General features: G+C 64.0%; 3 protein-coding genes across 9 annotated transcripts; all 3 read right to left on the bottom strand.

Annotated features, from left to right (window-relative positions):
* Positions 1-4,757: 4,757 nt before the first annotated feature.
* On the bottom strand, positions 4,758-17,867 carry CHRNA4 (cholinergic receptor nicotinic alpha 4 subunit). 2 transcript variants are annotated; one of them, XM_060122913.1, is made up of 6 exons: positions 17,198-17,867; positions 15,561-15,712; positions 12,348-12,392; positions 12,152-12,261; positions 7,560-8,901; positions 4,758-4,883 (listed from the first exon to the last, which is right to left on the bottom strand). In XM_060122913.1, exons 1-6 carry the CDS (start codon positions 17,865-17,867, stop codon positions 4,758-4,760), a joined length of 2,445 nt encoding a protein of 814 aa, XP_059978896.1. The 2 variants fall into 2 exon arrangements, with proteins under 2 accessions (XP_059978896.1, XP_059978897.1); XM_060122914.1 differs by lacking the exon at positions 17,198-17,867 and having other exon boundaries at positions 15,606-15,674.
* A 23,477-nt stretch (positions 17,868-41,344) lies between these two features.
* Positions 41,345-90,358, bottom strand: KCNQ2 (potassium voltage-gated channel subfamily Q member 2). 5 transcript variants are annotated; one of them, XM_060122732.1, is made up of 17 exons: positions 90,063-90,358; positions 75,081-75,171; positions 73,961-74,087; positions 73,519-73,694; positions 72,398-72,523; positions 68,439-68,549; positions 67,667-67,762; positions 62,371-62,465; positions 61,243-61,272; positions 57,236-57,304; positions 56,400-56,429; positions 52,284-52,337; positions 48,686-48,909; positions 48,151-48,259; positions 47,595-47,726; positions 42,720-42,843; positions 41,345-42,079 (listed from the first exon to the last, which is right to left on the bottom strand). In XM_060122732.1, the coding sequence occupies exons 1-17, from the start codon at positions 90,356-90,358 to the stop codon at positions 41,345-41,347; spliced, it is 2,625 nt and encodes an 874-aa protein (XP_059978715.1). The 5 variants fall into 5 exon arrangements, with proteins under 5 accessions (XP_059978715.1, XP_059978714.1, XP_059978716.1 ...); XM_060122731.1 differs by lacking the exon at positions 52,284-52,337 and adding an exon at positions 45,322-45,429; XM_060122733.1 differs by lacking the exon at positions 52,284-52,337.
* Positions 90,359-101,809: 11,451 nt separating this feature from the next.
* EEF1A2 (eukaryotic translation elongation factor 1 alpha 2) lies at positions 101,810-110,435 on the bottom strand. Of its 2 annotated transcripts, none has more exons than XM_060124234.1 (8): positions 110,346-110,435; positions 108,602-108,823; positions 106,831-107,010; positions 106,067-106,363; positions 105,067-105,217; positions 103,740-103,996; positions 102,863-103,097; positions 101,810-102,220 (listed from the first exon to the last, which is right to left on the bottom strand). In XM_060124234.1, exons 2-8 carry the CDS (start codon positions 108,743-108,745, stop codon positions 102,093-102,095), a joined length of 1,392 nt encoding a protein of 463 aa, XP_059980217.1. In that variant the 5' UTR covers positions 108,746-108,823; positions 110,346-110,435; the 3' UTR covers positions 101,810-102,092. The 2 variants fall into 2 exon arrangements, with proteins under 2 accessions (XP_059980217.1, XP_059980218.1); XM_060124235.1 differs by lacking the exon at positions 110,346-110,435 and adding an exon at positions 110,173-110,323.
* Positions 110,436-118,931: the final 8,496 nt, after the last annotated feature.

The raw sequence follows: 118,931 nt of genomic DNA, 5'->3' as shown, positions 1-118,931 counted from the left end.
GCCAGCCGTGGGCCCTGGGGTCAAGCAGTTCCCTGAACACCAGGACGAACTGGGGGCGGGGCCAGTGAAGGCTCCGAGGTGACACTGGGGCAGAGACAGGACAGAGTGGGAGGAGGAGACCGTGGAACGTTCCGGGCAGCCTGGGGCCGGGCCTGGCTGCGCCTGACCCAGAAATGGCAGGAGGACAGAGTGAGCTGAGCACAGGCCAGGGAGGGGTTAGCCCGGGGAGCGGGGAGCGGGGCAGGGGCTGCGGGGAGGGGTTTGGGTTTTGTCCTCAGAGCGACTGGAAGCCCCGGGGTTCTGAGCAGGGGCTGCCGTGACCTGGCATCTGTGTGAACGACCTGTAGATGAGAGTGCAGGTGGCCAGGTGGGGGGGATGCCCACTGGCATGGAGGTGGCTGGACTGGGGAGGTGATGGCTTGGAAGGGGTGGGTGGGGGCTGAGCCCTGGGCGAGGTGGGGTCCAGGGGCCCAAGAGCAGCCAGGTGGTGGGGGGAGGGGCTGGGTGGGTTGGCGAGAGTGGGGTTCACGGGGGCAGAGTGTGGGTGCTGCCATCTCAGAGCAGCAGTGAAACAGACTGGGCTCATCCCAGGACTGAATCTCTCGTGTCTCCAAGGCTGGGCGGGGAGGGCCGGGGGCAGCAGCAGGAGGGGGTGGACGCTGCCAGAGACCACCTGTCAGGATGCGGCTGGCAAGGGGCAGAGGAGAAGGCTCCAGAGCCGGGGAACACCTGCTCAGGAGGCAGGCGACGCCCCCACAGCAAGGGCGAGATGGGCAGGAGTGGGCACTGGCCCCTGCATCGCCTCTGGCCCTTTACGGTCTGAGCTGCCTCGAGGGCTGACATGAAGCCCTCACAGGACAGTAAACATCCCTCCCCAATTTCCCCGCGCGCACACACACGCGTGCATGCATCTCCCCGTGGGCACACGTGCTTCCACACATTCACACGCGCAGCGCTGCTCCCGGGTCTGGGAGATGAGTTAACGGGAAACGCGACATGTGAGCCGCACGACCGCCGAGCAGGTCTCGGGAGTTGAAGGCGAATGCGGGTCCCCTTTCGTCCATTAATTTAAAATTACGGTATCTTCAAAGAGGGAAGGACGGGTAGTAATAACATGGAGCTGAAATGAACAGGTGCGAGGAAACGTGGCGTGGGAAACAAAAGGAGAAATAAAGTCGGTGAGGCAGGCTCGGTAATTACGGGCCCAACTTCAGACAGGCTGTGGGATTCGGGGGAGAGAAGCCACCCAGGGGCTCCGGGGAGGATAAAAATGGAAAAAGCGTTGCATCCTCATGAGGGGCTCCAAGAAGAAACAGGAAGTCAATGGAGGGGGCAGAATGTTGAAAGAAGTACTTTTTTAAAGATTTGAGAATTAGAGAAGGATTTAAAATCCCAGATGGAAAGTCTCAGAGGGCGAAGTGGGACCGACTTTTAAAACATACCCTTAGATTCACTGATGCAAAAAAACAAAGACGGTGGGGAAATTCTTTAAACGCTTTTCTACAAAAAGACAAGAGTCGCCCTACGTCAAAAGGTGGGGGAAATGACCCCAGAGTGTTGAAGGGGAAAGGCTCGAATTTTATGCCCAGCAGAATTACTACTGAAACGAACAGGGTGAAAATACATTCTGAGGCCCACAAAGTCTGAGAAGGCAGGTCACACGTCACAGGGGATCCTCTTCGAAATCTGGTTGGTGACGTTTTCTGCAGAAAGGGAAAGTAACCAGCACTTAGGCCCGATACACGGAAAATCCCAGGTAAGTAAAACCCTAGTGACATTCGCCGTTCACAGAATCGTCAAGCCCTCCCCAGACCATCACATCGGTGGCAACCTAGACTGGATTCCAGGCTGTTCCAGAATCCCTGAGGGCAGCCGAGGTGCCTGCTTTCTTTGGAGGCGGGAGGCATGATGGAGACAGTTTTCATATCATCTTGTTAAGCTCTTGAAAGACACCAACACTCTAAGTTAGGAGCAGCCACCAGGAGGGAAAACACTGAACACATAACCTTCAAGATTAGCCAACGAGATCAAGTTTTCTTGTATGTAGGGGGACAGAACACATGCAAACAGAAAAATCAGAGAGACGGCCTAACCATATCCCAGTGTAGCAGAAATTACAACAAAGAGCGGGGAGTTTAACCCTTCAAAAGATTGCTTTCTACGTCTAGCCGTGATGGAGTAACCCACACTGGACCAAAAACCATTAAAAAGCACGGAAAATATACGAGGAAACTGTTTTTAGGCATTTTAATGTAGAAGGGTCAGTGTTTCAACAAATGGTGCTGAAACAACCCTCTCCCGGGTGTGTGAGGCCCCCAAGGTGTCAAAACATCACAAGACACAGAAAATGAAACACAGTCAACGCTAAAAGAAGGAGGACACCCAGCGGGACCTGCACACAGTGGCTTGAGTCAGAATGAGCGGACAGAGGCCAGCACAGGTGACAGAGACACAGACTTGCTTTAGTTTATTTGGACAGAACACGACTCAGCAACTAACGACAAAACTGTTTATGGATGGAGACACAGCCATGGTGGGTGTTGACCGCACCACACCTGGTGGAAGACCAGGACAGAAAGGCTGAGAACGGGGGGTTCCACTCACACCAAGGTCAGGGACAGGCAGAGACCACCTCTGGTGAGGAAATTAGAGCCATCACTGCCACCGGGGCACAGGCTGGAGGGGGCTCTGGGGGATGGGGGCCTTGGGGTCGAATCTAGTAAAACTCACTGATCTGAGGGCGTAAGACCAGGCGTTTTGTCATAGGTAAATTTCATGTCAATCAAAACAAACCAAACAGAAACCTGGAGGCAAATACCGCACAGTAGCGGTCACGGTTAATTCGGTGGGAATGTGGGCGAGGTATTCTGTGTGCAGATTTTCTGACTTGTGTTTGGGTCTCAAAAAACAGAAAAGGCGGAAACCAGAAAGGGGAAGCATCCCCATCCCTGGGGCTCCTGCTGTCTCCCGACCCAGAAAAGAGCATCTGCAGCTGGGCACCCCCAGGGCTCCCCACAGCTGCCCCGTATCTGGCGCTGGATCCGCTTATGTAAGGAGGATTGAGGCGCTGACATCTGAGATCTGCGTCCTGGCTGCGTCCTCGGGGGCCTGGCCCTCCCCCGCTCCGCCGCCCGGTCCTGGGTCCTGGGGAACGCCCACCCGGGCTCTCCCCCAGCATCCTGGGATTGGTGCCCCAATGGCCCCAGGAGGCAGGTGCCGATCCGAGATGGGCAGATGGGGGCCTGGATGTCCAGGGGGCCGTCCCGAGCTTCACAGGCGGCGGGGTGGGGGGGCTGCAGGCTCCAGCCTCCTCCGACCTGGCGTTGCCCTCCAGCTGCACCTCTACAGCAGCATCTCTGAACTTCACTAAATTATTCCCTCCATCCTCTCCAGCACCTTGTGCGGGACCCAGGCACAGCCTGGGGAGTGGGGAGACCCAGGGCTCCAAGGGGGCCAGCTCCAACCTGCCAGCCACACCCTCCATGCATGGGGTCTGGGGAGGTGGGAGCTTGACCATAAAGGGGGAGCGATTCTTTCGGCCTGGGGGGCCCCCCACCCAGGTGCCACTCCTGGAGGAGGGGCCACATTGTCCAGGACCCGCCTTGGCACCTGGAGCCTGAAGGTTTGGAAGAATCAGAAGATGGGGGGCAGCATTCGCCCACCCCGACACCAACCCCAGGGCTGGTGTTTCCCCAGAGTCTCCAGGGACACTGTTGGTGCCGCCCAGCGCTTAGCCTTGGGGTGGGCGGACACTGGGCCCCCAGGGCCATTGCCCGCGCACCTCCCCCCACCACCTCGGGCAGGGCAGCCCCCGCATGGTGTGATGTAGGGCTCCTGGGCTGGGGGGAGGCCTGTGGAGGGTCCCCTCCACCCCCTTGATGTTTCTCAGGGGCGCCACCCCCAGGGACCACACTCCAGAGGGTCTCCAAGTCGGCCAGATGAGCTGTCCTCGGGTCCCCCCAGGTCACCATGGCTACTGTGTCAGGGAAGTCCTACCTGTGTCTATGCCCCAGAGGGGAACCCACGGGAGGTGTCGGGGAGCCCAGTCCTGAACGTGGCTCTGGGTCCCTCACAAAGTACCAGGGCCCACGGGGGTCTGGGGGCATCACAGGCCCCTGCCAAGTGCTGGCCCGAGACCCCCGGCACCCCTGGAAGGCAGACATCTGGACTCCCTGGGGCTGGGGATCCCTCCCCCGAGGGGGACCTGCCACTGGATTCTCCTCTGAGCAGGACCACGTCTCATCACTCCATCCCCAAGGCCCCGCAGGCAGAAAATCTGGGTTTTCGTTAACCTACTCAGAACAGACCAAAAGAAAATCCCTGCTTGGACCCTCCCTGGCAAATGAGGTTCGAATGTTTGCTGACTCGCCTCTGGGGTCAGAGAGAGCAGGTCTGAGGACCCACGGGTGCCCCAGGCCCGGGTGGGAGAGGCAGCCAGGCCTGGCTCAGTGCCTGGGCCTCGGGGATCCCACAGTGACGAGGGGCTTTGGGGGCTGAGAGGGGCTGAGCGTGGCCACAGGGCGTGGCCCTGGGACAGTCAGGGCTGCTGGGACATTTGCCGAGAGCGGTCAGACGTGCGTCCTGGCGGGAGGCCATCATGTCACCATGCTCCGGATACGCCGCCCTGCAGATAGACAGGCATTTACCAGCCTCCCGGGCAGGTCCCCAGGAGGCAGCTTCCAAGGCCATCTCACAGCAGACAGATGATGGGGGGCAATCTGGTGAGTGGCATGACCGCATCGAGTGCGGGGAGCCCCCTAGATCATGCCGGCCAGCCAAGGCGGCAGGAAGAGGCCCACCGTCCCCAGCAGGCAGACGAGAACGAACACCCAGAGGAAGATGCGGTCGATGACCATGGCCACGCACTTCCAGTCCTCCTTCACCTGCGGACAGACACACATGGTCACTCCCGGCCGCACCCTCAGGCCTCACCGCAGCGCGAACCTTCTAGAAGCTCTCTTCCTATCCTGGCCTCCAAGGTCACAGGCACACCTGTACTGGGGTGAGAGGTGGAAAGGGGCCACAGAGAAACGGCTTGTCCAGCTCAAGTCCGGGCTCAGAAGCAGTGGGCTGCGGGGTCGATGCCCTCTACGGGGGCTGGACCGCAGAGCCACTGCAGGGGACAGGGTCCAGCATGGTGGCCCCACCTGACTTCACCTGCCTGAGCTCCAAGATGGTAATGATGCCTCTGGAGGGATGCCAGGGTCCGCACTGTCACAGTGTAACGTGCTCTGGGTTCGCTAAAGCTGGCGGCACCGTGGGGACCAGCCAGTACACCCCCATTTGCAGGTGGGCAAGTGAGGTGCAGGGAGGGGGCACCCACAGCCCCTTGGCTGTGCAGGGCAAGAGCCAGGAGCAGCCTGAGCAACGGGGCCTGGCCTCCAACAAAAAGCCCAGGGCAGGCTCCACGGTGGACGGCGTCCCAGGAGTGACAGCTGAGTCCCAACTGCCCCTCACTCCTGCCCCCTGCCCCGGGGGTGGCACTCACGGCCGGCTGCCCATGTGGCTTGAGCCCCTCATGGGTCAGGGGGTCTCTCGGCTCTGTCCCTAAAGCCGCTTGAGGGTGAGGGTCACATGTGAAGGCGGGCACAGCCCTGTGCTGCCTCTGAGCCGGGCAGCTGCCGGGGCAGAGGGCTCCATGCAAGGGCAAGCGGGGGACCCCGGGCTTGAAGCGGCTGCACACACGCTGAGCACATCACCTGTGGTTGCTCCCTTGGACTCGACGAGGAAGGTGACTGCACCATCCCGTCTGTAGGTGGGACCCTGAGGCCCAGGGCGGCGCAGGATGGGCCGTGGTTACACGTCCACACTGGGCGAGCAGGTCCCGGCCTCCACCTGGTGTGACCCCAGGGCAAAGGCTCAGGGAGGCCACAGGTGGGTCCTGGGTGGGCAGCTGTCAGCCCTTGAGTGACCAGAAAGGATGCGGCCCCCAGGCTCAGGCCAGCCAGGCGCCAGTGGGTCTGATGGGCCTGGGCAAGGGCAGGCTTGTCACACCCCATTTGGGGGCCGTCGAGGGAAAGAAGACTTCTCACTGCTGTTTCGTGCTCTGATTTTTAAAGTAATCAGAGGCGTCCTGATAGTTTTAAGCCAAAGTTTATTCTCAGGAAACCAGAGCAAACGGGGTCACTATAAGCGAGGGAGCACCAGGACCCTCTGTTCCGGGAAGCAGCCCCGCGGCGCGTGGCCACCGCGCTACCTTTCAAACCTCCCCTCCTCCCAGGATGAAAGACTCGCAGACAAAGCTGCCCCAGCCCGGATCCCAGGCTGGTTCCTGTGAAGTCGCTTTGCTCCCCAGAGCCCGGGGACGATGCCCAGAACCAGAACCAGGTCGCCACAGCCAGGCCCGCGATGCTGGTGGAGGGGTCTGGGGACGAGGGGCCGGCCCTGCGCTGAGGACCGCTGGGCCCCCGAGATCCTGGTGACACTTCAAAGGCATCAGTCTCTGCTCAGCAGGCCCTCAAGCCCTCACCAGAGCCAGAGGTCCTCTCGTCTCCAGAGCTGGCTGCAAGATGGAACCTTCCAGAAACCCCCAGGTGGCCTCACAGCCCCTTGGGATTCAGGGGGATGACCAGCCGGTACAGGGAGACCGGCTCACTGCTGGAGGCGGGGCTCAGCCACGGGACAGACGGTCCCCAGGGATCACGCATGTCCGGGAAACGATCACGGGCCATTCCCAAGGAAGCAAAGGGACCAGGAGGTTCCTGGAGGGAACGGCAGTGTCACGCCCGCACCCAGGGTCCATGTCACGGGCAAGAAGAAGCTAATGCGGGGCGAGGTCAACACAGCATGACCGATGCCCAGGTTGAGCAGCCGGTAATGACCAGCTGACTGACCAGTGCCCTCCCCCTGCCCGCCTGTCTCTGCCCATGCCCTGAACTGGGGCTCGGCCGCCAGCCTGGACCCACCCTCACAGGCACCCACGACGTGGCCAGTGGAGCCTGAGCCTCGGGGAGCAGCCCCACTGCCACCCCCCACCGACTCCACGGGGCCCTGAGTCTCAGCCATGTCCGAGCACCCGCCCTGCCCCCCCAGACCCCGGATGCCCTCTCCCCAGCTGGGCACAGGGGCGCCGGCCAGAGAGGCAGGGCTGTGTCCCAGGCCTGAATTCTCCTTTCCCCCCGCCAGGCCGCTGAGCCACTCAGCCCCCTCCTGTTTCCTCTCAGCCCCTCTCACCCCAACCCCAGGGCCCAGACCCCCCCACCAGTCCTTCTCCGGGAGCCCTTGGTGGGGTGGGGGGTGCTCGTGATCGGGGGAGGCACTCCCCAGGTACAGATGGTGCTGGCAGCCCCACCCCCGCCTGCAGGATCCCTGCGCCCTGAAGCCCCAAGGGGGTGCCCGAGATCCACTCTGCTCTCTGCCAGCCACTCAGTCACCGCAGGGACCCCCACTGGTCTCGGAGGCTTGGGGCAGAGGGAGCAGACGGCGGGGTGGGGGTGGGGGGCCTCCAAGCTGAGCAGCCGGCTCTGGGACCTGGTTTCTGGGTCTTTCACCGGCCACCCCCTCCTTCAGAGTGGACAGGGCAGCGGGGCCCGTCCGGCACGGCCGTGGCGCGGACTTACCGAGAAGTCCATGTCTTCCGCCTTCAGGTGGGCTGCGATGTACTGGACTCCCTCAACCGCCCGCACCAGAGCTGGCGACAGGGGCTGGGCTGGCGTGCCGGCGCCGCGGGCCTTGAGCGCGGCATTTGGTGCCTCCGCCTCCGTCCTGCACTTGCACTTGCAGGGGGAGGCCTGGTCTGGGGGCGGAAGCTCGGCCGAGGGGGCCGTGGTCAGCGAGGCAGGGGAGCCGTCCGCCGGGCGGTCGGCTGGGGAGGCGGCCTCCTCTCGGGGCGCGCAGTATTGGATGCTCTGGGACCGGCACCTCACGCCGCCCTCTGCCACTTCGCTGGGGCCGGACACGTGCTGGACGCTCAGGGACCGGGCCTTGGTGAGCCCTGGGGCCCGGGTGCCAGTGGGGGGGCGGCAGGGCCCGGGCGAGGGGCACGGGCCGGCCTTCTCGGCCTCTGAGGGCCGCAGAGCAGAGGCCTGGTCTGAGGGCGACGTGCAGGCCGGCCGGTCCGGGCCGCAGGACGGGGTTGGGGACGGGGAGGGGCCCCTACTCCTGAGGTCGGGCTCCCCCCGGGGCTCCGGCCAGAAGCGCGGGGCTCCGGCCGCCTCGTGCACGGACCCGACGAGCCGCCGGCAGTTGTCCTTGACCGCGGACGGCCGCTTCATGAAGAGCAGACGCGGCACGACGTCCAGGAAGACGCGGCGGACCCAGGCGGGCATGGTGTGCGTGCGCGGGGAGCGGTGGTGCACGTTGAGCACGAAGACGGTGATGGTGATGGAGAGCGTGACGAAGGTCATGGTGAAGAGCAGGTACTCGCCAATCAACGGGATGACCAGCGAGGTGGACGGGGTGATCTCGGTGATGAGCAGCAGGAAGACGGTGAGCGAGAGCAGCACGGAGACGCACAGCGTGACCTTCTCGCCGCACTCGGACGGCAGGTAGAAGACGAGCACGGCGAGGCAGGAGACGAGCAGGCAGGGCGCGATGAGGTTGACGGTGTAGAAGAGCGGCAGGCGCCGGATGACGAAGGCGTACGTGATGTCCGGGTACACCTCCGCGCAGCACTCATACTTGCGCGTGTTGTAGGTGCCCACGGCGTCCACGATGACCCACTCGCCGCTCTCCCAGAAGCCCAGCTGGTCCACGTGGCTGTGCATGCTCACCAGGTCGATCTTGGCCTTGTCGTAGGTCCAGGACCCGAACTTCATGGTGCAGTTCTGCTGGTCGAAGGGGAAGAAGGTGACGTCGATGCTGCAGGAGCTCTTGTAGATGGCCGGCGGTGTCCACTGCACCCGCCCGTCGTGAAAGAGGTGGGCCTTGGTCAGGTGGGTGACGGCAAAGTCCCCGTCCGCGCTGGGTGGGAGACAGAGGGCGTGGGTGAGGTGCCCGGCACCCGCAGCCCGGAAGCTGTCTTCCCCCCGCCCGCCATACGCGCCCCCACTTCGCAGTGGCCTCGCCCAGGACGGGGCGGCCCTGGGCTCGTTGCTCCCCTGCCCGCATCGCTGTCACCACCCCTACCCTGGGGGCGATGCTCCGTGGAGACCGTCTCAGCGGCCCACACCGCGCCTGACGCCCAAGCTTGATGGTGGTGATGACCGTGATTATTTGGGGGCCGGAAAGCCCGTCCACACCACATCAGGGGCCCCAGGCACACAAGTGGCCCCTGGGTAGCACGCAGAGCAGCTCGTCCCCTGCGGTCACCCCAGAGCTGGGCAGAAGTCGGACCTGTCCGGCCACCTTCTCGTGCTCCAGACTGGTGTTTTCTCCCCATTGACCCCACCCCCCCAAACTTAGAGGCAGGACCCCCCTTCCCGCACAGGTGAGGACTCCAAGGCCCAACGAGGCAAAGACCAGTCTGGGCCCACCCCAGGCAGGACATGGACCCCAGGCCCTCAGCCCTCCTGCCTCTCCCTCGGCCTTGGGGTGCCCTGTCCACAGACCGGGACGGGCAACAGAGCGAGGGGCTGCTGTCCCAGCCCTTCTCCTCGTGGGCAGAGTGCCCAGCCTGCAGCCCTAGTCCTGGACCTCCCAGACAGTGACGTCCACCTCAGTTTTCTCCACCAAAGATACCCATGGTGGGATGGGGGGCACACTGACACCGCGAGAGGTGAGGCAGCCGGCTGTGGGGACACAGGGACACCTGCTCACGGCCCCCCGAGAGCCCTTCTTGCCTCCAGAGTCAGCCACTCTCTTCTCTGCAGCTGGAAGCATCCGGTCCCCAGTCTGGGTCCTGAGTGGGTGTCACCTGGGCCTCGGAGGCCCCTCTGTCGGCCTGTTTCCCCACGAGGCCTGCGCTGCCCACGCCGACCGTACGTGGTGCCCACAGGCCGGTTGAGGCGGCAGCCGTTCCCCCAGCCCCTCCAGCAGCCCTGCCGCTTCGGCTCTGAAACGCTGATGGGAGAGCTCGCCTCCTCCCCCCAGGACACCCCCCAGACAGCTGGCCCCAGCACTGAGGGCCACCGGACGCTAGTCACCAAGCCCGTGTCTTCACACTCGTGTGTGGAGGGCACATCGGCCCCGGCCAGGTCCTCAGAGGGCCTAGGGCTCTGCACGTGGGACCCGGCGCCTAGCGCAGCCCCAGGAAGAAGCAGCTTTCCCCAGGGCACGCTGTCACTACCTGTCACCGCTGCACGAAGTCCCGCCCCCCCCCCAAGCTGGTTCCTGTGTCCCCAGCAAGCCCAGGGGTGTGGACGGCGGGACCGCATGACAGCGCACGTGGGAGGAGGGCAGCCCGAGCCGGCTGGCCCCGTCCCTGCTCCAGGCCGCAGACGCCCATCCACGTGAGACCCTCTGGCTGACAGGCCGACGCAGGGGAGCCCCCAGTGGGTGGCATGGCCTCACGTGCACGCCCTCCAGCCTTGAAGGGGTGCCCCAAAGCTATCAGAAAAGCACCCCCCGACCCTTCCCCCCGCCCAGCAGCCTGCGCTGACCGCTCAGCCTCACTCAAGTGCACGCGGCCCTGGCCGTCAGCTACCCGCTGCCCCTGGAAACAGGCCTCCTCAGTGGCCGTCCGGCCAGCGTCAGCCACCAGCTCTGGGGTCTGTCCTCACCCACGCCCAGCCCCATCCAGAGCGGGCCTCGGTGCCCATCTCCATTCCCAAGAGAAGCTGGAGGTCCATGCCGCTACCTCCCAGGGGTCTTGGTAAGGAGGCCAGAAAAGGAGGGGGCTTGGGTGGCGGTCCCACTCCTGGGCTGCCATCCCAGGGGCTGTGTGGCTCCCAGAGCAGTCCTGACCACGCTCCCCTGGGTGCCGGAGTTCTGACCCTGGTACCTATGTTCTGGATCAAAGAGCCACAAGGCGTATTCCGTGCCAGGTCCCAGCGGGGCAGGGGGCTGGGGGAGCTGAGCGTGGACCCGGGGGGCCCGGGCGGCTGGAGAACTCCAGGGCGCAGGATCAGACCGGGCAGCTTGCAGAGGGAGAGCGGAGAGCCCGCCCCGCCTTCCATTCCCCGAGCGGCCCCCCCTTAATGCAGCCCCGAAACCCATCTCCTCCATGTGCAGCCGCTCTCCCACGGCCATTACTGGAATCAGTTAAGCTGGAAGAGAAGCCCAGTCGTTCTTAATCAAACAGCAGCATTTTGTAGGTCAGGCCCAAGCCTGGGGGCCCAGGAGGGCTTTTGTGCGGAAGCACTGAGGTCTTGGGGGGAGGGCAGGGCTCTGGGCAGACGGCTGGGACCAGAGGGGACCGAGTGCTTCCATTGGCTGTAGCTGTAAGTGCTGTGGAACTGCCGCCACCCAGGCCCGAGTCTGCGTCTGCCCCTGTGGATTCAGCTCAGGGTAAGCTGGCCCGGCAATGACACAGCAGGGACGCGGGGACGCGGGAGGGCACCAGGCTGCCCCGAGGTCGGGGACACCTCGAGGATCCCGGGAAAGGACAAGTTCAAGGACGCCAGCCCTCTGGAGCCCAGTGTCTGCCACAGCCGCGCCCCTAACACCCCGGCCTCTGGAGCCCAGTGTCTGCCACAGCCGCGCCCCTGACACCCCGGCCCCCAGCACAGAAACATCCTCCTAGAGATCAGACTTCAGAGCCAGGGACAGCGGCCCAGATAGAGGCTGTTTGCTTGAGTGTGGTTAGCGGGTCTGGGGAGACTGCGAGCACAGACAGAGGGGCAGGAGGAGGGCGGGGGCGCGGGCAGCGAGCCGGCATGGGGCTTCCTCCCCTACACCTCCCGGCCTTTGTTCCCCGATGCGGTCCGCTGCGTGTGCAGGGCCCACTTTCCCCAGACAGGGACTGACTCTGGAAAGGACTCCAGCCTGAGGGGGAGCAGCTGCAGGGCCTGCAGTCATCCTGGGAGGAGCTCGGACCCCTTCCCAGTCCGTGAGTGACCGAGGCCCCTGCCCCAGCCTGGGCAGGGACGGAGCCCCCAGGCGCCACTGCTGCCCCCAGGACCCCGTCTCCTTGCCACTTTGCCTGCTCATGGCCCCGCCCCCCACACCCCAGGCCTCAGCACCCTCCTTTACTCACTCCTCCTGCTTCCGAGCCCGCCCTCAGCCCACACAAGCCGCCTGCCTCTTGCTCACACCGGCCTTGGAAGAGCTGCTGGCCGGAGCACGGCTGGACCCGGGCACCTGCCACCCTGCCGGCTAAGAACCCCGGGCTCACTTGTTGTACAGGACGATGTCCGGCCGCCAGATGAGCTCAGAGGGGATGCGGATGGAGGTCACGTTCTCGTAGTCAGCGGGGTCCCAGCGCAGCTTATAGTCATGCCACTCCTGGGGGAAGCCGGGGTTGGGGGGGGCGGTGAGGGGGAGGGGCAGGGGGAGGGGCGGGGGGGCAGTGGGGGCTCCCTCCCACTCACCTGCTTCACCCACACATTCGTCGTCATCATCTGGTTCTTCTCATCCTAGGACACAAACAAGAAGAAGGCAGGTTGTGATGCCCTCGGGTTCAGGACACGTCTCTCTGGCCGAGTCTCCTTACCCAGAAGGATGGGCCAGGGCTGAACGTGGCGAGTGGGGGACCTCAGGAGGGAGTGAGCGCCTTGTCCCTGGAGGCAACCAAGCCCAGGATGGCGGGCCCGGAGGGGACTCAGGGCCAGAAGGAAAGTGAGGATAACATTCAACTGACTTCACTGGTGGCCAGGCCCGTCCCCCCTTCCAGCGACCGAAGGGTCTGAGGGGAAGGGAGACGGCGCCCCTTCCCAGGCAGCCGTGCTGGGCCTGCCCACCTGCATTGCTCCGTCCCGGTTGGCGGGGCAGCTGCCCTGCGGATGGGCTCCAGGTGAGCTGGCGTCTGCCCCTCCTGCTGCACCAGGGCAACACACTCACTGGCCAAACTGCCCCCCAGGGCCTGAGCCTCAGGACCTGAAGGTGAGGGGCTAAAACAGGTGAGGTGGGAGCAGGAGACCCAGCAGGCCCCTCTCCAGGTCACTGAGTGGGCACCTGTCCAGGTGAGAAGGGCCAGACCACACACGCTGTGAGCTTCCTCTGGCCTCTGCACCTCCCCCAACTTCACAGCCCTCCCGGGTTCACGGACGGGCAGTCAGGCCCAGCAGAGGCTGGAGGCCTCTGGAGAAGACCGCCAGGCTCCGTGCAGGGACGTAGGGGTCCTCACACCCCACTCTGAACCAGCCTCCAGGGACCATGGCCACACCCAGCCCACTCAGAGAGCAGCTGGGCTTGGGGGCTGGCTCCTTGCCCAAAGTTTGGGGCAGGACACTCAGCAGCTGATGGGGGGTCCCCTCAGAGAGCAAGGAGCCCATGGGGACCAGAGAGGCAGGGGCTCTTTCCCTGGGGGAAGAGGGACTGGACACGGGACACAGGGTGTGGGGAGCAGCGCCTGAACGAGCCTTCCCCGACTTGCTGATGACCCAAGCTTTGCCCCCATCTGCCCCAGACCAGGGACACACAGGCCGTTGGGACGACTGCTGAGGCCAAAGAAACCAAGGGTGGTCAAGCAAGCAAAGTGCCCAGGGCCGGGGGTGTGAGCTGGTGTCCCTGGGAGCCTCCCCTCCTGCTTCCCCCAGGGGACAAGCCCCCATCAGCCAGCTCACAGGAGGGGACATCTCCTGCGGCCCAGGCACCGCCCTTGGTCCTGCTCTCTCTCGGGGCCACCTGGGACGGGCTGCCAGAGGACACTGACGATAAGTGTGACTTGAGTGGGGCCCAGGCACCACGTCCAACGACCTCGACCTTGGCAGTGCAGCCCCGCGGTGCGGCCCCCATCACCACGTCCCTGCCCTTCCCCCCGGGGACAGCCTGCCAGGCTCTGCCCCAGCCCCCACCCCCAGGCTCAGAACAAGCTTCTAGGTGGCTGGGCCTGGCCTCCTCCCCTTCGTGCCAGCCGCCCCCCAGCGCAGCTGCCCCCCAGGCACCTGTTTGAGGTGCCCTCTGTGCATTCCGGCGCCTGCAACGCCAGCCCGGGCCCAGAAGCGCCCAGGAATTCCCCAGCCTCCTCTGCAGGCGTGAACTCACACACACAAGCACTCTGCACCGGGGCACAGACCTGCAGCAAACACCCGAGCCCCACAGACAGTGGGGCAGGGAGGCGACCCTTCCACAAACGACCAGCACCCAGATGGGCAAGGACGTCTTGTCAGCACACACGCGTGTGCAGGAGTGCCCTTGGCCAGCGCGGCTGCGGACAGCAGAGCCTGGGAGCAGCTCCTGTCCTGCCTGGTGCTGCCGCGGGGCCTCGGGTGGGTCCCTCGCTGGTGTCTCGGAGCTGGTGCGCTACAGGCTGTCTCTCCTGGGCAAACCGGGGAAAAGCGGTGATGCGGGGCGGATTTTGCGACGTGGCAGGGGGGCGGATGAGACAGCCCCAGGAGCTCAGGTAGGGGGCCGGCCACGGTGCAGCCGACCCAGAACATGAAGCCACAGCCGCCACTGGGAACAGCATTTGCAAATGCAGTGGGTCGGGACCCCTGCCCTCCTGAGTTGTCTTCTGACTGCGCCCCAGCCAGGAGTACTTTGCGGGAAGCATTTAAGGCCTGGTTCCAGGAGGCCTGAGGGCACAGGCCGGGGCAGGGGCACTGACCGGGTCGCTCTGCTGATGGGGCCCAAGCGTGGCCCTTTCTGTCCGCGTGAGTGTGGCTACCGCCCCTCCCACCTCCCAGAGCCCCTTGGATGTGGCCGGCTCAGCCCCAGATGGAGCTGTCACACTCATCCCATTTCACAGGTGAGCAAAGCAGGGCCCTGAGGGTCACCCAACACCTGGCATGAGCCAGGAACCAGGGCCTCCAGACTCCAAAACTGGTGGCTCCCCGCTCACGGAGCCCACTTGGGGCTGGGGTCCCGGCAGGGGCATAGGGTGGGCATTTGGAGAGACCTATAGCCTCCTGCAGCTGCACGGCTCCCTCTGTGGAACCAGAGCTGGCTGGAGACCCCAGCCCAAACCCAGGCGGCCTTGGGCCTCCTCGTGGCCAGCAAACCAGGCTCCCAGAGGCCGCCCTCCCTGCCAGGCCAGAGCCCACCCTCCAAGGCCCTTGGGACCCTGCCCCAGGCTGCGCAGTTACCACCCAGCCACAGGACGGGCTCCCGCCCCAAAGGACGCCCCGGGCCCTCCAGAGCCGTGGCTACTCGGAGGCTGGACTCCTCCTCCCAGCAGCTGCCTTGGTCCCCAACCAGGAAGGGAAACACATCCGAACCAGGTGGAGGTCCGGGTGCTGCCAGGGGGCCGCACGGCCTCACCTCACCCCACGCAGTAGCACGACTTACACAAAAGCCCTAAACTCTGCCACTGGCCCCACAGAGGTACTTCTGCTCTCTGCCTCTGAAGATGACAGCCTGGACCCCTGCTGCAAATCTGGCCCTTTGAGCTTTTCTACATGGAAAGCGCAGGGCTTAGGGGTGTCGCACAGAACCTGCCTTGCCTCCCGGCTTGCTTAGGCGTGTGTTCTGGGCTAAGGCGGGGCTGGGGCACACACAGTCCATGTGCAGCTCCGATGCGGCCCTCCCAGCTCATACAGCCCCCCTGCCCCCGCCAGCCCCGGGGCCACCTCCAGGCCAGCCCCTCCCAGACACGGGTGCTCCCTTCAGGTCACTGCCCCCCACCCCACCCCCTCATCACCTACCACGTCAATGAGCTGCGCGATAGACAGGCCAAAGTGGACAAGCACTACATCCGAGATGTTGGCCACGGGCCGGGACCACTTGTTGTAGCCGGAGAAGAGTTTCTTCAGCAGCCGCTCCTCCGCGTGGGCCCGGGTCTCCACATGGCTGCTCACTGCGGGGACCAGCAGGTACGCGGCTCAGGGGCAGGGGATGGTGGCCGTCCAGGATGCCCCTTTGGGCCTCCTGCCAGGCCGTGCTCAGCATCTGGGCTCTCTTCCAGCTTCTCACAGCACGTCCCTCCTACCTCAGGACCTTTGCACGTGCTGCCCTACTTCCAGCCGCAGTTTCTCCCCTACCCCCTGGGTCTGTAAGGGGGTCTGTAACTTCCTCAGGGAAGCCTTCCTAGCATGGTGCCCCTCACCATGAAAGTAGATAACTGGTATGATAAGGGCTGATTTGGAAGCGTCCCCATCAGGCTGTGACTATGGGAGGGAGGGACTGTATCTCTAGCCACCAGCAGAGTCCTGAGAACCTTGCCTCGAAGTACAAGGTGGGGGTAACCACAGGACAGGAGGGGGCAGAGGGCAGCGGGGGCAGACCCAGGAAGGGAGATGGAGAAAGGAGAGTGAGGGTCCAGCTACCGAGAGCCTGTTTCCTCTGGCTGTGGCATCCGCCAGCAATCACCCAAGAAAAAAACGTGCTTTGACATGTAAGGGGTACTTTAAGTGCAAACCCCGACAATGAACCTGGCACCCTGTGTTCCTGGACGGACACACAGCCTGCCCTCGATGATCAGGTCTGGAGTGAGCCTGGGGAGGCGACCCCCCATTCAGCCCTGCCCATCAGCCAGTCTGTGGCCTGAGGGCTTCCCTGCCACTCCTGGGCGACTTCGCTGGGACCACTGCATGGGGGGGCGGGGGTTTGAGGAGGGGGACAGGAGACCCCTGCCGCTCTGCTCCTCTCAGCTCGGTCCTGCTCACCTGGGAGTCACGGATGGACATTAGGAGGGCATCCACAAGCACCCCTGGGATCAGTCCTAGACCCCCAGGACCCTTCACTCCCAACCCAGAGCCCCAGCCTGGTCCCTCTGACAGTAAGGTGTAGCCTACTCCTCACTGGGGAGGCCAGAGAATTACACTCCACTCACCCCTGAAATAGGAAGGTGGCTTCCCAGGGAACGGGGAGCAGGGGGGCTAGAACTTCCCCTGTCCCAGTGGGCCTGGGGGAGCAGGTTTGGGTGGGGCCCTGCCAAGGGCAGAGGCCACCCCTCTGATTCCCTAAACCCCGGTGCAGGGGAGAGGTGGGCAGGCACCATGCAGTCTGCAAGGAAATTTGGCACAATGGATAACTGGGGGTGGGGGAGGGGGGAGATGGACCGCGCCTCTCTCCATCCAAGTTGGAGCTTCTGGGTCCAGCTCTTGAAACAGCATCCCCCTCACCCACCCAAACCCTGCCTGGCTCAGCCCTCGCCGCAGGACAGCCTTTTGCGTCTGGAGGGGGGGGTGGGGGTGGGGGTGGGGGTAGCCTCCGCGGCTGCCCCGTTGCGCACACCCGCGGCTTGGGACCGCATCCAGGAGCCTCCCTTCCTCTGGCTCCGGAGGTCCGAGGCCGCCCTGAACCGGGCGAAAGGGGGTCCTTCTAGCGCCCCGAAACTTACCAGGCAAGAGGCCGGCCCCCAGCAGCAGCAGCAGCGGCGGCAGCAGCTGCGGCGGCGGCGCCCCCGGGCCCCCGAGCTCCATGGCGCACCGAGCGGGCTCTAGATGCGGGCGGCTCCCAGCCCCGCCGCGCCCCTGCTCCGAGCTCCGCGCGAGCCCAACTTCATGCCCCCCGCGCCGCGCGGGCAGCTTCGTCCGCCGGGCCTGCTTCGGCCGCTTCTCCCGCGGGGCGCGGCGGCGGCTACCGCGCCGGGAGCGCGGGGCTGTGGGCTCAGCGGCGCGGCCCCGCCCGGACCTGCCCGCCTCCAGCAGGCGAGGAGGAGGGGGGGAGAGAGAGGAGGAGGGAGCGGGAAGGAGGGCGAGGATCGGAGGGGGAAGGAGGGGGAACGGACCGCGAGCCGAGAGGGGGCGCGGAGGCTGCGCTCTGCCCGTGCAGGGCCAAAGTTTCCTTCGACCTCCTGCGGCTGGGGACGTGCCCGAGCCACGAGTGGGGGCCCGGTAGTCACTGCGTGCGTCTGGGGAATCCCTGCGCGGTCTGGTTCGCGGACCACGAGACACTGACCCCCTCCCCGTCCCCAGCCCAGCGCCTCCAACGCCTGCCTGGAGGGAGGACGCGCACCCAGGGTCTCCGGGCGCCAGGAGGGGAGCCCCGCACGGTCTGGTTAACTTCATCACCCCCGCCCCGCTCTGCAGTTTGGAAATCACAGGTCTTCCCCAACCAGGCGTTCAGGACACAGTCCACCCCCATCGGCCTGTCCCTGGCGGACCGGGAAGCGTCCAGGGGAGCCTCGGCCCCGCGGCCCGCCCTTCGGGGTCGGAGAGGACCCTAACGCCCCCGCCCCGGGCGAATCCTCCTCTTGCTGCCTCCAGGTCCGGCCTGGGCCGGGGTCCGCCGCCCCCCGCTCTGCGCGGCCTGCGAGTGGGTGGCCTGCGCCGGCGTGAGGGCAGCCCCCATCCCAAGCGCGGTGGGCAGCGGCTGAGGGGCGGCCGCGGAGCGCCTCGGGCCCAGGCGCCTGGAGAACACACCCTTGGCGCCCCCGGACTAGTCTTGAACAATGTCGGCCGCAACCGAGATGCCCGGGCAGCGCGCTGGACGACCCGGCAGGGGCTCCGCCCTCAGGTGGGTCGAGGTGACCGCCGGCAGAGCAGCAGGTGCTCGGAGGAGGGGCCGGGAGGGGCCGCTTGTGCGGCGGAACCACAGTCTGCGGCGCACACACTCGTCGCCGCTCCGCAGAAACGCGAGCCCCGTAGCCATCCCTGTTCGCCGTGCGCCGGGGGGCTCTGCGGGGGCGGTGGGGGGAGAACCCAGCCTCCAAACCGAGACTTCGGGTCCCGGGATGAAGGCAGAGAAAGAGGGGCTGGAGTTGCCCCCGCGCTCCTCCTGAGTCGGCGCCCCGCCCCTGAGGGGGCTGAATGCGGGTCACGAGCCCCTCGTCCCCGCCCCTCACAGGCGATGCTCGGCAAGTAGCAGGCTTGGTCCCAAGGCAGCAGCTTCCGTCAGCGAAGGCCCCGCCCCTCCGCAGCCCCCGACCCCCGCCCCTCCCAGCTGGTCTCCCCTGGCTCCGCTCTCCTCCTCTCCCCCCTCCCCCATCTCTCCTGCCCCTCCCCCAGCTCTCCTGCCCCTCCCCCAGCTCTCACGCACTCTGGTCCCAGGTTTAGCTCATCACACCTCACAGAATTGCTCTGAGGCCTCCAGGGCTCCCCTCTCGGGAGCTGTCTATCCACTCTGGCTGGTGCCTATAAATAGAGCTTTCCAAAAGCTTGGCCCTGAGCAGTGGCCAGTGTCAACAGTGACGGTCACCCTTACCCTGTCCGTGGGCTTCCTAGATGCTGGCCCAGGCCACTGAGGCACGGCTCCCACAGCAGCCCTATGAGGCAGGCCCTTCGGTTACCTGTGTGTCCCAGTGAGGAAATGCGCAGACAGAGGAGTTACCCCGCGTGCCAAGGTGATGCAGTCACCACCGGGGCTCCAAGCGGGCCCTCCAGCTTCAGGGTCTGCACCCTGGCCTCCCCGGCCTCAGGCATAGCATGTCCCAGGGCTGACCTGTGCCCCTACAGACTGGAGCTCCCCAGGGTCTGCCCTGCCCCCTGGGCGACCTCCTGGGCTGCCAGCCCCAGCGCACAGCCCGCCCCGGACCAGCCCACAGACTTCCTCCCTCTCAGCCCCCACCCCCAGTGCAAACCCTGGGTTCCTCTCACACCCTTGGGCCCCTTCCCCGAGCCAGCTCTGCACCAGGAACCAGAAGGTTCTCTAAGGTGAAGAGTTGCACTGAACCAGGAGCTGGGGAACAGGCCTGGCCGACGGCTGACTGCGTGCAGGGGGGTGAGGAGGGCCAACCCCGACCCCCGCCTCTCCTGGACCGCTCCCCACACGCAGCAGAGCACTCGGCCACACGAGGCTCAGGACCTGCGAAGCCCCCCCTCACAGAGAAGGGACGGCGGGCGTGGGGGATGAGCCCTGGTGACTCCCGGCGGGGTGCCTTGTCTGCCCCTGCTCTGTGCTGTCCCGGGACAGAAGGTACCTTGCTCAGCGACCTTCTCCTGGTGGTAGAGGCCAGCCACGCTCCAGGTCCCTCTGAAGTCTCCTCTAACCATCTCAGCACCTGGGAAGCAGGGGTTCCCTCACTTGGCAGCACAGGAAGGTGAGGTGTGGACGGGGTTTCTCTGGCTGAAAAGGCGAGATTGTCTTGTCCCGTCGCCCTGCGGCAGTCCCCACGCCTTTCGGGATGGGGATGCTTCCTCAAGCCGCTGCCTTTAGGCTCATCTCTCGGGACTTGTGAGATCTGGGTGCTCCTGAGAATGTTAGGCTGAAGTCAGAGGAGAGAGGGTGATCTGGCCCAATCTGTGAAGACTTCCTGGAGGAAGGGGCACCCAGGAATGCAGCCCTGGGGACTGCGGACATCCGCTCGTAGCCATGCGCAGGGAATCGCCTGGGCGTCTGCTTAAGTTCCAGACTCTGGCACCCCACCCTCAGAGGCTACTCAGCCTGGGCCGAGGCCCCCATCTCCCTCTGCTGACAGCCATCCGCAGACACCCCTGGCTCAGGAGGCCTCGGACTTTAAGAGCTGGCCAGGCCCCCACCCAGCCTGGCATCCTGGCTGGGCCGGGTGCTGGCGTCGCCCGGTGGCTGGGGCTGAACAGGGAGAGGCCTGGGCTCTCGGCAGGAGCCTGCAGCTGCTCACAGCCAGGTCAGCTCTGCATCCCTTCCCTGCGCCGGGGCCAGCGCACGCAGTTGAGAAGGTGGGCCTTAACGGCCATTCCCACGGGTGAGCCCAGCCAGAGAGCCCAGCAGGCCCATCCCTCCTGGCGCTTGAGGCCAGGCTGGGGTTAGCACGGTGCTTGGGGCCCCGGTGGACCCAGGGGGGCGTCGCATGCACATGTTCACACACATCTGTCCAACCTTGTTTGCCTTTCCCCACAGACTTGCTTATGCAGCAAGATTAATCGGGCCTAACTCATTACTTTGCACAGCCCTCCCTCCCCACCTGCGCCCGGCTGGGAAGCACTCATTGCAGGAAGCTAGTCATCATCTAGTCCTGTCGTAGGAGCTGAATTAGTGCTTACTCCAGGCCGCCAGGCCCCTCCCTCCCGCTGCTCCTGAAACTGCTGTTTCAGAGGAAAGGAAAACCCCCAGTTCATACAGGACTGAAAACGACTTTGGGGAACAGGTGCCTCCGCGTCCCTGCGTCCTGGAGCCTTTGTGGCAGGAATGGTGGCCTCTGAGCTGACCCCGGGTGGGGCCGAGAGGAGGAAGGGTGTGGAGCAGGCCCCCGAAGACCCCTCCCCGCACGCCCCCCCGGCCGGTGCCAGGCTGCTGGCCAGTGTGAAAAGTCTTCTCTGCAGAAACGGCCTTCCCCGCTCCCTCTGCTGCCCCCTCCAGCCTCCACCCTGTCCCAAGGACATTGCCATGGTAACCAGTTGTTGGCATAAACGGGGACTGGAATTAAAGGTGGGACTTAGGTTGGGTCCTGGGCTGAGGGAGGCAGGAGGGCAGGCCTGGGAGGCGACAGGGGGTGGGGGGGCGGGGGGGCATCAGCAGCAGACCCCACGTGAGCCCAAGGGCAGCACTGTGAACTCAGCGGGCCAGGAGGAGGTGTCCTGCCTGTACACCCACACCCCTGGGGGACTTCCTCCTCCAGCCCTTCAGCCGGGTCCAGCCACAGGGGAGGGGTGGCTGACGGACCCCCTCCCAGGCCCGCCCTCCTGCTTCCCTCAGCCCCGGACCCAGCCACGCAGGCCCTTTAAGACCCAAACACCCCTGAGAGGGGCCACGTGAAAAGCCCGGTGCTCCCACATGGACTGTGGGGATGAGCTTCTTGCCCCCCACTTCTGCCCCGTGGCCGTGCTTCGCCTCTCTTCCTAGTGCCCTTCACCCCCTTGATGTCACATCTGTCGGCCTCCCCTGCCCCCGCCCCCCCGCCAACAATGGAGGATTCAGGCTTTGCACACATGCCCGGCACGTAGTAGGGCTGGTAAACGTGTTGAACGCGTGGGTGGATGGAGAGTGGGTGAGTGGGTGCCTGGCAAGAGGGCATAAGGGAGGCTGGGTCCAGAGGGGGCCCCTGTTGCGTCACACGTCAACCCCACCCTGGCTGAACCCCACACACCTGAGGGGATCCAGGTGTTTGGAGCTGGTGCTGGGCGTCCGGGCAGGTGCTGCCCAGGAGGGAGGGATGGTGACCACGTTGGGCCAGGCAGGAGTAAGGATGCTGGGATCTGGGGAGGGTTCAGAGACTGTCTGTTCCTTCCTCATCCTTTCCCCATCATCTGTCAGGATTGGATCTGAAGTGAACCTACTGGCCTCACCTCCCTGGGGCCTCGCAGGCCACCCTGCCCTCCCTCAGGTCGGAGATCGCGCCCACCCCCCGAAGCAGCCCCCGCAGCCAGTCCTGCAGTGGGACCTCCCCACACACACACAGGGGACCACGCCCCACCAGAGCCCCACGTGGGCCCTGGCACCATCTCTCGGGGGCTGTTAGGAAGATCCTGGCCTGACCTGGGATCGAATCTCTCAGTGGGAGCCCTGGTCCAGCACACACTACGGTGAGGCCCCGAGGAAGGGGCACTGTGTCCAGCCCCCAGGTCACTCTGACTGCTACATGGAAACACATGTCCATCCTCCTGGGCCAGAGGCCTCGCCGGCACGTCCCCCAGGCCCCTGCAGCCTCCCAGCTCTCAGCACCACGGACAGCGACACCCCCCAACCCCTCCGCCCCCGACACACACCCCTCCAGCCTCAGTCGTGACCAAATGCCTTCCCTGGGGCTCCTGGGAGAAAGCCCATATTTGAGTCTCTCTCTTTGCCCATTTCTTTCAGCAAAAGTTTTGAAAGCCATCAAGTGCAGGAGGAATGTGAGAATCGGGGCCATTTCTCCAAAGGGTACGCGCCGTCATCTTCCCCCACTCGCAGGTGGGTCCAACCAGGTGTCTTAGAGAGATGCCCTTGCTGACCAGCCAGAGGCCACACCGCCGCTGGGACCAGGGGTGGGAGAGAGGGGAGAGGGCAGCGGAGAGGGCTCGAAATCACTGAACGTTCTCCTCGCAAGGAGGAGTGGACAGTAGCACAGAGGAAGTGGAGACCTGGCCTCCCCCGAGACACCGGCCTCCCCTCCTCCAGGTTCTGGATTTCAGCCACGAGCCCAAGCTGTGCTGTGCCAGGATCAGGACCTGCTGCCCCAGCAAGTCTCCTCGTTGCCTGTGTCCCTGACGTCCCACAGCCCTGGTGGAGAATTGTGCTGTGCAGAGCCAGACATGCTGACAGGTGCCCTTCCTGCCAGGGCGCTGCAAGGCCCCTTCTCCCTCGGAGCCAATCTGGCAGGGGCTCAGCCCCACTCCCCCACCTTCAGGGGCCCCGCTGCCGTAGCCGGGATTCCTGTGAGCTGGACTTTGTCCTACGACACTTTGCAGCATCTTTTCAGACGGTATCGATCCACCTTTGGCCAGCCTCCAGTTTCACAGCTCCGCGTGCCTCTGCCTCCCACCCCACCCCCACCTGCCTCTCTGCTAAGTAGTTAATTATCTATAAACACACTCCAGAGGAGGGCGAAGCACTCTTCAGGGTGAGGAAGCAGCTGGGATGAATGGGATCCCTGGCCGTCGCGTCTGCCCCCAAGTGTTCTGTTGGGCCAGCAGGTGTGGCGGGGGGTTGACGGCCCCTGCCGGCTGGTACCTCTCTGAACCGCCGTTTCCCCAGCTGTTAAGTGGGGCTGGTAACAGTCCCCGCTCATGGGGCCGTCGTGAGGGTGGAGGGGTCGGGCCGGCCGGGCACTTGGTGTCTGGCTCCGTGTCTGGCCGGTGCTGAAAGGTTGCTGCTGCCGCTGAAATGACCATTAAACGGGAACCGCCTGCCAGTTGCGCTTTTGCGCTCAAGGGAAGGCCCTGCGCCGACAGCCAAGAGCTGGAAGCCGGATGCAACTCAGGTGCCTTCAGAGGCCAGACAGGGGGCCCACGGGCCAGGCCAGGTGTGGCGCAGACCCAGGGCCTTCTCCTTGCCACCTGTGGGCCCTGCTGTGGGCTGCAGAGCATCCCAGGGGCCCTATGCCCAAGGACCCCCATGCAGGGCTTCGTGCCCCACGGCCTAACCCAGGACCGGAACAGCAGGCGTCTGGACACCTGCTGGCCGTGTCACCCCTGAGGCAGCAAGTCCAGCTCTTCCTGAAGAATTACGTTCTGACAGCCCGCGGCACAGAAAAGCCCTTTGTCCCCGCCAGCCGGCCACCTGCTAATGAGTCCCAGCTTGGAGGATCACGGGCTCCCGCCTGTGGGGCAGAGGGTCACAGCATCCCTCAGAGGAGGGGGTGGGGGCGGGGGCGGGCCATGCTGAATGGCTGAGGGCAGGCCCAGTGGGGCTTCGTGACCCTCCGAGGGGAGCCCTGAGTCCTCCTGGAAGGTTCTCCTCTTTCTCCTTCGCCTCTGAGTCACCTTGACCTCTCTCAGGTCCTGAACCTGGCCCTGCAGTTCCAGGCGGCGCTCTGCCTGGGGTGGGAGACCCCACAGCCTGCCAGGCTCCCCTGGGCCAGTGCGAGTGCCGTGTCGGGGCTCCTCCTGCACGTGAGGCCTGGACCCCAAGCTGCCGCTCCTGTGTGGGTTCCCACCATGTCTAGTGCGACCCCACACGTGTGTCCCCGGGGTCCCCCGGGACCTGCCCTCTGTCAGCACAGCGGGGTGTGTGCTCTGGGCCTAGCCCCAAATTGCCGGTTGAGGGCGTCCATCACCCCGTCCAGATCCTGAGCCCCTTGAGGCACGCAGCTGCCAGGTCGTCCTGGAAGAGGCACTGGGCAGGCCACGGGCACGTCCTGCCCAGACCAGTCTTGTCCACTGCCCAGGGACCTCCAAGGCGTGGAGGAGCCCCTCCTGGGGGTGGAAATCGGAACTTGGTCCTCAGAAACTGGCCCCGCCAGCCCCGAGGGAGGGGAGAACGGCCGCGTTCATGCCTCCTGCTGGCCCCCGGGCTTGACCAGCCAGGCCAGGTGAGGGGTCTGTTCCTTGTGGACCTGGGGCAGAGCGAAGGCCCCTCCCCCGATTGTCACCTCCACCCCTGGGCATGTGCCCTGGTGGCCCCATGTGTGTGATCCAGGAGACCCAGACCCAGACCTGATCCCGCCCCTCTGGCCACAGGCCTCAGGCGACCCCCCGTCAACTCAGTCTCCCCACCTGTAAAGCGGGGCGCTGCCCCTCGTTTCCCAGGCTGTTCTTAACCGAGGGAAGCTCCCTGCTACAGTGGGCGCCAGGCTGGGGTGTCAGCGTGTCTGCCCCGGATGCCAGCCCTGAGGTTGGCCCCCTGCCCGCCAGCTGAGACCACCTGCACTTCGTCATCATCCCAGGTTCCTTGGGAAGCAACACAGTTGGGCCCCTTGGGCCAGGGTGGACCTCCCCTGCTGGACCTTCAGGGCCAGTTTCCTGGGGGCCTGAGTTCCCACAAGCACAGGCTGGCAAAGGCGGCTGGCCTCCCCCACCAGCGATGAAAACAGAGTCGGCAGCAGAGACCTGGCGGAGGGTCCCGGGAAGGCTGCACAGCTCCTGCGGGGTGGGGCCTCTCTGTGGCCTGCTGGCTGAAGCCCAGCACAGAAGTCAGGAGAGGAAGCCCATGCACCTCCAATCAAAGCGCAGGACCAGCTGCAGACCCGGAGGCCAACGACCCTGGGGGCCCCAGGCCGCTTCCTGGGCGAGTTTGCACGGGGAGCTCAAGTGGAAGCTGTGTGCCATCTTCCCAGGCAGCCTTCCGCGGGCCTGGGCCTGGGCCTGGCCGGCTCTGCCCCCTTCCACCCCCATCTTGTGCCCAGCTGTCCTGCCCAGGAGGGGGCTCAGCAGGAAAGGCAGACCACCACATGCACAGCCTGCCCGAATCGGGGGGCGGGGGGGGGGCGCCCACAATGGGAACTCGGGTCCCCAGGCCCGGCAGCCGATTGCAGAGCACGGAAGCTTCCTCGGCCAGTGACTGGGTTTTTCAATCAGCACATTCCCCGGGCGGCGGGCAGCGGACGGGCGGGCGGGGCCCTCGTCTTCAGCATCCTCTGTGTCCTCTGTGTCCTCCAAGCAGCACTGGGCCCCTGAGATTCCAAGGCCGCTCACGCGCCACGGCCCGCAGCTCAGGAACCGCCAGCAAGCCCGCACCCACCGTGGACCCATCCTCAGTGGGACCCCTGAGTGGATGAGATACCCCCAAACTAGGTTCTGGGGGCCCCGCTGGACCCCAGGCCACCGTCCACCCCGCAGAGCCCAGCACCACCTGCTCTGTCCATGTTCATGGACGCAGGGAGGTCCAGCTGGGCCCTCAGCCTCTCAGCCTCCGTCCCTTCCTGGAAGGGAACGCTGGACGTTCAGCCTCAGGGAGCTGGGATCCAGGCCAGGGGAGGTGCCGTGGAGGGAGGAGAGGGGCTTATTGATTTGTCCTTATTGATCCCGTGTCGGTATCTGTCCTTGGTCCTGCCTGGGGGCGGGGGTGGGGGGGAGTGCTACTCCTTTGGGTTTCTGAGCCCATCATTTTAGGGATGGGGATTGAGGGGGGAGAAAGGGGGCCCCTTTGCAGGGCGGGGTGCTTTTCTATTCCCGGCACGTTCTAACGTTTGTTGTACCAGATGGACGGTCACTGCATCTGGGGTGCCATTAGTATTCTGCCACTCACACGAGGACAACGCTGAGGTCATCTGGCCAAGGAAAGGGCCCAGCCGCGGGACCCCCGCATCACAGCTGCACGCCCCCACTTCCCAGCCCGACCCGCGGTCCCCAGAGCCTCGTGCTGCCCCCACCCACCTTCCTCCTTGAGATGAGATGCGCCCGGAGCTGGAGGCTCTGCTCCTGTTGACAAAGACACGTCCGCAAATAGCTCCTGGCGGCAGAGACCCAGGAGCCAGGAGCTAGCCCAGCCGAGCCGCGGGGCCTCAGCTACTTGGGCAAGGCTAGAGCTCCCCTCTCAGGCTCCCATCCCTCCGACTTCCTGCTCCCCTCCCCGCTTCTTTCCTCTTCCTTCCAGCCCAGTGAGATGGGGTGGGGATGGGGGGCTGCCTCGACCACTCCCAGCCTGGGGCAGCCAGTATCTGTGCGGGCTGTCCCAGAGCCACCACCCCACCCCGCTCCAGCTCGCTCGCTCTCCAAAGCGATTGACATGTCCCTGGCCTGTTCTCAGGGAGGCCCTGGACCTCGTCCCAGTCCCGGGTGGAGATGATTACCCTGACGTCCGTTGCAGAGTTTAAGTGCGTTCTCTTGGCACTGGAAACACAGATTCGGTGGTGGCGAGCTGGGGGTGGTGGCGAGCTGGGGGTGGTGGCGAGCTGGGGGTGATGGCGAGCTGGGGGTGGTGGCGAGCTGGGGGTGGTGGGGGCACCGTCCCTTCCTTGGCTCGGCCCCCCGGAAGGGCCGTTTCCTCCACCGAGGGGCCGGGGGCTCCTCACCAGGTGGAACCTGCTGTTGCGAGCCCTTCCTGCTGCCACGGCTGCAGGCTCCCTGCGGGGCAGTGGGCTGGGACACGGGTTGGCGGCAGACAGGATGGGAAGGGGGTGCTGGGGAGCCCGCCCTGACGCTCCCCATCTTTGCGGAGATGCCGCAGAGCGTTTGCAAGTTTGGAAGCTGCCATGGGGAGCGCTGGGTCTCACTCAGAGCACGGCTCGCGTCTCTGTAAAATCAGCGTCACGGGCACCGCAGACCTGGCTGCGCAGCGGACGGATGGCAGGACCCTCCGAACAGGCTGCCCACTGGCCTCCAGGAGCCAAGCTGGGGCCATGGCCCTGCAAACACCTCCCCAGACGTGGGCGGCCCCGCAGGAAACCGGAACAGGCAGGCCCATCACCCCTGCGCTCGGACAGAGCTTCAATCCAGGAGGATCTCGAGGACAGAGGGACAGGGGAACCTGGGACCACGTTGCCCCCGTTCCCGGGCCCAAGGGGACCCCAGGGATCTGACAGGGTCCTCTCTCGCCTCCATGTGTACAGTGCGAGGTTCTAGAAGGTTCTAGCTGGGCCCTTCCCTGCTCGCCTGCCCGTGCCCCCGCCAACACCTAGCTCCTTCTTGTCATTCGGGTCCTGGATGAAAGGCCACCTACCAGAAGGCCTCCTGACGTCCCTCTCAGAGGATGGGGTCCCTGCCGTCCCTCCCCCAGGACGGGGCCTGATGTGTGGTTCAGGGCAGAGGACTGGGGACGAGGGGTCTGTGGCAGCAGGACCCCAGCGGGCAGCTGTGGCCATGGCTCAGGCTAGGTTGGGGGGCGGCCTGGGCCGCCCAGGTCACGACACACACCTTGGGGCCCTTCCAGCCCAGGAGGGCGGTCAGACAGCCGTCGTCCAACCTCCTCCTGCCATGGGCCCACCCGGCAGCCCCCACTGCCTTGGCGGTCACCTTCACGAAGTGACCAGGAGAGCAGGCCTCGGGGTGAAGGGAGCCCGGGAGCCTCCCCTCCAGGCCGCCCCCAGCCAGGCCTCATCCGGCTCCGCTTCTCCCACCTGCCTCTCCCCTGGGGTCCCTGTGTCCCAGGCCCGGCTCAGACAGACGGGTGGGCGGGCGCTGCAGGCCGCTGTGTTTCCAGCACAGGACGGAAGGCCGGCTCCTGGGCCTCAGCCCGCAGACCACTCAGGGGCCGGAGGTGGAGCCCTGGAGACGCAGATTTAAAGGAAACTCCCAGGGTGGCACTAAGGGGGAGTCGCTGGTGCCACGGCCGAGAGCACCATCTCCAGGGCCCAGGCTCGAGTCCAGCCCTCAGCTCCAGGGCCCAGGCTCGAGTCCAGCCCTCAGCAAACGTAACCGGCCTGAGCCGCCCTTTCCTCTTCGGCAGCTGGGCTGAAAGGTGTACTTATCCCCAGAATCACCGTGCACACTGCAGCCGGGACCCCACACGGGGTCCTGCTGTCTAGCCAGCACCACCCACGATGGGAACTGACCTCGGGGAGGCTGGACACAGGAGAAGGGCTTTCCCAGGAAAGGCACAGCAGAGGGACCTGGCGTCCTGGCTGACCTGGGGGTGTCTCTGCAGGGCCCCAGCCCCCAGAGCTTATAAACCATCGCCTGACCACAAAGGGGGCCTCCCCGTTCTCCGCAGACCACCATGGCCTGACCAGGTGCCGCGGGCCTGCCCCTTTAAGCAGAGGAGAGCTGCCAGGACACTTGCCTTCTGAAAGAGGGAGGTGGGTGGGCTGAGGGCAGGTGGCGGCGGTGTGGAGGGTCTCCACCGGCCCCACTCACCCACCCTCAGCCGCACTCACCCACCGGCAATCCTGCAGGATGACACCAGGCTGTTCCTGAGGAGGTGGGTTCTCTGCTTGCGACCTGTGGGCTGAGCTGCCGTGGTGAGACCCTCCGCCCAAGGGGCGTCCCTGTCCTAACTGCAGCCGCAGCAGGATGGCCACCTGCTCGCCGGGCACTTGCCAGGGACTCGCCTGGACCAGGGTGAGCTGTGCCCGGGCAGGACCCCTCCCCACTGATCTCTTCAACTCTGGGACAAGCTGGTGGGGGCTTTGATGGGGGCAGATAAGCACCTCGAGGTCCAGCCAGTGGACCCTGGCCCATGACTTCGGCCCACATAGCCCCCTGCGGGGGAGGGGGCGGAGCCTGGCTCCTGGACGGCCCAGTTCTTCTGCGCTGGGCCTGGCTGGCAAACAACGATACCCGTGTGTTATCTCCCACGGCTTCCACGGCCGGGGGCTGGGAGCGTCACCTGCAAGGGGCGTTGGCACTAGCTGTCGGTCAGAACACCCCCACGTGGGTCCCTGGTGGCCTTGGCTGGATTCCAGAAGTGAGGGTCCCCTGAGAGAGGGGCCCGTGGGTGTGTGCTGTGGCCACCACTAGAAGACACCCTACCTGGTTCATTTGTCCTGTGAGCACCCATGACCCCTGCACCTCCCCCACTCTTGGCGCTTTCAGTACCGTGGGAGCCACGGGGATGCCGCCGGGGGTCCCTGGGCTCCGAGAGTCCTGGTGGGGAGCACCCGGGGTGGGGATCCCGGCCAGTCCCCGGATGGGTGGGAGGCCCTCTTCCTCTCCGACAGGGACCCCATCCCCGCGGAGGCCACGCCTGGGGTGCCCAACGGCAGCGCCCGGGGGTGCCGCTCGGGTTCCCTCCAGCCTGGGGGTGAGTCTCCCCCTCACAGAAGGAGGGCACGGGTGTCTGGCGTTTCTGCCTCCCGTCCTGTTTCTGGAGGGCCAGGCAGGGGCCCCGGGGGTCTGAGGCCCCTCGCCGCCCCCCAGCTGGCTCACTCTGCTGTCCTCAATTCTGAGGCTTGCCGGGAACCAACCTCTCAGACCCCGTGGACCCACTTCTTCCGGAAGCCAGCCTGTCCCACCCTCAGGGTGGCTCTCTGAGAGCTCAGGGGAGCTGTGCCCATGGGCAGAGGCACTCAGCCCGCTCCGCCGTGTCCCCGTGGGGACCTCCTGTCCCCCCGTCTCCCCCGGCACCTCCGGCCAGGCTGCCCAGCTTCTCTGAGCCTCAGGTGCTTCTAAATAGGGAGGGGGCTCTGAACACAGGCCAAGCGGCAAATGGAGGACAAACTCCCAGCAGGGGTACTTGTCCTGGGAGAGGAGGGCCGGGCGCTGGGCCGGGCTCCCAGGTCAGCCTTGGGGTGGGAGGCACTGGGCTCTCAACAGGGGGCTCCGTCAGGCCCACTCCCCCCTGCACAGCCGTCCTCGGCCCTACTCTGCACGCCCACCTTCACCTCTCTCCTTAGGTAGCCCTCTCCCTCCCTGCCCCAACCCCCATCAGAAGCCTGGGGAGAGGCAAGGCTGGGGGTCACAGGCCCCATCCCCCGGGCCCTTGTCTACAAGACAGGCGAGCCTTCCCGCCCGGGGTTGGCGGGCGCCCAGCCTCCGGGTGTAGGCACAGCAGAATCTGGGCGAGCGGGCAGGGATGGAGCACGTGAGGCACGATGCTGCAGGAAGGTGCCCCTCGGCTGGTCGGGAGCCGAGGGGATGCCCACGAGTGCGGGCGCGCAGGTGATGGGGACTTGGGAGGAGCAGGTGTGACGGGGCTCTGCCAGGGAAGACAGCGCCAGGACCAGGGCCCACCGGGGACCCTTATGGGGGAGTCTGCCCTGGAGCGCGGCCTGGGGCAGGGCGGGCAGCCATGTCCTGAGGTCAAGGTGGGGGCAGAGGCAGGGTGGAGGATGGGGGCCCCAGGGTGGGGCGGACAGCAGGCAGTGGTGCGGGCAGCCAGGAGGATTCAGTGTCTGCGCCAGCCACAGGGAGGAAGTTAACAGAAACTGATTCCAATGCAAATGTCAAACCCACCCTGTGATGAAAAATTAGCAGCTCTGAATGTCAAGGAGGGAGTCCCAGCTCTAGCTGTCTGGCTCCGGTGGGCGGGGCGGATGGGGCTGAGCTGTTTTCTCCAGCTCCTGGGCTGGGGGCCAAGGGAAGAGGCGGCTGGATCGGGGCCACTGTTGGGTGCAGGCTGGCCACTGGGCTGTCAGAGCGCCCATTGTCCCCTCAGCACCCCCAGTCCAGTAGGTCTCTGAGGGGCTCAGGGGCGTGGCCGTGCCTTCTCCCCTGCCTCTCCACGGTGCAGAGAACAAAGGATGCCTTCAGTAGGCGCTCCACGGATGCTCTTGGCCACGTGGGCTCTGGCTCTAGCGAGCATGAGTCCTGCGCCCAGCTCCCTCTCCGTCCACTGGCCTGTGGCAGCCCCGGGCAGGTCCCACCCAGGCTCTCTCCAGGCAGGAGGGGAGGGTCCCCAACTGCCTCTGGGCTCACTGCTCCCAGCCCGGCCTGGTCTCAAGGCTGTGCATGAAGACCGACAGGCATGTCTGAGAAGAACAAGCCACGTGCCGGCACCACCAGCTGGACCTCCCTCTGCACGTGCAGAAATAAAATGCCAATTGCTTGAGCTAAATCGTTTCATCTTAAATTGAAAAAGAAATTATAGTTTTGCATCTTATAAAAGCAGATGATGGCTGCTACGGGGCAGGGTTTCCTGAGGACCCAGCCGTGCCCGGATTTTGGGACTTTCCTGGAGTCTAAGCCCAGCGGGTCTACAGGGACTCGGGTCCGCAGACTCGAGGAGCTGGCGCTGGAGAGACGGGAGGGCCTCAGGAGAAGGGGCCCATGGAGGAAGATGGAGGGACGGAGGGGCTGAACGCCACCCCCGGGATGCAAGTCCACGCGAGGGAGGGGCGCTGGTGCAGGGCAGCGCACAGGCCACGAGGAGGAAGCAGGAGCGGAGGTGGCCCCCGGAAGGACCAGAGGGTCGGAGAATGGGAGGAGGGAGGGGTGGGGGTGTGCCCAGAGAGAAGCACGACCGTTGCGTGCTGCGGGGACGGGCAGAGCCCCCCGGGGAAGGCCCCAGTGTGGGGAGGAAGGGTTTGGACTTTTCCCTGCAGGCACTGGGGAGCCACGGAAGGCTTCAGAGCAGGACGGTGCCCAGGGCAAAGGGAGCAGAGTACAGAAGCATGGAGGGAGGGGCCCGGGGCTGGGCTGCAGGAGGGGGCGAGGCCAGCCAGGCAGAGGGTCGCAGGGGAGAAAAGCAGGACTCGGTGAGGTAGGAACGCCTCTGCTCACACACACAGAAGCTTCCAGGCCTGCCCTCTGCCGGGAGAAGCGTGAATGTGCGGTTTCTGGGCCGGCAGCGGGGTGGGCGGGTGTGGACAGCTGGTTTCCCATAAACCCCCATGCTTGCGTTTGAGGTGCGGTCTGGGGGCTCCTGAAACACCAGGCAGTGACTCGGGCTGGGTCCCTGCTCAGTGAACCCTCTGTCCTGCCTGTGAAAGCTCCGAATCTCACAGCGGGGCTGCCGGTGGAGAGCTGGACGGGGCAGTGCCACCTCCTCCCTCCCCGGCCTCGCCAGAGCCCAGAGCCCCGACCTGCAGGGCCAGCCTCGCGGATGTAGTAAAGTTTGCAGACAAGCCCAGCGCCCCTGCCTGCCTCTTGCGCTCCTGGCATGGGTCTGAGCTGAGCTGTGTTAGGAGAAGGTCAGGGAGATTTGCTCCATCAGCTTCCGGAAAGGGAGACGGTAACGACAGAGGCCTTGCTCCGGGCGGCAGTTCCAGTTACAGGAGATGGCTTCCACTGGGCACCGGCCAGCCCTGTGCCCGAGCTCCCGCCCTGCGTTTCAGCTCCTTGCAGGGATGGTCCCCAGCACCGGACATCATTGGCTGGGACCCCGGAAGGGTGGAGGGTCAAGGCTTGCCCCAGGGCCCGCTGCACCCAGAGCCCATCAGGATTGCTAACCCAGGGTTGGACTGGGCTCCGCCTTGAGACAAATGTGCCCTACGAGCCAGTGGGGGCAGCCTGTGGCCACCCCACTGAGCTGTCTGACCTCTGGCCTCACGCGCACAGTGGGGGCAGCCTGTGGCCACCCCACTGAGCTGTCTGACCTCTGACCTCACGCGCACAGTGGGGGCAGCCTGTGGCCACCCCACTGAGCTGTCTGACCTCTGACCTCACACGCACAGTGGGGGCAGCCTGTGGCCACCCCACTGAGCTGTCTGACCTCTGACCTCACGCGCACAGTGGCACCTCTGTCCGTAACACCTGTGCTCCGGCAGCTGTCATGAAAGGTCAGGCTTCACGGGTGGTGTCCATAGTCTGGCTTTCAGATTCCATGAGCCCAAGGCCTGTGTCTGCCTCTTTCTGGTCGCTGCTCCTGGGGACCGACGCTAACCTGTTTAGCGAATGAATGAATGAGTGAATGAATGAAGGGCACCACTCCCAGAGAAGCCTTTGGGCCTGTCCTGGGCGGAGCCGGGGCCAATTCCGAGAACATCCCCCTCGTGGCCTTGGGACCCCGTGGGCTGCAGGCTTGAGGGTCCAGGCGGGGCTGGGGCTGCGGCCACCCCAGCTGCGTGAGCCCGCGACTTGCAGAGCAGTAGAGGGAGCTGGAGCACAGGCACTGAGCAAGTGGACGGACGCGGGGACCCAGGCCGAGGGGGCCTGGAGGGAGGAGCACCTCCTACTGGCCTGAGGCCTGAGGGCCCAGCTAGCGTCCCAGCCCCTTCCCCGCCAGCCCACCCTCCACAGGAGCCCGCACAGCGGGAGCCCTCCTCTCACCCCTCAGGCCCTTCCCGAGGCACCACAGAGTCCAGGGCCAGGCCTGGGGACGTCCGTCCAGCAGAAGCCGCCAGGCAGCCTTTCCAAGCGAGCACCGACCTCAGAATTGATGGGTCCCTGGGAGCTGCAGGGCTGCCCCAGGTGGGCTCCAGGTCCCCCGGGAGTGCTGCCACCTAGTGGCATCTGGGCGCGGTGGCCCTGGGGCCCAGGAAGGGCCAGAGGGGGCGTCCTTCCTGGAGGGGCTTAGAGGTGGGCAGCGGCAGAGCACACCTGGGGGTTGGCATTCCCGCCAGCCTCCCGACAGCCCGCCCCTGCCCACAGCACCTCTCCACCATGTGTCCTGTCACTCCGTGACCACAGCCCCTTCTGATGCCCCCGGGCCCGCACTCAACATGCTGGATCCCCTGCCCCGTTCACCCTTGGGCACTCAGAGGCGCCCCACGAGCTCATCCGCCTTCTGGGAATGCACCACGGCGGGGGGGACATCATCTTCCTGCCCCCAGGCAGGTGGAAGGGGCAGGGCATGGCAGGGGTGGTGGGGAGATTTCAGGATGGGAGAGGGGCGAGCAGACGAGACATGCCCAAGTGGCCCTGTGGCAGCAGGCGCCCGTCACACCCCTGAGCCAGCACCTCTGGGAGGGAGAGCTCAGCCTCCCGGGTCTGCCATGACACCTCATCTCTGGAAGCCTCCGCCCTCTGGCTCTATCAGACGGGCAAGGACATGGCAGGACCCTGGTTGGTACTCCGGGTGGACAGAGGCGAGCCCAGCAGACGACCCCAGGCCTGCAGGCAGGGGCCCAGCTCTCACCCAAGGACACCCCAGCCCAGAACTTTCTGGAAGCCTTGCAGCCCAGATGCCTCCGGTGGGTGGCCTGGGCCTGCCAGGCCCCCCGTAACCCCCCCCCCGCTTCAGGCCAGGTTGCCTGGGAAGCGGCTGTGGGGCAGCAGTCCAGGCCCGCTCACTGCCTCTCGGGGTCCTGGCCTGCTGAGCGATTCTTCCTACTCAGCTGACCCCCGGGAGGCCCAGGGAGGGTCCAGTGGGGTGGAAAATTCCAGAAGGCGGTGGGCTCAGCTCACGGCCGCATCTCAGACCCACCTGCAGCCGGGCCCTCGCTACAACCCTCGGGGTGGGAGATGGGATGGCCTCTGGAGAGAAGGTACAGGCGCATGACCGAGCAGGTGCCATGCCCAGCAGGAGGGGCTCTGAGGACATCGGAGTCCAGGCCGGGCCCCAGCAGAGAGTTCTGGGTCTCCACCCACCATGCAGACCCACGTGCGCGGAGCCCACGCCCGAGAACAGGGCCCCACACACGGGCACCCACCCACCATTTCCTGAGGGCCCCAACCTGGAAGGTCGGGTCCCAGGGCCCCTGCCGTCCCAATGGTGGAGAGAAGGGCCAGGTGGGGATCTCGACGGACTCAGGCCCCAGGCCCAGGTTCGTGGGCGTGGCTTTCTGCTGTGTAAGCCACTGGCTTATGGTCCTTCATTAAGGCAGCGACAGGACCTCGGCAGTGCCCAGCACCCTCACCCTGGAGGGCAGAACCCTGCGTGAGCCCTGCCACAGGCCAGCAGCCCCGAGACGCAAGGAAAGAGAGCACACACCGTCCAGGTTGAATCACTGTGTTTTACTAAGTGCACAGGTCCACTGGGCATCCAAACTCGTCCCCGTGGCGGTAGAGCTTTCCAGAACTTTCCACATGTGTCCCTGCCGCCAGATTCCACACCTGCAGTCCCCGGGCAGACCCGCACTGGGCCCTCCTGGCGGCACAAGTGTCAACCTGACAGTGAGTGGAGTGAGAATCTCGGCTGGTCCATAGAAAACTAGAGTTCTTTCCCTGGGCGTCTGTCCCTAGAAAACGGACAGCGCACACATCACCTGTCACGGGAGGGGTGTGTGTGACACACCCAGGAGAAGAGGCCCGGCTGTGCTGCAGGGACTTGCGTGAGACGGTGCTCGTCAGCACTGAAGGCATCATGACATATTCTTTGGAGCGTGAACGTGAACAAAAGTGCAAAGACAGCCAAAGCAACAGCGCAGGTCGGGGACTGCAGCCGCCTTGCGGCCGGAGGGCGGGCGATGGCTGTGAGGACGGCGTGGGATGGGGGCACAGGGACCCCCGGGCGGGCGGGTGGGCTGGGCCCCTGCAGGAGTGATGCCGTGAGGCCCGCTGCCCACGCTGCGCTAGCTATGGACATGGTCCTGCAGATCCTGAATGGAGACAGGCAGCGGGGTTCTGTGTCGGTGCCTGGAGGACGCCAAGGGGGCAGGGGGTGACCCTGGTGAATTTTCATCAACGTGCATTAAGGCAACAACTTTATGAAACCCAGTCAGAGCTGCACGTGCGGCATTTGGCAAAGTCCGCTCGCCCACCTGGAAACCCCAGGACGGAGGACAACCCCCCATGAGGGTCCCCTCCTCTCCTGGCACCTGATCTGCCCGTCCCGAGGGTGTCTCTGGACAGGGCCATCCAGCCACACCTCTGTCGGGCGGGGGCACCCATGCAAGTGTCCAAGACAAGAGACCACCCAACTCCTCCTCCGACCCAGAGGGCATCTCTTTCTCATGCTCTCTACCGGCTTCCTAAGCTCCCCTCTCCCCAGCATCCCCTCCTCTGGTGTCTGCCGCCAGCCCCCACCCCTTACAAGACAGCAGAATCCAGCCAACTGTGGGACCCACTCAGGGGGGGCAGGTTCCAGGGGCTACAGTGTCCGGGCCTGGGTAGCAGCTCTCCCAGATCCCTTGGAGAGAAGGCAGGCATGAGCCCCTGATCCCAGCACACCGCCTCCTTCAGGAAGCTCTCCCTAGTTGTCTCTCCCACTTGGCACTTGGTGGCGAGCGGCCCTAGTGGAGCCCGCCCCTGGGGGCGGGAACGCAAGAGGCAGCTGTCCTGGGACAGCCACGCAGGCTCCCCTGGGCACCACAAGCAGGCAGCCCAGCCCCCCTGCCCCACACCGAACGTCCGTGTATCCAAGCAGGCAGCCTGGAGGTCTGCTCAGGGGTCTCAGAGAGCAGGGCTGTCCACACCACTGCTGAGGGCAGCTGAGGACCACGCAGGACAGCGCCGGCCAGGGAGGGAGTGTTTGATCGGGAACCAGTGTGCACTGGGGGTTACGGGGTCACGAAGCCCCTCCTGCTGTGCAGAACTCCCTGGGTGCAGGGGCACCAGACCCTCCAGGTGGGTCCTCACCGCCAAACCAGCCCTCTTCACACCTTGCTTATTCAAGGGTCTGACGTGGGGGCAGATCCGATCTTGACTTCGCAGCGGGAAATCCGGGCCAGATGCCTCCACGAGCGCTCAGCACCTTCTTTACGTTTGGGGCGAGTGTGAAATAGTACAAAGAAGCTTCCTACGAAGGCCTCCCCGCAGCCTCCACCCTTCAGGCCTTCGGAAGCATCCAGAGATGTCCCAGGGCCTCGTTCTGTCCACAAACAGCATGGACGGGGCCGTCTGCCTCACGGGGCGGGGAGCAGAAGAAAACAGGACGCTTCCCCCGTCTCTCCCGTGTTTACGTCTCAGATCAGTGGCCACCGGGGGACAAGCCCAGGGAATGGAGAAGTTAAAACCAACCAACCTGTGAAAGCCGTGAGCAGCCGCCTGGCCGGTGCCTCTGCTCTGGGCTGCACGTGGTGATTACAGGCCCACCGGGGGGCCCTCGTGATGCGGACTCACAGGCAAGTACCCCCAAAGGAAGGTGGGGCCGCTGTGGTCTCCCACGGGGAAGGGCCGGGCAGGCAGGCCCGGAAGGGAGCTCCCTGCCACCTGGCTGAGGTCCCTCCATCCTCCAGGACAGCCACAGCTCACGCTGTCACGCAGACAGAAGAAGGGGGTGTTGGGCCAGAGAAAGGAGAGGGGGCCGGGGCCGGGCCACATGGCTGAGGAGGGCAGACGGAGCCGCCAGAGCCCCCGCGTCACAGCTGGACGCCCACGGACGCCAGGACCTCTTGGTCTCTGGCTGACCCGACGTCCTGGACGGCCTCCAGGGCAGCTGAGGGGGGGGGGGCGGGGGGGACCTGGATGGGCTCGAGTGGACCGTGTCCGGTGCTGCCCGGAGGCCTGGGACAGCTGGAACCGCGACCCAGGGATCAACGTCCCAGGACTGTCTGCAACTCCAGAGTCGTTAATTCCTCTGCTTAAAGCAGGCAGAGCCACAGAGCCAGACGACGTGTCTGCGCACGTGGGTGTGTGAGCGTGCGTGGGGGGGTGAGCGTGCGTGTGTGCGCATGTGGGGGTATGTGCGCGCGTGGATGTGTGAGTGGGTGTGCGTGGGTGTGTGAGTGTGCACGCGTGGGCGTGTGGGTGTGAGTGTGCGCACGTGGGTGTGGGGTGTGTGCGCACGTGTGCGCGCGCACGTGGGTGTGTGTGAGTGCGTGCGTGGGGGGATGTGAGCGTGCGCCCATGGGTGTGAGTGCACACGTGGGTGTGTGTGAGTGCGTGCGTGGGGGGATGTGAGCGTGCGCCCATGGGTGTGAGTGCGCACGTGGGTGTGTGTGAGTGCGTGCGTGGGGGGATGTGAGCGTGCGCCCATGGGTGTGAGTGCGCACGTGGGTGTGTGTGAGTGCGTGCGTGGGGGGATGTGAGCGTGCGCCCATGGGTGTGTGCGCGCACGTGGGTGTGTGTGAGTGCGTGCGTGGGGGGATGTGAGCGTGCGCCCATGGGTGTGAGTGCACACGTGGGTGTGTGTGAGTGCGTGCGTGGGGGGATGTGAGCGTGCGCCCATGGGTGTGAGTGCGCACGTGGGTGTGTGAGTGCGTGGGTGTGGGTGCGCGCATGGCTGTGTGAGCGTGCGTGCGTGGGGTGTGCGCGTGCGGCGGGGGGTGAGCGTGCGTGTGCATGACTCTGTGCCAGCATTGTGGCATGTGTGCGTGCGTGTGTGCTGCACGTTCACAGGCGTGTGTCAGCACAGGCGTGTGTCAGGGGCTGGGGGGCGGCGCGTGCTCTAGTAACTAAAATGCTTGTCCTGGGAAACGTTCGCCACACCTGCTGAGGAGCAGGGCGGGTCCTCGGCAGTCACACGCGCGCCCAAGCACGCCGACTTCCCAAAGCGCCCGGCTTCTTTCCTCCTACACTTCTTGAAGGTGGGGACCCCGGGGCAGTGGATGGACGCTGGGAGGATCACGCACTGTTTGGGCCGGGGTCTGGGGGCCCCTGAGAAGGAGCCTCTACTCCATCATCTCCCAAAACTGCCCCCCCAAACCGTCCCTCAAGCGGAGACATGGGTCTCCTGTCTTCCAAGGGGCCGCGATTTCACAGAGGAGACGCCACAGCCCCCTTGCTAGCTTAGCACAGCCCCCTTGCTAGCTTAGCCCCCTTGCTAAGTGCAGCACATCTGACAGTCTAGCCTCAACCCCTCCTGCTGCAACCTCGGAGACCCTCCCAGCAGTGGCCTGTGTCCGGCTCAGCAGCTCTGGGGACAAGAGGTATGTCTGGGCCGGCACCTCCCGTCACCAGGGGCCCACGGCACAGGGAGCGTGTGGGACAGGACACAAAACTCTCTCCAGTGGCCAAGGGCCCCTCCCAGTAGGGTCGAGCACCCACGGCCACCGAGATCCGACAGGGGAGGGTCCGTGCTGCTGGCGGCCTGACCTGACTCTCCCAGGGCCAGAGAGCAGGGGCTGGGCTGGGCAGGATGTGCACGTGCTTGGCCCAGGGGCCTGCAGCTGGGGCCTCCCTCTCCCACGGCAGGAGGGCGAAGGCGGGCTCAGACCTCACGCAGAGGAGCGGCCACTCGCCGGGGCCCCTTCACACCAGCCACACCGAGTACCACACTGGGAGGGGCTTTTCTCACCACTGAGGGTCTGAGGTGGAGAAACACTGCCTTCGAGAACAAGAGAGGGGGCACGGAGCAGACATGCCGGGCGGAGGGGGCCGGTGGGGCCACATGGAAGGTTCCACGACCAACCCCTCCCGGGAGGCTGGAAGAGAGGGGTATCCTCGTGCTGCGGCCCTGAGCGCACACCACGGTTTCCGACTCCGAGCCTGGATCCTCCTGCACTAGGCCCAGCCCGCCCTCCAGCCGCCTGGCCAGCAGCCCCAGCAGAGAGGTGCACACAGGTGGGACCCTGGGTGTCCTGGCGAGGGTGGGGGCCATGCACAGAGGCTACTGCAGACACTGCTCCCCAGAGATCTCAGAGCGTCAGGACCCTGACAGCCAGGGGCACATGATGTTGCTTTCAAAGTCCTTCCCAGAGAGCAAGCGGATCCCCTCACTGACCAGGACGGACACAAGCACCCTGAGGAGACAGCGAGGCTCTCCCTGAACCGTGTGTCACCCCAAATGCCAGAGGCCCCCGCGCACTGACAGCTGGGGGCCCAGGACAGGGTCCACTCCGCCTCCTGGGGCTGGAATCCCAGCTCAGAGCTGCTGCCCCACAGACCCAGGTGCCCAGGATAGGAATGACGGGGGCCACTGCTTCCCAGGATACAGACCCAGGTGCCCGGGATAGGAATGACGGGGGCCACTGCTTCCCAGGATGCAGACCCAGGTGCCCGGGATAGGAATGACGGGGGCCACTGCTTCCCAGGATACAGACCCAGGTGCCCGGGATAGGAATGACGGGGGCCACTGCTTCCCAGGATACAGGGTGGGGATGGGCAGCTCTGACTCCAAGACAGCAAGAGGTCACAGCCAAGGGGCCGGTGAGTGGAGGAGAGCAGGTGGGGGACGGTCAGCTCCGCGGGGACAGGAGAGACGCCTACAAGACAGAGCTGCCTTGGCCTCTGGACGGCGGGGGTCGCCCTACTGAAGATTTCCCCGACGGCTGCGGCACTGTCCAGCCCGGGCCCCGTCAGGGGCTGATGGGAGACAGGCAAGGCAGGGTCCCCAGGGGAGGACAGCGTGCACATCTGCTCACCATGACCAGCCCGGCCCAGGACCCCAGAGCACAAGCCCAGTGTGGGGCAGTGCCCCAGCCTCCCAGCACCTCTCCCCACAGGCAGGTCCATATAGCAGTGCTGGCCACAGCCTGGTGACCAGCACCCGGCCAGGGCAGAGGGGAGAGGACACGGGGGCACACCCGCCATCTTCCACATCCAGAAGGGAGCCCCCAAGAGCCCCCTTCCAGGAGCCTGTGGAGCGGGCCCCTCCCCACAAGAGCCAGGTTCGGGAGGTCTGAGGGTTGCTCTGCTCTGGGGTGGTCCCAAGCCTCGCCCCCCTGCCCCCTGCAGGCCAGGGTACTGGACTTGGGGCCGGCTCCCATCACAGGACACTCAGAACCCACAGGAAGGAGGGCGACACTGACCAGAAGCTCCGGGTGGGCACCCAAGACAGATGGGGCAGGACAGGAAGGTGGGGCGGAGACAAGCCATGCCCGAGGGGCCAGCCACCGCCCACCCAGGCCTCAAGGCCACTGATCCTCACAAGACAGGCCTGCCCCTCGCTGCCACCCTCACCCGGCCCCGCTCCCAGCCCACGCCTCGACCCAGCCGCCAGGGGCCCGTCCTCAGCCTTGACCCCGGCCTCTGTCACGCCCAGGCCAACAGTCTGCAGAGTCTGCAGAGTGGGCACGGCCAGCCGGGCTGCCCCTCGCTGGAGAAGAATTTCTGCCGACCTCCAGTGCGAGACCAAGGGCCGCGCCTGCCCGGCACCCCACACGGGCACCCGCGCTGCGCTACTCTAAGCAAAGGGCCCCGGAGGGTCCGCCTCGAGCCCGGGAGGCCAGGAGTCAGGGGCAGGCCGGCGGGCGGCCTCACTTCCGTGGCCCGGCCCAGCCCACATCGCCGAAGGGGCCCTCGCCCGTGGCAGAGCGCGGCGGGGGCCCGCACGGGGTGCAGAGGTCCGAGTCCGTGTCCGACTCGCCCTCCGCAATGTAGGGCCTGACTTTGGCGCACGGCGCGGCGGCGGCAGCGTAGCAGCTGTTGAGGGCGTCCAGGTTCTCCTTGGACTGGGAGATGCTGAAGCCGCTGAAGGAGCGTTCCAGCTCCTCGTGGTCTACGGACGGGATGGAGATGGACGTGTCGCTGTCCCGCAGGGCGCCCTCGTGGGGCCTGCAGGCCGGGCCGTCCTCCGACCTCAGGAGCTCCGTGCTGGCCCGGTGGCCCCCGCTGTAGGCGGACAGGGACCGCTCGTGGGCGGGTGGCGGCGGGATGCGCACCAGCGAGCCATGGTCCCCCACGGGTGAGGTGCCGTGGCCCTGGCGCGGGTGGCACTGCTGCTGCCACGAGGTGGAGGGCGGGCACTGGGCGGGGGGCGCGGCGGGGGGCGCCGAGAAGTTCTTCTGGCCCATGGAGCTGGTGGAGCGGATGAGCTTGATGATGCAGCCGTTCCTGCCGCCGTGGTCCCGGCTGTCCTCGGGGCTGTGGTATGGCGGCGCCGGCTCCGGCTCCTTGGCCCCGAAGTAGGCCTCGGTCTCCGTCGGGGGGACGCCCATGCGCTGCGTGTAGATGTTCACCAGGAAATCCAGCTTCTTCTCCATGGACAGGACCTGCAGGAGGGGCTGCTAGGCCATGCTGGGCTGCCCCCCGGGGCGGGGGCCCATGCTGCTCCCCGGGGGCGGGAAACTGGGCTGCTCTCCGGAGGGGGGGGAACTGGGCTGCTCCCCAGAAGGGGGGGAACTGGGCTGCTCCCCGGGGGTGGGGGGAAACTGGGCTGCTCCCCAGAGGGGAGGAACTGGGCAGCTCCCCAGAAGGGGGGGAACTGGGCTGCTCCCGGGGGGGAGAAACTGGGCTGCTCCCTGGGGGTGGGGGGAAACTGGGCTGCTCCCCAGAAGGGGGGCGGCCCAGGATGTTTCCCACAGAGGTGCAGAGGCAATGGAGGGCAGACTCCCCACAGCAGCTCAGCCTCTGACCCCACCTGTCAGTGTGTGGCCTCAGGACTTCAAACACGGACCCTCCTGCTTGTCTGGGCCGCCCTGTGTCCGCTGTGGGTTCACCCCTCAGAGCAAACTCTACAGCGGGTAAGAACTGGCCATTCTTTTTCTCAGCCCCCGTCAGGGAAGCGCCCCAGGCCCGGGGGGTGCTCCTGGGGGCCCAGGGTCCAAACACAGCAGCCCTCCCTCCCGCCAAAGCTTGAGCTCTCCCCCGCAGGGTCCATGCCGACACCCCAGGACCCCCAGACGCTCCCACCTGCTTCTCCACCTTCCCCAGCCGTCCCATCATGCTGGGGTCCTCGGGCAGCTCTGCCTCAGCCGGGCCCTTGCCTCGGTCTTTGTCCGCTATGGCCGGGCCTCGCCCCACGATCTGGTCCACTCTGCCGGGAAGAGACCCCGTCCCCAGCATGAGTTCAGGTGGGAGCAGTGGAGCCCGTGGCCCTCTCCTCCTGGGCCAGGCCGCAGCCACCAGATCCAGGCTCCGGGCTGAATCCAGAGCCGACGGGGGCAGCGAGGAAGCAGGACAGATGGAGCCCGGGCGCCTGGCCCTCGTCCTGCCCTCCTGCCCTCGGGGCCTGTCCCCGACCGTTCCATCCCAGTGGGGCTGGCGCATTAGCAAGGGGCAAAGAGGAGGGGGTTGGGGCCAGCACCCCTCGGCTGCCCCGCCCCCACCCCCGAGCTCTGCTCCTGGATAACGTGCCGCCGAGGCCCCTGCCCACCCGGGGTCTGGAGGGGATGGAGTTAAACGTCTGCAGCGGGAACCACAGAAGCAGGGGGGCGTGAGGACTTCGCGCCATGCGCCGGACGGGGGAGGGGACACAGACCAACACAGGAAACCACCAACGCACAACCAGAGGAGGGGACAGACAGAGCCACTGGCAACCAGAGAGGGGGTCCGTGCGTGCTCGCGCGTGCGCACGTGTGTGCTTACTGTGCATGCCTGTGCATGCACTTGTGTGAGAGTGCGTGGGCCTGTGTGTGCGCACGCACGTGGGAGAAGCAGAACGCAGCTGAGGTGACCTCAAACGAGGCCATCAGTCACGAATGCCAACAAGAGGGGAAGGAGGCCTCCTTCAGGGCGGAGGCCTTCTGCTTGACCCATGCGGCGTCCCCTGTCCCCTGTGCTGAACGGGAAGGGCCACTGAGGGGCTCGGAAGGGACCTTGGGAGTGGCAGGGTGGGCACCCGACACCCTGAGCCCCAGAAGTGCAGCCACGTGGACGCTGGGCAAATGCACCAGGGCCAGGGTGCAGCTGGGCGGGACAGCCACCCAGGCACAGGCCGCACAGCCCCGCCGCTTCTCTGGAGCCTCAAGCGCGAAGTGCGCCACCCAAGCTCCCGAGTGGGGAGGGGCGCCAGCTCCTACCCCGCAAGCAGCGTCACGGGAGCTGCCGGCCTGCTCGGCTGCCGTCCTCACCCACAGCGCCACCCTAACTGCCTGTCGGGGCTCAGGGTGCTCTGTCCTTGCTGTCACGGAAAGCAGGAGGGGGTCAGGCTTCGCGTCGGCCGCGGGGCGTCATGCTCGATCATGCAGTGGCAGGGCGGGCGTGGGGCCCTCGGCTCCCAGCAGACGCCAGTGGGGACAGAGCGGGAGGGGGGGTGTCTGGTGCTCCAGGCGTCCACACAGTCCAGGCACGGGCGCTCAGCGCCTTCGCCCCTGCCACATGACGGGCCGCCCTCCCGGCCTCTCCCCTGGGAGCCTTGGCCCAGGTCAGCCTGGAGCTGCCCCCGGTGGGTCTTCCGTGGAGCCTGTGCCACCCCCTCCCCTGGGCCTCGGGCTTCACCCGTCCTTCTGGCTCCTCTGTGGGCATCTGGCTGCAGTGGTCCGGGAGGCCTGCGGGGCCCTCCCAGCCCGTGGCTCTGAACGCCAGCCCCTGTGCCCTGCAGCAACGCCCAGGAGGGTGGGCTTGTCTCAGGTACAGCTTCCTCGGGGCTGGAGGACACGGGCAGAGCGGGGGACGCGGCAAACACTGTCTGGGCGGCCCGGGGTCAGGCCTGCTCCCCAGGAAATTCCTTTCTCATGGGAGAGCCGCCAAGCTGAGACGCCCAGCGCACACTGACCCTCGGCCTCATGCACAGAAACCTGGGCACATGAGGGTCGGGCGCCCCCAGTCACTCCAACGGCCCAGCTGCCAGCATCCCTGCCGGCCTCCGGGACGCCCCTGGGCCCCTCTGCCTACTCGGCGGGCGTGTCCGCCCTCACCCCACATCCTTGCCCTGGGCTCTGCTCTCCCAGACCTGCTGGGGGGCGGGTCGCGGCCATCATTTCCATGCTCCGGGGGAGCAGGAAGGCTCCCAAGTCTGAATTCATCACCAACGAGCCTGCTTCTGCTGACTCGCCGCCTCACTGCCTGCCCCCCACTCTGCCCATTGGCTGGGACCGTCTTCTTCAACAACTCTAACCACAGTGAAAACCGGAAATAGAGCCCCCAAAGCTCTGGGGACTCCCCGGGAGCTGGGCTCCCGCCAGGACCTGCTCAGTCCACACAGCAGCCCAGGTCGACCCACCGGCAGGTGGTGGCAGGGGTCTGAGGCGGTGCTGGGGCAGGGCCCCACGTCTAAACGCACCTGATCCTTGGGGGGCTACCGCCCTCTTCTGCCCAGGGAGCCCCCACCCCCAGCGGACGCCACACAGGGGTCGGTGGAAAGGAGCCCCCCGGACAGCCTCCCCAGGACCCCGCCAAGAGGAGCAGCTCAAGGGCACCCCAACCCAGCCCGCCAGGGCCTGCAGAGGACGTCGTTTTGTCAGGGACAGAGAAGCAGCCCCTCCGTCCCGTCGAGCAGAGCGGGTGCTGCCGTCATGTGGCTGGAGCGAAGGGGGCTGGCCATTCCACAGAGACAAGCGGGAGGTGTCCTGACCTAGGTGAGTACTGGGGTGACTCTCTCGGAGGGGCCGTGGGTCCTTTGGTGGGGTACTTCTTGTGCCGGGGAGTTGAAGGGGGTGGGGGGCCCACAATCATATCTATCCTGGCGAGTAAACAAGAAAAGAGACACCAGGAAAATGCATCGTGAAGCAACATGAAAGGGGAGGCAGCCGGAAACTTGCAGAGACAGAATGAACGACCCGCTGAGAGCAGCCGTGACCTTTCTCACAAACGGGACGCAGGGACACTGCGCTCCCGTGACCTCAGATGTGGTCAAGCGAGCACTGGGTGAGGCCACGAGCTCGCGGTGCCCCGTCTGCCCGGGCAAGGGTGCACGTCCAAGGACACGTGGCAGCTGGCAGCAAAGTGCCAAAGGACCCCGGGAAAGACACCAAGGCCCTGCCGGGAAGCGACAGACATCTGGTTCCTGCGGGGCTCTGTTTGTCTCGTCCGTTTTCCAGACAGAAGGGGAGGGAGAGGGGACGGCCTAGGACAGAAGAGCCTCGTGAAAAAAACTGCTCTCGTGAGTGGCGGCGGGCCGGCCGTCAAGACCCAGGGTGGCCTCTCACGCACACGCGTGTGCTCACACCTGCACACACACGCACGCTTGCACACATGTACACACCCTCGAGTCTGCACGCAGGGCACACGTGTACACACCCTCGAGTCTGCACGCAGGGCACACGTGTACACACCCTCGAGTCTGCATGCAGGGCACACGTGTACTTACTCACGTATACACGTGTACGCTCTCGCACATCATTTACACGTGCACAACTGCACGCGCGTTCGCACAAACACACAGGTCTACTCATGCTCAAGGAGGCCGCTGAGCAGATGGCCTCCCAGCCTGAGCCTGGGGACAGGGAGGGGCTGTGCCCTGGCCTCACCCCATGGGAGCAGCCGGAGGCCCAGAGGGGCCTCTCCCCTGGCATCCTGAGCAGGGCGGGGAGACGCCACCTGCCATGGGGCTGGGATCTGGGCTGACCCCCAGGACCGCCCCAACCACCCAGACCCCCACGGCCAGGGCCTAGGCTTCAGGGCCAGAGAACCGGCAGCCGCCTCATTGGAGGGACCCCAGGAGGGGCCTGGCCGGCAGGAAGGCAGGGTCCATTCCAGGAGAGACCCACGACAGCCACGGGCCTCCTCCCAGGCACCAGACACACGTGTGTGCGCCCGCTCGTCTGTGTGTATGGTGCGTGCCTACGAGCACACGCGTACTCGGTGTGCGTGTCGGTCCTATAGGACACACGTGTGAGCACAAGGCCTAGAGCATGGCTGTGTGTGCACGTGTGTACAGCCGACTCCCGGGGTGAGCAAGCCGGTGCTCACATGCAGCCAGAGATGGCAGCGCCAGCGTGTGCCCGGCTGCGGCCCACCAGCCACATGTCCAGCCCCACCGCCTGCTCCGGCCGCGGGAATCCGTCTGTGCGGTGGGGAGGGACGACCAGCCCTCCGTCTGGAGGAACAGGTGCCACGTGGCCTAACTGCTGCCTGATGGGCCCACGGAAACCTGCACCTTCACCTCTCAACAGAACTAACTCCTCTCCTCAACACACACGGGCACACATGGGCAACATACGTGCGTGGACACACGACACACGTGGCGCAGCACACACAGACACATGCGCGCACCCACACATGTTTGCCAAAACATGTGTTGCACCCCTGTGCACACATGCACATGCATGCACTTGTACACATACACATGTGTACACACACGTGCACCCGAGGCCTGAACACGTGCAAGCACACACGTGCATTCACGCCTGTGCATATGCACGCCCATGTGTGCGCACAACACATACACGCTTGCCCATCGCAGCACGGGCAGGAGAGAAAAGAGAGACAACAGAAAGGTTAAAAACAGACCACACGAGGACATGGGAGAAAGCCCACGCGGGGCCGGAGAGGAAGGGCCCAGATGTGGCAGCTAGCGGGGCCAGCCGCTGCGCCCACAGCGCGTTGCCGCCCCACCTCTGGCAGGAGTGTGCAGCTGCGCCACGCCCCTGTCCCTACCCCACCCGGCTTCGGCCCGGAGGACCCCGCTCCACGCCCCCGGGCCCAGCAGGCGGGGGAGGTGCTCTTGCCTCCCTACCCCCCACCCGGCTTCGGCCCGGAGGACCCCGCTCCATGCCCCGGGGCCCAGGCAGGCGGGGGAGGTGCTCTTGCCTGCGCCACGCCCCGTCCCTACCCCCCACCCGGCTTCAGCCTGGAGGACCCCGCTCCATGCCCCGGGGCCCAGGCAGGCGGGGGAGGTGCTCTTGCCTGGACTGCAGGTTTTTGATGCGGGATAGCATGTCCAGGTGGCCGGCCGAGTACTGCTCAATCACGTCCATCACGTCGTAGGGCCGTAGGCTCTCCTTGAACTTGCGCTTGGACACCAGGAACCGCATGACACTGGAGGGGGTGGTCGGCAGGCTGTGAGCCCTGGGCACAGACCACCGAAGGCAGCGCCCCAGCGTCCACCTGCCTTGGCCCGCCCAGCACCTCCGAGAATGTCTGCTGGGTGACTCGGCCCTGCCATCTGGGCCACCCACCTGTCTCGTACCCCAGCCACACTTGGGCCCCGCTGCGCAGAGGACCCGTGTCCACCCAGAAACCCCTGTGCCGCAGCAGCTCCCAGCCGTCTACTAGCAGCCTTGGGCACCCGGCACCTGGGACGCAGGCGATGGCTGGGACGGCAGGTGCCTCGTGAGCCGCGGGGGCCAGACTGAAGGGGTGTCGGCCGCGAGGCATCCCTCCCGAGCGCGTGCCCTCACACCAGCCCCCCAAGGCCCCGCGTCCGTGGACGACTCTGCGAGGGAGCCCGCCGGGTCCTCACCACACGGCCCTGATGCTGACTTTGAGGCCCGGGGTCAGATCCTCCGTCACAAACTCGCAATTGCAGCTCTTGTTGTCGTCCACAATGTCCTCCCCTGGGAGACTTGCTTCTGGGTGGAAGGACACAGCCCGTCACGGGCTGGGCCACCCCCGGGATGGAGGGGGCCTAGTGTTCCGGCCCCACAGCGCACACGTGTCCGAGGGGGCCTCCGCCGGGCACAGCCACACTCCAGCCCGCCCCTCTCCTGCTTTTCCAGCCTGCTTCCCTCCACTGTGCTCCTCAGGGAGCAACCACCACAAGGGTGTAAGAGGGCACCCCTGTGCACAGACAGAAGGGCAAGGTGGGATACGTCCACACAGAGTACTCGGGGAGCGTCAGCCGTAAAAGCAGTAATGCGCCGGCACCAGCTCCACGGGTGGGCCTGGCAAACACGGAGCTCGGGGAGCAGAGCCCGACGCAAGAGGACAAGCCCATGTGGCCCCATCGCATGGAGCTCCAGGACAGCAAACCCCAACTCGAGGGCTGCCCGACCCACCTTCCGAGTTCTGCCGGGAAGCGGCGCCCCTGGCGCGGAAGGCCTGCCGCGCGCGGCCGCGCTCCCCGAAGCTCCAGCTCTTGGGCACCTTGCTTGGGCTGTCCTCCAGGCTCTGGTCGGCGCTGGGCGACCGCCGGACGGTCTGGGCCTGAGGGGACCCCTTGCCCTTGGCAGCCACGCCGCGGGGGCTGGAGAAGACACGGTCTTTCAAACTGACCTTCTGACTGCTCCCGCGAGAACCGACAGACGGACAGACACACAGAAAGACAGCAAGAGAGGTCACTCTGCAAAGAACACTCGCTCCCGCTGGCTCCTGGTGGGAGGACGGGGTGCCCTGACCGTGGGATGGAGCACGGGCCGGGGCGGGAGGGTCGCTAGGGCGAGCGGGGACAGGTCAGCTCCACCACAGGCTCTCCGGGGCCCGCTCAGCACTCAGTCTGGCCGGTGAGTGGTCAGTGGACTCTGAAATCACCTTCAGCTACCACCAAAAGGTGCCTGAGACCTCGCCACACCGTCAACCAGGGCTCCCTCTTCAAACGCCCTGGGCGATGACGGCTCTTCCCTGGGCACCTCCTGAGGGCCCCCGGCCACTCCAGCAGCTACCGTGCCCGCCCTCCACCCCGGTAACCGCCCCAGGTCAGGAGGGTGAGGGCTGCAGCTGGCCCCCAGGCCCCTCGGCCAAACCCCAGGGAGCTGCCTGGCGAAACAGGTCGGGGGCGGGGAGCACGGAGAGCAGCACGAGGGCCAGGGTCTGCCCACCTCATCTCCACCCAGGGCGCACAGGCTGCACCCCCCGCCAGGACACGGCCAGGAACGGAACGTCCACGCTTCCAGAGGGATGCTACGGGTGCCGGCCGAGCCCCGGCCCGAGGCCGCAGACAGGGGGCGACCATGGCCGTACAGCCACAGCCCCGTGAGGGTCTTTGGGCCTCGTTGCCCCGTCTCTTGGTAACCATGGAGACGGGTCTGACACCCCACGTTTGTTGGTTCTAACACCCTCCAGGCAGCAGGCAGGAGACAAGGGCGGTCTCTGGTCAGGGTGCGGTCAGGCCCGGGGCCAGGCGGCCACTCATTTCCTCCCGTGGACAGTTTCCACCATCTGCCCAGGAGGAGAGTGAGGCCCCCATGAGCCCACTCACGCCACCACACTCAGGGGCCACACTCAGAACCTCCCGAGGGGCCTCTGCGCTGCCCTGGGGCCTGGGACCAGCCCGCATGGGTGTCTGGCGGGGCCTCTGCTGTCGCTGGGAAGCTCCCACCACCAGCTAATCCCTCAGACAGCGCCAGCCCCACCGCAGATGGCCCGGGTCAGCTGCTTCCATCGGCCCGAAGGGGACCCACAGCAGAGACATGTCGTTAGACGGCGCAGAAATGACCCACCGTGGACAAGAAGCAGCCTGTGGCCTGGTCCGGCCAGCCCGCACACTGTGGGCCGGGCCGGTGCCCCTGCCCCTGCCCACCAGCCCCCAGGCAGCCAAGACCATCTGTGCTGGTTCTCAGGCCCGAGGCGTGGAGCCCACTCAGCGGGGTGGCTCCTTGAGAGACCCCGTGAACACAGGAGCCGGGTGTCCGCCAGCCTGTGACTGCTGTGCCCGGCACGAGGCCCAGACGGGGGGACCGACAGGTAGCAGAGCCAGGCTGTGGAGGCTGCTATGAAGATAACCCTCTCCTCCCTTTGCTCCCGAAGGAGACCACCAGCTGGTCCAGGGAGACCGTGAAACAAGGGCCCCACCAAGCCAGGACCGCTGGGGCCCCCAGAACTTGGGCCCACGCAGCGGACCGCGATGACAGAGCCCCAGGAAGGAGCCTTCCCTGGCCTTGGCCTGGCCCTGCCGTCCCTGGCTCTCAGACTGCTCAGACCGGGGAGGGGTGCCCTGCTGGAGGAGGCCACGGGTGGCTGTCTGGACCTCCACGCTCATCACAGCTCAGGGCTCACAGGCACGCGGCCCCCAGCCACCCCAGGCCCGCCTCAACTCCAGGTGCCCGAACGCCGACGGTCCTGCAGGTGTCGAGAGAGACCCTCCGTCACCTCACAAGCCAAGGACAGAAGCATGCGCGGGACGGGGCTCCGGCAGCCCGCCCCCAGGAAAGAGCACGGGCCAGCCCACCTTCCAAGTGAGGGGCATTGACACGGGGCCAGGGCCAAGCTCAGGAGGGTCTGGGGAGAAAGCGAGGCCCAGCCTCTCCTCCCCTGCCTGCTACCCTCCCCAGGGCAAATTCCCAACAAGTGACACCAGCCATCAACGGGGACAGGCGAGCAGGGGCCCCGGCTGAGCGCGGCTGCACCCTGGTCTGCACGGCCGGCCGGGGCCCAGCTCAGCGGGGAAGGAGCCGGCGTCCAGAGAGAGCCGCCTGGCCCACCGCTGGACTGCGGACGCCCAGGGAAGGCGGGGGGGCGGGGACGAAGTGACGTCCGTGAGACGCACACGGCAGGGCCAAGTGAGGCCTGGGCTCCTGGCCCGGCCACGGGCACCTCTGGCCTTTCCGGTTCCCGGGCAGCCCGATCACGGCCCCCGACCCGACCGGCCAGCCTGTGGCCAGAAGCACCCTGGACGCCAGCTCTGGGCAAGCAGGACGGCTTCTGCCGGGGCCCCACATCTCCCCTCCCGGGGCCGCAAGAGCCTCCCCCACGGGGCCTTACGTCGGGAACACACAGGCAGCACGGGCAGGTGGGGCAGGCGACCCTCCGGGCCCCTCTCGAGGGCGAGAAGGGTTCAGAGCATGCACGGATGCAGATGTGCAAGCATGCCGCCGCCCTGGAGCCCCGACCCTGCTGCCCGGCCCCTCCCCACGCCCGCCGCTCGGCACCCCTGCTTCCGGGGCCATCACGGACCACATGCACACGATGACCGGTGAGTGCAGCTGCCAGCACCTGCAGGGCCGCACGGGGCAGGGAGGGGCGGGCAGGAGGGGGCCCCAGAGCAAGCAAGAGGACAGACGCTTCCATACCCCCGAGAGCAGAGAGGGGACAGAGAGAGGAAACGTGCCGGCAGTCAGGGAGCCCACGGGGCAGAGATCGGGCGGCCTTTCACCGACCCGTTTCCAGCCTGCCCTAAACCAGGCCTGCACGTGGCGGGGGAGCCATGGACCTCTGCTTTCCGATGTGTCTGGTGTGTCAGGACCGCGGGGAGCGGGCACACACACGACAGAGCTGCCTCCCGGCGGGCGGGCGGGCGGGCTCCGGGTTGAGGGCAGCGGCCCTCCCGTGCGTAGTAGAGGTGCTAGATGGACGAGCCGTGGAAAAAAGGCTCGCGGGAGAGCAGTCAGGCCCCTGAAGGCGCCCTTTCTGGTTTTCAGAGCCCCTGGCCGGCCCCCCTCCTGCTTGGAGCATGGCATCGTTTGGCATGGGGAGAAGGAAAGGGGTTACAGCTCCATGGCCACCGTCACCCAGGCGGTTGGTCGTCTGGAGCCAGAGGGGGCCTAGGGCTCCACCAAGGGGCCGGGAGGCGAGCTGCCAATCAGAATCGGGGCCTGGGGGGCCGGGCGGGCGGCAGCCTCTCCCTGGCGCATCTAGAACCTCTAATAAGCAAACTGCTTGGAGCGGGAGGGGGACAAGAGCCGTGCAGCAATGGTCGTCCGAGCGACGTGTCTGAGGTACCTAGCGTGTCCTGGGCAGCATCCACACAGGGACTCTGTGCACCGTCTGCCTTTACTGGAAATGAGGAGAGGACAGTTAGTCCCGGGGGCGCCGGCGACCCAACGCGACCAGAGGGAGCCTGGGCCGGGCGCGCGGGCAGGAGGCGCAGGGACACGAGGCACCAACCACCCGGGGCGGCTCTGTGCTCAAGCCGCACCCGCTACAGAGTTCGCGTCTGAGCGAGGAGAACGAGGGAGCCGCGCATAAAGTCCTCCGTCGGCCTGGAAAAAAAGTAGTCCCTATTTTTGGAGAGAAAAAAAAAAAAATCCCAGTTTTTTCCTCCAAAAATACCTTTTCCTTCCAGCGTCAGTTTGGGGCCACGTCTTTCAAAAGATGTATTATTTTTTTTTTTTTGCTATATTCATGCCAACAACAAAAATAATACATGGGCTGAGGCTGTGCTGGTTCTAGAGGGACAGGATTCCAGAAAGCTCACGTTTCAGAGGAAAAGCGTGCAAGTTCGGCTTCACAAACCAACCCAGCCAGCGGCCCCATCGGAAGTGGCCTCGGTTTACCCAGAAGGCAGTGGCTGCCCCTCCCTGGAGGGGAGCTAAGGAGAAGGGGGCTTGGGGCTCCTGGACTTGAAAGGGCCGCCAAGGTCGGGCCTTGGGTGAAGTCCACCCCGTGCTGAGGGCAGAGACGGACCTGCGGGCGGCCCTTCAGGAGACGCTGCCTGTGGTCACCCTGCCCAAGAACCTCCCCAAAGGCCCAAGACTCAACTCTGCACTAGAACCTGAAAACTTGTAATCAAAAATGAGAAGAACCAGCAAGAACTTCAGGAAACCCTTCACTTCCCCGGGCCCTCGCTCTCTGCCCCCACCTTTGCTTCTGAGACCGCGGTTCTCAAACTCTGTGCCTGACGAACCCAGACGCGGCCAGCGGTCTCGACTCACAAACGTGTTCAGTGTCCCCACGTTCACGTAAACACCGACGGCACCTGCCAGCGTCCAGACAAGGATCTCCCCACTGACGCCAGCAAGCCAAGGTCAAGTCTCCTCAAGGAGCCCTCGCTCGGCCGCCCCGGCCTCGCCCTGCACGCAGTCCCCTGCGAGCGTGCGTGCTTCCCCAGTGGGACCTTCCCCAGTCACTTCGGGTTGTAGAACAAAACTAACTAGAGGTCGGCCCCGGGTGGAGGGAGCTGGGGTCCAGCTGTCCACCGAGCGCACCCACATGGGGGCAGACCTCCCCAGGACTTGGACCCCCCGCCAGCAGGAGCCCCTCAAATGTAGGCCAAACGTTCTCTTCCAGAGTGCACCCCCGAGGCAGCCACAGCCCCACCAGGGCCTGCAGGACAGATAAGGAGCCTAAAGACCGGATCCCCATGGCCAGCTCCCCCCAGGGGTCCCCAGGCCCGCCCCGCCCCACCCGGAGGCTCCTCCCCAGGGAAAGAGGACCAAGCGGGGCGGGGTCTTCCAAGCCCCCACCTTGACCAGCTTCTCTGCGCTCGCCCGCCCACAGTCCAGCACCGCCGAACCCACCGTTTCCTAGGTGACCGCCCACGCCTGGCTCCCAAGCGCACGAGACCGGGGAGAGGCTCTCTAACCGCAGTGACTGTCTTTAATTGTAACGAAAACTTAAACAGCCTCACGCGGCCAGCGGCTCCGGCATGAGACAGCGCGGCCTGAGAGTGGGACGGAGCGGGGGGAGGTGGGCTGCTGGTGGCCTGGCCCCCCCCCAGCACTGCCCCTCTGCTTCGGGGGGGCGAGGAGCCCCAACTCCAGCCCGTTGCCTCTGGGTTCCAGGCTGGCGCTGGGGTTTCCTGCCCACAGCAGCCAAGTGGAGCTTCACCCCATCAGAACTGCCGGCAGGCAAGCCCGGGGGCCCGGGCTCGAGAGGGTGGAAGAGGCGCCCACGGACACTCACCAAGACCAGACTGGACAGACACGCACCCGAACACGGCACACTGCCCCCCGCGACGAAGAGGGGAGCCACAGGACAGGGGCAAAGCGGCTGGGGCACAGGGGCTCCCCCAGGCATGGGAGGGGCGGGGGCAGTCAGAAATGGGGTGGGTCAAAGGGCAGGTCAGAGCCACACCCAGAGCAGCACAGCCTGAGACCCCCGCCTGCCCCGCCCCCAGCCCCACACCTTGGTCTGACGCCCACACAGCCACGGGGCGCGCCCCCATCCTGAGCCAGGACCGGGGCTCTCACGGCAGCTGAGGGAGGGTCCCTGCGTCCACCCCGTCCACCTGTGCTTCACGGGACAGGGTCCCCTCACCAGGCAGCCCAGGGCCAGCCCCACCCTGCCGTGGGTCCTGTGGCAGGCTCATTTCCTGCAGACCTACTATGCACTGGGCGCTACAAAGGGGCTCACGGCTGCTCCAGTCAGGGAACAGAAATGCCACCTGTTTCCTGGCTGACCGGTGTGCATCCAGGAGGGGCAGGGCCTCTGTCCCAGGGCCTCGGCCCGGGGCCCCCAGGGGAAGCCGCTGGGTCACAGGCAGGGACACACGGACACGAGGGGAGGGAGGGAGGAGCAGGAAGCGGGGGGGCGGGGGGAGCCACAGAACGTGCCAGAGAGCCGGGGGGCTCCCGCGTATCCTCACCTTGAGTCCTGCTTTCAGGGTCAGCACCTCATCCCCAAAGACAGAGCAGACGTGAAAGGGGCCCGAGAAGGGCAGTGACATGATTAAAGGCACTTGGGGGGCAGGCAAGATTTTCCAGATTGGGGGAGGGAGGGCAGGAGAGGAGAGAGAGAGAGAGAGAGGCTGAGACGAAAATTGTCGGGAGAGGAGATAAAGCAGGGCGACGAGCACAGGAAGCCGCGTCAGGCCGGAGGGGCCGGACGGGTGGGCGGGCCGCGCCGAGGGCCAGAGAGGCGCCCACCCCGGCCGAGCCACGGGCAGCCGCGCCGCCTCCCCGGCCTCAGGGTCCCGGGGCTCACGGAAGGGGCAGATGGCAGCACCGACGGGATCCCACAAAGCACGCGAGGCCCTGCTGCACGCCCCTCCCCGCCCGCCCTGACCACAGCCCTGCGTCGGGCCCCCTCGCTCCCAGCCTGCCCAGGAAAACAGAGGTCGCTGCCTGGGCTGAACCCGCTCTGGTCCAGGTCTGAGGGGTTCACCACTGCTGCTCTTTGGGCTGCTTCGGGGCAGAAGCGCTGCCGACCTTTCCGACCCCAGGCCCCAGCTGACAGCCCCCTTTGGGGACGTGGGGGTGGGGACACGTGCCCCCTTCCGATGGATGCCGAGGGTGGGCTCAGCCCAACGCCTCCCCAGCTGGGCAGCCAGCTGAGCCGCTTCTGATCCAGGAGGGCACTAATGTGGGCAGGCAGCGTCTCTGGCCCACGGCCTCGGGGACAGGGCTCCCTCTGCAGGTGTAGACGGGGCGCCGGGGGACCCTGAGCTCAGAGGTACACAGCGATACGCGGACGGGCTGGAGGTCACCAACTTGAACGTTGTGAACTGGTCTGGGTTTTTTTTTCCAACACTAGGAAAACAGCAGGGTGCTGCCATCCCTCCTCTGCCTCCAGCAGAAATGATCCCTGCGAGTCCCCATCTGGGGTCCCAGCCTCGAGCTCGCCTAAAGCAAACAGAACCGCAGGGGCCTGGACAGACCCAGGGAGGGGGAGACCGGTCCCCACCGAGGGCTTGCGAAGCAGGGCAGGAGACCCTGCCCCGAAGGGGACCCTCTCCCACTCCTCGAGAACCTTCCACAAACCAAGACCTGACCGGGGTGATGCGAAGACCCCTCCTCAGAGCTGCCCCTCCTCCCGCCGTCTGACCCTGACCTGCAGTGTCGGGGGGACACCCCGTGGGAGTGTCCACCTGGGTCGCCCTCGGCTCAGAACAGCCCAGGCCCTGTGCTGGAGCTGGTAGGACTGCTCCCCCGGAAGCCCCCCGCGTCCAGTCCGCGGGGCTACAGTCACAGGAGGGCAGGAGCTGCCCCTCAGCTGCTGAGCAGGCCCGGGGCCTGGGGAGGGGCGTGGCCACGGGAAGCGTGATTTAAGGGCCCACATCACCAGCAGGCAGGGCGCCACCCTCAGCAGCACGCAGGCGCATGCACAGCCCGGAGGCAGCCCGCGCCCCCCCGAGGACACAGGGCAGGCGCCGAGGCAGCGGGAGCAGGTGGCACTGACCTTGGGGATGGTTCCGGCTGGGGCTCCTTCCTGCAAACAGAAGCACAAGCCTGCTCGCGGGCAGCCCTCCGGGCCGACCCCGTGCACAGCCCAGAGGACCCGCCCAAGCTCCCACAGGCCGGGGGCTGCGTGTGAGGGGCCGGAGGAGGCGGGTCCCAGGGGACAGGGAATCCGGAAGGGGTCACGAGAAGTTCTGAGGCTGCGGTTGCTACCGCCCCGTGTTTATGGACACGCGCTTTCATCAGAATCACCGACATTAACAAACTTTCAGAGAGGAAGTGTGGAGGAAGCTCCTCCACAATGGACGCTCAGGACGGCTGAGGTCCTTCACTCAATCACCCCCACGAAGGCTTTTTCCAGATAAGGTCACGTTCACAGTTCCAGGGCATGGATGTGTCTTTGCGGGGCAGGTGGGGGGGCACCATTCAACCCACTCGGCCGCTCCGCCCACCGAGAGCCCTTCCTTGTCGGCAAACAGGCCTGGTCACGGCACCCTCCCCTCCCCTCTCCTGCAGCCCAGCCCATCTCCTCCGCACCCCCCTCGCGCATCAAGCGCTCGAGGAGTCGTGGGGTTTGTGACTGGGAGAGCCAGCAGGTGCCGCCGCGTGTGTCCACCCGACGCTCCAGGGACGTGCACGTGGAGCTCCCCTCTCTGTGCCCACCCCGCACCCGGCCGCCCTCAGGATGGGAGCCGAGACCGGGGTCAGCAAAAGCGGAAAGCCACCGGCGTCACCGGGTCCCACGGCAGCCCGACCACCAGCATCCTGCTGCTGCCAGCCCCTTGCCAGGCCCCGAGACGCCGTGCCCCGAGTGCCAGCCCAGGCGCCCCCGCTCACCTGAAGGTGAGTCCAGATTTGCTCTTGAGGTTCCGAAGCAGCTCTAACTGGTTCAGCGGCGGGATCAGTCTGCGGCAGGAGGACAGGTGAGTGGGCCCCCGCCCGCCAGAGCCCCAGGGGCCCTCAGCCCAGCTCTCACGAGCATCCGTGTCTCACGCGGGGACACGGGCTGTGCCCGTCACAGGCAGAAAAAGGGGAGGAGTGCACGGCGGCGGCAGACCCCAGGGAGCCCGGGCCCCCACCTCTGGGGCTGGGGCACTGTCTTCATCCTCCCGGGGGCCTCAGCCCTGGGAGTGCGCGGGGCCCGGGCCATCCCTAGAGGGGATGCCTGTGTGGGGCTGGTCCTGCAGGGAGGACAGGGGCTCCCGCCCTCCCCCTTCCCAATCCCTGAACACCCTCAGGGGAAGCACAGTTGCAAACCCAGCCCCCAACATAGTGGCGCTCCCAGACCCCTCTCTACAGAGCCACTCGCTCTACCAAGGCTGAGTGGGGCCGAGGTCACAGGAAATGACTGTGCTGGGCAGAGCCCACAGGGCTGCAAGCGGGCCTCCTGGACGGCTGGCCTGGCCCCGCTCCGAGCCCCTCTTCCCAGAGGCAGTCACACCTACCAGGACAGCCGCACGCCTGGCCCGCCTGCCGGCCCAGCATTCAGTGCTGCGACCACCGGCCAGGAAGCCGAGGGGTGAACAGTCCCTCTGGGATGCCAGGGAGGGTTTTGTACCCCTGGGACATTCCTGGGGAAGGCCAGCTCTCCCACCTCCAGCTGCAGGAGACTCACCCGAGACTCGAGTCCCCACAATGTCTGGGGACACTTCTGACCCCAACCCCACCCCACTCCCAACTCCTCCAGTGGATCCTGGCCACCTTAGGCTCTCACACAGCTTCCACGCCATCAGTGACGCTGCGTGTTTCCAGGCCCTGGTCTCTGCTTCCTGACCCAGCCCCACCTGCTGTGACAACTCCGCCTGCTCTCCGACACCCCCACCTACTCTGTGACATGCCACTGTCTGTGACACCCCACCTGCTGTGTGACACCCCACTTACACTTTGACATCCCACTGTCTCTGACACCCCACCTGCTCTGTGACACCCCCACCAGCTCTGTGACACCCCACCTGCTCTGTGACACCCCCACCTACTCTGTGACACCCCCACATACTCTGTGACACCCCATTGTCTGTCACGCCCCACCTGCTCTGTGACACCCCACTGTGACATCCCACTGTCTGTGACACCCCACCTACTCTGTGACACCCCACCTTGCTCTGTGACACCCCACCTGCTCTGTGACACCCCCACCAGCTCTGTGACACCCCACCTGCTCTGTGACACCCCACCTTGCTCTGTGACACCCCACCTGCTCTGTGACACCCCCACCAGCTCTGTGACACCCCACCTGCTCTGTGACACCCCACATGATCTGTGACACCCCACATGATCTGTGACACCCCCACCAGCTCTGTGACACCCCACCTGCTCTGTGACACCCCCACCTACTCTGTGACACCCCATTGTCTGTCACGCCCCACCTGCTCTGTGACACCCCCACCAGCTCTGTGACACCCCACCTCTGTGACACCCCACCTGCTCTGTGACACCCCCACCAGCTCTGTGACACCCCACCTGCTCTGTGACACCCCATCTGCTCTGTGACACCCCCACCTGCTCTGTGACACCCCACCTGCTCTGTGACACCCCATCTGCTCTGTGACACCCCCACCTGCTCTGTGACACCCCACCTGCTCTGTGACACCCCAGCTGTTCTGTGACACCCCACCTGCTCTGTGACACCCCCACCAGCTCTGTGACACCCCACCTCTGTGACACCCCACCTGCTCTGTGACACCCCCACCAGCTCTGTGACACCCCACCTCTGTGACACCCCCACCAGCTCTGTGACACCCCACCTGCTCTGTGACACCCCACCAGCTCTGTGACACCCCACCTACTCTGTGACACCCCCACCTACTCTGTGACACCCCACCTGCTCTGTGACACCCCCCCACCAACCCCCAAACCCAATCCTGAGCCTCCGGCCTTCTTGAGCCTGGGGACCTCTGTCCCTCCTGTGCACCTGTGTCCAAGCCGTCCTGGGCACCCTCACCCGGTGCACAGCACCACCTCCCGCCACACACACAGCCCTGGCTCCAGCCCTCACTCCCTCCTGTCCCCTCCCACGTCCCTGGTGTCCTCCTCTCCCTGGGCCTCCCTGGATGCCCAGCCTCCTCGTGTGATGTGTCCTTGTCCTTCCCCTGCTCACACTGCCCGCTGTCTCCGAAACAGGAGGATCTGTGACCCCCCTGCACCCTTGGCCCTGACCCGCCCCCGCCCACCTGCCAGTCTGGCTTTGCTTTGGTCCCTCCCAACCCCTCCTCTACCCAGCCACGCCCCCTAGCGCCCATCCGAGTGCCCCCTCCGCCGGGCTCGCCCCAGTCACTGCCATCTCCAGGGCCAGCAGGGGCGGCCCTGCCCCTCTGTTCCCTCTGCCGCCCAAGCCCGGCCAGGCCTGGAACCTGGGAACACTAGCCCTCTCTCTCCCCTCCCCACTCCCCCTCCAGGTCTCTCCTGTCCTCATAGGTCCAGACCTAGCAGGAGGCCTGCGCGGTCAGGTCGGCTCACACCGTGGGCGCAGCAGAGCCCCAGGACTGGACACCGGGACAGAGCTGCTCTCCCCACCCCCTTGGCCACCCACCACGGGGCCTGGAACAGAGACCCTGGGCAGCTGGCCCCACTCGGCCGCCACACACGCAGGTCCAGGGTAGGGGCACACAGTTGGACGTCATGCCTTGGACACACAGAGGCAGGGGACAGAACACGGACGGGCAGGGCCGCGGACAGAGACGCGCAGGCACCACGCACGTGGGGGCCACACACAGCCCCAGTCGTGGAGGACGAGGGTGCAGCGGGCGATGGGAGTGGGGGACACGTTGGGGGGCGTCCCCAGGAGCGAGCAGCGGCTAGTCTGGGGTCAGACACCTCCGGAGGACAAGGCCAGCCCCCAGGCCCGGGGTGGGGATGGGGTGCTTCCACAGACGTCAGGGGATGGGGGGGCTTCTGGAGAAGATGGACCGAGGGGGCCACCGGGTCTGGGAGGAGCCTGTCGGGCTCTGAAGCAGGGTCCCCCCAACTGCCCGGCAGCCTGGAGCCCCAGGGGTCCAGGGCCAGCAGACGGGGGAGGATATGCTGCTCCCACCACCACCCTCTGCTGAGCGAAGCCCGTGGGGCCCGTGGCCAACGGTGAAAGGCAGGCACTGCTGGGGCGGAGATGCCGAGGGGTCAGGACCCTCCCGCCCCCGGAGCCTGGCCCTACACTGCCCAGCACGGCACCCTCTTCTCTCCTGGGAGCGGAGGGGTTACCTTCCTAACACGGTTCCCACGCAGGGCGCCACGGGAGGCGCAGCACGGTACCACCACTCCGAGGGGAAGCACAGGGCCTACAAAGGGGCCTGGCCCCAGGCACAGGGGCCCTTGTGGAGCAGTGCAGCGCCCCCGTCTGGGCACGGGGCCCCAGACTGAAAGTGCAGCAGGAAGACAGCCGTGCGGGGCAGACACGGTCAGTGGCGCCACACGGATGGACCACAGGCCCCCTCCGCCCAGGGCCTCACGTCTCCCTCTCGGGGCGGGGGGCGGATGCAGAGAGGGAGACCCCAAGCCCAGAGCTGCCTTCCAGGACCGGGGGCCGCTGGCTGGGGTGCCCCCGAGCTGGGATGGCTGATGCCCCATCTCCACCACCTCTGCACTGGGAGTAAGTGGGGCCCGTGGGGCGGGACCCCAGCCACTGAGACAAGGCAGGAAGCAGACAAGGAACGGAGGACACCTGGACAGACAGACCAGCACGAGAAAGCAGCTGGTGGGGAGGGGCGGTCGGGAGAGGGAACCGGGGAGCGAGGAGGGCACATGTGGCTCCAGGCGGGGCCACAGGCTGGGCAGGGTGGGCTCGGGGGGCCCCGGAACAGTCCCCAACAGAACAGAACCACACCACACGCTTTCCGCCCATGCAGTCCTACCTGGAGGCCCCGTAGGTTTGAGTTTGCGAGCTTTTTCAAGTGTTTTCACACACACACAAAGGGAAAGGAATGAAAGATTTTAAAAGAACGGGATAAGAAAAAGAAAATGAAAAAAAAATAGTCCAGGAAAGTGGGGGAAACAACAGAACAAAGAAAATTAGCACGAGGGTCAGTCCTGCCTCGGCCGGAGGGCTGAGAGCACAGTGCCTGCAGCGGTTCCGGGAAGCGGGTGGCGCCAGGCCCCCACCACCCCGAAGCTGAGGGTCCCCGAAAGTGCCCGTAGGACGGTGCTGGAGGAGGGAGCGGGCAGATCCCGAGAGAGGCGGGTGGCAGGTAGGGACCCGCAGGAGGACCCTGCCCCAGGGGGAGGGCTCCGTGGGTGGACACCCCCAGGGGCAGGTAAGGGGACTCCCCGGGTTGAGAGGCCCCAGGGCTCAGCGTCAGCCCTGAGGTGGGAGGGCGGGCTGGCAGGGCAGCGCCCAGCCCGGGGGCACCTGACCTGCATGGACGCTGGCCAGCCCTCGCCCTTCTCACCTCAGACCTTGTCCTAAGCCGCAGCCTGGCACAGACAAACCCCGGGGGGCACAAGCCGTGCCTGGAAAGCCGCCTGCTGACCACGCAGGCCCCCAGGGAGGCCTCCCCGGCCCCCTCATCTCCCCCTCAGGGCGCCTGGGGGTGTCTGTGCTCTGCCCTGTGGGGACCTCGCTGTGGGGTCTGGGGTGCTCTCCTTACTTGAGCAGAGACTCTTGCCCTCACTGGGGGTCAGAGGGTCAAGGTTATCCTTTTGTTTCTAAACACGGGGCCCCCTGGAGGGGCTGCGGTCCCCGGAACCAGCTAGCATTTACCTCCGCAAGCTCTGGGGGGCTGTCGTCACAAGGTTTACACACTATGCACCTGACAGCAAGGACACTAAGCAGGGGGCGGAATGAAGGTGAAAAATAAAAGCCGCAAACTAGAAAACAGAACAAAATTAATCAAATAATCACACACGATTCCTTTTTGAAAAGTACATACATTTTAAAGAAAAAGAAACAAAAAATAACCAAAATGATGAACAACAACCGAAAAATGGGGTTTAAGAACAAAGGGGGCTGCACACAGGCAGTGCTGGGGAGGTGGGGGAGGTACCTGTACATGGGGACGGTCACCGTGCGCTCGTAGTACTGCCACGTGGAGTGCAGGTCCGTGCGTGACAGGTTGGTGGCGTAGAACCTCCAGGCGGACTGCGGGGAAGACAGGACGTCAGCTGGGCACTAAGGGGTCCCACCGGCCTCTCCCAGGGCCTCGCCCCTGCGCATCCCCGTGCACGGGCTCTGGACTGAGGCCCCGTGCTGCTCCCACCCCTTCAGGCCTCAGTAGCCTCTGCAGAATGGAGACGCGGCGGGGTGCGGGGCACAGGTCAAGCACCCGGCGAGTCTGCAGGGAGCTTCGGTTCTTTCCTTCCATCTGCCCTCCCTGACGCTTGGAAGCCGTCATCCGGCATCGTGGTCACCTTCCTTCCCTCCCCGCCCCCTCCTGCCCCCAGCCTGCCCACCCCCAGTCTGCATTGGTCCCTGTGGGTGGTAGCGATGGAACGGTAGCGCGTGGCCTCCTGTGTCTGGCCTCCTTCCTTTAGCACGTTCTCGAGGCCCATCCCTGGTGGAGCCTGCATCCGAGCCTCGTTCTTTCTAAGGCTGAACAACATTCGGGCGTACGGATGGACCACATCTGTGTTATCTTTCACCCAGCAAGGGACGTCTGAGCTGTCCCCACCTTTCAGCTCCTGTGAATAGTGCTGCTACGAACACCTGTGTGAAGCTTTTTGGCCGAACATCTGTTTTCAGCTCTGTTGGGTGTATAGCTAGGAGTGGGATTCCCGGGTCATGTGATATGTTTAACTTTTTGAGGAACCACCAAACTTTTCTACAGTGGCTGCACCATTTCACATCCCCCCAGCAATGTACGAGGATTCTGATTTCACCACATGCTCATCGACACTTTTTCTTTTAATTTTAGCCCTCCTGGTGGATGTGAAGCGCTTTTGATTCGCATTTCGTTCATGAAGAATGATGTTGAACATCTTTTTTTTTTTTTTTTTTTTTTTTTGCGGTACGCGGGCCTCTCACTGTTGTGGCCTCTCCCGTTGCAGAGCACAGGCTCCGGACGCGCAGGCTCAGCGGCCATGGCTCACGGGCCCAGCCGCTCCGCGGCATGTGGGATCTTCCCGGACCGGGGCACGAACCCGTGTCCCCTGCATCGGCAGGCGGACTCTCAACCACTGCGCCACCAGGGAAGCCCCTGAACATCTTTTAATGTTCTTATTAGCCATCTGTGTACCTTCTTTGGGGAGATGTCTACTTAAATCCTCTGCCCATTTCTTAATTGGGTTGTGTGTCTGTTTGTTGTTGAGCTGTATGAGTCCTTCATATATTTTGGATACCAGACCCGTATCAGATATATGATTTGCAAATATTTTCTCCCATTCTGTGGGTTGTCTTTTCACTCTCTAAAGAGATGCTATGAATAGTGTCCTTTAACGCATGGAAGTTTTAAATTTTGCTAAAGTCTTATTTATTTTTTTCTTTTATTGCTTGTGCTTTTGGTGTCATATCTAAGAAACCAAAGTCATAGAGATTTACATCCATGATTTCAACTAAGAATTTTCGTTTTAGCTCTTACATTTAGGTTTTTAATCCATTTGGAGTTAATTTTGTATTGGTGTGAGGTAAGGGTCAAACTTCACTCCTTTAAAAATGGGTCTCCAGTATCCCAGAACCACCGTCAAAGAGACTGTCCTTTCCTCATTGGATAGATGTGGCACCCAACTATTGAGACTTGTTTTGGCCCAACCCATGGTCTGTCCTGGGGAACGTTCCACGTGCACTTGAGAAGGATGTGTCCTCTGTGGTTGGTGACACATGTCTAATGACAGATGTCTGCAGATCTAGCTGCGTCGTGGTTTGTTCAAGTCCTCTGTCTCCTTAGGATCTTTTGTCTGGTTTTCCTACCCTTTTTTTTTTCTTATGTATTTATCTTTGGCTGCGTTGGGTCTTCACTGCTGCCTGCGGGCTTTCTCTAGTTGCAGCGAACAGGAGCTACTCTTCATTGCAGTGGCTTCTCTTTGTTGTGGGGCACGGGCTCTAAGCGCACGGGCTTCAGTAGTTGTGGCACTCAGGCTCAGTAGCTGTGGCTTGTGGGCTCTAGAGCGCAGGCTCAGTAGTTGTGATGCATGGGCTTAGTTGCTCCGTGGCATGTGGGATCTTCCCAGACCAGGGCTCAAACCTGTGTCCCCTGCCTTGGCAGGTGAATTCTTAACCACTGCACCACCAGGAAAATACCTTTCTACCCATTTTGAAAGTGAGGTATTGAATTCTCCAGGTATTACTGTAGAAATGTCTATTTCATCCTTTAATTCTGTCAGTTTTTGCTTCATATAGTTTTAGGACTCTGTTGTTAGTATATAAATGTTTATGATTGTTAATCATCTTTATAAATTGCCTCTTATCAATACATAACAGCCTTCTTCGTCTTAACTTGTCTATTTTGTCTGATACAAGTGTGGCCAACCCAGCTCTAGGTCACTGTTTACATGGAATATCTTTTTCCATTCTTTCACTTTCAGTGTATTGTCGTCTTTGGATCTAGTACAGTTGGATAGATTTTTATCCATTCCTCCAATCTCTACCTTTTAATTGGGGAGTTTAATCCATTTACATTTAAAGTAATTACTTATAAGGAAGGACTTGCTTCTGCTGATTTTTTGTTTCTCAATTCCTCCATTATTGCCTTCTGTAGAGTTTCATTTTTTCCTAGTTATTATTGAGTCCCTTCTCTTTTCCTTTTCTGGTATTTTTTAGTTGTTTTCTTAAGGGCTACCCTGGGATTATGATTAATTCCATCTTAAATTTGTAACAATCTAGTTTGAATTAACACCAACTCAGCTTCAATAGTGAACAGAGACTCTGCTCTTGCGCGGTCCACCCCCTTTATGTTGTAACTGTTACAAATTACACCCTCTATGTTGTGTGCCCAGAAATACAGATTTATGATTATTGCTTTATGCCTTTGTCTTTTAACTCATATAAGGGAAAAAATGAGTTACAAATCAAAAACATAATACTACTCGCTTTCACATTTACCTGTGTAGTTAACTTTACCAGTGTCTGTGTGGCTTGAGTTACTGCCCAGGGTCCTTTCACTTCCGTCTGAAGAGCCCTCTCCAGCATTTCTTGTAGGGCAGGTCTATTAGCTAAAAACTCCCTCAGCTTTTGTTTTTATGGGAATGCTGTGATTTCTCTTTTGAAGCATAATTTTGCCAGACCAGAATTCTGGGTCGACAGTTTTTCCTTTGCAGACTTTAAACACGTCATCCCACTGGCCCCCATGGTTTCTGATGAGAAATCGGCAGTTACCCTCACTGAGGACCCTTGGGCACCAAGAGTCCTTTCTCTCCTGCTGCTTCCAAGCCTCCCCCTGTCTGTGGGCTTCAACAGTTTGATCATAATGAGCCCTGGTGTGAATCTCTTTGACTTTATACTACTTGGATGTACAGATTCATGTCTTTCATCAAATCTGGGAAGTTTTCAGCCTTATTTTTTCAGGTATTCTTTTTGCCCAACCCCTCTTCTCTTTCTGGGGCTCCCATTATGCAAATATTGGTACATTAGATGGTATCCCACAGGTCTCATGGGCTCTGCTCATTTTTCTTCACTTGTTCTCTTTCTGCTCCTCAGACTGAGTAACTTCAACTCACCTGTCTTCAAGTCTGCTGATTCTTCCTTCTGCCTGCTCAGATCTGCTGCTGAACCCTCTAGTGCATTTTTCATTTCAGTTATTGTACTCTTCAGCTCCAGAATTTCTATCTGTTTCCTTTGTATTATTTCTATCTCTATGGACAGTCTCTATTTGGTGAGACATCATTCTTCTGATTCTCATTTCCATGGATTCCTTTAGTCTTTTGTGTGTATTTAAACAGCTAATTGAAAGTCTTTGTCTAGTAAATCAAACATCAGGGCTTCTTCAGGGACAGTTTCTATTACTTGTTTTTTTTTTTTCCTGTGACTGGATCACACTTTCTTGTTTCTTTGCATGCCTCACAATTTTTTGTTGAAAACTAGACATTCTGGGTATTGTAATGTGGTACCTCTGGAAGTCAGATTCCTCCCCATCCCCGGAGTTTGTTGCTGCTGCTTGTTGTTGACTGTAGTAGTTTGTTAAGTGACTTTTCTAAGCTATTCCATAAACGTTGTATTCTTTGTTGCGTGTGGTCACTGAAGTCTGTTCCCTTAGCTCAGTTGTCAGATGGTGACTTGACAGACGTTCCCTTAAACCCAAAGAACCAAAGAGGAAACAAATGCTCTCAGCCTCTGCAGACCGGCCCTGTGTTGGGGCACTCCTCCAACATCTGAGAAGGTCACTTACAGCTCTGCCTTAGCCATCACTTCCTGCTTGCACGGAGTCTAAAGATCAGCCTGAAGTGAGCAATTAGTGTCTTCTCCTGTCACTTCTGAGCCTGCATCCAGCACTGGGCATGTGTGTGCCTCCTAGATCCCCCAGTGTGTGTGGGTCCTTCCCAAGCCCTAATTCTTCCACGTCTCCTTCCCAAACCTCTGAGCTTCTCAGAGAGGAGGGGCAGAGGGTAGGTGCTGCGTGTTCAGGCCACGCTCCTTCCCTGTGCTACTCAAACCTCTGAACCACACGTAGTGCTGTGACTTTATGTCGATAGTGGGTGGGACTGGGGGGCATTTCTGTTCTTCTTCACACTCTTTTGCATTCAAAAGAAGTAGCCATTTGAAGTTCTTATGGTGAAAAACACAGGCATACATACATACACAAAAGTAGGCTGCACCAGGGCAAGGCCACATCTTTAAGAAAGAAATGCACTCGAGGGGCCAGGGCAGTGTCCAGCCAGCAGGAAAGGCCAGTCAACTCCAAAGGTCCACTGGGTCCCCTGGGCTCTGGGAGGGGCTGCAGGAACGCTGGGCCCGTCGGGCAGCCTGCGCTCGGGCCCACACTCCCGGGATGGCTCACGGAGCGCTGCTGGAGGCCGAGCGGCCACGTGGCCCCCCGTGGCGGGGGCATCGTGAGTCGGGGCGGCACAGACACTGCTCTGGCACTACCTGCGTGGGGACTCCCCGAACCCTGACTCCACCGCAGGATGGGTGTCAGTGCTGTGAAGGGGCACCTCGGGGGCGCCCGTGACAGCCTGGCCCAGGACCCAGGGCCCACAGAACGCGGGCCAGCACCCGCCTTGCTGCTGCCTGTGCTGTAGCTGCCAGACAGCTGAGGGCATCTAGGCCGGTTCTCAGCACAGACTCGAATTCCCCAACAGGGAGACGGGCGCGAAGCAGGGCTCCACTCCAACACCGTGGGCCCAGGCCAGGGGTTCTGCCGGGCTACATGGAGGTCCACGTGGCACTGCGTGTGGGGGGCCACCCGGACTCACCTGGATCAGGCCTGCCGCAGGGTTCCGCCTCTTCTCAAAGTGCTTCTGACGATGCTGTTCTTGAACTTTCAGGGCAAAGCCAGACCCCAAGATGCCCTGCAAATCACTGGGGTCAGACGGTGCCCCAGGGACCACAGCCCCACACAGTTCCTCAGGGTCAGACCATGTCCGGGGGCCGCAGCCCCCCACCCATGCCTGCACACTTGTAGCTCCACCTTCCTGCCTCCTCAGCCCCCAGCGCCAGGAGACAGGCTGGGGGGAAAGACTTGGATTTGGGGTAAAGGGAACTTCAGGCTTACAGGAGCCTGGCGGGGCCCACTCTGAACACATCTCAGCCCAGAGATTAATCCTCCTCCCCAATTTGTCCACACTGGAGTGAGTGGAGAGGTGTGGTCCGGGGTCCCAGAGAAGGGCCACCAGGAGAGCAGCAGCGCCAGCCCCGCCCCTCACAGCTGCGGGTAGAGGGTTAACAGGGCCCTTGCCTCTTCTGAAGGAGACCTGACGGAGCTGTGTCACCATACGGCACCGCTCCTGGTCACAAGGACCCAACTAGCCAATCCCACAAGGCTGGGAGGCGCTGACGGTGACCCACAGACACGGGTCAGAAGGTACAGCCTGGGGCGGCACGTTGTGGAGGCTGCCACGTCCACTCCTGGGGGCTGTGGGCCTGCTGGGAGCCCTGCCCCTGCCCCACATGGCCCCGAGGGCAGCTGTGGTCACCAGGGGAGCCCAGACCCCGTCCCCAGCAAAGGCAGGAAGGGGCAGGACTCACAGCAGGAAGAGCGAAGAAGGAGACGCCGATGAGGGTGAAGGTTGCCGCCAGGAGCCTCCCGTTCCAGGTCTGGGGGTACTTGTCCCCGTAGCCAATGGTTGTCAGGGTGATCTGCGGACAGCAGGCCCCGTCGCTCAGCCAGGCCGGACAGTGGCCGCCTGGAGGCCCGCGACCCGAGCCAGACCCTCCTCCTGAGGCCTCAGGGCAGCTGGACAGAACCCCCGCCGTGCCGCCTTCCCAGGGCCCGAGAGGCCAGGGTCACTGCTGGCTGCCCTTCCCCCCTCAACGATCACATCCACTCTCCGAACCTCTGCTCCTTCCCTGTGGGCTGGGAGTGGGGGTCAGGCTCTGCTCTCACTTCACACCCAGCCAGGGGCCAAGAGGCTAGGAGAGAGCCAGGGGCCTGAGAGGTGACAGTGCCGAGGGACCTTCCAGGGACGCGGAGAGGGTCGTGTGGGCCCTTCGGAGGGTGGCTTGTAAGCTGAGGCCAGGAGAGCGGGAGGGGCCGGGGGTGGGGCTGGAGGAGGCGACAGGAGGGGCGAGACTGGAGAAGGAAAAGGCCCCTCCCCAGGGCGTGGCAGGCAGGGCCACGGGTTTAGAATTGCTCTGCAGTGGGGAGCTGGCAAGGAGGAAGTGGGGCCCGGATGGGCCTTCCCAGGAGCCCAAATGAAAGGGGCCGTTTTCAGGTAGCTCCCACAAAACCTGCCAAAGTGGAGGCCCAGGCCTGGTGTGCAGGACCACCAAGGCCACACACACAGGCAGGTTCGGAGGCTCAGGACAGACCACGTGGCCGGCTGCGCTGGGAGGTGGGTCCAGGCGGGCCCTGAGGGGCGAGGTCTTAGCCAAACAGCGGGAGGGGCCGAGGTGCGAGCAGGAGAGGGAACTGGGGGCATCGGCGGCCCTGGCCAGGCGGCGGACAGGAGCAGAGTTTGCTCCTGGGGGGACTCGGACAGCAGGGTCAACTGGCCCCCGCGCCAGAGGCACGGACATCTCTCACCGTCCACCCACCGTCCACCCTGGGAATCCATCCCCCGGACTCTGGGGCCATGCAGAGAGTCCACCCAAAGCCCACTGTGCAGTCTGAGGAAAGTCTGCGAAACGGGGCTGGATAATCTTGGCTTCGCCAGCAGGGACTTCTGTGCTGGTCACCTGCGAAATCACAGCCAAGGCATTCGGGCCTGCATAGGAGGTTCTGGGAGGAGCCAGCGAGCTGGGCGCAGGTAACGGGGAGCCGGGTGGAGCGGGAAGGACACTCGCTTCTCACCAGAAGCCTCCCGGTGATTGGGCTCCTCTATTCGACTGCTCTCAACAGAGACTAAACACATTTTAAAGACGTAAAATACTTAAAATCGCGCCCTCCCCCCGCAAAACTCGGCAGCGCGACAGGAAAGGCTGTGAAAGGACACAAGCCGAGGGCGAGGGCAGCGAACCGCCAAGGTGGGGGCCGATGTGGGCCTGACTCAGGGCCAGGAGGTGGGGAGAAACCCAAGGCATCTCGGGGCTCAAGGAGAGGCCCCCAGACCTGGCACTGATGTGGGCACAGGGCGCGCAGGGCAGGATGGCGAGTCTGTGCCAGGGCGCCCGCACGCGCCCCAGGACCGCGCACCCATGTCCTCTCCACACAGGCGAACACTGGAGCAGCGAGCGGGGAGACGCTTCCCCTCCTGCCCACCCACCAGCAGCCGGGCCTGTACCCCCCATGCCTGGCCCTACTCTTGGGGACCCCAGAGCTGGTCAGAAAGCCTCCCACGGGGCAAAGACTTCCTAAAAATTCCGTTATCCCTGGACAGAGAGAAGAACAAAGTGTATCCATAAAACAAAGAGTCTTGGAAACGAGACTAAAATCACAGAGTCAGGTGGAAGACACCTCCCAGGATGTAGGCAAAGGGATGAGGAATCTGGACAGGACACATTCCACGGCCCAGCGGTCTCACCAGCGGCCTCGGAGCCCCGGGAAGAAGGGAAGGAGGAAGCGGTAGACTTTTGAAGCCGCGAAGGGCACCAGCCTCCTGGAAGGAAGCCCCCCCTCCACAGGGCCCACGCTCCAGAAGAGCGTCAGGGAGGGAGGGGCCCGGCCGCCAGCAGGAGCGTGGAATTGGGGCACCTTCAGACACGCACGTCTCACAAAAACTTCTTCCCTCAGAAGACTGTGACCTCCAAACCGAGGGCAGACCGGGGGTGGTGCTGGGAGACTCGGCACTCGGGGCCCAGCATTCGGGGGGCCCAGCCCTCAGGGGTCAGCGTTCACGGCCGGCGCTCGGGGGGCTGGCTTCAGCGCGCTGCAGTGGGGGGACTCCCCCGACGCCAGTGAGGCCCCTCCGAGGACCCCAGGCCCACAGAGCAGAAGAAAGGGGGACTCCGGCAGGACGATTTCCGAGAACGACAGGGAGAGGGAGGGAGCTAACCGCACCCTAGCGCAGAACAAAGCGAGCCTCTGAAGTCAAGTTCACAGGGGAGGGAACTCCCCGGAGGGTCAGCGGTTACAGCTCAGCGCGCTCAGTGCCGAGGGCCTGGGTTCAATCCCTGGTCGGGGGCTAAGATCCCGAGAGCCGCGAGGCACGGCCTAAAGTAAAGTAAAACTAAAGCTCACAGAGGAAACCCCGTGGAGGCGGGGAATGTACAGATGGGTTACCCGTCTCCTGGGGGGGGGGGGGCGACGGGGGGGGGATGGGAGCGGGGGCATGTTTTCACTGTAACACTCAGGCACTATTTGGCGTGTTTAAGATTTTGATTCAGTTCTTACAGATGGGGAGGCCCCCCCGCAGGGCCTGCGCAGGGCAGGTCGAGAGAGCGGCCAGGCCCGGGCTGTCCGCTCAGAGGCCGGACGCACAGCGGCTGTGGGCTCCGATGTGCGGCTCCCGGTGCCCGGGCCTCAACTCCCCTCTCCTGCCGAGCCCGGCCAGGCTCCCGCCTCCCACGTGGTCGCTAGAGGGACACAGACTCCGGGCCTCGTGGCAATTAACACAAGAACTACAAGTAAATTGCTCTCCGGCTTAAAGGCCGGGAGAAAGCAGGCACCCCTCTTGCCAGCGACTGGATTTGCAGCATCTGCCCCAGGTCACGTGGTCCTCGTTTTCAGAACTGGGTCTGGGGTCCCAGGAGACAATGGGCTCAAACCTCCCACGGGACCCTCCACCGACCCCCGGCCCAGTGCCCCCGGGCTGAGTGTCCAGTACCCCCAGGAAGAGCTCACAAAGGAGGGCACTCTGGCCCCCCTGCCTGGGGACGTCGTGGAAACAGGGAGGAGCCAGGCCGAGGCCCGTTCAGCCCGCGGGGCCCAGCCTGGTCTCCAGAGGGCACACTCCGAGAACGCGGGGCATCGCCTCTCGGCGCGGGAGGGCCCTGCAGAGGGCGGCCCGGGAAGGCTTTTCTCAGAAGAGACCACGTGCACCCGGTGACAGGAGAGAGGCCCTCGAGGGGCTCAGGAGGTGGGTGGCCGTGAGCATGGGCTGAAAAGGCACCAGCTCCGGACCCACCCTGGGCGGGGGCAGCCTGGGAAGTTGAGCTGGGAGAGCCAGGGCGTCCATTTCCCCTTTTTCACACTCTCCTGCCCATCAACAGGACCGCAGGACCCCCCTCCCCCCATCACAGAGGTCACACAGGTGGTCAGTGAGGAAGGAGGGAAGGTGACTGGCCATGGCTAGGCACAGGCTCCCTGAGGCCAGGCCCCTCTCCACCCCACACAGACCGGCGCATCCCCTACCACCACCCCGCCTGGGTCGCCACATCCACGTGGCATCACCGTCAGTAGTGGCCAGCAAGAGGCCCCAGAGAGACGTCTCTGGCCCGGTCAGCCAGGGAGAGCTGTGCATCTCCTGTCCAGGCCCAGGGGTCAGGGGCACACCCCGGAGTGGGGAGCAGGGGAGGGCAGACAACGCGCAGGAGGGACCCCGAGGAAGGCCACACCCGGTGAGCGTGTCCTCAGTGAAGGGCAATGGCCCCAGCGGCTGGGCACTCACCAGGCCCCACCAGAGCGCGTCCGCGTAGGTATCAAAGTGATCGTTCTCCCCCTTCTCCGCCAAGTACACCAGAAACGAGGCCAGGATGAGGCAGAGGAAGCCGATGTACCAGGCAGTGACCAGCTCCTGAAAGAGGCACATCACAGCCGCTGGGCCAGCGTCCAGCCCGACTCTCCCCCGGGAGCACGAGGCCCCGCCTGCCAGGAGGTTTGCTGGGCGCCACATCCCCCGGGCTTCAGCGGGTGGGCACCCCTCCCGAGAGCCGGCCGCAGAGCCCCAGCAGCCCCGATCCCGGGGCAGGCAGGAGGGGGAGCGTGTTTTCCAGTTCCAGCCCCGGGTGGTCCCACACCTACGCACCTCACCCCTGGAGGACTGTGGGTATGGACGGCTCAGCACCGCATCCACCCAGGAAGGGAGTGTCCCCAGGCGGCCGTCAGCCCGTCAGGCTGGAGAAGCTTGGGCTGCTGGGACCCTACCCCAACTTGCCTGAGCCTGGGGGAGACACCCCGACTGAGTGCCCTCCCTGGGGGTCCAGCACCTCAGCACCCTGGGGACCACCACCCTCTCTGTCCTGCCAGCCAAGCCCCAGCCTCCGGGCTCAGACAGGAAGGGTGGTGGGGAAGGGACTCTGGGGCCAACAAGCCCACCCACAAGAGGACGGCCTCCTGCTCAGACAGGAAGGGTGGTGGGGAAGGGACTCTGGGGCCAATAAGCCCACCCACAAGAGGACAGCCTCCTGGCGGAGCCTGCCAGGGCGGGGTCCGGGCGGGCAGGGCCCCTGGCAACACAGGGACGGGATCTGGACGGGCCATGGGGCTGCAGCCCCCTCGCGGCTCCCATGGCCAGCGGCCACCACGAGCCTCAGCCTAAACGGGCAGGAGCCCGGGTGCTGGGGGGCAGTGGGTGCTGGGGGGCAGTGGGTGCTGGGGGGCAGCGGGTGCTGGGGGGCAGTGGGTGCTGGGGGGCAGTGGGTGCTGATCCGGCACGGCCACCCAACCAAGGAGCGAGCCGGCTCCGGGCCCAGAGGGACCGGACGGCAGACACGCTGGAGAGAGGAGGAAGACGGCCAAGTCATGGGGAGACGCCCAGAGGAAACGAGGGGCTGGGTCCCGCCTGCTCACCTTGCTGTGCGCGTAGACCACGGAGCCCAGCAGCTTCCAGGTGCCGCCGCGCCGGTCCATCCGGATCATGCGCAGGATCTGCAGGAAGCGCAGGCTGCGCAGCGCCGACGTGGCGAAGACGTTGCCCTGGGAGCCGGCGGCCAGCACGGCGATGGACGCGATGAGCACCATGACGTCTGCGGGGACAGCGGAGGAGCTCGGGCCGGCCCCCTGCCGCGCAAGGGCAGCCCCCACCAGGGCCCCAGGAGGATGGACAGACGGAAGCACACAAAGTGCTGGCGTGAGCCTGGCTCCACTGTCCGCCCAGCCCAGCCCTGCCCTGGGCACGGCCGCCCGACACCTCATAACCACGGGCTCTGACGCCAAGAGGGCAGGTGACAAGAAACTTCCAGAAGGAGCCGATCCTGCAGCCCTGCCTGCCCCCCCCTGCAGCGGGCCTCACCGATCACACAGAAGGGCTTCCGCGCAAACTTGAGCCGCCCCCTCCAGCCGCGGTACCGGCAGCAGCAGCCCGCGGCCCAGATCCGCACGAAGTACTCCACGCCGAACACCACGATGGTCACGATTTCCTGCAGGGGAAGCCACGGCTGAGCCACTGCCGGCTCCGCTGGGGGGGGGGGAGGGGAGAGTGCTGTGCGGCTGGTGTGGGAGTGGGGACCCCGTCCTGTGCAGCTGGTGTGCGAGTGGGGACCCCGTCCTGTGCAGCTGGTGTGGGAGTGGGGACCCCGTCCTGTGCAGCTGGTGTGCGAGTGGGGACCCCGTCCTGTGCAGCGTAGCTGGTGTGGGAGTGCGGACCCCCGTCCTGTGTAGCTGGTGTGGGAGTGGGGACCCCGTCCTGTGTAGCTGGTGTGCGAGTGGGGACCCCGTCCTGTGCAGCTGGTGTGCGAGTGGGGACCCCATCCTGTGTAGCTGGTGTGCGAGTGGGGACCCAGAGGGCAGAGCCGATGGAGGGTCTCAGGTAACTGCCAAGGGGGCGGGGCTCCCATGCCCGGGGGCGGGCCCAGGACACAGCGCAGGGTGGGCAGGGGCGGAGGGCTCCCCGGAGGTGCGTCAGCTTCCCTGGGGCCCCATATGCCTCCATCACCAACGGCAACACAGAAATTACCTGTGGTTGCCATGGCGCCTGCGCAGTGAGCTTCCCAACCCCCAGCCCACGCCCACATCTGCCAGGGAACACCCCACACTATGGGGTGGAGGGGGCCCCCGGGGCCCTCAGGCTCTAGTGAGAACAGAAGACAGGAAAGGGGGTGGGGACGGGGGGGCGCTATCAGGCACTGTGACGACACAGGGAGGGGCCAGCCTAGGCTGGAGGGTAACAGGGTGCCGGGGGTGTTCGGGGGAGGGACGGGTGGGGGCTGAGGGATGCGGCAGCATCACCAACGTGGGGGGGAAGCTGGGAGGGACCCAAGGGCTACCAGGAAGAGCAGGGGCCATGGGTGCCAGGAGGACGGGGGTCCCTGCCGGTGGGCGTCTGGGAGATCAGACCAACGGGACCGGGGACAGGCTGCCGCCCACGGGCTCCGCCGCCATCAGGCCCGTCTGCGCCGACCCACGGGACCCACCAGGATGTAGAGTGCGCCCTCCGAGCTCTTCTCGTACTCCTTGATGGTGGAGAACACAGACAGCACGAGGCAGGAGAAGACCAGCAGGAACCTGGGGGCCGGAGCAGAAGGCGGTCAGCCAGGCCGGGCAGCCAGCCGGCGCGGAAGGCACAGGGCAGGGCAGGGGCACGCGGCAGCCCAGGGCTCCACGGCGATGCCTGGGCCCAGCTGCTCTGCAGGACGCCCACCACGCTCCCCCCGCCGCCCCTACCAACGTCCCTCGCCAACGTCCAACGTCCCTCTCAGAGGGACCACAAACGGGGACACTGCCTTCCGGGCCGCTGGGCAAACAAGAAATGAGTGAACCGCACAGCCCGTGCCCACGCAGGGCACCCCGTACACAGTCACCCCTCTCCTCATCCATAGCTGTTTCCTCACCAGGCCCCGAAGTAGACACTTCCTGTCTCCCGGCTCACACCAGCCTCACACACACCATCCCAGCGCCCTTGGCCGCCGGACCTGTGTCTGCAGGCGGTGCTGGCGGGGGCACTAACGGAGCCGGGAGCCGATGGGCAGCAGGTGTCCAGCCAGAGCGGACAGGGCGGGGCTGGGGTCCCAGGGAGCAGAGCCCCTGAGGGCTGAGGACAGCGTCCAGGCCTCCTGAGGCACAGAGCACCTGGTACGGGAAGCTGGGCGGGGACCCCACACCACGCCCCTCCCACTTCATCACCACTGGGACACCCCCATCACCCCAGGGAGTCGAGACCACCATCCTCCGTGGTAGTGGTGGAGGAGGGGAGATGAGACCCTTCAGAGCCAAAGCCGCGTGGTCCAACCTCAGCCGGGCCACAGCGACAGTGACTCGGGCCCTACCCCGCCCAGCCCAGCCTGCGTCACGGAGCGGCGGCCCCGCCCATGTGCCCGAGGCCTGACAACCAGGCCCAGAGAGGCGCAGACCCGCCTCCACATGCAGCCCCTCCCCAGAGCGTGGCCCCGAGGATGTCTCCGGATGCGCCCCCAGCTCCAGGGCAGAGGCGCTACGGGCGGATAACGGAGGCCACTGGCGCAGACAAAACGCACGTGGGGAAACGGTCACGTTTCAAAACCTCAATTAATTTCCTTTGCTCATTAGCCAATTTATTCAATTAGCTGAGCCCTGGGGGAAAAAATGTCCAGATGTCTCATGTGCCTTATACTCGTAATTCTCTGCCTGCAGTGGGAAGGAGCCCACGTGCCCAGAGAGGATCTGCCAGGGTCAGAGGAGATCCCAGGGTGGTGAGTCAGGACCCCGGGGCCTGGGCGGTGGGAGAGACTGGCAGGATCCCCAGCTCAGCTCAGCACTGGGCGCGGGAGCCGGGGGGACGCATAGCATGGTGGGCTTCCCTGTGGAGGTGTTCACAATGCTGCAGGATGAAGTGCTGGTGGGGCCAACAGGGAAGGGAAAGTGTTCCTGGCAGAGGGAAGGGCAAGTGGACTGGCGCCAGGAGGGGGTCGGGGGGGGAGGGGGAGACAGTGTGTCCAGGACCCGGCAGCGGGCAAGTCTGACCAGACTGGAGATCGGGGCCCCGGGATGCCTGACGCCATCGTCACCTGTCAGGGAGACTGAGTCCAGGGCTGCGCCCACGCAGGGCAGCTCCTCGTGCTTTATAAAAACATTCCTCTAAAGAAAAACAGGAAAGACCCAGGTCCCAAGGTGACCAGGCCCTCTCAGCCCCGCCTCCCCAGGGCGCTCTGACCAGCATCTCGGAACCTTCCAGAATGGCCAGGGTACGCTGCACGAAGCGCAGCCCTTCCCAGCAGGCAGCAGCCAGGCTGTCGGGAGCCCCACCAGCAGCTCAGGAGCCAAAGCTGCGGCCCAAGCGCCAGTGACATTCCAAGTTTTGTTTTTGATGTTTTGGGACAGATGGTCGCAGGCGACACCGCCTGGGGCGCGCAGGGGGTGCAGCAGGATGGACGCTCCAGAGAGAGGCCAGCGCACCCACACAAGGGGAGGAGAGGCAGCAGCAGAGTCCCACCCGCAGCGGGCACCCCAGCCACGCCTCCAGGTGCAGGCAGGGCCCCCGCAGACCAAGAAAGGGACAACTCCAAAGGGCAGTGATACCCCCCCCGGCCACTCACAGGTAGCCACGATGGGGAAAAGGCACTTACTTCCAGGTCCCCTCCTGTCTGCGGGTAACCCTGTGACCGGCGACCACCCCTGCCCAGCACACAGCCGCATCCTGGGCCCGGAGACCTCCGAAGCCCACCCATCCAGCGAGGCCGGAGGGGGCTCCGCCCCTGGCCTCGTGGTCCCAGGCACGGCATCCTCCATTACAGGGGACACTTCCCTGAGGCCCAGCCCCCGGGGAGCCAGGGGGTGGGGGGGCCAGCCCTCCCGCAGGACGACACAGGTGATCACCCCCAGCCCTGAGGCCCATCACAGGGCCGCCCACTGCCGTTATGCTGGGGCCCTGGGCACCGGAGCATCCTGGAGACCCTGGGGAGTCTGAGCCAGGCGGGGGCCTTCCTTCCCAAAGACCTCTCTTGCCTCGGTGACCCGGGTTCTGGCTCCTGGCAGGCTCATGGGAGCTGCCAGCTGTGGGTCTAAGGGACTCCCCTTCTCCCCTTTCCTCCTCTGGAGAGGCATTGGGGAGGTGCAGGGTGGACGCCGCCGCACCACTGGGAGGCCCCGGGAGGCAAGCTGTGTGCTTAGCACCGACCCCCAGGCCCCAGAGGACGTGGTGGCTAGTAGCTGGGTCCGCTTCCTCCCCAGATGGGATCGGTGAGCAGTTCTACCCACCCACAGGCTGGGAGACCCGTCCCCCTGCTGCAAGGTTCAGCTCAACGGCCAGCAGCATCCTGTACATCTCCCCAGGCCAGCACCATCCTGTACATCTCCCCAGCACAGGGCCCTGGGGGAGGGGAGTTCTCATGCCCTCCAGCCTGGGAACTGTCCAGGCTGCAGGAAAAGAAAGGAGGGGAGGCAGGAGGTGGCTGCAAAGGCAGAACATGGCGGCTGATTATGATAATGAATTCATCGTCAGGATGCTTCCCTGGTAGCGGTTGCCAAGGAGACGAGCAGCTCAAGCAGCTGGTCCCCAGCCCCAGATTCCAGGGGCTGTGATGGGGGTCAGGCGGAGCGGCAGGCCAGCCAGGGACCTCAGACCTTGCTCACCTGGGCAGGGGGGAGGTAGGCCACCTGGAGAGTGAGCATCAGAGCAGCCGCATCCCAGATGCACAACCAGGCCTGCACCACCCAGTTCACGAGTGGCCACGAGGTGGGGCGGGCCCCAGCACTGCAGGACCCACAGCAGCAGGAGAGACCTCAGCCAGACATCAGGAGGGACTTCCACTGCCTGAGCTCTGGGCAGAGATGGACCCCTCTTTTGAAACAGGTGGAGGCACGGCAGGGTCCTCAGTGTAGGGATTCTGACGCAGGGAGAGACAGGCAGGGCAGGCGGGAGGGACTGAGGGTGGTGGAGCCTTGGGCATTGGCCAGGGGAGCCCCCCAGTCAAGGCCTGACAGCACCCCTCGAGGCGGTCAGCCCACCCACAGCCGTGCCGCAGGTCCTGGGTGCACACGTGTGCGTTCTGCCTGCCCTGCACTCTCGGGAGGGGGCGGCCGCCACCCCCAGAGGGAGACCCCACTGCTTTCGGCTCTCCCCTCCCCCCCTCCCCCCCATCTGACTGCAGGGAATATTTCTTTTCCGGAAAACGTGACGAGGTCTCTGCCACCTCATTCCCACGTCTGGTTCCCACTGTTGGGAGGGCACGGGGCGGGGGGTGTCATGGTGCTGGCCCGCAGCCCAGACTCCCTCGCTCCCTTCAAGGACTAAGCTGGGAGATGACTGGGATTATTCACCTCATTCTACATATTCAGTGAAATACACCTTTCATAAGCGAATGGCAGGAAGTCGTGTTATCAGCACCCCACTTGCTCACCCCCAGCCCCTGGCTGGCAGAGCTGGGAGAGAAGGATGGGGAGGGGTCCCTGACATCAAGCACCACCCCCCAGGCTCCAATTCAGCTATGCACCAGGCAGGCGACAGCCCAGCAGATTGGAAGAAGGTGCTCATCCGTTTTACAGATGAGAAAACGGAGGCTGTGATGCCGTTCACCGCGGCCACGTGGGGTCTCCCCAGGATAACGTCCATCCCGATAAGGCCGGGTGGCCCGGGAGCCCAGGAGAGGACGGGGTGGGGGAGGAGCCGCCAGCGCGAGGCCCAAGCTCCCACGCCGGGTCCCCGGGGAACCTCCCGCTGCCTCGTCCATCAGGACTGCAGTTGGCGCTGCAGCCCGGAATCTAATTTCACCCTTAATGAACTGCTCTGCCTCCAGTACCTGGGGCCACTGCCAGTCTCTGGGCGACAGGAAGCCTGGACTCCTGATGGCTGCTCCGGGCGCAAACAAGCCAGACGCGAGGAATCGCTCTGAGATCCCGCCGCAGCCGGAGGGAGTGGGAGGCCGTGTGCAGACCCTACCCTGGAAACGAGCCCCGCCCACAGGGCCGCCCACCAGGCCCACTGCAGTCCCGCCAGGCCCCCGTACACGGCAAGCAAGTGCTCAGTAAACGCCTCAGACCTGACAGGCCCCAACCCAGGAAGTCCCAGACCCTGGGAAGGTCCAGCTCCGGCCTTGGCATTTGAGGCCTCCCTTGAATTAAATTAAATTGAATAATTGCACATTCTGTGGATTTCACATCAATTAAAGAAAAAAACAGAAACAGGCCAGGTTGTCAGGGACTGAAGCAGAGGGTGAGGCCCATCCGCCCGTCTGTGCCCAGGCAAGCCCTCCCCACCCGTGCCTCGGCTCCCCTCTGCGCCCTCCCCACCCGTGCCTCGGCTCCCCTCTGCGCCCTCCCCACCCGTGCCTCGGCTCCCCTCTGCGCCCTCCCCACCCGTGCCTCAGCTCCCCTCTGCCCTCCCCACCCGTGCCCAGCTCCCCTCTGCGCCCTCCCCACCCGTGCCCAGCTCCCCTCTGCGCCCTCCCCACCCGTGCCCAGCTCCCCTCTGCGCCCTCCCCACCCGTGCCCAGCTCCCCTCTGCGCCCTCCCCACCCGTGCCCAGCTCCCCTCTGCGCCCTCCCCACCCGTGCCCAGCTCCCCTCTGCGCCCTCCCCACCCGTGCCCAGCTCCCCTCTGCGCCCTCCCCACCCGTGCCCAGCTCCCCTCTGCCCTCCCCACCCGTGCCCAGCTCCCCTCTGCGCCCTCCCCACCCGTGCCCAGCTCCCCTCTGCCCTCCCCACCCGTGCCCAGCTCCCCTCTGCCCTCCCCACCCGTGCCCAGCTCCCCTCTGCACCAGCACAGATTTGGGCGGGAGAGCCTACCCCTCTGCCCACACTGCCCCCCGCACCCCCTGCCACCAGGGAACCTGACCTCATCCTTCAAGGAAGGACACTGCTCTGAGGCTTCCTGGGGGGCAAGGAGGGCCCCAGCCTCCCCCGGGATGCCTTAGCATCCGCACGTGGGGATCAGGCAGCCGCTGACTGGGTGATTTCCTGTGCTGTGGGGCGGGGGTCCCCCTCCAGGTGTGTTTTCTTCCACGGTCCACACTGAGCTCTGTCCTTGTAAGTCCTGGTCTCCCCCGGCCCCGGCTCACTCTGGGGGTCCCCGTCTTGGGATGCGTCCCCCAGGCCTGCCACACACACCCCCAGCACAGCCACCTTTGGGGTCCCTTGAGTGCCAGGCTCTGTCCAGGGAGCTGGCCTGACGAAACGGTCAGCATGGCTGACCCCCGGCCCTGCGGGTCCCATAGCCCCAACCACACGGAAGCCTGCTCAGGAGCGGGGTGAGGAGGCGAGGGGTCCCCGTGGGAGGCACTGCCGTGGACAGCCCTCTGAGGTCAGGGCCCAGGGCAAATACCATCTTTCGGGGGAGAGGTGCTTCCCCTGCCACGAGGGGTCAGTTTGGACCTCCCCGGGCATCTGACATCCCCTTCGTGAGCACAGGAACCCATGCAGGCGCTCAGGGTACCCCCACACCAGGGCCCCTCACAGACCCGCCTCCCCAGGTCGACAGCACGGCCAGGCCTGCTCCCCCGGACTCTTCCTGAACACCCTCCAAGCGGCTCTCGGGCTGGCCCACTCCCCCCGTGCCCCATGGGTCATAGCTCAGTGGTCCCCTAAAAACACTCCTGGTGTTCTGCCGGCCTCCATCTGCACACCTCCAGCGACAGCCATGGGCAAGGCCTCGTTGTAACAAGCCCCCTCCCGGACCAGCCCTGGTCCTGACCCCGGGGGGCCACCAGGCACGTGCTTGCCTGGGTCCTTCTCCAGGCCAGGGGCGCCGTCTGCTCCCCAGCCGTAAGCCACCGAGGGCGTAGGGTGAGGGATCAGTGACAGGGCCACCTCATGCTCCCCCGACCCCAGGGGCACCAGGAGCCCTGATGACAGAGACAAAGCCCAACACTCGTCCAGCAGAGACTTGTCTGATTCCACGGGAAAATCCCCACCACACACGGTTAGCACGAAGGAGGACGACAGCCTGAATCCGATCTCCTTTAAGAAACGCAGAGGGGCTTCCCTGGTGGCGCAGTGGTTGAGAGTCAGCCTGCCGATGCAGGGGACACGGGTTCGTGCCCCGGTCCGGGAAGATCCCACATGCCGCGGAGCGGCTGGGCCCGTGAGCCATGGCCGCTGAGCCTGCGTGTCCGGAGCCTGTGCTCTGCAACGGGAGAGGCCACAACAGTGAGAGGCCCGTGTATCGGGAAAAAAAAAAAAAAAAAGAAACGCAGAGACAGGCACAGATGCCCGGAAGGCAATCGGGAAAGACAAACGCTCCTCCTCAGCTTTTCTGCATCTTCTCCGTTTCCTACGGTGGACGTGTGTAATTTTCATAATCAGAAGAGGTAATGGACCATAACCAAGTGTTTCTCTAAGAGGCCGCCAGCCCCTCTCGCTCAGACCACGCAGTGCTGTCTGCCCACCACCTGGCCTGAAACACTGGATTTCCGTCCACACGATATTAATTCAGCTCTCAGCTAATCAAACCGCACAAAGCGGAGAGGACCGTCTTGGAGAACGTTGACCAAGGAGGAAAGAGCTCTGTGAGCACAAGAGGCTGAATCGGGAGGCGGAAGCAAGCGGCCACGCGCCTGCCCCAAGCGCCCTGTCCGCAGGCCAGCCAGTGATGGGCCAATCTCCCCACTTTCCATGTCCCGCACGGAGCTCGCTTGGAGAGACGGCCGTGGGCTCGTGATCAGGACCGCGGCCAGCGCCCTGCATGCCGTCCCGCCTCGGCTCACCCGGGTCACCCCCGCCAGAGGCTGAGCTCCAAATGCTCTCGCTTCCTGTTCCTCCGGGTGAAAGTCGAACCCCGGGTCAGGCCCTGCCCTCCTGCTGGAGGGCCCGTCCCGGTGCTGCCACCACATCCCACCAAGGCTTGGCCTCCAGGGAGAACAGACTTCTAAACGCCAGTGGACCCAGCCAGGCCCGGCAGGACTGGCAGCCCTGCTCAGAGCCCTGCTCCCAGGAACAGAAATGGATCGGCAGGTGCTCACCCAGGCTCCTCCCACTTCCACATTCCACTCCCCCCCCACCCCCGCTTCCTCCCCCGAAGCCTGGAATCCCAGGAGAAACTGGCCTTTTCCTCAGACAAACCCTTCCAATATTTTTTTCCAAGCCTAAATGTAAAAGCAAGCTCAAAAGTTCTAAGCTCTCTAGTCAGGTCAAAACTGAGGCTCCAGGGAAGGAAGGGGCGGACCAGACAGGACCTGGAGGAGGGAGGGGCCTGGGCGGGGGCACACGCAGCAGACAGCCAGGAACAACCTGGGAGCTGAGACCTGTCCCCACAACAGACGATGAAGGAATCTCTGGAGACGCTGTTTCCAACGAGTCCGAGTAGGACTTTCTGGAACAAACGCGGTTCTGTACATTTACAGAATTATTCCAGGGGGCTTCCCTGGTGGCGCAGTGGCAGAGAATCCACGCTCCCAATGCAGGGGGCCCGGGCTCGGTCCCTTGCCAGGGAACTGGATCCCACATGCACGCTGCAGCTAAGAGTTCACAACTAAGGAGCCCACGTGCTGCGATTAAGACCCGGCACAACCAAATAAACAAATAAATAAATATTAAAAAAAATTATCCCGGGTAATCTGAAGACATTAAAGACCTAATTTTACTCAAGCCGGGTAGCCGGCAGAGCCAGGACGCTCAGCTCTGAGTACATCCTGGAGATGAAGGTCAGACTCAGGGCTGGCGGCTGGAACACACCCACCCTCACGTCTCAACCAAGGGAAGCCAACACGGCCTCTGCGAGGAGCTGCCGGAAGAGGCCCGTCCGCTCCAGCACACCCTCCCTTGGGCCGATCCCAGCTGCTGGGCAGTGGGACCGAGGCTCTGGGCCGCTGGTGGCCGAGAAGAGGCGAGAGCCCCCTCGTGGGCGGGCACCCGCCCCAGGCCAGGGGTCTCCCCACCGTCCTTGGGGCTGCTGGAGAAGGCGCAGCCCTCACCCAGCCTCTGCCGGGCTTGAGCGCCGCTGGCCCCGCTCACCAGCGCGCGCTTGGGTCCGTCACTCAGCCCGGCTCACCTGCGCCCCGCCCCGCGGCATCAGGACACCTGGTAGAAGTCCTGCCGCTGTCCCTGTTCTCCCTTCAGCAGGCACCATCCTGCCCGTTCCCCAGGGAACCCCCTTTGCACTTGCCAAACCCAGGCCTTCACAGTAGGGAACTCTGGGGCCTGCGTGCCCCGGGGCTCTGGCTGGGCTGTGGATGAAGCCACCCAAACGCACTGGGGCAAACTGAGGAATGTGGGCCCTGCAGCCCCACTGGGAGGCACGCAGGCCCCAGAGCTGCCCACCCAGGGGCTCCAAGACCCAGGCATCCCCAGCCCTGCTTCCTCCTGGATGAATTAAAAGCTTGGTGCAGCCCAGCTTCAGACAACAAAGACCAGCCCTCTCCCTAACTCCAGACCGTTTGCAAAACAGCACCCGGACCACCTCCCCCCAGCTCCGGCCACGGCTGCCTTAATTCACACGAGGAACACACAGCCTTTAGAAACAGTCATCTCTCTGCCCTGACCCCTCCTGCACGCGCCCACCTCACCAAGAGGGGTTTTGGGGGTTCACCGCCACCCCACCAGCTGCCAGGGGAGCCAGCTGGGAGCGGTCATCGGGCCACAGCCGCCTGCAGAACAGTGGAAAGAGGGCCTAGGGGGCGGGGGCAGCTGCGTCAAACCCTCCCCTCAGCATGGAAGGCAGAGTCCCTGGGGGACAGCCTCGGGGCCGCACGCCCCTCTTCTTTCTACCTCGGATCTCACCAAGCTGGCCCGGGCTTGCTGGCCGAGTGCCCCACAGCTGGGAGGGAACTGCATGGCACAGATGAGGCCCGTTTCCCGATGCCGCAGAGCTGTCAGCAAACCGCTGTTGGAAAGCACAGCCGGGCACCAGCCTTCAGAAGGGAGTGGCTGTGCTAGAAGGAGTCTCCCATGCTCCGGGGCAGCGCCAGGAGATGGGCTCAGCCTGGAGGCCCACGTGACACTAAGTCACCACACGACAGCTTAGGAGGGGGTGCAGCTCATCAGGACGCAGCCCGTGCGGAAACCTGGGGTCCCCTTTACGGTCTGGGGGTCCATTGGTACAACCCGCTCGCAATGGTCCTTCTCGAGCCAAAACCGTTCTGGCCTCTATGCTCGGAGGTCCAGGGCGCTGGGACCATTCAGCCGTGGAAGGAAGACCTCCCCCAATACCCAGGCAGCTGTAGAACAGTGAGGTCCTTTAGGAAAACGGCCAGTCCTCCTGGACAAACACAGCTTCAGACGGGGGCCCCGTGTCTAATCACGTGGCCACGTTCACAGCAGCCCCAAAGCCCTCCATCCAGGCGCAGTCACTGGCCGACGGGACTGAGAACACACCCGGGCTGCGCGGAGGGCGGACGGCGCAGGGTGCTGTCCCGGACGTGCCCACCTCCCTCCGCCTGGTCTTCCTCCTTGCTGAGTGACAGACAACGCGGCCAGGACCCCGTGAACGTCACACGCTCCGAGCACTGTGCTGAGTGAGTCACAGGAGACAAGCACAGAATGGTGTCCCCACGTCACAGATGAGGGGACACCGGGCCCAAGGCAGGATTCCCCGCCAGGCCCACGCAGAGCCCACGGTCCCCACGGCTCACCGTCCTCTGCCCACGCGCGCCCCCTGAACCATCACTGGTTATAACCTCACACCACACCTGACGGGGCGTGGGGGTGACAAGGTGACGTCTGTGACGAAGGCACGTGCCCGGCGATCTCCACGCAGGAAAGACCCTCCGTTTACACTCGAGAACGTTTCAGATGACCCGTCCACGAGGTGACCCAGGCAGCACGGTTTACAATGAGGCTGCCAGACACAGGCCAAGGTTTCTCACAAGCCTTGGCTCAGGAAGGGGAAGCAGGCTGCAGCCCAGGGCCAGCCCAGCATCGTGAGCCCCAGGCCTGGCCCCCAGCCCCACCCCACCCCCGTCCCCCACAGGGAGAGGGTCGCAAGCCCGCAGTGCTTGCAGCGCGTCCCGCCCTGTCGCCGAGCGGAGGCTCGGCCCTCCGCGGGGTCCCCCACCGCCATCCTGGCCCTCAGCACCTTCCACGAAAGGCCCCAGAGAACTCTCGGTCCTCTGGAGCCTGTCCCTTCTCCGGGGCATTCAGAACGCAGCTCCCGGGGGTGGGGGCAGCCTGGCGGGCTTGCCAGGACGGACTCAGGACGCCTGTGAGCGGTGGCCAGGAGCAGACCCCGGGCCTCACCGTGGACACGCAGGCGCGCGGGGATTAACACAGCCTAGGATTCACTTACTGACCAAAACGGACCGGGAAGAACCCCCTGAGACGCTCTATCCACCACCAGGCTCGGGCTGCGCTCCTGGAAACAATCCGGTCTCTTCACAATCGTTCCGGGTTTAGGTGTTTTCCGAGGCGGTGCCCACGTCGAAGCCCCCCGCCGAGTCTCCGTAGAGACTAGTTTCAATGTTTGACTTGTACTGGTTTCTAACAAAACAGATTTTTCTTTGTTCTGATCTGTGAAACTGTCAAGAACGGAGCTTCCTACCGACCCCATCACCCTGAGGACACAGACCGTTTGCGGGGATTCACGACAGTGTAATTAGACACCGTGATTAAGAAACACTTCATTAAAAAACACTTCATTGTCTTATTGTGGGTGAGAAATCCTACGATGAGGCCTGAGGTCTCCAGACAGCCGACTGGGGACAGTCTACTGAGCCCTGGTCTCCCTGGAAACCACAACCCTCCTACCGTTTTCACCTTTGGGGAAATTTCCGTAAGATTCTCCAACTCTTCAATCAATAGACATTTCCTCCCCAGGATTGCAGCGAGGTCTGGGAGCTGCAAGAAGCTGAGAATACAGCCATTCAGACCCCAGTCTCCTCTCAGAAGCAGACACCCAGGGCCACTTGCCCTGGGGCCCCCACGCCCCGCAAGTGCAGTCACACCGAGGAAAAGAGAGGCCAGCACGTGGGCCCACACTTGCCCACCCGAGGGCGGACAGGTGAGGGGGGCAGCGGGCGGCCTGCACGTGGGTTATCCGAGGCCACGCAGGGGACTGCAGCTGGGCCCTGAGGCCCCAGGCCCCCATCCCGCTGCCCCCAGCCACAGGCCCCGAAATGTCAGCGGCCCCCCGAGACCCACCTGGACGCCATCCGAGGACGGAGGGGGCTCGTTGGACTAGCCCGAGAGAAGGCAGCTCCCAGGAGTGAGCCGCTCAGGCGAGCCCCGGCCTCCAGGGACCAGTCCCTGCCCTGCAGTCACCGGCATTTTCCATCCCACCTATTTCAAACAGTCTCACCTGGCAACTCCAAGTGGCTTTTGGATGTTGGAAATGTCACCCGATCTGCACCCCAAGTTCCCATCACTGGGCCGAGACCCCTTCTGTCCAGCGTGAGTGGGGCAACTCCGGAACTCGACCGTCTCAGCCTCGGTTTCCTCACCAGTGAAAATGGGGCCACAAAGTGAGGAACCCCTGAGACCAGCGGACAGCGGGCCGGCCCGGAAGACGTGCGGTTCCCCTCCCCTCCTAACGTGAGCCTCGGGGAGACCCCCACCCCCTCACCATGGTGGAGCAGCTGCCGCTCCCACCGTGAGGGGAGGGGGCCGCGCACCCAACCCAGGCTCTCAAAGGACCCCCAAGGGCTCGCCTGAAGCAGATGAGTAGCCCCTGGGGCCCCACTGGCCTGGACACGCATCCTGAAGTGTTTGGGGGCCTTTTCTGTGGCTCACACCCCCTCTGAGAAACTCATGAAAACCCTAGACCGTAGCTAGAAAATCCTCTCGTGTAAAGACGCCCTGCTCTAGGGCTGCACAGACCCTCGGAGCCCCGAGACCTGCCTGGGGCTGTGAAGGGCAGGCAATGGTGAGCTGAGATGCACCCCTTCCCCACCCCACACGGCCCAGCTCCTCGCAACAGGGCCCCCACTCACTGCGGACGACACCAGCCTGCCCGCCCAGAATCCCGGCCAGGTCTGGGTGAAGAGCCATGCGGGGCGGGGACCTGCCCAACCGGGGACTGCTCTCCCTCTCCAGCCAGAGCAGAGGAAGGGACACTGCAGGGGCCTCGGGGCTGGGAGGGGGGCCCGGGCGGGCTCCCCTCAGCCTGGTCCAGGATCCTCCTGACTCAGGGAAGCCTCCCGCCCCCACAGGCAGCAGCAGTGATGGCGATGGCTCCAGGCCCAGAGGCACGTCCATGGAGACAGCCCGTCCGCAAAGGGCAGGGGCACCTGGCCTGATGCGTGCAAAGCCCGGGGCCCAGAGGGCGGCCACCTCCCTCCCCGCCTCTGACACCCAGAGGGCTCAGCACACCTCTCCTTCCAGAAGCCGGGCTTTGCTGGAAGGTGGCCCAGGAGGGCAGCTGCCCCAGCCCTGCGACCACTCCCGGCCCCCACTGCCCCTCCCAGGCCCAGCTCCGGAGGGGCCTGACCTGGTTTAATCAACAAACCAAACAGACGAGGGCCAGTCCCTGCTGGGGGGCGGGGGGTGCACAGGGGAGGCCGCACCACTGGGAACCAGCATATGGGGGCAGTGAAGCCCTCCTGAGTCCGGTGGGCGGGGCCCAAGGATGGGCTGGGCCTGGGGACAGCTAGTGAATTCCAGGCCCGGGGAGCCGGGGGGTGACCGATGAGCAGCAACAGCGGGACAGAGATGTTGCCGTTCAGGAGCACCCCCGGGCCGGCGCCGGGAGGGTGGAGACCCCACGCGGTGGCCTCCACGATGCCTTGGGGGCAAGGGCAGCTCTGCCCCGTTCACTGCCCCTGGACCCTCACACACTGCAGGCCCACCTGTCCCGACTCGGGCACTCCCGAGGCGGGGGCAACGCAGACCCACCCCCGAGAGCAGCTGCCTGGCCCCCAGTCCCCACGCTCTGTTCCCAGCTCTGAAGGCTGCAGCTTCCAGGACACAGGACGCACGGAGGGGCCGGCCACTTCGGGCCTGGGCAGGGAGAGGCCACACAGAGGGGACCCCGGGAAGTGCTGCCGGCGGGGACCTTCGTGCCCAAAGCACAGCAAACCCTCCAGCAGCCGCACCGCAGGTCAGACAGGAGTGGGGGCACCGCTGGGCTGCGCCCATACACCAGAGGCCCCCTCGGGCCGGGACCTGGCTGACCAGAGCTGGCGCCCGCCCGGCAGGGAGAGGAGGCACGGGGCTCTTCCAAGGAGGAAGAGCGCACCTGGGCATGTCCGCCCCGGGAAGAACCAGGTCACCTCCCTGGGGCAGGCGGGGGCTGACACAGTGCCAGGGGAGCCTCTGCCTCTTGGGACTCCCGGGGTGGCTCAGCGCTGGGGCTGGGGACAGTGGCCAGGAGGCCTCCAGGGCTGTGGTGACCCCCAGGACACCTATCCCTCCAGCAGCTTGGCATTTCCTCCCAGGGTCTTCTCCCCCACCCACAGAGGGTCCGTCCAGAGCACACACTCACAGGTCACAGGCACACTCACGGGCACACACCCCCTCATCCCAGGTGGGCACTTGGTCGGAGACAGTTTCCCAGAATCCACCCCTCACTCCCATCCCCAGATGCCTCTTTCTCACAAAATGGCCGAGTCCTGGGCCCAGTCTAGCTGGGATGGGAGAGAGCGCCTGTAGGCTCAGAGGCCGTGCTCGCCACCAGCACAGGCGCGCGTGCACACACACACACACACACACACACACACACCACACGCTCAAACACCCGTGTGCACACAATGCCGGCCTGTGGCCACCAGCCCTGGCGCAGGAGCCAGGAGTTCCCTGAACAACGGGCCCAGGGCCACCGACAGCCCTCCCAGGGCCAGGGCTGGCGGCCCTCCTCTTCCTAGGGGTCCACTCTGCAATAAAGGGGGTCTGGAGCCCAGAACGCGCGCAGGGGCGTCAGGCATGCACCTGCTCCTCCGGCGAGCCGCGGCAGGGGCTCGAGGCTGTGCTGGGGGGGGGAGGGGGGGCGACGCAGGCCAGGCCAGGGGTGGGTGCAGGCACCACGGGGCAGGAACAGCCAACTATCTACCCTGAGCCCACGGCTGGGGGCGGAGAGTAACGACGGGACCCCTCCGCCATTGCAGCACCCCAGAAGCGCACCCTAGAAGGAGGGCCAACCCCTCCCCCCATTCCCCCTTCTTTGAGATGGGAAGGGAACCCATCTAGAGGGGGCCCTCTAGGAGTCCAGATCCAGTGACAGGACGGGCAGCGCCGCCCTCCCTCCCTGGTCGGCCCTTTGTTCGGTGCAGTGGCCGTGGGGAGGGGCCTCTCAGGGCTGAGGAGGGGAGGCTGGGGCGCTGCACATCTCCCCATCCTGCGGGGGAGGGACTGATGCAACCCAACCAGGCCGCTGGCGGGCGCGGGAGGGGGACAGGCGCCCCCACCCCGACCCCAGAACTCCTTCCAACCAGACGTCTCCAAAATCGCTCTCCAACCTCTGCCCTTCTCTTGAACCAAGGGACCCCAGGCACACGGTGTGACCGACGCGGGCGCTCGGACACACACGGAGGTCCTCGTAGCCCGCAGCTGTGCGCCCACGGGCCACCAGCGGCCGATCGCCCGGGTGCCTCGCGACCCGCGCCCGCCGCCCGGGTGGGCACTCACACGTAGGCGTGGTAGATGAAAGCCCAGCCGCGCGGCCGCTCCAACACGTTGTAGAGGAAATTCTGCAGCTTGCGGTAGAAGGCGTTGCGCTTGGGGGGCTTCCCGGCGCCCGCGCCGCCCGCGCGCGGCTTACTGAGGATGCTGCCGCGCTTGGGGGCCTCGGAGCCGGCGATGAGCAGCGCGCCGTCTCGGGTGGAGTCGGGCGCGCCGGGGTCCAGCCCCACGAAGCCCACCTTGAGCTTCTTCTCCCCGCTCGGGCCAGGGTACACGCCGCCGTTGCGAGACTTCTGCACCATGGTGCCGGGCGGCGCCCGGGCGGGCGCGGGCTCAGCGGGGGCGGCGCGCGGGGGGCGGCGCGGGCCCGAGCCCAGTTCCCCGGCCCTGGAGCCGCATGGCCAGGCGGCGGCGGAGGCGGCGGCGGCGGCGGCGGCGGCTCCGCGCTCCTGCCGGGCCCGGGCCGCGCGCGGGGACGCTGCGGCCCCCTCGCTCCGCGCGCGCCTGGGCGCCTGGCCCGCGGCCGCGCCGGCTCCGCCCGCCGCCTCGCCCCGCCCCGCCCTCCGTTAACTCCTGCGCCGCCGCCCCGGCCGCGGGAGGGAAGGGGAGGAGAGGAGGGGGAAGAAAGAGGAGGGAGGGTCAGGCTGCGCCACCCCGCCGACCTCTTCCCGCCCCTCTGGCCACGTGTGCCCTGACGAGGGGATCAGGCCCCCTGGTCCCCTCTGGGGTGGGCAGGACCAGGCAAGCACACGCCTGAGCAGAGACCCCAGCTCTCCCTGGGATCCCCAGGCGGTGCGGTGCTGGGGCCTGGCCCCAGGTGAATTCTTACCAGCTGGGCCCGGACTGGACCCCTTGGAGCCGGGGAGGCCAGGCTCTCTGTTAGAAGGCCCAGCTCCCCGGGACCTTATGCTCCTGGCTTCTAGATGGGCCAGGCATGAGGACGCTTTAGAACCCAGGCCCTTGGTCGTGCAGGGAGGCCTTTGTGGAGACTTCCTTCCTAAGAGGTAGCGTGAACTGGGCCTTGGAGAGGACGTCCCCGCGGGGGAGACAGCTGCGGAAAGGTGAGGGTGTGCAGAGGCTTCTTGGCAGGAAGGAGGGTCAGGAAGCTCAGACCTGAGAGACACCCCGGGGAGCCTTGAAGTCCCCCAAGGGGCCTGGGATTTGTTCTGCAGACCCCAAAGAGGCCAGAGGCAGGGGCAGGGGGTTGGAGAGTGGGCCCCAGGGCAAGACCTAGGCCTCAGGAGAGCAGGCTCTGGACGCAGACGGCAGCGTGTCCCCTTGGCGGGGAGTGGGCAGAGTTGGCCTCCCCTGTGGCTGTGGGTGTCCTGGGGGGTCACTCAGGAACCTGCTGCTGGAAGACCAGAGGGCTCATTCCTCAGCTCCCGAGGGGCCCCTGCACACTCGATGCCCCCCCTGGACCCCCCATCTGCACACCTAGGATGGTGTCGGCTTCAGGGGCCCCTCCTGACTACACCCAGACCCCTCCCACATTCACCTGGCATCGTGGGATGTACCAAGCAAAAGGCCCTGTTTAGTAGCTGGTGATGCCCTCACCGGTAACGGCTGCTAACACAGGACCCCTGGCGCCAGGTCAGCTGTGTCGTTTGCCCTTTGGGTTCCAAAGGCATTGGCGTGGTTTTGTTTTTCTTCAGTTGGGCAGAAAGCATAATGGACAGTGCAGGCAGAGGGCTAAGTCACCTAGAATGTTGGGGAGACCACAGTGCATGCCACACCCACACCTGTGCACACAGGTGCATCCCAGGGGCCGCACTCCTGACCCCCACCTCCCTGCCTCCAGGCTGCTCACTAGCTACAATCTCCAGCGTTAGGTGGGTTCTCCCCCGCTGAGCCCAGGCCGAGGGAGGAGACGGAGGCCCTGGATTACGAACGGGAAGAAGGGGCCACTGCGTCCCGCGCGCACTGGGTCTGCACGGGGGTGGCGTCTGGGGGACACACATGCTCAGTCCTCAGAAACTGGGCGAAACACCTGGGACTCAGACGTGCAGACACCACGAGGGCTGGGCCACCCCCTCCTGCTGAGGGGAGGCCTCCCAGACCCTGGGGTGCCACCTGGGCTGGGCATGGTCCCTCCCTGGGGGAGCCCCTCCCCAGGGTTGGATGGAGAGCACCGTGAGCCCACGGTTAGCGTGGCTCACCGAGGATGAAGGTGTCACCTGTGCAGGTGACAGGTGTCCCTGTCACCTGTGCAGGTGTCCCTGAGACAGCAGCAAGGTTTGGGCTTGGCGTTCCAGGGCACTGAGCAGGAAGAAAGGACGGCACGTCCCTGAGGTCCGAGGGGCCCCTGGCTGCCTTCATGACCTCCTGGGGGAGGCGGTGCTGAGAGAGAGCCCCCACCCGGCTGGAAGGGGACTGGGCTCGGTTGCAGGCATCCCCCACCTCCCCGAGCCCCTGCCCGCTTGTCTATGGTGGCGTTGGCACCAAGAGCTTCACCGCATCTCTTGGAGGTTCCGGAAGGCGAACACCGCATCATCCTCTGTTTAGGGTGTCCTTTCCGTGATCATTTGTGTTTTCAGTTTTGTGTCTTGCACACCACGGGCTGTGCACTGTCAGCGGTCTGGTCACCAGTGCCCCCACCCCTGCCACCTAGGCAAAACAGGTCGTTGAAAAGAGTCAGTCGGGGTGAATTTCATGCAAGTGACAGGAGTTCCATTTATTTAAAAATAGATGGGAAAGCTTTCAGGCTCAAGCCATCTTTGCCAAGACTGCACTGACGGGATCCAGAGAAGGGGAGTGGAAAAATTCGGAGGCGCGCAACGCCCAGCCCCAGCTTGGGGAGAAAGCTTCCACCGGGACTCCGGGGCGGCCGCTGCCACGCCGGGCGCTGTCCTTTCAGCACCACCCCGGAACCTGCTGAGCCCAGCCCAGTCTTCTTTTGCCCTCTCCCCTGGCCTCCCCCTCCTGTCCCCCACATCACCGGCTACACTGAGCTGTCACATCACAGGCCAGCTCAGAGTCTCACCCCCTGCCCCCCAGTACTCCTGTGCGTTCCCTCCCTGTGGGGGAGCTCACCACGCCGGGCTGTGACCTTGCTTCCCGGCCCGGCTCCACTGCCTTTGGGTGCATCTCACTCACCGTCGTGTCCCCCAGAGCCTGGCACAGATGAGGCCCACGCTGTGAGGTCAGGGCATGTCACAGCGGCTGGTGTCGGAGGCCATATGGAAGCATCTGGATCATCCCCTCTTTGGGAACCTTCATGGTGACCCTTCCCACGGCTCAGACCACGGGCTCAGCATTTCCCGGGAAGTCGCTTCTCCACAAGCCCGGGGGTTGTGACTCTAGCTTCGCAACAGACAGATGGTGGAACCAGAAGACTTCAGAGCACGGGGGAGCGAGTGGAGAGGATGCAGGCTTCCCCTGGCCGTCCGTCCCGTCCGTCTGTCTGAGGGCCACCAGCGGCAAGGTCCCGCAGGCCGTCCCCGGGGGAGGCAGCTCCGGCACCCTGCTGTGGGATCCCTTTTTGTTCAGCCCCATCTGATGCTTTGTTGACACCTGCAGTCACCAAAAAGATACTTACCTCCCGGTGTTCAGCCATGCTCAAGTTCATGGCCAGTGACCACGTGGACATGGGGGGGCAGACCCTGAAAAGCAGAGTTTCCTGTTTCACCACCACCCCATTTCCTCCCAGTAGAAAAGGAGCAAGGTGCTTCCCCAGCCACACGCCTCCAGAAAAACAGATGGTCCCGCAGAGGCCCAGAGGGAAAACTCCACCAGGCCGAGAAACAAGACAACTTGGGGAAATGAGAAGAGACATGTTCTCAATCACATAACCTGGGTCAGGGCTGTTGTCGTCTTCGTGCTGTGATTTGGGCAACAGGAAGCACCTACCCAGACAGAAAGCCCCACCCCCTCCAAGGAATTTTCCGTTATTAGGAGGAAGGGCTGTATTATTTATCCAGCTCATGGGGGGAAAAAAGAAGTGAGGAAAAATTCAAGATGCGAAAGCACTGATTTTTTTAAACGTCTTGCACTAAAGTCAACATAAATTCAATTTATAGGGCTTTCTTTTAACGGCTCAGAACCCTCAACAAGCTTCCTGAGCCCCAGCTAATTGCACGCGGGAGCTGACCTGCATTTCTCAGCCGCCAATAACACCTTGACGCCGGGAGTCCATGGTCGCCTGTGACAGCGGAGACAGGCTGGGCAGCAAAGGTGGCCCTGGAGGCGTCCGGATGGGTGGGAACCATCTTGTGGATTCTGGGCTCTCAAGGGGGCCCCCTCTTGGCCATCTGCCCTCAGGCCCCGCCCCCACTCTCTGTGGGGGACCCGTTTCCAGGAGCAAGGGGTGCGGGGGGGTTTGTTTGGGAGGCTGTGCCTTTTGTCATCTCTGAGGTGTGATCCAGGCCCCACCAGCGCTCTCTCTCTCCGAGTCAATGCTCCCATGACCCACTTTCCTCGCCGTGGCCTCTTTACCTGTGTGACCTGGCCCGGCGGTCGCAGACCCCCACCTCTCTACCCCACGTCCCTTCCTCCCAGCTCCCCGCCCTGGGCACACGGCAGCTTCAAGGACCCTCAAGCAGGTAAAGGGGGCTTTGAATATACTGTTCCCTCTGGCAGGAATGCTGTTCCCTCCATTAGCACCCGAAGGTCCCTGTGGTTCTCAGGGAGGCCCTGCTCGTGGATCTCCCCTGAGGTGCGACTCCAGCCCCAGCTCTCAGGTTCCCCATCACAGTCTGAAACTGTGCTACTTGTTGGCTCACCACCTGTTCATCCCCCAACCCCACTAGACAGGGAGCTCAAGAGGAGGATGGTGCCACACTCACAGCCCTGTGCACACACCCACGGCCCTGTGCACACTCACAGCCCCGTGTACGCTCATGGGCCCGTGCACACACATACAGCCACATGCACGGGCACACAGCCCCGTGCACACTCTCACGGCCCCGGCCCAGCCCACAGAAGCTGCTCGTCACATTCCCTGACTGAGCGAACACCTTTTTCTAGAGCTAGATGTTGCTTGGCGCCTCTAGCCAGGATGTGTCCCTGGTGACCGGCCCGGGGCTTGTGTGGCTTAGGGTCTGCCCAGGTAGACCACAGGCGGATGTGAGCTGGAGTGCGATGCCGTGGAGACAGGCTGCCCACCAGCAGAGCGGTCAGCCACCCTGCCCACACACGGGTGTGGGCATCTGGGTCCTGGCTGCCAGCCCACCGCCAGCCCCGGCTCGCTTGAGTGCCCGGCTTGCTTGGCCAGATGTCCAGTAGGCTTTGGACAGAGCTGTCCAGCCTGGCGCAGGGCCCACCCCCGGCCCCCTCACCCAGGACAAGGTCACCACACACTAAGCCAGGGAGATGGGACAGAAAGGCTGGACTCTTGGACCAGCAAAAGCAGGACACATCAGCCTAGACAGAGCTGGAGCCTCAGCCAGCACCACGGGCTCAGGCAGGGTGGCCCCTGATGAATCAGTCCACCAGCAAACGCGGTCCACCCACAGCGTGGCCAGAGGCAGGGTGCTGCCGGCTGCAGGGCGTAGCCCTGGGGCGGCCCCGCGGGCTCATCCGAGCTGGCCAAGTGACCTTTGCAGAGCCCAGGGGTCCTCGCTGGTCGAGTGAAGAGAAGCGGCTCCCACCTCATGGGGCTGCCAGTGGGTGCTGAAAGGAGGCGACCCTGAAAACACCACCCAGCACAGAGCAGCATCCACGAAGCAGCAGGGAGATGCATGGTGACCCCAGTCCTGGCTTAGAAGCACCCTCGTCCTTGGTTTCTTACAGAGCCTCCCCCATGGGAGAGTCCCCCAGCTCAGACGCGCTGACCCCCTCCCTTCTTGGCATCCACCCACAGAGATGAGATCCACTTAGGCCAGTCATTCTTACCCAGGGCAGCTTTGTTCCCCAAGGGACATCTGTAACGTCTGGAGACATTTTTGGGTGTCATGATGGGCACAGGTGCTACTGGCATCTAATGGGTAGAGGCACAGAACAGGCTCCTCACCCCCACAACAGAGAATTATCTATCCCTGGATGTCAATAGTGATGAGGTTAAGACACCATGATTTAGGTTAACAAGGTCTTCTCTCAAGTCGCAAATATTTCCGAGGAGTTAGCCATTCACCCCTTAGTATAAAATAGTGCCAACAAATGGATTTTCTCCCTAAAGCTCCTAATAATACCCAAGCCAAGGGATGAGAATTTTCACGGCAGGAGTCCACAATGTTGGGAAGGAGAGCAACTCTCCCCGACCCCAGGAAGGGCTTTGGGCGGGGCAAGCATCTGGGTGAGGGGCACACTTGCCAAGAGGCAACAGGACGCCTCATCATCAGAGTTCGACAAAGTAACCCTGCGTTTTCCATGTTGCTATTTTCTAGCCTGATGACAGGATCTACCTTTACACCATGCAGAACAGTGCAGTGTTTGCTTCTGTTTCACGGCTCTGTCTGTGTGTAACTGGGCAAGGTGCTGGACCTCTCTGGCCCTCGTAAATGATACCACAGGATTGTTACCACCATTCGCGGAGTTAAGGTTTGCATAGCACTTAGAACAATGTCTGGCATGAGTAAGCATTATATAAGCTTTAAAGTAAAAATAAATGAATCGATTCCAGGGCTGGCTCTGCAATCCTGCATTTCCAACATGTACCACCTTCCTCAACACTTGGGGGGAGGACCCTGGGTTTCCGGAGACACACAGTAAAGAAGGGATGAGAGGACACCAGAGGCACCCAGCATCCCAGAGGCCTCACCCCCACGCCAGCGGAGGCGGCTGCAGGTCCGAGAGAGCCAGGGCTCAGGGGAGCGCCATCTAATACAGACCCCAGCCCTAAAGGTGCGCAGGGCACCCATCCAGGTCCTGCCCACTCTGAGGGGCGAGAGGTTTGCGCAGAGGCCGGAGATGGAAGGGGACATTTCACAAACTTCCACCGTGAGGCCCAGAAGCATGACCCCCACCCCCTCCCCCGCCCCTCTTCCCTCCTTTGTTCTGTCCTCCAGCTCCCCTTTCGGCTCAGCCTTGCCGCCCCCCCTTTCGGGCAGCTGAACCCCAGACACCAGGACCCCAGCCATCTCGAAAGACCCAGCTTCAAACAGCAGCTGGTGCGGGCCTTGTCACCAGAGCGCAGGGCGGGCCCTCTGGGCCAGGGAGCTGGGCCCATCGTCACTCGGGGCGGGCACAAGCCCAGCCACGGCCCCTACGCCCCCCAGAGCTGCCAGCATCCCTGACAAGAAGATGGCTTCGGAGCCTGGGGCCACTGCACCGAGCATCTTCACAGACACGGTCCAAAGAGAATGATCTGGTCCCTGCCCCACTGACCCTTCCAGGTCCACCCACTCCGCCCAGGGCGGACACGGAACAGGCAGGGCCTGGGAGCTCTCGCCTCCCCCACCCCTGCTTCCGGCCGCACCCCGGTGTGCGGCTGATTGGACCTCTGCGCTGGCAGCGGGTTCGGCCGGGCTCCCAGCCACGAGCCCACGTCGGAGCGGCCCTCGCCCTCCCCAGACGACCCCCAAAGAGAGACGCCAGGAAAGGAAGCAGCTCCTCTGGACACCAAGCTCCGTTCCTCCCCAACCCACCCAGACCCACCCCAGTGAAGTCATGAGCAGCCAGCGCAGCCCCCAGCCGGCTTCTCCCCGCACGGGCGCGGGACCGGGAAAGCTCCCCAGCGCTGCCTGAGTCCAGCCGCCCACGGCGCCCTGGGCTCAATCCTGACTCCAGCCGGGCAGCAGCGCGGCTACAGCCGGGACACAGCTTGTGCGGGCGCACACACACTCACACTCGTGCACACGTGTGCATGCACACGCGTGCTCCCTCAAGCACGCACGAGATGCACGCATGCACACTCACCTGCACACATTCGCTGCCCTGGCTCCCGTGGGCTCCAGGACCCCCACCACGTTCTCCCCACACTCCACACAGCCACATGCAGACGTGCACAGCTCCACACCCAGGTCACACTCACACAGGTGTGCACGGCTGGGTACACACACCGGCGGCTCTCGTGTAACCTGGCACACCCTTGGTCCCACTCCGAGACGCACCAGGGCACCCAGGAGGAGACACACCCACAGCCCCTCACAAGGGCGGTCACTCCCTGGCAAGGAGCCCTGGGGTCTGAGGCCGCCGTCCAGACACAGGACGGTCACCACCAGGGTCACCCAGGTCCCTGGGGGAGGGAGGGAAGGTGCTTCCTGTCTCGAGGGGAGGGCTCCGGGAGCCCTGGGGAGACGAGGGCAGGAGACAGACCAGATTTGGCCGGCTCAGCAGGACCCTGCAACCCCGAGGACCCATGAATTTTTCGGAGGTACCCAAAGTGCAGATTGAAGCTGCCACTTGGGTCCTGGCAGATCTTGCTTTCAATTATTCCCCAGCCCAGCAGAGGGTGGAAGGCCCAGCCCCGGGCCTCAGCTTCAGGGGGCAATCGCCCCGCCTGCGCTCCGGCACCAGCCCTGTGGCCCCCACGTCCTGCGCGGCAGCCCAGGCATCCAAGCCCAGTGTGAGCGCTGGTCTGTGCCCCCCGCTCGGGTCCTGGCCCTGAGGCTGTACCCCCGCCTGCACCCCAGGGTGCCCTGTCCGGGTTGTGGTACCACCCACCCTGTCCACCCACCCTCCGCCTCTGAAGCTGACGCCCCGACTCCAAGGCCCAGTGGACCCCGCCCCCTACCCCGCTTCCCTACCCCACCCACCACCAGACCAAAGGGAGGGGCCCCCACGCCCTCCGCTCACCGCGCAGCCTCAGCCCGCACTCCGATGGCCGTGCCAGGAGCTGGACAGCAGCGGAGGCGGGCCAGGAGGCAGCTGCGCAAGCCCTGCGAGCACCTGACCGCAGGGGGTCCCTCCACCCACCATCTGCTTTGTCCCGCTGGCGGTGGGTGGAGCGGGGCAGGAACCAGCGCCCTCACCGCCTGCACTACTGCCCAGATCAGAGGCTCTCAGACTTAGGTCCAGGCACCCCGGGGACGGAGAGCCCTCCAGAAGGCCCTCAAGATCAGACTGTTCTCCCAGTAACGCCAAGGCCTTGGCTTTGTTCCGCCCGTCCCCCCTCGTACAGTGGGGTTTTCAGAGCCATGCGATGTGTGACGACTGCGCTGTGTGACCTTGAGTTTTAAATATTTCTGCTTTCCTTTCCGGTGCAGCAAGTCTATGGCTACCACCTCAGTGGTGTCTGACCCTGCGAGGGTTTGAGAACCGACACCCAGAGTGTGACGCTGGGCCTCTGCCATCCCACCCAGGCCTCCCCTCCCACTGCCAGTCCCGAGGTGTGGCCAGTGCCCACCCTCCCCCTGAAGCCCCTCCCGCTGAGTGTGTTTGGCTCCCGGAACAGCCCAGAGACCCAGGTCCCTGCCCACCCCAGCTCTGCAGGGGGCTGCTGGTGGGGGAGCCCCCCCTCCGAGGTCAGCAGAAAAATCCTGGGAGAGGTGTGCTGCCCCCACGTGGACACCTGCAGGTACTGCATGTCCCCGAGAGTGAGGTCCGGATTTCTCTTCCTCTGCCCTGGGGAACCCCACCCTGATCAAGGCACAGGGATGCAGAGAGGTCCAGTGCCCTGCCAGGCAACAGACTAGGAGCTGCACCTTCCTGGGGCTGCCTTAATCACTCCATCCCCGAAGGTGGCCCAAGGCCCCCTCCGAGACCCTCTGAGAAGCCCCACCCTCCACCGTGGCAGGGACCCCCATCTTCCTCAGACTCCGGTGGGAGTGGAGAAATGCTCCCCTCTGTCCTCACACTGCCCTGAGAGTCCATGAGCCTGGAATGATCTGTGTCCCCCACCCCAGGAACACACTCACCTGCAGGGGGCGGGAAGTATGGCTGAAATCCCCCCACCCTTGGCATCTGGACCACAACAGCCGCTTGGACCAGAGGGTGAGGGTCCCCTCAGGGACCACGTTGGGGGGCTTCCTTTGACCCCAGCAGGGGGCTGGATTCATTCTTACCCTGTCTCATGCTGACAGGTTTCTCTGGCTTGACCCCAATTCTAACTGGGCCAAGTGTAAGAGGACAGCTTCCTGGGACAGACAGCTGGCAGGGTCACCGCAGGTTGGCCCGGGGGCCCAGGACGAGCCGCAGCTCAGAAGAGTGGCAGGGGGCACCCAGTTTCCTTGGGTAGGGCCACCAGATAAAACGCACCAACAAGGGTGAACCTCAGGTAAGCAGTAAATACTTTTTCAGTGCACATAGTGCATGGGACATATTTATGTTCAAAAGTATCCACTGTTTCTCTGAATCCAGATCTGCCTGGGGTTCTGTGTGTCTGTTCGCCTGCTCGAGCTGCCTTCCTTGGAGGCCTCTGAGGGTCGGCCCAGACCCTGCGCACGGGGGTCTACGGGCCGCCAGCACCGGGGAGGTGGGTCCCAGTTCGCACGGGGGTCTACAGGCTGCCAGCACCGGGGAGGTGGGTCCCAGTCCACACTCGGCTTGGCTAGTCTGCTGCCCTTCTTCTGGCCCTACTCTCCCTTCCTGCGCCCTCCGGGGGCCCATCCCCTCTTTGGGACTGGGCGGGGAGACACCACCGTCCCTCCGTGGACACCCCTGAACCCCAGCACCCATCTGTCCGGGCCGGCCCCTCACTCGGTGGCATCATTCCCATCACCACCCAGGGTGGCGGGCTGGACATGCTCCCAAAGAGTTCAGGCCTCAGGCCCTGGAACCTGTGATGTGACAAGTGTCAAGAAAGTGTTTTGCAGAGGTGACTAAATCAAGGATCTTGAGCGGAGATGACCCTGGATTATCCAGGGGGGTCTTCAGTGACTCCCTTATAAGCGGTTGGCAGGGGAGATTTGACCCAGAGGAGAGGAGACCATGTGACCATGGAGGCAGAGACTGGGGGCATGTGGCCACAAGCCAAGGGACTCCGGCAGCCACCAGGAGCTGCAAGAGGCACGGACCGGACCCTCCCCCACAGCCTCTGGAGGGAGCGGGCCCTGCCCACGCTGGATCTTGTCCCAGGGGTACTGGACTGCGGGAGGGTCCATTTCTGTCGTTTTAAGCTTCCAGCTTGAGGCCCATTTGTTGCTGCAGCCCCAGGGGACTCATACACTAGGGGACCCTGTGGTTGGCCTGCTGCTCACCCTGGAGGGGACGCCCCACAGCCCAGTTCCCGCTGCAGGCGGGCAAGTCTGCACTGCGCCCGCAGTCAGGGATCCGCTCAGTCCCGCCCTGAGCTCCACCTGCAGCACCAACACCCGGCTCGGGCTAGGCGCTGCTTTCTGGCAGGAGGGAGAGCTGGGCAGCGAGCCCTCCCTCCCCCCTCCACCGTACTTGCTGACCAAGGTCAGGGCTTGTTCTGGAGTTCCAGGGGCTGGGGTTCCTGGCTGTGCCGGGGGCCCCACTGAGGAGCAGGACGGCAGTGGCGCTGCGTCCAGCCACAAGTGACCAGCCTAGGGCTGGGAGTTGGGGGCGTTAAGAGTGGGCTTCCAAGAGCGTGGGAGCTTGAAAACCCGGGTGAACAACAATGTGTGTGTGACAGCCACTCGTGGGGGAGGAGCCCTCAGTTCATCCCATTCTCAAAGAGACCCCCAACACGTTCAACCCCGCTTCTGCGGATCCAAAGTGACTCATTCTTTGTCCTGGGTGCCCCCACTGGGGGAACGCCAAAGCCCCCTCACCAGCTGGACTCTGGATCCAGTGCCCCACCGTCCCCCTGGGTAGCACAGGTGGACACCTGGCCAGGTCGCCCACAGGGGTGGTGGGTGCTGGGCGGGACGCCAGGTGGGACGGGGCTGGCAACTTGGTGGGGGGCCAGGAGGGGTCCTAACGAGCGCCCTCCCGCAGGGCGAGCCGCCCACCCCCCAACAGCAGGCGCACACGGCTCCGGGGTCGCTCAGTTTATTGGTAAAACGGGCACTGAGCGTGGCAAAGGCTGGACGCGGAAGCCGGGGCGGCGGCGGGGGCGCTTTTCCTCTTAAAGAACTTCCACTGGACCTTGATGGCGAGCATCCAGTCGCTGACGGAGAGCCTCTTACAAGCGGAGGTGCAGACATGCGCCTGGCGAGGGGGCGGGGCGCCGGGACCGCGCCGGGAGCGGGGCCGGGGGTAGGGGCGGGGGCGGGGCGCGGCGCCGCCGGGGAGGGTCGCGCCGCGGGCGCCCGCGCTTCACTTGCCCGCCTTCTGCGCCTTCTGCGCCGATTTGGTGACCTTACCGGCGCCGCCACTCTTCTTCTCCACATTCTTGATGACGCCCACGGCCACCGTCTGCCGCATGTCGCGCACGGCGAAGCGGCCTGCGGGGAGGGGGCGTGAGGCGCGGGCCGGGATACAGCGCGCAGGCGCACTCGCGCCCCCAGCATCCTCCCCAGCCCCTGGCCCTGGGGCGGGACGCTAGCGCTGGGCACCGAGCTCTCTGTGCCTGTTTGGGGGGGGGGGCAGTGGAGTACGAGGCTCCTGTCTCCTTAGGTGTCAGGAATAACACACATAGGACTCCGCCAAGCCATCGTTGTGGGAATTAAATGGTATGTGGACAGTACTTAGGGCAGGCTGGCGCGGAGTACAGTACACCCTTTTAGCTATCTTGAAGATGGCCAGCAACCTTGCACAAGGCAGCTCTCTGATATAGGTCTGTGGGTCGTCCTTGGGGTATCTGTGCGGCCGGCCAGCTGGAGGCAGGCGGCCAGTCCTAACTCTGCCACCAGACCCGCTGTGGGCCTTGGGTGAGTCTGCAGAGCAGGATACCATCCCAGGCCCACCCAGTGGGGCCACCTGTGCTCCATGAGACAAAGACCAAGGCCGGGGGCCTCCTGCTAAGCTCTAAGCTGCAGCGCAAAAGTGCAGGACCCTCCGTCCACCCCACCCCCACAGTGGTCCTCTGCCCTTGGCCTGGATTGGCCACCACCCCGGGGCTGCCCCTCCCTCACCCCCCAGCTCACCGAGAGGTGGGTACTGGGAGAAGCTCTCCACACACATGGGCTTCCCCGGGACCATCTCCACGATGGCCGCATCGCCGGACTTCAGGGACTTGGGGTTGTCCTCCAACTTCTTTCCAGAGCGCCGGTCAATCTTCTCCTTCAGCTCAGCAAACTTGCAGGCGATGTGGGCTGTGTGGCAGTCAATGACCGGCGAGTAGCCAGCGCTGATCTGCCCAGGGTGGTTCAGAATGATGACCTGTGGACAGAGGTGCATGAGGCCATCAGGCACACGCAGGTGGGCACAGGGGGAGGGCACAGAGCTGGAGGAGGCTCCGCCCACCCCCAGGTCCCTGGGGCCCAGAGTTCCGACCATGGAGGAAGGTCAGTCTAGGGGGGACCCAGGCCCCCGGACCTGGACCCCGAGGTCCTCTTCAAGCATCTAAAAAGCCACAAGAGATAAACAACGACGAGGGCACGGTGTGAAAGGGCCAGCGGCCAGAGCAAGGACGGGGGATGACAAGACAGGACTTAGATTATCATATTTCAATTGTATCTCAGTCAAGCCAATTTAAAAAGTCCTAGTCCCGTAAAGAGGTGACCGAAGAGGACACAGTGCAAATGTGGAGAATTAAGTATCACAGGCCTGTCCCAGGCAATAAACTGATAAAAGCGTTTTCAGGACCAAAGGGGGACCTCAGTGAGGCCAGGAGCACCGAGGCCGGGGTGCACCCCGCCTGCTCTTCCCACCTGCGCCCTCGGCCGGCTTCAGCCCTTCCCGGCCTCAGTGGCCCACTCTGCGAAGCGGGGGTCTCAGTCCTCCCCAGCGCCAGGCAGCCCCCTCACCTGAGGACAGCCCTGGTACTGGGGGGGGGGCCCTGCCGGCCACCGGGCTGCCCACCTGGGACGTGAACTGGGCGGCCTCCTGGGGTGGGTCGGACTTGCTGTCCCCGCACACATTGCCCCTGCGGATGTCCTTGACCGACACGTTCTTCACGTTAAAGCCTACGTTGTCCCCGGGCAGGGCCTCGCTCAGCGCCTCGTGGTGCATCTCCACTGACTTCACCTCCGTGGTGATGTTCACAGGCGCAAAGGTCACCACCATGCCCGGCCGGAGGATGCCCGTCTCCACTCGGCCCACGGGCACAGTGCCAATGCCTGGGCCGAGAGGAAGGGGGCCGTGAGGGCAGGCTGGCGTCAGGGGTGCCCTGTCCTCCCTGGCCGGTGGGGGGTGGCCACGTGGCGGGAGGGAGGGGACAGGGAGACCCCGGGCAAGGCGGACGCTGAGACATTCAGACAGAAGTGGAGGCTTCCGCGCCCCGCCAGCGGAAGAAGGGACTGAGGAAGAGAGTTCCCAGAGCACAGGGAGAATGGGCAAGGAGGGGTCCCACCCTGTGAGGCAGAAGCCCTGAGCGGATTGAGGACCAGCCCCCCCAAGGTGGCCTGCCTGGCGCTGGCGCTGCTGTCCTGAGGGTCACTCCCAAAGGGGCGTGGGTGCCCCTGCACTTCTCAGGATCTGCTGATACTGTGTGGCTGCCCAGTGGGGGTCTGATGCTCCCCAGAGTGGGGGACGGGGGCGGTGGGGACTCCAGCCGGTCTCCCTGGCTGTGACAGAGGCTCGTGTGGCATTGCGGAGGCTGAGGCTGGTGGCTGTTCTCTGTGCTGGGTGAGTGACACCCCCATCCTGCACACAGCCCCTGCATCTCTGCCACAGCCTCCTGGCTGGGAGTCCCCCATCGCTGCCCCCTCGTGGGCCTCACACTTGTTTATGGTTCTATATCATTTCATGACCAGCTTTTCTCACTCCTGGAGTGGATCGTGTCTCCCACAAGACAGGAATCTCCAAGTGGAGAGTAATATGCGACTCTCCCTGTGCCACCAGCTCCTGGTATAGGGCTGGGCACTTATCTGGAGGGAGGAAGACCCTGGCTAACTCGGGACAGACTGATGGACGGGCGGGGGGAGGTGGGTGGATAAATGGACTGATGAAGAAATGGATAATAGATGGGTCGGGGGTGGGGTGGATAGATGGACAGATAGATGCATGGATGGAGATGGGTGGATGGGTGGCCCCCCGGAAAGTGTGCAGCATGGGGGAAGGGGCTGAAATAACCCGGCCCGGATGCTCCTGGTCAGGGGCCCATTCTCAGGAGGGGGTCTGAGGGCAGAGCTGGCCAGGCTGCAGGGTGGGTGCTGCAGCGGGCGGTGGCCACGGAGCCCTCACTCACCGCCGATCTTGTACACATCCTGCAGCGGCAGGCGCAGGGGCTTGTCTGTGGGGCGTGTGGGGGGCAGGATGGTGTCCAGGGCCTCCAGCAGGGACACGCCACTGGCGTTCCCTTCCTTCCGCTCCACTTTCCAGCCCTTGAACCACGGCATCTGCGCAGGAGGAAGAAAGCACCGTCCTAGAGCCCACGTGCCCCCGTGCCACCCACCCCACAGCCGTGGCCTCCGGGCCCACGGTTGGCTCACCCCTCCCTACGTGAGACCCCACGAGGGGAGCTCGATCCACGGCATACAAGCCGGCAGCCCGGCCCGAAGGGGCGGCCCCCAACCACAGGTGCAGGGCTGAGTTTCCCCTGGCTCTCCTGAGATACCCCCCATGCCCACCTCCCTCAGTGTGGGCAGCTGCAGCCTGGCCAGGACTAGTGACCCCTGCTGGGCCAGGGGTGGCCTCTGGCTTGACCGGGTGAGGCACTTGGTCTCGGGCTCCACAAATTCAAAACAACCAGGTCCCACTCATCACCTCCTGCCGAGTCAGAGTCCCCAGGACATGGGCTGCCAGAGCCGCCAGCTTCCCAGCTGGCCCCAGAGAGCCAGCCCTCGGCCCTTTGCTGTCCCGGCCTGCCCTGGACCTCGGGGAGGGGCCTGGGAGGCCCCGTGGCCTTGGCCCCTGGGGGAGATGCAACCCTGCCACGCAGATCTCTGGAGACAGAGACGGGGCAAGTGGGCCTGGGCCCCGGCAGCCGCTGCCCCCGCAGGGTCAGCCTGGGGGGCGAGGGGGGCGTGTCCCTGGCCAGAGAAGGGGCTGCAGTGGCTTCTGCCAGCCTCACAGGGAGGCTGAGCTGAGGGCAGAGCGTCCGGCCCCCAAGGAGTCTGGGGCTTCCAGCAGCGCGGACACCCACAGGGGGCTGGTACCGCACTTCCTCCTGCTGGCTGTCTGTGCCCGCCCTGACCCAGGGCCCTCAGGGGGAGGTCTGAGCAGCCCCACCGCTGCTGGGCACTCACGTTGGGCGAGGGTTCCAGCATGTTGTCGCCGTGCCAGCCCGAGATGGGCACGAAGGGCACGGTGGCTGGGTTGTAGCCGATCTTCTTGATGTAGGCGCTGACCTCCTTGACGATCTCGTCGTAGCGCTTCTCGCTGTAGGCGGGCTCCGTGGAGTCCATCTTGTTGACCCCCACGATAAGCTGCTTCACGCCCAGCGTGTAGGCCAGCAGTGCGTGCTCCCGGGTCTGCCCGTTCTTGGAGATGCCCGCCTCAAACTCGCCCACTCCCGCCGCTACGATCAACACGGCGCAGTCCGCCTGCCCGGCAGGTCGGGTAAGGTGAGCCCAGACCTCGCCCAGCACCCAAGCCCAGGCCCCTCTGGGCAGCAGACAGGGGCCTGGGCCATCGCCTGGGCATGGAACCTGGGGGTCCCAACCTTAGGGGCAGTGTCTGTCTGTCTGTCTGTGTGAATGCCCTGGCGATGTCGGACTGTCCGGGGGCATTTCTGCCCACATTTCCATGTCCCCATTCTGGCCTCTGTGTCTCCTGTGAAGGCGGCCCTGACAGTGGCTGGCTGTCCTTACAGGCACCCTTGCCAGGCTGAGATGCCAGGACACTTAGTTCTTTGGGGGGGCGCGTGGTGACAAAGGTGAGGGGTCTCATGCCCTGGCGAGGAAGCAGAGGAGACCCAGCTACCGCTCACCGATTCCAGGGCGCCCCAGGCTCTCCTGAACGGTGCCCCCGCCCCACCTCCCGTCCCCCAGGCCCCCGAGGCCCCGCCCACCTGGGATGTGCCTGTGATCATGTTCTTGATGAAGTCGCGGTGGCCCGGGGCGTCGATGATGGTGATGTAGTACTTGGTGGTCTCGAATTTCCAGAGGGAGATGTCGATGGTGATGCCGCGCTCCCGCTCGGCTTTCAGCTTGTCCAGCACCCAGGCGTACTTGAAGGAGCCCTTCCCCATCTGGAGGAGTGGGGACGTGGTTCAGGACGGGACCGGGACTCGGGTCTCCCTGGGGCGCGGGAGCAGCATGTCACAGCAGAGAGACCCCTCGCTACTGCTGGAACCCTGGGGCTCTGGACCCACCTCCGGAACCGGGGACACCAGGACCTCATCCATGCCCTGCCCCGGCCGGCCTCCTGCCGCCTAAACGGGCTCCACCAGCAGGGGGCGCAAGGGCCTGGGAGCAGCCTGAGAGCCGCCCTGGTTTCAAGCCCTCCCCTGGCCGAGGGCTTCCCTTTATCTGAAGCCAGGGTCCCCCCCACCGCACCCCCCAGATCCCTGTGTCAGCTGATGACCCCGCTGGGCTTCAGGCTGTCCAACCAAGAAGCCCCTCTGTGGTTTTTGTTTTTGTTTTTTTTTTGTTTTTTTTTTTTTAGGGAAAAAGAAAGAAAGAAATCAGATGAGGTGGTAAGGAAGGGCCTGGCTTTCCAGTTCTTTCCACAGCCGCTGAAGCTCCCCAGTGGCTCTGAGGCTCCTCCTCCACTCCCCGCCCCACCTGACCAGGGAAAGCGAGGCCGGGCCGCCCTCTCCCAACACCTGTGCCAAGTGCCCAGTGAGACCCCCATGCCCAGGGTCAGGGCTGCGGTCAGGGTGGCAGCTGTGGTCACTGCCCAGCTGGTCAAAGCTCCCTGCCAGGGCCATGCACGGACAGGGCTCTGCCCTCCAGGGAGGCTGCCCAGCCAGGGTCCAGCTAGACCCGAGCCAGACGCCCTGCGAACGCCCTCAGCGCCCCTCAACACCAGCCCCGCAGGGAAGAAGAGACACAGCTTTGGGGCCCAGGAGCATCCCCGCAGCCCAGGCCAGCAGCTGCCCCTCCTGAGCCCTGGCACCGGCCATCCAGCTGAGACCCCTCACAGCTCCCCAACAGGAGCTTCCCCCAGAGCTCAGGGGTGGAGGTAGGAGGCACAGAGAGCAGACCCCACTCCATGGACACTTCCCACCCGTGGGTCTCGGACGCTTGAGAGGATCAGCTTCGAGAAATGGGGGGTCAGCCATCAGGGCCCCTCTCCTCCTCACCAGGTGACAAAGACTCCCCAAAAAAAAGGGTGCTACCCTGGACAGGCAGCCTGCCCCAGGCCGGCAGGAGAAAATGGAGCTGATGGGCTGGGTGCCCATCAATCAGCTATTAATAGCCGCTCTGAGTCCTGGCCCAGCCCCGGGACAAGCGAGGACAGCGCCACCTCCAGCCCCAGACCTCAGCCCCGGGGACACGGGAACCCAACCCTGGGGGCTCAGAGACAGTGACCTATCCTGGGAGAAATGCACCTCCAGCCCCTCTCCCACCGGGGTCTGGTCCGGCAGGTCATCCCACCTCCCCCCGACCAGGCACCTCCTCAGAGAGAGGCTCCCCCAGCTGCCCCCATGCCTTTCCCATCTGGATGCTGCGACACACACATCTCCCACGTGGGGTCCTTGGGGCTCACGCCCCTCTTGCCCCAGAGGAGTTCATCTGAGCTATGTGCCCCGGGGTCAGGGAAGCATCAGCCCGGCTGCCCTGTGAGAACCCAACCTCACGGTGGAGGCGAAGGTGGGAGCCCCCCTCAGGGCTCACCTCGGCCGCCTCCTTTTCAAACTTCTCGATGGTCCTCTTGTCGATGCCCCCGCATTTGTAGATGAGGTGGCCAGTCGTGGTGGACTTGCCTGAGTCCACGTGGCCGATGACCACGATGTTGATGTGGGTCTTCTCCTTGCCCATCCTGCCCGGGGTGTGGGGAGGGGCTGGCGCGACCTGGGGTGTTCTGGCTCAGGGCGAGGGGCACGCTGAGCAGTGACTCTGTGGGTCGAGGGGGGGAGCAAAGGTGATGGGGGGCCTCAGAGAGAAGCCCAGCAAAGCCCTGCCCTGCACAGGTTGGGAGCACACCCTGAGCACAGTCCGGGCCCCCAAGGCCGGAGCCAGGTCTCTGTGTTTAGCTGAGCAGAGCCTGGGGGCAAAAGCCCAAACAGTCCAGTCGCCGCACACGTCTGAGTGCTGTGCCTACAGAGCCCCCCCACCCTGAGAGGCTAACCCCATCCGGAGACACCGAGGAACACCAGCCTGGCGAGCCCCGTGACCAGTCAGGAGCCGGTGATGAGTCACCCTGCCCCGCTCTCCAGTGCCCTGGCCCCGGCCTTGGGCTGGGACACCGCGCCCACCCGATCCCAGCCCCCACCCCCCGCCCCACAGAGCTGCCACGGTGGAGAGACGGTCAGTGCTTCCCACTCCCCTCCTCGAGCAGGGACGGCACCATCTTCCCCTCATCCCCGCCCGGAAGGCTGGCACCGGGGAGACGCCTGGCCCAGAGCTCAAGCAGGGCGATGCGGTGCCCAGATCAGGGACCCAGAATAGCTCGGGCCCCCCCCGGGGTCTGGACGGGGGCAGGCAGTAGGGCAGGGAGGTGGGGGTCCCTGCTGTGTCCAGCTCGGGCCCTCCCAGGGGTCTGGACGGGGGCAGGGAGGTGGCGGTCCCTGCTGTGTCCAGCTCGGGCCCTCCCCGGGGTCTGGACGGGGGCAGACAGTAGGGCAGGGAGGTGGGGGTCCCTGCTGTGTCCAGCTCGGGCCCTCCCAGGGGTCTGGACGTGGGCAGGCAGTAGGGCAGGGAGGTGGGGGTCCCTGCTGTGTCCAGAGCAGGGAGAATCTGGCCCCAGCAGCCATGCTCAGCAGATGCCAGACAGAGATGCCCTCAGCCTGGTGGGGGCAGAGGGCCATGCCCTCCCCCTTCCCTCTGGTCACAGGGTCACAGCCCCTGCCTCATCCTGGAGGTCAATGGAGAAACCTAGGCAGCCCGTGGGGGGGGGGCAGGTGGCTGGGGAAGGGAAAGCGGGAGAAAGCGGCGCACCCCACGGTGCGGACCCCTGGGTGCGGACACCGCCTGCCCGGGCGGAGGCGGGGTGGCAAGGACCGCTCAGGTCTCACAGCCTCCCCTACCCCTCTACGTCGGGGGGGCACCCCCAGCGCCCACCCTCACCAGCCCCCAGCGCTGACGACCCTTCCCGAACCCCACAGGGCCCCCCCCACGGCGATCCCAAGGTCACGGCTGCAGGTTGATCGCCACCGCCCAGGAGACTCGGCCCCGCCGCGGCAGCCCCGTAAACAAGCGCTACCGCGGTGCCCCCACCCCCCCCCAGGGCCGCCCGGGGGACTGACCCCGGTGCTGGGTCCGGAGTCCCCGGGCGGGCAGCCGATCTCCTCGGGGAGCAGCGCAGCCTCGCCAGGCGCCGGGCCGACCAGTCTCTGCCCCTGGGACTGGTCCCCGGGGAAGGGACCCTCTGCGGAAAGCTGGGGGCGGGGGTGGGGACCCGGAGGCCCAGCGTCCTTACCCGGAGCCGAGGTCTCAGCCAGAGGGACTGGCGGCGCCGGCGCCGGCGGTTTTATCTCTCCAGGAGGGGGGTCCACCTATTGACGGAGCAGGCGCAGTGCACTGCACCCCTGCAGTACGGCAATGCGGCACCGGCGCGGGCGGGGCCGGGGGCGGGGATGCGAGGGATGCAGGGATGCAGGGACAGCGGGCCCGCGGGCGCACGCGAGCGCGACAGGGACGCGAGAGGAGCATGTGGCGAGGGAGGGAGCTACAAAGGCGGAGACGAGACGCACCCGGAGGGAGCGCGGGCGGGGAGAGCCAAACAGGCGGGGGCGGCGAGAGCCGGAGGCGGAGAGGGAGCCGAAAGGAGGGAGGCGCAGAGATGGAGAGAGGCCTGGAGAGAAACAGCTAGCGGCAGAGGGCAGATACCGCAAGGCTGAAACGCCAGGCTCGGGCACGCGAGGGGAGAGCAGCGCCGCGCCGAGCACAAAAAGACATTTGGATCCAAAAGGAGGTCCCAGGGAAGGGCCAGTCCGCGAGGATGGGGCCGGTGGGGGCAGGGGAGGAGCAGGGCAGGCCTGGGGGGTGGCTGAGGTCGGCGTCTGGGCGGCTGTCCTGCCGGCACCTGATTTACGTGGTGCTGTGTTCTGAGGCATCTCTCCGGGGTGACCCAGGGGGTGCAGGCCCCCTGGTGGGACCCCAAAATCTGCTTCTTTCCAAGTCCCCTGCCCCCCATGTGCCTGCCACACAGGTTTGCCCCAGCAGGCCCCCAGAGCCAGGCTTCTGCACCCCGGCCCCGTGGTGTGGCACGGAAACTGTGGCCTCCAGGGTCCCCTCAGCTCGGCCGAATGGCCTGAGGCTCCATCAGCAGATCCAGTCAGCTCACCCTCCCTCCAAGCCCTGGAAAGAACTGTTTTCCACCCTGGGCCCCTTTTGGTACAGGGAACACTTGAAGTCCGCCCCCAGAGCCCACTGAAATCTTTGAGGGCTGCCCTGGTCTGCACACACAGGCCGGGTTCCCAGGGACGCAGAGTTTGCCAAGGAAAGAAATCAGCTCCCAGAGAGAGTCCCAGGCTGTGGCCCTGAGGCCTCCCCTCGATCTGTAGGAAGTGCGATGTCCCTGAGGATCCTGGGCAGACCAGGGCAATGACCAAAATGGGTTTCGGGGTGGGGGGGGATGGGTTAGTGAAGACCAGGGTCATGGCCTCTTCCGGGACCTCCAACCTTGTCAGCTCACCCATTACCGCATCTCCCCATGGCCGTGTCTCCATCTGCCTCAGAGCCCGAGGACACTCAGGTTAGGGTCAGGGTCTTGGAGAAGTTGGGGCAGGGTCTCAAAAAATGTGTGTGGGGGGAGCAGAGGCCCAGGGATCAGCACCTCCTGATGGGGCAGTGCCCACGGGGAACCCCCAGAGGTGGGACCCCCCCCCCAGCAGGTAAGGAAGTAAAGATGGGCCGGGGCAGTGGTTGGGCGCCAAGCAGGTCTCCCTGCCCCGTGGGGAGGGTCTCTCCGGGAGGGGAGTGTGTCCGCCCACAGACCGGGCGCTGTATCCGCCCGCAGACCGGGCACTGTGTCCACCCACAGACCGGGCACTGTGTCCGCCCACAGACCGGGCACTGTGTCCGCCCACAGACCGGGCGCTGTGTCCACCCACAGACCGGGCGCTGTGTCCGCCCACAGACCGGGCGAGAGGGGCTGGCAAGTGACCCGGCACCTCCTCGTCTGCTGATGCCATCAAACAGGAGCCAGGAATTAAAAATAAACGCCTGTGCGGAAAGCACGGCCCCCCCGCCCTGCCCAGCTGGCCTCTGTTTAATGCGTCCCCTTCTGCCGAAGCTTAGGCAGGATCTGGGAGATGCCGTGACTGACGGAGGCTGGCATGGGACGGACCGAGGGGGCAGGAGGCCCGGGTCCCTGTGGACGCCACCCCAACTTCCCCCAGGGATCTCCAGCTGCCGGAAGCCTCAGAGGCCTGAAGCACAGGCCTGAGGCTCGCCTCTCTGCTCTGGGCTCACCCGCTGCTGTCGCCTGGCAGGAACCAAACCGCACTGGGCTGCCTGCACCAGGGGCTGGGAGGCCGTGCTCCCCAGAGCAATGGCCGCTGCTAGTGGAAGCCAGCGTCCCCCCGCAAGGACCTGCTCGCTGACCTGAGGCAGGGGTCTCCAGTGGTCCCCCCAAGAGGCCTCCGTGTCCCCAGGACTTGCCCATCCGTCCTCAGCCGGACCACCTGCAGGGCCCTGGGAGCCCGAGCAACATGGTGTCTGGAGACGCTGGGCTCACACAGTGGAGACACGGAGGGAGGTATGGTGCTACCCAACCCCGACCAGCAGCGCAGGGCTGCACCACCGCGTGGTCCAGCTAACTGGTGAACAGCTGCTAACCACCGCGTGGCCCAGCTAACTGGTGAACAGCTGCTAACCACCGCGTGGCCCAGCTAACTGGTGAACAGCTGCTAACCACCGCGTGGCCCAGCTAACTGGTGAACAGCTGCTAACCACCGCGTGGCCCAGCTAACTGGTGAACAGCTGCTAACCACCGTGTGGTCCAGCTAACTGGTGAACACCTGCTAACTACTGAATAGTGTTTAATGACTACTACTAACTACTGATTCGTACTTAATAACCACTGAACAGTACTAAATAACTACTAATCACTGACTGGTACTGAATAACTATGGAATACTAAGCAATACTAAACACTATGTGATGCACTGAACAGCCACAGTCACCAAGCCTTGCGTGGTGGGGCTCCCAGGCAGCCTGAGGACCCATGGACCGAGAGGCAGCTGGGCACAGAGAAGCAAAGCACAGTGCCCAAGGTCACACAGCAAGGAGGGCAGAGCTCGCAGAAGGCTTGGAAGGCCTGAGCTGGGGCAGCGGTACTTCTGGACAAGCCCGCCCAGGTCCCAGCTGTGCTCTTCCCCTCTCCCAGGTCAGGCTCTGCCCCTGTAGCCCTTTTCCCACACCTGAGCCACTGGTCACAGCGGCCCCCGTAGCAGCCAAGGGTATGGGTGGGGGGACGAGCAAAGAAAGGGCTCCTGCTAATGAGGCTGGTACGGGCTCCCAGGGCACTTTCTGGGCAGCGGGCAGAGGGAGTACAGGCCCCGCCTTCTCAGCCCCTCCTGTAGCTCCCAGGCCCAGACACGAGCTGTTTGGGGCAGGGCGACACAGACAGCCCCCTCTTTGGCGGGCAGGGATTTTCACGAGCCTGGGGAAAGAAGATCCAGCTAAAATTAACTGTTATCAAGCTGTCAGCCCTGGAAATAAACCCGCCTCCCATTGGCTGCGGGTGATGTCACTGCCGGGTTAATAATAACCTGCGAATGCAGAGCTTTCCACCTGTGCGTGTGCCTTCCTGGGGGGCCACGGCCCCAGCAGGTAGGGGCCAGCAACCCGGGTGATGGTCACAGGGGCCCAGACAGCGGCCTGAGGGGGGGGGCGGGGGGGAGGGAGGGCTGCGGGTGTCTCAGAATGACATCGACCCCTGGCCTCGGGCCACAGACTGCCCTCTGTCCCTGGGGCATTGGTGTGCATCCTTACATGTGGGGTCAGTCGCACCTGTCTCCCAGCCTACCTGGGCAGCAGGCCCCTGGATGGCCTCAGGGACACATTCCCCTGCCCCTGGCTCTCCAGGCTGGGCACCCAGGGGACTGAGATGCCCTTGAGGCCGCAAGTTAAGTGGTCTCCATGGTGAAGAGGTGCTCTTGGCTACCAGATCCCCTCAGAAGAGCAAGGTCACGGCCCCTAATCAGAGAAGGGAGCGGGGCCGGGCCACGTGCACACCAGCAAGCCCCCAAGGCCAGCCAAGGCCCCACCAGCCTGCCAGCCCTGTGCTCGGGTTCTGGGCCATGTGAAAGTAAGCCGGGGCCACTGACTGGACAGTCCAGGCCCCCAAACACACCTCCTGCCAAACCCAGTGTGTCTGGGAGGGTTTGCGAGGCTGAGGCTGACCTGACCAGCCAGGGAAGCCTAGAGAGGGGGACACAGCCCCTCAGAGAGGACGGCAGCTGGCCTGCCCTGCCCCCACCCATGCCCACCCATGCTGGGGCCACTGGAGCGGTCGGGCCACCGGTACCTGCCACGCAGCAGGGAGCCGTCACCATGGTGAAGGAGCTGCGGCTCGCAGGCTCCTCCCCACAGGCCCTCACTCCCCAGGCACCCGGGGCGGGGGGCGGGCACCCACGCTTAGAGGGCAGCGGCAGCCCTGCCTGCGCTAGCCCAGCTCCCCCTGCTTCCGGCGAGCAGAGAGGGGGTCTGGCGGGCTGGGCCCTGCAGGGTCAGGGGCTCCAGCCTGGCGCCAGGAAGAGGGAGTGGCCAGGCCCCCCATTTGGCCCATTGCAGGCTGGGAGGCCAACCAGAGATGGGGAGGGACCAGCCTCTCGCGCCAAGAAGGGGCAGCCCTGCAGTGGGGCTGGGGACACGGGGGAGAACCAGGGGAGGGCTGCAGGCTCACCAACCCCCTCCACGGCCAGCCTTCTCTGGGCCCAAGAGAAAGAAGGGAGCAGGTGGGCATTTGCTGCATCACCTAGCTTCTCCTGCACCTTGCTCGGTTCCCCTGGGCCCCTGGAGTGGGGGAGGGAGAGGCCTCAGTGCTAAGCCAGCCTCCCCACCCCCAGGTTCAGAAATTTCCCTGGGGAACAGGAAGAGCCTTAGCAACTCTGCAGCCTGGCTTTTCTGCTCTTTGAACAGAGCTCCCCTCAGCTGGGCAGTTGGGAATAACCTGCCTCAGGAGCCGGTGGCCTCAGGGGCTCTTGGGATGAACAGATGCAGGAGGCTTTGGGCGGGGAAAGGACCGGGCACCAAAGGAGACAGGGCTCCAGCCTGCCCTTGAACGACTTAGAGAAACGTGCACAAATTACAAACGTGCTTGACCACCAGATCAAGAAATAGAGCGCTGCCTCATGCCCTCAAAGCCAACCGCTGCCTTGGCCCCTCCCGCTATACGTCGCTTTGCGTGAATGGAATGTGCACTTTGTGTTCTTTTTTCTGGCTTCTCTCACCTGCCATCATGTTTGTGACATGCGCCCTTGCTGCTGCATTTGGGAGGTGTTTGGTTTTTTTCACTGCTGTGTAGTATTCCACTTCCAGTTTTGAACTACTGAAAACCCCAGCTTTGGCCTCCGAGCTTGCGGGGACCACCGTGCTCTGCTTGGAGCCCTGCTTCAGGGCTGTGGTCAGACTGTCCCCGGGGAGCCAGGAGGGTGGGCGCTTGAGAGCTCACGGCCCTGAGGGTCCAGTGTCCACTGACTGGAGCAGCTGCTGCCGGACTTCGTCCAGTTTCACAGTCATTTCTGGACACGGGCTGGCCTTCCCGCCACTTCTCTGCGGTTGGAAGCAGGAGTTGAGTCCACACATGTCAACTTCTTTTCTGAAACAATTTCAAACTTACAGAAGAGTTGCAAGAAGGGGACCAAGAACGCTGCCTTATGCCCTGCGTCCACATCACTAATTCTTCATACCTGCCCTGTCTGCTGTACTGTTCTCTGTCTCTCTCTGTGTCCGCTTATATTATTGTCTCTGAAACATTTGAGAAAAGGTTGCATAAATCATTGCCTCGACCCCTTAATACTTCAGTGTACGTTTCCAGTTGATACAATCCCTCAATCTGCAGTCCAGCTTCTACTTGTGTCACTTGTCCCAGTGATATCTTTCGTAGCTGTATTTTTCCCAATCCAGGATCACACGTTGGTTTTGGTGGTCAAGGCTCTTAGTTTCCTTAACCTGAAACAGATCCTCAGCCATTTGTGTCTTTCATGACACAGACGTTTTTAAAGAGAGGAGACAAGCTGTTTTGCAGGATGTCCCTCTGCTGGGGGGTTTTCTCATGTTTCTGCATGAATAGATTCACACTTTATTTTTCCGGCAAGAATTCCACAGGAGCAATGCATGTCAGACAGGCAGGTGCCTGACGTCAGCTTACCCATGAGTGGTGGCGTTATCCTCGACCAACTGATGGAGGTGGTGTCCACCAGCTTTCCCTACTGTGAAGTTACTCTTTTTCCCTTTGTAATGATTAAATACTTAATGAGGATGCACTTTGGATTCGATAAGTATCCTTTTCCTCGTTAAAATCCCTCTCAACTTAGCACTCATGGAGAATTCTTAACTGAATCAATTTTACTGTGATGGTTGTGTTTTTAAGTTATTTATATATTTTTGAGTTATACAGAAAATTGACTTTTTGAAAGAGGTACAGTTCTGTGAATGTTAGCACAGGTACAGACTCCTGTAGCCACATCAGTTGGGACACAGAATCCCCCAAGACCCTAAAAATCTCCCCTGTGCTCGCCCTTTATACTCACCTCTTCCTCCTACTCAGAGTCACGGATCTCTTCCCCATCACCATAGCTTTGTCTTCTTGAGAATGTCATGTAAATGGAAGCCTACAGTGTGTTATCTTTTGGGTCCGGCTTTTCTTTTTTTAAAGTGTTTTTTTTTTTCCCCATTTATTTATTTATTTATTTATTTATTTTTGGCCGCGTTGGGTCTTTGTTGCTGCGCACGGGCTTTCTCTAGTTGCAGCAAGCGGGGGCTACTCTTCGTTGTGGTGCGCAGGCTTCTCATCGCAGTGGCTTCTCTTTGTTGCAGAGCACGGGCTCTAGGCACGCAGGCTTCAGTAGTTGTGGCACATGGGCTCAGCAGTTGTGGCTCACAGGCTCTAGAGCGAAGGCTCAGTAGTTGCGGCGCACGGGCTTGGTTGCTCCGTGGCATGTGGGATCTTCTTGGACCAGGGCTCGAACCCATGTCCGCTGCACTGGCAGGCAGATTCTTTTTTTTTTTTTTAACATCTTTATTGGAGTGTAATTGCCTTACAATGGTGTGTTAGTTGCTGCTGTATAACAAAGTGAATCAGCTGTACATAGACATATGTCCCCATATCTCCTCCCTCTTGCGGCAGGCGGATTCTTAACCACTGCGCCACCAGGGAGGTCCCAGGTCCGGCTTCTCTCATTCAGCATAATGCTTTGAGAGACACCCAGGTGATTACGTGTTTCAGTGGTTCGTTCCTTTTTAACAATGAACGGTATTCCGTGTGTGGATGGACCGCAATTTGCTTATCCTTCACCCACTAGGTGATGTTTGGGTTGTTTCCAGTCTTGGCAGTTATGAATAAAGCCACCATAGGCATTTGTGTACAGGTTTTTGCGAACATAAGTTTGAATTTCTCTTGGACAAATGCCCAGCAGTGGGATCGCTTGATCATTTGTCAGGCATGTGACTCACTTTCTAAGAAGCGGCCACACTGGTCTCCAGGGTACTGGTACCATTTCGCATACCACAGCAGCCTGTGAGAGTTCCAGTTGCTCCACGCCCTCAACAGCACTTGTTCTCGTCAGTCTCTTGTTGGAGATTTTGTTTTAGCTCTTCTAATGGGCATGCGATGCTATCCCATCCTGGTTTTAATTCCATTTCTCTTATAACTGATGACGTTGAAGAACTTTCCCTGTGCTGAATGGTGCATTCTCTTTAGTGAAGTTCCGTTCAGGTCTTTTATCCTTTTAAAAACAAACAGCTTTATTGAGATGTCATTTACATACCATAAAGTTCACCCATGTAAAGTACATACATAGAAAGCATAATGCAGTGGCTTCTAGCGCATTTAGAATTGTGCAACCACCATCATAATCTAATTTCTGAACACTTTTATCACCCCAGAAAGAAACGCTGCGCTATTAGGTAGTCACTCCCCTACTCCGAAGCAAGCCCCTGGCAACCACGAATCTACTTCCTGTCTCTGTGGGCTTGCCTGTTCTGGGCATTTCATATATGGAATCCTACAGGACTGGACACTTTCACTTAGAGTGTTTTCAGGCTATCCACACTGTAGCATGTGTCAATAGTACCTTAGTTACACCATGTTTGGTCGTCATTCGTCAGTTGATAGGCATCTGGGTCGTTCCCACTTTTTACCTACTAGGAATGATGCTGCCATGAACATTCCTGTCTAAGCTCTCTGTGTGGATATATGTTTTCACTTATCCTGAGTAGATATCTAGGAATAGAATTGTTGGGTCATATGGTGACTATATTTAAACTGTTTTCCACAGCAGCTGCACCATTTTACATTCCCAACAGCAATGTAGGAGCGTTCCAGCATCTCCACATCCTCACCAACATTTGTTATGGGTCTGTCTTTTTGATTACAGTTATTCTATGGGTCTGAAGTGGTGTCTCATTGCAGTTTTGACCTGCAGTTCCCGAAAGACTAATGATGTTGAGCATCTTTCCATGTGCTTATCAGCCATATGTATATCTTCTTCGGAAAAATGTCTGTTCAGAGCCTTAGCCCGATCTTTCAGTGGGTTGTTTATTTTCTTAGTGTGGAGTTTTGAGAGCTCTTTATGTATTCTGAATACAAGGCCTTCACCAGATATTTGACTTGCAAATATTTTCTCCCTGTCTGCGGCTTGCCTTTTTATTCACTTAACAGTCATTCGTAGCACAAAAGTTTTTCATTTTGATGAAGTCCAATGCACCCAATTTTTTCTTGTGTGGAATGATCCATTGACATTGGCGAACCCCAGATCACAAAGATTTTCTCCCCTCTTTTCTTCTAAAAGTGTTATAGTTTTACGTTTCACACTTACATACAATATCCATCTTG

Source organism: Lagenorhynchus albirostris, chromosome 15 (genome assembly GCF_949774975.1).
Source record: "Lagenorhynchus albirostris chromosome 15, mLagAlb1.1, whole genome shotgun sequence".
Classification (NCBI taxonomy): Eukaryota; Metazoa; Chordata; class Mammalia; order Artiodactyla; family Delphinidae; genus Lagenorhynchus; species Lagenorhynchus albirostris.
The sequence above is the reverse complement of the archived record's forward strand: the minus strand, read 5'-3'. Positions and strand labels throughout refer to the sequence as shown.

What these genes read in the sequence shown, in the direction of transcription:
- EEF1A2 (XM_060124234.1), bottom strand. Translation starts at nt 108,745, where the DNA reads ATGGGCAAGGAGAAGACCCACATCAACATCGTGGTCATCGGCCACGTG. An exon ending in TTGAAAAGGAGGCGGCCGAG is followed by an intron (nt 107,011 to 108,601) that starts GTGAGCCCTGAG and finishes CCACTCCTCCAG; the next exon opens with ATGGGGAAGGGCTCCTTCAA. An exon ending in CTCCCAGTACCCACCTCTCG is followed by an intron (nt 102,221 to 102,862) that starts GTGAGCTGGGGG and finishes CCCTCCCCGCAG; the next exon opens with GCCGCTTCGCCGTGCGCGAC.
- CHRNA4 (XM_060122913.1), bottom strand. Translation starts at nt 17,867, where the DNA reads ATGAAGTTAACCAGACCGTGCGGGGCTCCCCTCCTGGCGCCCGGAGAC. An exon ending in GGGGGCCGGCCTCTTGCCTG is followed by an intron (nt 15,713 to 17,197) that starts GTAAGTTTCGGG and finishes TGGTCCCCGCAG; the next exon opens with TGAGCAGCCATGTGGAGACC. An exon ending in CGAATGTGTGGGTGAAGCAG is followed by an intron (nt 12,262 to 12,347) that starts GTGAGTGGGAGG and finishes GGCTTCCCCCAG; the next exon opens with GAGTGGCATGACTATAAGCT.
- KCNQ2 (XM_060122731.1), bottom strand. Translation starts at nt 90,358, where the DNA reads ATGGTGCAGAAGTCTCGCAACGGCGGCGTGTACCCTGGCCCGAGCGGG. An exon ending in CAAACCTACGGGGCCTCCAG is followed by an intron (nt 57,305 to 61,242) that starts GTAGGACTGCAT and finishes CTCCTGCCGCAG; the next exon opens with ACTGATCCCGCCGCTGAACC. An exon ending in CAGCCGGAACCATCCCCAAG is followed by an intron (nt 48,910 to 56,399) that starts GTCAGTGCCACC and finishes TCGCGGGAGCAG; the next exon opens with TCAGAAGGTCAGTTTGAAAG.